General features: G+C 45.1%; 1 protein-coding gene across 1 annotated transcript; it reads left to right on the top strand.

The window, feature by feature from the left end:
* The first annotated feature begins 4,841 nt into the window (after positions 1-4,841).
* LOC309559477 (cytochrome P450 2A4-like) lies at positions 4,842-110,980 on the top strand. Its single transcript, XM_082262751.1, has 9 exons — positions 4,842-5,046; positions 50,579-50,741; positions 59,839-59,988; positions 63,622-63,782; positions 68,663-68,839; positions 81,027-81,168; positions 85,583-85,770; positions 104,340-104,481; positions 110,726-110,980. The coding sequence occupies exons 1-9, from the start codon at positions 4,867-4,869 to the stop codon at positions 110,905-110,907; spliced, it is 1,485 nt and encodes a 494-aa protein (XP_082118877.1). The 5' UTR covers positions 4,842-4,866; the 3' UTR covers positions 110,908-110,980.
* Positions 110,981-115,215: the final 4,235 nt, after the last annotated feature.

The raw sequence follows: 115,215 nt of genomic DNA, 5'->3' as shown, positions 1-115,215 counted from the left end.
GGTAAATGGGTAGGGTTACGATACCCATTCACATGGGGGGGGGGCGGGATCAGGGGGCTCCCTTATTAAAGGGGACTTCCAGATTCTGATAAGCCACCCAACCGCAGACCACCACAGCCACAACCCAGGGTTGTCAGGAAGAGGCCCTTGTCCCCATCAACATGGGGACAAGGTGCTTTGGGGGGCACCCTCCCCATGTTGAGAGCAAGCGGCCTGGTATGGTTCAGGAGGGGGGGTAGGTGCTCACTCATCCCTCCCCTACCCTGGCCTGGAGTTCCCTTTAAAATCTGTACCAAGCCCAAAGGGCCTGGTACAGATTTTTTTTTTTTGGGGGGGGGGGGGGCACGCTGTTTTTTCTTTTTAAAATGTTGGTGCGGAGATCCCCTTAAAATCTTTACCAGACCAAAAGGGCATGGTATAGATTTTGGGGGGGACCCCATGACATTTTTTTTTTTTCATAGGGTTCCCCTTAACCACTTAAAAATAAAGCACTTTAACCCCCTTCCTGCCTAGACCAATTTTAAGCTTTCAGCGCTCATTGGCATCTATGGGAAATACTGGATGGCTTGGCATGGCACTGCTCCCCATCTTTAACATTGGTGTCTATAGGAAAACTTGGTCAGCTTGGCATGGCACTGCTCCTGAACTATAAGTGACCGAGACAAAAAACTTGGGAAGCACCGAGAGGGGACCCAGGACTACAACATATCTATACATTATAAAAGTGGGAAATGCCTGTACACTACACTGACTGCACTAAACTGCCTCAACACACTATCCATTAACTACCTGCCTACTCTCTATTGTCACACGCTATACACGGCTGCCGTGTAGGCAGCAACCTTATGTAGCAGGTTTTCCAGGCATTGGGGCTGATGAGGGTCTGCCATTGTTACCGGAAACAACAGCAGCACTTTTAGCTGAATACCCAAGTATGAGATTGGAGACAATGACCATTCCGGCATCTTTAGTTTGTTTTGTTTATTTGATAATGGGGATGGGAGAAGGGAATGAGTGGGATACTCCTCTGGCTCAACTAGGAACAAATGGGACACTTTGAAGAAAAATGCCTTTCAGCGCTGTCTTGACGCCGGCTGTATGCTGACGAACGCTTGCTGGCGCTTGAAAAAACACTATCTTGAGGTACTGTACTTGAACTTGACTTCTGACACTCAGGTTAGCTCAAAAGTCCTGGACTGCACTGAGACTTGACTCCTGATGCTCTGATTAGCTCGAAAGTCCTGAAAACAGCTCCCTCCAGTCTTTCCTGACTGAGGTAGCCTCTTGTAACTGCTTGTGCTGCTGCAAATCTTAACACTGTACACTGCACGCTGTACACTTTAACACTTCAGGGCCCAACCGCTGGCGTCCCCTCTGTACTTCAGGGTCCTCTCACTAGGCACCCCTTCTACATTTCAGGGTCCTCTCACTAGGCATCCACCCCTCTACACTTCAGGGTCCTCTCACTAGGCACCCCCTCTACACTTCAGGGTCCACACACTGGCACCCTTTTTACACTTCTCTTCAGGGTCAACACTGGCACCCCTTTACTCTTGCTCCTGAACCAGCTAGCTAGCTCCTAGATCCCCACAAACTTCACTGGAGTGGTCCCCTCTCTCTCTAGGCAGACCCCCAGGGGCAGTTTACAGTACTCATGAATTGGGAATGCTTTCCTGAAACTGGACCCCTCTTAGCTCCGCTGGTCCTCGGCACACTGGATCCACTCTGCAGCTCAGCTCAGTCCTCTGTCACCTCAGGCAAGCCGCCTGGGACACCCAATCCTGCTGACAGGAGGAGAGACAGCCATACTACCCTTCCTGCCAAAGATGCTGCGTCATGCGTTCCCCTCAAACTTATACCCACTCTCAGAATGCTGTGTGGCAGAATCTGCCTTTCTGGGGTAGATACAGGCCTGGGTGCACCATTGGCTGAGTTTCCTCCACTGCCCAATGAGACACATGACAGCCCAGCTGAAAATCATGGCCCTGCTGTTAAGCAGCCAGAGTCCACTATACTTTACCTAGCACCTACTTTGTAAGGTGCTACACTTATATAGTGTGGTCCGTGAACTTAGCCCCTGAGCCATGATTGGCTAAAGGCACCCTGCCTTTGGCCAATCATGGCTCTGACAGGACATTGTGCTGTGATTGGCCAAAGCATACAGGTCAGGTGCATGCTTTGGCTAATCACAAGCACTTAATGCACTAAAATGGTGCAGTGCATCATTGGCGGGTGAACTTCCCGCTGAACGCCCCGGTTGTTTGCGTGTTCAGCGAACACACGAACACCGGATGCTTGAGCCCATCTGTAATGCTTACATTGGGGGCTTGCATGGGTGTATAAATGTACAGTAAAACCTTGGATTGCGAGCATAATTTGTTTCGGAAACATGCTTGTAATCTAAAGCACTCTTATATCAAAGCAAATTTCCACATAAGAAATAATGAAAACTCAGATGATTCTTTCCACAACCATTTATTCATAAGTCCTTCAGTTTATAGTCCATATAAAAAGAACATAGCAATGTGAAGGTGTGTAATCATAAAATTTCCATCCACAAATGGCAGCCTCTACAAGGGGATTAGAAGCAAAATCCAGCAGGAACTACAGTGTATAAAAGAGAAGAGTGGCGCCTCTAAATCTATCAATATGGTTACAGTTAATGAAGGTTCAACATTTAGAAACTAACATGGTTGATGATTAAAAGAGGTACTTCTTAGAATGCAGGCATCCAGGGTAAAGCTGTCCACATAGACCGTCCTCCTCATCGCCATCAGTCTGCAGTCGGAACCGGGAAGATTAACCTGCAGTAGAGCAAACTAAATGGGAGGCTTGAAGCGCTCGTGGAATGCAGTGTGGAAGGGATGACGTTGATGGCGGTGCGGAGGATGGTCTATGTGGACAGCTTTACCTAAGATGACGGCATACTTAGATGTGCCTGTTTTTATCATCAATCATGTGAGTTGCTAAATGTTGTGCCTTCATTAACCACTTTACCACCGGAGGATTTTGCTGTCTTCCGTCCAGGCCACTTTTTGCGATTCGGCGCTGTGCGAATTCAACTGACAATTGCGCGGTCGTGCAACGCCGTACCCAAACGAAATTTACGTCCTTTTTTTCCCACAAACAGAGCTTTCTTTTGGTGGTATTTGATCACCTGTGCGATTTTTACTTTTTGCGCTATAAACAAAAAAAGAGCGTTTATTTTGAAAAAATAACAATATTTTTAACATTTTTTTATATGAAATTCCCCCCAAAAAAGATGTAAAAACCAATTTTTTAAAACATTTTTGGCCAATTTGTTTTCTGCTACCTATGTTTGGTAAAAAAAATCGCAATAAGCGTATTTTGATTGGTTTTGCGCAAAAGTTATTGCGTTTACTAACAAAGGGAAAGATTTCTGTCATTTTTGGTGTTTTTTTTTTTAACGCGTAATGGCGGCGATCTGCGATTTTTTTTGCGGGACTGCGACATTGTGGCGGACAGATCGGACCCTTGACTGACATTTTTGACACTTTTGGGGGTACCAGTGACATTACTGCAGTAATCAGTGCTATATATATGCACTGTTACTGTAAAAATGACACTGGCAGGGAAGGGGTTAATTTTATTGGAGAGGGAGGGGTTAATGTATGCCTGGTGCTTACTGACGTGTAGGGGGGGAGGTGACTGAGTGAGTCATGGACAGATCGGATGTCCAGCTATGCTGAACAGTCCGATCTGTCACTCCCTGTCACTCCCTGTCACTCCCTGTCACTATGGAGATCCGCCCGCTGTGTTTACACACAGCGGGCTGATCTCCAGACTTGATCCCGGACGATCGGGTAAGAGCAGCGGCGATCGCCGCTGCTCCTCCCCTGGCCCGACTCCCGCTGTGAATGAAAACAGCGGGAGCAAGCCTCCGGCGGCGCGCAAGCGTCGCCCAGATGGGGGAGTGTCTGACGACGTAGTACTACGTCGTCAGACGATAACGAGCCACTTTGCCGCAGTAATATTACTGTGAGCGGTCGTAAAGTGGTTAAATGTAACCATATTGCTACACTTAGAGGCACCTCTCTTCACTTTTATACTCAGTTGTGACATGGCGTTACTTGTATATCAAGACATCGCTTGGTTATCAAGTCAAAATGTATAAAAAAATGTTGCTTGTCTTGCAAAACGCCCTTGAACCAAGTTACTCTCAGTCCAAGGTTTAACTGTCTGTGCATACATTGATCATAACACCTGTATGTAGCAAACCAAAACCACAACCTGCTGCAGACGAAAAAAAAGTCCCAGACCCTTTCCAAAAAACTCACCACTTGAAAACTCAAAGACATGAGCGTGACCCATAGGAAATCATGTTAAATGGACTGTAGCGCGTTTCTGCAAAACTAAAAATGAACTGCAAAACACATTGCTGTGAACCTAGCTTTATGCAATGTAGGAGCATTCCAAGAATGTCAAAAGATTATGTGGTCTGTGCTGTATACCTATGTGGTAAAAAAAAAAATATGATGCCCCTGTTTTCTGAAAATAGGCTACATACATTTATTTTATTACCTTTCAATAGACTGATTTTTCTAAAAAAAAAAAAGAGTCATGGAGAGATGTGTAGCAGAGATAAAACAAAATGTTCCAAAATCACATAGCTGACCAAGCTTTATTCTAATTTCCATGTTCCAAAACCAGAGCTAGATTTTTACTTCTTGGTCTTAAGGCCAATCGTCTTGTGTTGCCTCTTACCCCAGACATCTGGTAAATCCAAGTATCGTGTTTTCTTTAAATACCGATCTGTAAGAAAACACGCCCAGCACGCTGACAGAGCTAATGTATATACAAGTGTGGCTGCATACAGAATACTTCTTGTGTTCGTGTGGAAGGACAATGGAGCTGGGAGTAACGGGCTCGATTCTACTGGCTGTCTTTATCAGTTTTGTAATGTATTTTTTCTCATGGAAGAAGAAGTTAATGAGCCGAAGTTTGCCTCCTGGACCCCCCACATTGCCCCTGTTGGGCACAATTCTGCATATGAGCACCACAGAATTGTCCAAGTCTTTGATAAAAGTAAGAACTGAGGAATATTTAAAGCTCAATTGCAAGCAGTGGAAGCTGTAGCCCTGAAAGACCTTCTTATTGTATATCTATATTTGTTTATATTTATATGCTCAATAAATAATAGATAATCTGATGATTTTGAAGACAGAATAACTTGATTTGCCATTTTATTGTGATCTACTACAGGGCTCAAAAGTTCAAGTCCTGAGCTACTAGCCAGGCCTTAAGGGTTACTCGCCACTACTTGCCCCACCTAACCCCTACCCTGCCCCGCCCCTAAATGCGCCCTCAAAAAATTATTTTATAAAATTACACTGTTAAATGTTTTGCATGAATGCAGAAGTTGCACAAATAAATATTAATAACAACAGTGTGATTGTATGTGTGTTTTACCTGGATTTTAGGTACACTTCTATTGAATTCTTTTACACAGTGCATTTTCTGAAGCCGCATCAAAGATGCAACATGCAGGAATTTAAAGCGCTTTCATGAAAACGCACTTTGTAATAGAAATTCAATAGAAATGCACCTAAAATCCAGTAAAAAACGCACATACAATTACACTGGCCAAGCCACAGTTCACCAGTTACTAGGGATAAGAGACTGAAATGGGGGGGGGGGGGGTATGGGTTGTAATAATATATATTAATGAAGAGCAGAGTGAAGGGCTGTAGAGAAAGTGCTAAGGCTGTATGTTGGGACAGGACAGGGTCAGCTAAATGGCTGCTTGGAATGCTCAGAGCTGGGACCAGAGGCTGCAGGACATACAGTACAGATTTATGGAGAGGACAGCTGAAAGATAGAAGTAGATGAAGGGTTAATGTGAGCAGAGGAGTACAAGAATCGCTGCTGACTTACCATTGTGCAGGGAAGATAAAGATAAGTGAGAGGAGACATACAAAGTGAAAGTGACCTGGCTGAGGAGAACAAACCAACAGGGGGGGGGGGGAGCTTGGAAGGAGAGAAGTGATTAAAGGCTGCAGGAGAGATAAGTGGCTGGAACGGAGGAGTCCAGAAATCATGCATTGCATAGTTGCCAACATTTGAAAAAAAATTCCAGGGACACTTTGCAGCACAGCTATCAATTACCACACCCACTTCCCTGAAGCTCCGCCCACTCCACATAATTAATCTCCGCCTATTTATCAGATTATAGGGTCTACTTCATAAAGAGAGAATTACAGGAAATTGAAAAGGGAATTGAAAACTTGAGGCCAAAGTAGCCTCAATTCTCCCATTCAGCTGCACTACTTCTGCCTAAAGTTTAAAATTCTCATCACAATTCCCTGCAATCCTAAAGTGTGAAATGTGCTCAGGTGTGACCATACAAAAAATGTAATATGGAAATATAATTAAACTACAAGGTGTAAATAAGTATGATTATACTATCTGGTATAATTAGGTTTTATTGTACTTATTTACACCTTGCACTTTATTTATATTTACATATTACATTTTTTGTATGGCCACACCTGAGCACATTTCACACTTTATTCACCTGTCTTTGAATTCAGCCCTCTGTAGGGTGATAATTTCCATTTACACAAAACAATGTGGCATCCTTTCCTTCCTAACACATTACCCAGTCCATACCAGTAAAGATCCTAACACATTACCCAGTCCATACCAGTATAGATCCGAACACATTACCCAGTCCATACCAGTATAGATCCTAACACATTACCCAGTCCATACCAGTATAGATCCTAACACATTACCCAGTCCATATCATCCTCACACATTACCCAGTCCATACCAGTATAGATTTTAACACATTACCCAGTCCATACCAGTAGAGATCCTAACACATTACCCAGTCCATACCATCCTAACACATTACCAAGTCCATACAAGTATAGATCCTAACACATTACCCAGTTCACACCAGTATAGATCCTAACACATTACCCAGTCCATACCATCCTAACACATACCAAGTCCATACCAGTATAGATATCCAGCATGAGATTTTTCCCATTGAGGATTGAGGTCTGTTTTCATTTTTTTGAGCAATATATATATATATATATATATATATATATATATATATATATATATATATGCACACACATACACATACACGGATATGTACACACATTTATCTAGAGCTAGAAAACTATATATATATATATATGTATCAATTAACAGGTGTATAAATTATATCTATAAAAAAACATTATTGATAGTAGTAATTAATGGAGTGTGAGGCCTCCAGCTTGTCGGAAGGTGCTCTGCCTCCCCCTGCTGGCGGATTTTGGAAAGTGCAGCATGCTGACACCCTGCCTTCGGTGACACGTTAAATTTGCGACAGGCGGGAAGAGTGAGACAGAGAGAGAGAGACAACCTGCTGCCAGAACTACAACTCCTAGCTGGGGTGAGAGCGACACTGTGTGGCACAAAATTAATTTTTTTTTTTTTTAAATGATTTACAATGTCCCTGATTAACAGGGACACTTTAAAATACCCGGGACAGGCTCCTATTTGCCGGGATTGTCCCGGGAAAAACGGGACAGTTGGCAGGTATGGCATTGTGCTGCTGCAATAACAGGAGGGAGAATGACATTCACTCCTGTCAGGCAGGTGAAGGCAGAAGCTCCTAGTGCGCCCCCTCCCCTCATCACAGATATGGACACTGCCCACCCCTGCACGCCCAGTTCTGTCTCTTCCTCTCCTCGCTCGCCTTCAATCATTTTCAACTGGCAAAATGTGAGGAGGCGAGTGGAAAATTTGAGGGCTGATCTACTAGATACGTAGCAGCTCTTAGCATACATAGTATACAGTATATTTGCATTTAAAGTGGCTAAAGGTTTTTTACATTAATGCATTCTCCCGATACCTACCGGTGCCCAAAACCATTGCACAAAGCAGGTAAGTATAACATGTTTGTTATTCAAAAAAAGGGTTTACAATAATTTTAAAGAGCAGAACTTGAAAAATCTGCTCATTATTAGTTTTATTTTTTGACCTAGGCTGTAGCCTGTCTGTTTTTACTCCTGTGCTATATTCAAAGGATAAGTTCTCCTTTTGTAAAAAAATAAATAAAAATAATACATGCACATGATTTTGCATGTAAAAAAATGTGCATATAATATTTTTTAACACTGCAGCCTGTAAAGCATTGCACCTGTGATCAGTGGATCGTGGGTGCAATGTCAGGCTCTTGCAGACTCTCAGCGCGGGCAGACAGTTAATGAATTGCAAGAAGAATCAATGAATTAGGAGAATACCCATCAGCACTCTTGGAGTTCATTCAGAACCACAAGCCATCAGCCGCAGTGGAAGACGGGACTTGTAGTTCATTCACAGAACTCTGTGTGGAGCTCTGAAGACCCCCCACCTGCTGTCATAGCGGAGGATGAGGGGGTGCAGGGGCTGGAGCACAGTAACATGTTACATCCTATATACAGATGTATAATGAAGGTGAACTTATCCTTTAAAGGTGAAAACAACCGTGTGAGGGTGGAACATTTTCTACCTTGGTCAAGTAAGATAGAACAGTGGGTGAAATTCAATGAAATGCAGTCTTACAGATTGCATCACTGTGGCAGATAGCCATAATATACAGTATTTTTTTATAATGCAGTATTTTATGGGTTTCATTGGAGTACAGTTTGGTATATACCAAGAGGAGTTACAGTGAGGGATAAAAGTATTTGATCCCCTGCTGACTTTGTACATTTGCCCACTGACAAAGAAATGAACAGTCTATAATTTTAATGGTAGGTTTATTTTACCAGTGAGAGACAGAATAACAACAAAAAATCCCCCCAAAAAAACGCATTACAAAAAGTTATGATTGATTTGCATTTTATTGAGTGAAATAAGTATTTGATCCCTTCGCAAAACATCACTTAGTACTTGGTGGCAAAACCCTTGTTGGCAATCAAAGAGGTCCAATGTTTCTTGTAGTTGGCCACCAGGGTTGCAAACATCTCAAAATGGATTTTGTCCCACTCCTCTTTGCAGATCCTTTCCAAGTCATTAAAGTGGAGTTCCACCCATTTTTGGAACTTTAGATCTATGTAATCCCCTTTAAAATGGCTTTTACCAATGGAAACTTTTTTTTTTTTTTTTTTTGCTAGTAAATACCTTAATTTCTGCTTTATTCCTCCTCTCCTCACTTCCGGGTCTGATCGGCGATGACGTCATTCGGCGATTCGCAGTGTCTGCTGGGATGTATTCTATTCCAGAAATCTCGCAGTAGCTGAGCTGTACTGAGCCGTGCCTGCCCCGCCTCCGCCCCGCCTCCTCTCATTGAGTTGTATTGTATGAATGTATTAAGGCCGTTCTCTGCCCCGCCTCTGCCCCGCCTCCTCTCATTGAGTTGTATTGTATGCAATGTATTAAGGCCGTTCTCTGCCCCGCCTCCGCCCCGAGGGGGGGCGGAGGCGGGGCAGAGAACGGCCTTAATACATTTATACAATACAACTCAATGAGAGGAGGCGGGGTAGAGGCGGGGCAGAGAACGGCCTTAATACATTCATACAATACAACTCAATGAGAGGAGGCGGGGCGGAGGCGGGGCAGAGAACGGCCTTAATACATTCATACAATACAACTCAATGAGAAGAGGCGGGGCGGAGGCGGGGCAGAGAATGGCCTTAATACATTCATACAATACAACTCAATGAGAGGAGGCGGGGCGGAGGCGGGGCAGGCACGGCTCAGTTACTGCGAGATTTCTGGAATAGAATACATCCCAGCAGACACTGCGAATCGCCGAATGACGTCATCGCCGATCGGACCCGGAAGTGAGGAGAGGAGGAATAAAGCAGAAATTAAGGTATTTACTAGCAAAAAAAAAAAAGTTTCCATTGGTAAAAGCCGTTTTAAAGGGGATTACATAGATCTATGTATTCCAACCTATTAAAAATGGGTGGAACTCCGCTTTAAGATTTCAAGGCTGATGTTTGGTAACTTGAACCTTCAGCTCCCTCCACATATTTTCTATGGGATTAGGGTCTGGAGACTGGCTAGGCCACTCAAGGACCTTAATGTGCTTCTTCTTGAGCCACTCCTTTGTTGCCTTGGCCATGTGTTTTGGATCATTGTCATGCTGGAATACCCATCCACGACCCCTTTTCAATGCCCTGGCTGAGGGAAGGAGGTTCTCACCCAAGATTTGACGGTACATAGCCCCATCCATCTTTCCCTTTAATGCGGTGAAGTTGTCCTGTCCCCTTAGCAGAAAAACACCCCTAAACATAATGTTTCCACCTTCCACCTCCATGTTTGATGGTGGCGATGGTGTTCTTGGGGTCATTGGCAGCATTCCTCCTCCTCCAAACACAATGAGTTGAGTTGATGCCAAAGAGCTTGATTTTGGTCTCATCTGACCACACCACTTTCAACCAGTTCTCTACTGAATCATTCAGATGTTCATTAGCAAACTTCAGACGGGACTGTACATGTGCTTTCTTGAGCACGGGGACCTTGCGGGCGCTGCAAAATTTCAGTCCTTCACGGCTTAGTGTGTTACCAATTGTTTTCTTGGTGAATATGGTCCCAGATGCCTTGAGATCAATGACACAATTCTCTTGTGAAGTTCTGGGCTGATTCCTCACCGTTCCCATGAACAATAAAACTCCACGAGGTGAGATCTCGCATGGTACCTCAGTCCGAGAAAGATTCATAGTTATTTTCTGTTTCTTTCATTTGTGAATAATTGCACCAGCTGTTGTCACCCTCTCACCAAACTTCTTGGCGATGGTGTTGTAGCCCATTCCAGCCTTTGTGTAGGTCTACAGTCTTGTCCCTGATATTCTTGGACAGCTCTTTGGTCCTGGCCACGGTGGAGAAATTGGAATCTAATTAATTGATTGCTTCTGTGGACAGGTGTCTTTTATACAGCTAAGAAGCTGAAAATAAGGAACACTCCCTTTATTTTTTTTAAAAATAATCTTTATTTAACAAATTCAAAATAACATACAAAGACACAGAACAGTAAAAGAGTACACAAGTGCATTTAGAAAGGACATAAAAAAAAAAAGGCACAATCGGCATCATAAGCAGTCCGGACACCGTTAATGCAACAGGAACGTCCATAGGGGTCAATCAGTCAGGCATTGTGAAGGTGTGTGCCAATATCGGCCAAATAGCAAGTACATTCAAGGACCTCCAGGATGCGCCGAGTCTGTCAGTGCCTCCCAAAAAAGGGTCTCCGCAAAGGGAGCCGGAGAGCCCAACAGACATCACGCATATTTCAGACAACAGAACACATTAGTATCCATATTACAGTGTATACAACAGAAGAGTTAGCCACTGGCCTCGGAGAAAAAACAGTGAGAGAGAGAGATAAGGTCTAGAAAAACAGAAAAACAGCATAGGGGAAAAGACAAATAGGAGGGAGGAAACAGGTAGGGAGGAGGAGGTCCGGGTTGGAGGGCGTGGGCCCCAGGCAGGAGAAGATCAGTCAAGAGTCTCAGTGTTTAGCTGCTAGTAGTAGTTGTGCACACATCTGGGATCTCATCAGAGTAAAACATCCACCCCATCCAAGTGTCTTTAAAGCGTTCCCCTCTGCCCTGTGATGTGAGAACTCGCCTTTCCGCTTCCATGACCAGGTTGACCTCCCGTTTCCACTCGGAAAGCGTGGGGCAGGCGGAACTTCGCCAATGCCTCGGTATGAGGCACTTGGCGGCGTTCAGCAGGAAAGGAACTATACTACGTTTGTAGCGTTTGAGTGAGGAGCGGGTATCATGGAACAGGTACTGAAGGGGAGTGCGAGAAGGAGGAGTAAGCGACAACTTGGACACCCAATGATGGACAGTGTCCCAGAAGGACTGCAGTAGGGGGCACTCCCACCAGATGTGGAGGAAAGTACCCACCTGTCCGCAGCCTCTCCAACAATGGGGGTCCGCGCCCGGAAAAATCCGGGCTAATTTGGCAGGGATCCTATACCATCGGGCCACGAATTTGTAGGCCGACTCCTGTATCCTGGTACTAATGGAGGAAACATGGGTCAATCGCAGGATGCGAGACAGCTGTGGGGAATACCACCCCCAGCTCTCTCTCCCATTCCCTCACGAAGTAGGGAGGCAAGGAGGAAACCCCACTCAATAGCAATTTGTACATATGTGACAGTAGATGGCAGGATTCCGGGGGGTCAACAAACCACTTCTCGAAGGCCGAGAGGCTAGTAATCGGTCGTGGGGCATTCTGGAGTGTGGCGAAGAAGTCAGACAGCTGTCTATATCGCCAGTCGGACATCGGAAAGTCGCCGAAGCGGTCCCGTAGAGTCGCTAAGGGTAGCAAAGTGCCCGCAGGAGCGAACTTCCCGCAGTACAGTTTGCCATCAGCACTCCAAGAGCGAAAAAAGCATATATCTTCCCCCGGGGGGAACCAGGGAAATCCACCCAGGGGTGGCCAGGGGACATGCCGGAGGACAGAGCGCCAGACGCATTAAGGCCGTCCCAAATGCGAAGTGTGGCTATAGGCAGGGGTGACGTCCAGGCCGACAGTCCACGATCACCGGGCGGAATAGTATAGGGTGACATCCGGGAGACCAACGCCACCATCGGCCTTCGTCCTCCTGAGGACAGCATAGGCCAAGCGGGGGCTCTTTTCCCTCCAGACGAACTTCAAAAAAGCCCGACGCAAACGCTTAAAAAAGGATACAGGTAAATGCATGGGGACCGTGTTAAACAAATAAATCAGTCGGGGGAGGATGGTCATTTTAAGCACGTTAATGCGACCAAACCTAGTAACCGAGTGGGATGCCCACGATTCCAGGTCAAGATGGATGCATGCCAACAAGTCTCCGAAGTTCCTGTCATACAGGGTTTTTAAGTCAGGGGAGATGTTCACTCCAAGGTATGGGAGGTAGTCCTCCCGCCATCTAAAGCCAAAGGATCGCCTTAAAGTGAAAGCCAAATCAGGGGGTACATGGAGAGGCAGCAATACGGATTTATCATAATTGATCTTGAAATTGGAAAGCCGCCCAAACAGGTCCAGTTTGCGCACCAATACTGGGAGAGAGAGCTGCGGTAAGATAGAACAGCAGGTCATCGGCATAAGCCGACACCTTATGCTCCGTAGAACCCACCGTAACACCAGCGATGTCAGATGTCGCCCTCACTCTCCTCAAGAAGGGTTCCAGGGCGAAAAGGAGGGGTGACAGGGGGCACCCCTGCCGGGTGCCATTATAAATGGGAAAGGGATCTGACAGCAACCCGTTCACCCTGACTCTGGCACTCGGGCCATGATACAGGGCCAAGATCCACCCCAACATACGGGACCCAAGCCTCAGAGATCGAAGAACCTCTGACAGATATGGCCAGGCCACCCTGACGAAGGCCTTCTCCGCGTCCAGGGATAGAGCCAGACAGGGATGTCTGTCTGGTCCATGCTGTGCCCAGTGGAGCACATGGAGAGCCCTAACAGTATTGTCCCGGGCCTCTCGGAGGGGCATGAATCCCGCCTGGTCAGGGTGGATCAAGGACGCGACAAGGTCTTGGAGGCGAAGCTCCATAATCTTGGCCAAAATCTTGGTGTCAGTGTTGAGGAGAGAGATGGGCCTATAACTGGCACAGTGGTGGGGGTCCTTGCCTGGTTTCGGGAGTACCACAATGTGGGCCATCAGCGCTTCAGGTGAGAGGGGCCGTTCAGCCGACACCGCGTTGAAATAAGTGCACATTTGGGTGCCAAGAACAGGGAGCAGGGACTTATAATAGTGGTTCGTGAAGCCGTCTGGAACCGGGCTCTTGCCTGCAGGCAAACCAGAAACCACCCTGCTCACCTCCGTCTCGGTAATGGGAGCCTCCAGCTCCTCCAAGACCCCGTCAGGGAGCCTGGGGAGCCCGGAGTCCGCCACGAAGTCACGAATGTCGGGCAACCGACCCCCCCCCCCCCAGCCCGCGGGAGATGGTACAGGGACTCATAAAATCGTTGGAAGCAAGTGGCTATGCGAGGGGAACTGACCACTTTTCCCTCCGAAGTCTCCAAGGCGTGGACACGACGGGCCTCCGACCGTTTATGCAGCATACGGGCCAGCATACGGGCCACTTGTTCCCATGCTCATAAAAACGGTGTGCCCAAAAGCGCAGCTTGTCCCTGGCCCGTCTTTCTAGACAAGACGACAAGGTATTCCTAAGCTCCTCCAAGGACCGAGCATCCTCCGGAGCCATGTCACGCTTATGTTTGATTTCCAAATCGTGGATCCGGTCCAACAAATCAGAAATCTCCTGTTGTCATTGCCGCTTCAATCGGGCGCCGTGCGAAATGAGGACCCCTCTGATCACAGCCTTATGGCCCTCCCATACAGCTGACGGAGAGACATCAGGCGAAGAGTTAAGCTCAAAATAGGAGCGTACCTCTTCAGTAACCTGACCCAAAATGGAGGGGTCATCTAGAAGGTTTTCATTAAGGCGCCACATCCAGGTCACATGGTGAGCACCGGGAGGTGCGAACGTCAGGGAGACCGGGGAGTGATCAGAGAGTGTGATGGACCCAATCGAAGCGGCATGGACAGAGTCCAGATGGTATTGGCCCACCATGAGCAAATCCAGCCTGGAGTACATGTCATGAACCTTGGAGTAGTAACTGTAGTCCCTGACCCCAGGATTGAGGATCCTCCAGCAGTCTACCAAATGCAGGGCCCTGAACAGCCTCCGAAGGTGCTTCTGAGCTCGGAAAGAGAGAGGAGAGCATCCTGAGGAGGAGTCCAGGGTGGAGTCAAGGACTACATTAAAATCCCCCCCAAGATAACAATGCCCTCCCGAAACCCCGTGAGCTTGGTAAGGGCTGAGGACAAAAAGGAGACTGTTCTAGAGTTAGGTGCATACACATTAGCAAGAGTGTACGTGCGGCCGTGGATCGTACCCTTCAGAAAAAGGAAACGTCCCTCAGGATCCGTAAGGGAGTCCATGAGCACAAAAGGACATTGCTTGTGGATAGCTATGGAAACCCCCCTGGCTTTGGCAATTGGGGATACGCTATGATACCACTGAGAAAACACCTGGGTAGGTAAGCGAGGAGTGGAGGAGGCAGTGAAGTGCGTCTCTTGTAAATAAAGCACATCAGGGCGCAAGTGGCGCAGTTCCTGCCACATCCTCCCCCTCTTATTGGGAGAACAAAGCCCCCTCACATTATACGAGGTCACTCGCAGCATATCAGCCATGGAACATCAGTGGGTAACCGGGGGGAACAGGCAAATAACAGGCAGTCAAAAGCCTCACCCCAAGTGGCAAGAGAAGCAGAGAGAACTCCAAGACGCATTGCTCCACACATCCACCGTGGGCCCCAAGCCCCCCCATCAGACCACCCGGGAAAAGGGAGAGAGGAAAGGGGGGGGGGAAGCAGAGGGGGGAAAACAGACAGAAAGAACGTGAGAGCAGAAACGAGGAGTAGAAGAGAGAGAGAGCAGGAGACAAAAACTGTCCCCATTATGGAGAGCCATCCTGAAAGGATGCACCCCCTTAGCTTCAAAAAAGAGGGGGCCGCTCCAACTAACCATGACAAAAAAATGGAAAGAAAACCCTCGAGGACTTGGGATTACCCAGACCCACGGGGCCACCTACTGCGGGGTAGTGACTGAACCACCAGTGAGAGGAGCAATGCATCTCCGAGCCATAAAGCAACAATAGTTAAGCAAACATGACCTGCAGCCGGGCTGGGGGGGATCCACGGCCATAGAGAGCCCCGGGTAAGCCCCAGCCCGCAGGGGGGAGAACCCCACCCTGAAACCAACAATAAATGAGTCAAACATAGTTAATAACATAGTGCAAATACCACCATAACGACAGGGGGACCCGTCCAGGCCCCCCCAGAGCAGCAAAGGGTAGTAGTGCCCGCCATCCGGCAAGCCTCTAATTAAAGTAGACAGCGTTCAGTCATGCTGGGAGGCCTGGGCTGAGCCTCTGCGACGTTTCCCTCCTTGCGGGGTGACCTGTTGCCACCGTTCGGGGTGTTGCGGCAAGGGGAGAGTACTCTGCAGTCTCCAGTCAGGGAAATCTGTCAAGGGGACATCCAGGGCTGCACAGAAGCATTGCAGGTCATCCTTGGTGCGGAGAACGGCGACTTGCCATTCCTGGAGGCAGTGAGACGGAAGGGAAAGCCCCAGCGATACACCACTTGATGAGAGCGCAAGGTGTCCAGCAGGGGGCGCAGGGAGCGCCGTTGCATGAGTGTCTGCCTAGACAGGTCGGGGAACAGAGAAAGTTGGGCGCCATCAAAATCAATCACAGCCATAGGCCGCGCGGCCTTCATAATATCCTCCTTCACAGTATACTTATGAAGCTTACATATGACATCCCGGGGTGGCTCCCCCTCCTTCGGTGGGGGGAGCAATGCCCTGTGCGCTCTGTCTATGTCAATGACTTCAGGGGCTCTGTTTCCCAAAATCTGGCGAAAAATACCCTGGACAGAGGGGATCAGGTCAGGAGCTCTGGTGGCTTCAGGAAGGCCCCTAATGCGTATGTTCTGGCGCCTGTCTCTGTTCTCATAATCATCAAGCTGATCCATAAGCGCATTAAGGGCAGTGTCATGAGTATAAGCAGACTCTTGAAAGGCTGATAGGGAATGCAGAATATCATCCTGGCCGGATTCTAGGGAGGCCACCCTGTGTCCCAGAGCCGCAGTGTCCGCCCTTAGCCCCTCCAAGGCCTGAGTAACTGATTGTTCCACCATAGTGGTGATCAAGTGTACAATCTCCGTCCTGGTCGGCAAGGCCTTAATGTGGGCCTTCCAGTCCCAGTCCTCCTCTGTGTCCCCGGAGTCTGTGGATCGAGGGGACACCACAGCGTAGGGCAGGAAGGGGTTGGGGCTGCGCCCCTGCAGCTGAGATACCTGCAATCCAGAGGAGGAAGGTGGACCCGGGAGCAGCGTGGAGGCCGGAGAGGATCGGGGCGCCGCCATCTTGGCCGCCTTGCGGCGGCTCCGAGGAGTCACTAAAAAGAGGTCGCGGAGGTCCGTGGAGCGAGCAGAGACCCCTCTGGGAGGCTGGGAGGGCGGTCGCTTCTTTGGTGGCATCGCCAGTAGGAAAGTGGGTGTTCGGTGGTCGCTACAGGTTAAGCGGTAGGCTCAGGGAAGCAGGAGCTTGCACAAGATGCGTCCTCACACCATCGCGGTCAGGCCACGCCCCCAGGGACACTCCCTTTAAGAGAGTGCTCCTAATCTCAGCTCATTACCTGTATAGAAGACAACTGGGAGTCAGAAATCATGCTGACTGATAGGGGATCAAATACTTATTTTACTCATTAAAATGCATTTTTCTGGATTTTATTTGTTGTTATTTTGTCTCTCACTATTAAAATAAACCTACCATTAAAATATTACTGATCATTTCTTTGTCAGTGGGAAAACATACAAAATCAGCAGGGGATCAAATACGTTTTTCCCTTACTGCATATCTCCAGATCCAGTAGCTATAAGCAGTGTTCACAGCACCCTTCATGTGAAGAATAAACAACTTTGTGATTATATCTTATTAAATGGATGTTAACACAATTTGACTGATGTGTAGGCATGACAGTGCTTGACTAATAGAAGCAAAGTAATAATATAGTTGGATATAACATCGATATCAGTTCTCCATCAAAGAGGCTACTATGCAATGAAGATGCAGTGTAGGATCGGGTCCCGGGATACTGCTTCTCTGGTAGCTTCAAGGAGAACACTTAGTAGATGACAAACTCTTGGGTGGGTATTGAGGAGCATCCAGGACAAAAGTTCATGACACTCAGGTGTTAATTTGAAATGTTTATTGAATTTAGGTATAAATGTGGCCAATGTTTTTCCCTAACATAAGTCCCCTAATCGTTTCTCATTGGCTTCATTTATACCTTAATCCAATAAACTATTCCAACTGACATCTGAGTGTCATCAACTTTTGTACTGGATGTTCCTTAATACCCACCCCAGGGTTTCCACAATTTGGATGCAGAAGGATCAGGAACACTCTCTTGTGTTCAACTGAAGCATCTCTGCAGGTTTTTTTCAGGGGGAAAAATGGGTGCTACTGTATATAACGGTAATAAGTAGTTTAATGTATGCTTTTGTCCCCTGGGTTTATTGAGAAGGTACAAACAAAAAGAGAGGTAGTAAGTCATTCAACAGTAAGTGAATTCAAACACGTTTGGAACAAACATAGATCTATATTTATAAAAAAAATAATATATATATAAAGATATACTAATCAACTTCTCTCGAACAGGCATGGACACGTGGATTGAAATTCTAGGAGTCCCTGCTGAACCAGCTGAGTTTCAATCCATCTATGGCCAGTTTAAAATGAAGCTTGCTAGGAAAGAGGCAGACTAGAAGTTCCCTGTCAGGCATGCCTATTGCTCACCTCCCTCCCAGCAGATACAATATTGTTGCATGAGAGTACTTTCTCCCCCCTCCTCTTGTTTATGCATTCAGGCAGGCTGTCCCTGCCTCTAGCTCTTGGTATGCGTACGATCACGTGCACCTATATAACAGAAATACAGTGCTAGTTCCTCAATCCCCAGCTTAGTCCTTATTAGTTGTTTCCCCTTTAACCCTTTCATTGTCAGACCAAGATTTCTCCCATTCATTTTTCACACATGTTAAATTTTGCATTTTTGACTTAAAATTTACTTAACCAGTTCAGGACCAGAAGGATTTTCCCCCTTAACGACCAGGCCATTTTTTGCAATTTGGCACTGTGTGACTTTAACTGACAGTTGCGCGGTCATGCAATCTTTTTTCCCCACAATTAGAGCTTTCTTTTGGTGGTATTTTATCACCTCTGCGGTTTTTATTTTTTGTGATGTAAACAAAAAAATACCAAACAGTTTGAGAAAAAAATGACATTTTCTACTTTTTCTTATAAAAAGCTTCCAATAAACTAAATTTTTGGCATACATTTAGGCCAAAATGTATTTAGCCACATGTCTTTGACAAATCTCAATAAGCGTATATTTATTGGTTTGTGCAAAAGTTTTAGCGTCTACAAACTATGGTGTAAATACTGGAATTTACGCAGCTTTCTTTCTGACTGCCTATCTCATTTCTTGAAGTGCTAAATTGGCAGGGCAGTACAACCCCAGCCCCCCCCCCCCCCAAAAAAAAATGACCCCTTTTTGGAAAGTAGACACCCTAAGGAATTTTCTGAGAGGCATGTTGAGCCCCTTGACTATTTGATTTTTGAAAAATGACAAAAAAAAAATTACACAAAGTTGTCATTGAAATTATATATAGCTCACACATGCCATGGGTATATGTGGAATTACACCTCAAAATACATTCTTCTGCTTCTCCTGAGTATTGGGATATCACATGTGTGAGACTTTTTTGCAGTCTAGCCATGTACAGGACCCCCAAAACCAATCACTGCCTTTAGGCTTTCTAAGGGCGTAATTGTTAATGTCACTCCTCACTACTAGGGTTGAGCGAACACGGACTGTATTATTCGTGTTCGTACCGAATAATTGGATTTTTGTTACCCAAACACGGACCCGAAAACTTTACTGTATGTTCGGGTAAAAATCCGTGTTCGGTCATTTTATTTCCCGGTTTTGTATGCACTGGCGCGCTTTTCATGGCGGGCTTTCAACAGCCAATCAACAAGCGTTTAACTGGTGTGCCTTAAGCCATCCCAGCCATGCCTACAAATGTATTAGTAGCTGTGATTGGCCATCTGAAGCATGTGACCAAGTCTTTATAAGTTCAAGACGGAGCGCCGCTGCGTCATTATGCTGTAGTTCAGGGACAGAGCACACATCATACGTGCTGGCTGCTGATTAGGGACAGACAGGCAAAAATCATTTGTGTCCGAATAGAATTGAGGGACAGGTCGGAGTGTTTTAGGCAGGGCGAGTTGTAGGGCATTTTAGGGCGAGGCTGCTGATTTTTAGGGTCAGTGTTCTACAATCGATTTTGCTGTGTGGGGGGAGTTTGCAGTAACCGATCTTATCAATCCTTTTAGGGAGAGGCTGGAGATAGGCAGGTATCAGTGGTCCACATCGATTTTAGATTTTTAATCTTTAAATTTTTATTGAAAAGATAAACAAGTACAAACATAGCCATATCCATGTATCAAAGGTAACTACAATCCAAACAAGATGTAGCATTAATACAGACATAGAAATTTAGGTACATCAACTCAAAGAATTACAATAATCGCAGGAAGCAGGATATTGAGCCAAACAGTACGTCGAAGGCATGGATAAACTACCTTCTTGAACTATATAGGAAAAGGGGAAGGGAAAGAGAGGGGAAGAGGGGGAGGGGAAGGGAGCCTCATTAGTCTACCCGTTAGGGTTACATTACCACAACAGATTATATTTTGTGTTCCACGTGTTCCAGTTCATCTCAAACATTTTAACAGTACCATTCGTCTTTGCAAACGCATGTTCATGGGAGAAGTGGAGGTGTACTCTGGACACTACCTCTGCTACAGCAGGGGCATTGTCCGTTTTCCAGCTACTAAGAATAGTCAGTCTTGCTGCAATAAAGATGTTCAAAAGTAGGGTACGAAACATGACCGGGACCTTATCTATACCCAGGCCCAGCAGAGCAAGGGCTGGCAAAGGTTGCAGTATACAACCTGTGACTGTTGCAAATAGTTTAAACACCGATCTCCAGAAACTTATTACAGATTTGCATTGCCACATGATATGCAATAAACTCCCTGCGTGCCCACATTGTCTCCAGCATTGATTGGATGTACCGGGGTACATTAACGCCAGTCTGGTCGGAGTTAGGTACCATCTATAAGTAAGCTTAAATACATTTTCCCAATGTAGTACACAGTGTGATGCTTTAAAACTATGGTGGAGAGCTCTGCTCCAATCCCTATCCGAGAATACTTGTCCTAAGTCCTGTTCCCATTTAGTCAATGCCTTAGAGCGCAAAGTTTGTGTAGGGCGATTAACAAGGTCATAAAATTTAGAAATACCTCCTTTCTGAATATGATCCCCTTGATATAAAAGCCACGCATCTCGAGGAACCGATATGTCTTGGGAGGGCAATGTGTTAGTTAGATGGAGTATACATTGCTTATGGAAGATCATCAGAGGCGTAGCCTCCTTGGATAATTCTGAAAGAGAATGAAAACCCTTTTTCACCCAAAGATCTATTGGCAGATCTGGTATCAGATGCGCAAAAAAATACAGAGGCAATTTGTCTATTCGGATAGATATTGTAACCTTCGTCCTCCTGTGCAGAGTTTGCCATGCTCTGATAGTGGCGGAAATGAAAGGATGGTCTGGTATTGTTAGTTTGGTTCTCATGGTTGCTGCCAATAACAGTGATTTAAAGTCCCCCCCCGGTATCCAATCTCGCTCAATATGTACCCAGTATTTATTATGTGAGGGAGTGGTCCAAGCTTGAATTTGATCAAGAAGAGCTGCATCATGGTACGATTTCATGACCGGTAAACCCATACCCCCCTGGGACTTATGTTTACATAAGATAGTGAATGACATTCTAGGTTTAGTACCTTTCCAGATAAACGATCTAATGATAGCATTTAATTGTGTGTAGAAGGTAGCGGGTAGGAGAATCGGAATAGTCCGGAATAGATATAAAATTTTGGGTAGAAGTACCATTTTAAATGTTGCAATGCGCCCCATCCATGAAATATCATGTTTAGAGAGAGAGATGCTGTCCGATTTAATGGACTGCAGTAACGGCTTAAAATTGACATCATACAAGGAATTGATTTGTCGTGTTAATTTAATACCGAGATATTGAATGTTGTTCAGGTCCCAATTTCCAGGGAAAATCAGCTGGAGGGAGTTTTTGAGTCGCGTTGAAACATTTAGTGGAAGAATCTGACATTTAGTTGGATTGATTTTGTAATATGAGACGTTCCCAAATGTTTTAATGACAGAATTCACACAGGCCAGGGAGGCCCCGTCTCCCTTCACCGTCAATAGCACATCATCAGCGAATAGGCCAATTTTGTGCGATCGTGACCCAGAGGAAATACCCGAGACGGATACATTGGACCTGATAGCTTCAGCGAAAGGTTCCATGACCAACGTAAAAATGATAGGAGACAGAGGGCATCCCTGTCTGGTGCCATTCGTTATGGAGAATGTCTCTGAGAGAGCCGCTGATGTGAACACCTGGGCGGAAGGTGATGTGTAGAGGGCCAGAATAGAAGATAAAATAAAACCCCCAAAACCAAATTTTTGGAGTGTCGCTTTGAGGTATCCCCAATGGACCCTATCAAAAGCCTTCTCGGCGTCTATCGCCAAAAGGACCGAGGGCAATTTGTTCGTAGAGGCTGTGTGGATCAAATTTAAAAAATTTTGCGAGTACCGTCGGGAGCTTGTCTGCCCTTAACGAATCCGACTTGATCAGGGGTTATTAAGGAGGGAGTGATGTCAGCTAGTCTATTTGCTATAATTTTGGCATACAGTTTCAAGTCCGAATTTAATAGAGAAATGGGTCTGAAATTCTGAGGGGAAGTGGGGTCCTTTCCTGGTTTGGGAAGTGTAACAATAATAGCTTTAAGCATTTCAGGAGGTATGATACCGTCTTTGCCTATATCGTTAAAGAGATCTACCAGTATAGGGGATAAAGTATCTATAAAAGTTTTGTAGTATTCGGCCGAGAGTCCGTCAATACCTGGGGATTTGTTAGATGCTAGTGATCGAACCGTCGCTTTCACTTCTTTCAGGGTTATAGGTGCATTAATTGCAGTCAAGGTCTGAGAAGGAACCGAGGGGAGTGACACTGAGGACAAGAACGAAGAGATACCTTCCTGTGTGGGTTGGAAAGTGGCAGAGTCATCTTTCAGATTATATAGCGTCTGGTAATAATCTTTAAATGTGTTAGCTATTTGAACCGGGTGGTGGACTTTAATGCCTGTCTTAGGATCTATGATATGAGCTATCCGTGTCTTAGCCTGTTTAAGTTGGATCAATCTCGCTAATTTTTTCCCCGCCTTATTATTGTATATATAGGAACTTGACTTAAGGTAGCTCAGATGTTTATCGTAGTCTGAGAGTAACAGTTGCCTAAGGTTTAGTCTACATTGCTGTAAGAGGTCAGATATTTGAGGAGTGGCATGCAGCTTATTTTGTGTTTCTAGCTCAGCAATTCGCTTCGTGATCTCCAAAATAGAGGCCTGTTTTTGTTTCTTAGCCTTGGAGGCCATTTGTAGGAGGAGTCCTCTAATATACGCCTTATGCGTACACCAGAGGAGAGGGGATGATACGTCCGGGGTAGAGTTAGTCTCAAAAAATTAAACTAGACTACGTTCCAATTTTTCTACATGTAATTTTGAGTCAAATAAACGAGTGTTGTTGCGCCAAAGGCGTACCGGTGTTACATTGTGAGATTCCCGAACCTCAATAGATAAGGGGCGTGGTCAGACCACGTGATTGTACCTATGGTGACTTTGGATATCCGACATAGGGAAGGGAGATCAGTCAGTAGCATATCTATCCTCGAATAAGTTTTATGCGGATTTGAAAAGAAGGTGAAGTCCTTTTCACCAGGATGTAGGCATCACCATACATCGTGTAGGGATTCTGAGTGTAGAAGGGGTTGTAAGGTCGTTTTATGCGTCTGTGGAGAAGAGGTACAGTCCATGGAGGGGTCCACTACTGTATTGAGGTCGCCCATTATCAAACATATGCCTTTACTAATGGATTTGACTTTACAAAAGAGCTTACTCAAAAACCGTAATTGCCCTTGATTGGGAGCATACACTGCAGTGAGGGTATATAACACATCATTCAGAGTGCAAACCAAAATCACATACCTCCCTAGCTTGTCGGTGAGTACCTCGTGAAGGGTAAAAGCAACCGTGTTTTTGATCGCGATAAAGACACCATTGCGTTTAACTTCAGCATTTGCAAAGAACATATGGGGGAACAGCACATTTGAACACTTGGGAGCTTTGGAAGCGTGGAAATGCGTTTCCTGGACACATAACACATCACCTGTAATTTCCGAGCTTCCGACCACATCATTTTGCGTTTAAATGGGCTGTTCAAACCCTTAGCATTTAAGGACACAAATGTAATCGTCATGGAATCTTAAGAGAGATGCTAAAAATCAAGTAGAGGAACACTTGCGTGGCACTATAGTGAAATCTTGACTTCCGGTGGAACCCAACCATTGGTCTCCAGGATGGAGGAACATCCAGAACCGCACGAAGTGGAGGTGCAGTCCTTTTGATGAGTTTGAGGAGACAGTCAATCACATATGAGGCAGAGGAGGGGAAAGAAGGGCAAAAAAAAAGGGGACAACAGAAACAAAAGAAGATAAAATAAAACACCAACAAGTAAATCTAAGAAAGAACCCTGTCCAGTCCCAAAGTTCAGGGAGTAGTGGAATCTACTCATGGTAAGGGGGAAAGGTAGGAGCAGAAAAAAAGAAAACTGAACGAGCTGAAGTCACAGCCGTGACACGGATCCATCAACCGCTGTGGTAATAAAGGATTTACACAGAGGAGCATTTAATCCAAGATATGGAGTAAGAAGCAGTTCCGCTTCAAGTGTGGCGTAATTTCAGGGATCCTCTCTTGTCCGGCGGTTGAACGTCTTCAGGTAGAATACCCCAGTCCTTTAGGTATTTGAGGCCCGAGTCTAGACCAAAGATGTGAAAGTCCTTGCCTTGGTAAGATACGATGAGCTTAGAAGGAGTTCCCCATCGGTAGATAATGCTATGGTTCCGCAGTGCTTTTGTTATAGAAAGCAAATTTTTCCTGTGTTGGATAGTGGCTTGGGAAAGATCATTATACAGAGAGATACCCGCAAATTTGCCCTCTGTAAAAGGGGCTTTGCGCACAGCTTGCATGGCGCTATCCTTGATATGGAAGTAATGGATCCTGGTCACCACATCTCGAGGGACCGAGTCTGGAAGGAATGACGGTTTGGGCAAACGGTGTGCCCTATCAATAATGAGTTCCATAGCTGTTGCTTGTGGCAGTAAGGTCAGCAAGAGTTCCTGCAGGAAATCCTTCAATTCTGTGGCGGGTATAGACTCAGGTACCCCCCGGAATTTAATATTATTCCGGCGGGACCGGTCCTCTAAATCGGCAATTTTGCTTTTCATTTTTTGGATCTCTACTTGCAATTTGCATGTGTCAACCAGAGAATTGTGAGCAGAGAATACATCTTCCATTTTGTTCTCAATATGGGAGACTCTGTGCTGTACTTCAGCGAGCGATGCTTTCACTGGTTCTATCATTTAATCATTTCATCATGCAGGGTGTCTCTCAGTGTAATAAGCATAAGTTTTAAGTCAGCGACAGAGACAGGCTGTGAGGAGGATGGGAATTGCTCCAATGAGGCCTGAGAGGCTGTGCCCGGCATAGTAGGTCCTCCAGAGAAAGCTGCAGCCGCTATGGCAGACTTTTTAGCCTTTTTGCTTTTAGCAGGGCTTCGGGTTGTGGGGCTGTCAGGAGGAGAGGGAACCGTGCGACCTTTTTGTTTAGTTAGAATCGCTGTACGTACCGAAGACGCCGAGCTGTCTGAGTCAGAAGAGGATCCCTCAGCATCTGACATGCTGACTTCCTGAGAGGTGCCATCTTGCTTCTCCATACCTCTCACCGGAGAGAAGAAATCGGTAAGCCGCTGTGGAGCCGATCGGTGTTTGAGTCGCTTCGTCATGTTCCCTGAGGGTAGTAGTGACGGTATCTGCCGGCTGGAGGTTCCGTACCGACTCCTCTGCAATGCTATGTGTCGCTAAGCGGTAGCTGGAACCGGAGCTCTCCTACAGTGTGGCCGTCCTCGTTGCCAGCAGGACACGCCCCCGGTCCACATCGATTTTGCTGTGTGTTGGGTGCAGTGAACACAATCTTTTTGCCCACTGAGGAGGAGGGAGAAAAGTCTTCTTCTATCAGTCACTGTGTGCAGCGCTTTTCCTTCAGTGCTGCTGTGCTGACTGTGATAATACACTGCTGTCTTCACATGTGCTATTATTGAGAGATTTCAAAAGTTATACACTTTTTTCTATTCGACTATTCAATATACACCCTTGGGTTAAAAAAATTAAATTGTGGCATAGTCTGTACTAATCTAGTTAAAAATTACAAACTTAAAAGGGGAATTTTTTTTTCCCTCCATAGCCTGCAGCAGAGCTGACTGATATAAGACACTGCTGTTCACATGTGCTATTGATAAATCACACCAATTTTATATCATATTTTCTATTCCGCTATTCAATGTACACCTTTGGGTATAAACAATTAAATTGCGGGATAGTCTGTGTCGGTACGTGTGAGATACACCTTTCCAATTTTTGGGGTGCATCTCATACTTCCGAGGATTTAAGGGTGCTGCCTGTTCCGAACTCCTCCTACTCCTCATCCTGCCTTTGGGGGTACAAAAAATAGTAATCGGGGCCTAGTCTGGTTCTGTACGTGTGAGATACATACACCATTTTTTTGATAATATTTTCTATTCCGCTATTCAATAAAAACCTTTGGGTATAAACAATTAAATTGCGGGATAGTCTGTGTCGGTACGTGTGAGATACACCTTTCCAATTTTTGGGGTGCATCTCATACTTCCGAGGATTTGAGGGTGCTGCCTGTTCCGAACTCCTCCTACTCCTCATCCTGCCTTTGGGGGGTACAAAAAATAGTAATTGGGGCCTAGTCTAGTTCTGTACGTGTGAGATACATACACCTTTTTTTGATAATATTTTCTATTCCGCTATTCAATCAAAACCTTTGGGTATAAACAATTAAATTGCGGGATAGTCTGTGGCGGTACGTGTGAGATACACCTTTCCAATTTTTGGGGTGCATCTCATACTTCCGAGGATTTAAGGGTGCTGCCTGTTCCGAACTCCTTCTACTCCTCATCCTGCCTTTGGGGGTACAAAAAATAGTAATCGGGGGCCTAGTCTGGTTCTGTACGTGTGAGATACATACACCATTTTTTTGATAATATTTTCTATTCCGCTATTCAATAAAAACCTTTGGGTATAAACAATTAAATTGCGGGATAGTCTGTGTCGGTATGTGTGAGATACACCTTTCCAATTTTTGGGGTGCATCTCATACTTCCGAGGATTTGAGGGTGCTGCCTGTTCCGAACTCCTTTTACTCCTCATCCTGCCTTTGGGGGTACAAAAAATAGTAATCGGGGCCTAGTCTGGTTCTGTACGTGTGAGATACATACACCTTTTTTTTGATAATATTTTCTATTCCGCTATTTAATCTACACCTTTGGGTAAAAACAATTAAATTGCGGGATAGTCTGTGTCGGTACGTGTGAGATACATACACCTTTTGATATCATATTTTCTATTCCGCTATTCAATCAAAACCTTTGGGTAAAAACAATTAAATTGCGGGATAGTCTGTGTCGGTACGTGTGAGATACATACACCTTTTGATATCATATTTTCTATTCCGCTATTCAATCAAAACCTTTGGGTATAAACAATTAAATTGCGGGATAGTCTGTGTCGGTACGTGTGAGATACATACACCTTTTGATATCGTATTTTCTATTTCGCTATTCAATCTACACCTTTGGGTAAAAACAATTAAATTGCGGGATAGTCTGTGTCGGTACGTGTGAGATACACATTTCCAATTTTTGGGGCGCATCTCAAACTGCCAAGGATTTGAGGGTGCTTCAGTCTGCCCCCTGCCTGTTCCGAACTCCTCCTACTCCTCATCCTGCCTTTAGGGTACAAAAAATAGTAATCGGGGCCTAGTTTGTGTTTGTACGTGTGAGATACATCGTTTTGTAAAATTTGTCCTATTCCGCTATTCAATATACACCCTGTTTGAGTGTAAAAAATTTAATTGCGGGATAGTCTGTATCGGTACATGTGAGATACACCTTTTTAAATTTGTTTGGCGCATCTCCTTCTACCGCCGAGGATTGCAGGGCGCTTCAGTTTGCCTCCTGTTCCCAACTCCTTCTACTCCTCTTCCTCATCCTGCCTTTAGGGTACAAAAAATTGTAATCGGGGCCTAGTTTGTGTTTGTACGTGTGAGATACACCGTTTTGTAAAATTTGTCCTATTCCGCTATTCAATATACACCCTGTTTGAGTGTAAAAAATTAAATTGCGGGATAGTCTGTATCGGTACATGTGAGATACACCTTTCTAAATTTGTTTGGCGCATCTCCTTCTACCGCCGAGGATTGCAGGGCGCTTCAGTTTGCCTCCTGTTCCCAACTCCCCATACTCCTCTTCCTCATCCTGCCTTTAGGGTACAAAAAATTGTAATCGGGGCCTAGTCTGTGTTTGTACGTGTGAGATACACCGTATTATAACATTTTTCCTATTCCGCTATTCAATATACACCCTTTTGGAGTGTAAAAAATTAAATTACGGCATAGTCTGTATCGGTACGTGTGAGATACACTTTTTAAATTTGTTTGGCGCATCTCCGTCCACCGCCAAGGATTGCAGGGCGCTTCAGTTTGCCTCCTGTTCCGAACTCCTCCTACTCCTCTTCCTCATCCTCCCTTTAGGGTACAAAAAATTTTAATCGGGGCCTAGTCTGTGTTTGTACGTGTGAGATACACCGTTTTTTATCCTTTTTCCTATTCCGCTATTCAATATACATCCGTTTGGGGTAAAAAACATTAAATTGCGGCATAGTTTGCATATTTGACTGTGAGATACACCCGTGCGATACTGTTGTTGTTTTGTTCCGCTATTCAATAAACACCTTTCTAGGGCAAGATCATAAATTACAGAAACATGAGGAGACTGTCAAATAGGGGCCGTGGCCTGGGTCGTGGTGCTGCTGGTAGAGCTCCTGTTGCAAGAAGAGGACGTGGTCGATCTGTGCCAGCTACACAAGCACAAGTGAAACACCTTCCTCAAGTGTGAGTAGGCGACAGAACCTGCATCAGTATTTGGTAGGGCATCATACGCCTCTAGAAGTGATGAGGCCAGAAGAAGTAGAGGCGATAGTAGATTGGTTTGCTGCTGACAGTGCCTCCAGTTCCTTCACATTGTCTCCCACCCAGTCTACTGCAGAAAGGTCAGAGTTGGCACCTGCAGCCGATGTCCAACCGTCGTTCACCTCACCCCCTTGCAAATCTGGCAAGCAGTCTGAGCCCCAAGTCATACAGCAGTCTCTTCTTCTTTTTGAGGACTCTGTCAGCAGGGTTTCCCAGGGCCATCCACCTAGCCCTGCCCCAGAAGTGGAAGAGATTGAGTGCAGCGATGCCCAACCACTTATTTCTCAAAATGAGTACATCTAAGGACCATCGCAGCACGTCTCCGATGAACGCAGGTGCCAACTGCTGCGGCGTTCAGAATTGTGGAGACCGACAAGGAGGGCAGGGATGAAGACTGGGTGGAAGATGATGTGGAGGACGATGAGGTCCTCGACCCCACATGGAATGAAGGTCATGCAGGTGACCTGAGTAGTTTGGAGGAAGAGGCGGTGGTCGCACAGAGCCACCAGCACAGCAGAAGAGGGAGCAGGGTGCAGAAGCGGAGCGGCCGTGCCCTAGACACTACGCCTACTACTGCCCAACGCAGCAAGGGAACGAGCACGCAAAGCCAGCTCAAAGGAGTTCTCTAGCGTGGAAGTTCTTTAGAAAATGTGCTAATGACAGGACACGAGTGGTTTGCACCCTGTGCAATCAGAGCCTGAAGCGAGGCATAAACCTTCTCAACCTGAGCACAACCTGCATGATCAGGCATCTAAGTGCAAAGCACGAGCTGCAGTGAAGTAGACACCTTCAAAACCAAAAAACCTCTCTGGCTCATCCTGCTTCCTCTTCTGCTGCAGTCTCGGCCGCTCCATCCACATCTGTAATGATACCGGCACCTGCCACCCCGCAAACAGACGATCTGTCAGCAACACCACCACCTGGGTCACCAACAACCATCTCCACAATGTCCCGTGGAAGTGTTCAGCTTTCCATCTCCCAAACACTTGAGAGGAAGAGGAAGTACCCCCCTACCCACCCGCAATCCCTGGCCCTGAATGCCAGCATTTCAAAATTCTTGGCCTTTGAAATGCTGTCATTCCGTCTGGTGGAGACGCACAGTTTTAAAAACCTTATGTTGGTGGCCTTCCCACAGTACGTCGTGCCCAGCCGCCACTACTTTTCCAGGCAAGCCATCCCTTCCCTGCACAACCAAGTGGGGGAAAAAATCAGGTGTGCACTGCGCAACGCCATCTGTGCCAAGGTCCACCTAACTACCGATACGTGGACCAGTAAGCACGGTCAGGGGCGTTATATCTCCCTAACGGCACACTGGGTAAATGCAGTGGCGGATGGGCCTGAGGCAAATAGCAATTTGGCGCATGTCCTTCCACCACCGAGGATTGCAGGGCGCTTCAGTTTGCCTCCTGTTCCTAACTCCTCCTACTCTGCTTCCTCATCCTCTACCGCCTCCTCATCCGGTCAGCGTAACACCTTCACCACCAACTTCAGCACGGCCAGGGGTAAACGACAGCAGGCAGTTTTAAAACTTGCCTGTTTGGGGGAAAAAACACACACCGCTCAGGAGTTGTGGAGGAGCAGGAAACAGCAGACCGATGAGTGGTTGCTGCCAGCGAGCCTCAAGCCCGGCCTGGTGGTGTGCGATAACGGGTGAAATCTCATAGCAGCTCTGGGCCTAGCCGGTTTGACGCACATCCCTTGCCTGGCGCATGTGCTGAATTTGGTGGTGCAGAGGTTCCTTAAAAACTACCCCGATATGTCAGAGCTGCTGCAGAAAGTGTGGGCCGTCTGTGCGCACTTTCGGCGTTCTCACCCTACTGCTGCTCGCCTGTCAGCGCTGCAGCGTAACTTCGGCCTTCCCGCTCACCGCCTTATATGTGACGTGCCCACAAGGTGGAACTCCACCTTGCACATGCTGGAAAGACTGTGCGAGCAGCAGCAGGCCATAGTGGAGTTTCAGCTGCAGCACGCACGCGTGAGTCGCTCTGCGGAACAGCACCACTTTACTACCAATAACTGGGCCTCCATGCGAGACCTGTGTGCCTTATTGCGCTGTTTTGAGTACTCCACCAACATGGCCAGTGCTGATGACGCCGTTGTCAGCTTAACTATCCCACTTCTATGCCTCCTTGAAAAAACAATTCAGGCGATGATGGAAGAGGATGTGGCACAGGATGAGGAGGAGGAGGATGAAGAGGTAACATTTCCAAGGCTTTCAGGGCAGTCATTCGCAAGGGGCTCCGAGGGTGGGTTCCTGCACACACAAATGCCAGGGACACAATTGTCCAGCAGGGGCACAGTTCTGGAGGATGAGGAGGATGAGGAGGAGGAGATGGAGGAGGAGATGGAACCATGTTCACAGCAGGTTGGCACCCAGGCCAGCTCATGGCCATCACTGGTGCGTGGCTGGGGGGATACAGAGGACACAGACGATACACCTCCCACAGAGGACAGCCTTTCGTTGCCTCTGGGCAGCATGGCACACATGAGCAATTACATGCTGCAGTGTCTCCACAACGACCGCCGAGTTGCCCACATTCTAACTTGTGCTGATTACTGGGTGGACACGCTGCTGGATCCCCGTTACAAGGACAATGTACCGTCCTTAATTCACTCACTGGAGCGCGATCGCAAGATGCGCGAGTACAAGCGCACGCTGGTAGACGCGATGCTGCTGGCATTCCCACCTGACAGCGGGGCCACTGTGGAAGCACAAGGCAGAGGAGGAGGAGGAGGAGGAAGAGGTCGCCAACTCAACCAGGGCCCTGCCAGCACCTCAAAAGGCAGGGTTAGCATGGCCGACATGTGGAAAAGCTTTGTCAGCACGCCACAACAAACAGCAGCACCAGCAGCTCATATGGAACGTCTTAGCAGGAGGCAGCATTTCACCAACATGGTGGAGCAGTATGTGTGCACATGCCTAGACGTACTGAATGAGGGGTCTGCCCCCTTCAACTTCTTGGTCTCCAAGTTGGGCACATGGCCTGAGCTTGCCCTTTACGCCTTGGAGGTGCTGGCGTGCCCTGCAGCCAGTGTATTATCTGAACGGGTATTTAGCACGGCTGGGGGCGTTATCACAGACAAGCGCAGCCGCCTGTCCAGAGACAATGTGGACAAGCTCACGTTCATTAAAATGAACCAGGCATGGATCCCACGGGACTTTTCCGTACCTTGTGCAGAATAGCAATGGATACCGACCTTACCCAGCCATTGTTCTATTTTTGCTCTTTCTCACTCTTTTGGGGTGTACCCTCATTTAAAATTTGTGAAAAGAAGCAGTGTTGGCTACCTCGTCCTCCTCAGGGCCAGATTAACATAGGGGCTATTGGAGCTGCAGCTCCAGGCCCCTACCTTAATATAGGCCCCGGGTTGGCCATATTCACTGTTACCGCTCTTCTGTCACTTTTAAACACAGAAGTCTGGCATCTATGCTCGCTTCCCCAGGCAGCTCCCTCAGAACCTCCCCACACAGCACGAAGGCCGGACAAGGAGGGACAGTTGCTGATGCATGGATGTGTTTATGGGCTTCAGAGACAGCATCCCATGTTGAATTAGGCATGCATGGCTGCACCCTTCCTCCTCTGGGTGCATATCAAGGCACGGCCCTTAAGGCCCTTCAAAATCCTCAGCACCAAGCCCATGATGCTCTTAATCCGGCCCTGGTCCTCCTCCACCGCCGCTTCCACCTACACCGCCCATAGGTGTGCGCAGCCTATTGCATTAGGGTGTGCACCCCAAAGTTTAAATACACATGCATGTGTTTGCCTACATGTACATGGCCCCGATACATTACTCTCCCTGCTGGCAAAGTGAAATAGAGCAGAGCAGGTCCGAGGGAGATCTTTGCCATCTCCTCACTGGCAAACAGAGCGATAATGCTAATGTGCCCTAGGTGATTAGGGTGTGCCCAGGTACACCCGGGACACCCTGTGTGCACGCCTATGACACTGCCACATCCACCACCACCTCAACCTCCCTCCTACTCCATATGGGCCTCGTCCTTCAGAGATGAAGAACATTGTTTTATTTTTCTGTTTTTGTTTTTGTTGTTTTAAGTTATTTCCCTATCCACATTTGTTTGCAGAGCACTTTCCATGCTCTTAACTACGTTTTGCTGCCATTTGCAGAACTCTAGCCCTTTCCATTGGTGTTTTAGAGCCATTTTAGTGCCTTAAAGTTCGGGTCCCCATTGACTTCAATGGGGTTCGGTGTCCGGGAAAAGTTAGGCAAAAGTCCGGGACACGGACCCGGACTTTTTTTTCAAGTTCGGCCGATCCCGCCGAACACGGACATCCAGGTGTCCGCTCAACTCTAATCACTACCTATCACAGTTTTCGAGTCCCTGAAATGTCAAGATAGCACAAACAACCCCCCAAATAAACTAATTTCAGAAATTAGACACTGAGAGGTATTGTGAGTATTTTTCAGATCTTGCTTTTTGCCACAAAGTTTTGAAAATTGAAGAAAGAAAAAAAAAAATTCCTTTTCTCTCTTCATTTTCCAAAACAAATGAGAGCTGCAAATACTCGCCATGCCCCTTAGCAAATAGCATGGGGTGTCTACTTTCTGAAAAGGGGTCATTTGGGGAGGGGGGGGTGCTATCTTGGCTTTTCATGGCCTTCGAAACTGTGATAGGTAGTGAGGAGTGAAATCAACAGTTTACACCCTTAGAAAGCATGAAGGCCGTGATTGGTTTTCTCGGTCCTGTAAACAGCTAGACTGTCAAAAAGTCTCACACATGTGGTATCCCCATACTCAGGAGAAGCAGCAGAATGTATTTTGGGGTGTCATTTCACATATAGCCATGGCATGTTTGAGCAATATATCATTTCAGTTAAATAAAAACTTTGTGTAAACAAAAAAAAAATACAATTTTTTTTGGCATTTTCCCGATACTTGTGGCAAAATATAAAATATTCCATGAACTCAACATGACTCTCAGCAAATAGCTTGGAGTGTCTACTTTCCAAAATGGGGTTATTTGGGGGGGGGGGGGTTGTGCTATCTTGACATTTCAGGGCCTCCAAAACTGTGATAGGTATTAAAGTGGAGTTCCACCCTAAAATGATACTTATTTCCATCTTCTCGCTCTGGGTCACCTGAAAAACAAATGGATAATCGCATTTTTTTTTTTTTTACTTACCTCGTAGAGAAGAAAATATACTTACCTTACTTCCTTCTTCCTCCCCTCGGCGGCCACGGCCCGTCGTCACTTCCTGGCTTTGCAATGATTCCTGGGAGCTGAACGTCATCGCTCCCAGGAATCATTGCGCCTGCACTGGCCCCGACGTCAGTTCCGGGGCGTGCGCGTCATTCCCTTCTAAACAGCTTCTGGGCATGCCCAGAAGCTGTGGAGGGATGACGCGCGCGCACCGGAAGTGACGGCGGGGCCGGTGCAGTGCATCGTGGGACCGAAGAAGACGGAAGAGGACGCAGAAGAGGATCGCGCTGGCTTCAAGCTGCCCACACCTGAGATGGCAGCGCTGGACAATACTTTTTCAAGGTAAGTATTTGTCCAAAAAGGTAAGTGCAACCCGGGACAGATCAGAGGCTAGCCATTGTGGAATGTACTAGCCCTGACAGTTCCGGGGGGTATTTTTATTAAAAAAAAGTATTCCAAGGGTGGAACTCCGCTTTAAGAAAGTAATAAAAGCAATTTATGCACTTAGAAAACCTGAAGGTGGTGATTGGTTTCCGGTACACAGTTAGGCTCCCAAAAAGTCTCACACATGTGGTATCCCTGTACTCAGGACAAGCAGCATAAGGTCTTTTGGGGTATCATTCCACATATACCCATGGCATGTGTGAGCAATATATCATTTAGGGACAACTTTAAAAGAAAAAAAAATTAAATTTCACAAAACTTGTGGCAAAATATAAAATATTCCATGGACTCTACATGCCTCTCAGCAAATAGCTTGGGGTGTCTACTTTCCAAAAAGGGGACATTTGGGGGGTATTTGAACTGTCCTGGCATTTTATGCCCACTATTGGAAACTTATGCCACACATCACCCACTCTTCTAACCACTTGAAGACTAAGCCTTTTCTGACAATTTTTGTTTACACGAAAAAATGATTTTTTTACTAGAAAATTACTTTGAACCCCCAAACATTATATATTTTTTTAAAAGCAGAGGCTCTACAGAACAAAATGGTGGGTGTTGCAATTTGTTTTGTCACACAGTATTTGCGCAAAGGTTTTCCAAATGCAATTTTTTTTGCAAAAAAAAAACCCCACTTTTCTAAAATGTAAAAATCTAAATACACTATATATTGCCCAGTTGTTTGGTAAAATATAAATGTAATATATGTGCAGAGTACATACAAACCCGATTCCAAAAAAATTGGGACACTGTACAAATTGTGAATAAAAACAGAATGCAATGATGTGTAAGTTTTAAATTTCAATATTGTATTCAGAATACAACATAGATGACATATTGAATATTTAAACTGAGAAAATGTATTATTTTAAGGGAAAAATACGTTGATTTTAAATTTCATGGCATCAACACATCTCAAAAAAAAAGTTGGGACAAGGGGCGTGGTCTGGACGCGCTGGAAGATGGCAGCTTGAGAACGGAGCTCCCGCCGCCTCGAGTCCTCACAAGCCTCGCTCGGAGTATACACTGCCGCTAGAACGCCGGTAAGGATGGCGACGACTGCCCGATCCTCCTTGGCTACCCGCTCCCGATCCCCGCGGGATCCGGCGAGCAAATTGAGCCCCAGCATCCCGGAGCTCTTCCGCACCCAGGCCGCAACCATGTCCCAGCCCGGGCTCTCCTCCACATCCACCTCGCTCCCTGCATCCCCGCCCGGTCCTATGCGGCGGCCACGTTAGGGGGAGCGGAGACGGCGTCTACTCCTCCACCCGCACCGAAGCAGCTCTGCATGGAGGATCTCCATCTCATCGCCGCAGATATTAAAAACACGTTGGGGGCGGCCATATTGGAGTTGAGGGGAGACATCCGCTCTCTTACAGGCCGGGTGCAGGAGGTTGAACATGCTACTGCACAGCAGGATGTGGCCATAAGTGACCTATACCTTAAATCAGACTCCCACCTCCTGCAGATGAGGGATATGCAGCGCCACATGGAGGACTTGGATAATCGGGGTAGGCGCCATAACCTGCAGATCCGGGGCTTGCCAGAGACGGTGGAGGGGGAACACATAACCCCCACTGTGACTGCACTGTTCAACTCCCTACTGGACAGACCCCCACAATCCCCCATCGATATGGAGTGCATTCATAGGGTCCTGCGGCCCCGGGGACGGGAGGGCGACCCGCCACGCGATGTGGTGTGCTGCTTAGTGGATTATCGCCTCAAGGAGGACATTCTGCGGAAGGCCAGAGGCAGGCCACACTTAGAATGTGAGGGATCACCCGTGCAACTTTATCAAGACCTGTCCGGAATAACCTTGCAACGCAGGCGTGAACTCAGGCCCCTGCTGGATGTCCTGAGAGCGCGAAACATTACATACAAGTGGAAGTTTCCTTTCTGCCTGGCTGCGTCCCTGCAGGGCCGCACGGCTCTCCTTAGGGTGCCCGAAGACTTACCTCATTTTTGCTCCACTCTGGGGATTCCTTTCATGGCACTCCCGAATTGGTACGCCGAATTCAGGAATGCAGCTGACCTTGAACCGCCTCAGGAGGGTGAACCGATGGATGCCCAGGAAGTGCGCTTTCGCAGACCCCGCTCACCCTCTGGGAACAGACCGGCAAAAGGTGGAGCTGGTCCCGCTAACGCCTTCAGCCCTACCAAGCCTCTCCAACGGAACAGGGCTCGAAAAATAACTGACCTGCCATGACGACTATGGGCTGTCACCCTCTGGTGCGGCTCTTGGTTTTACGCTGCTCCCTGTTACACTGTCCCTTCTCTCCCTTCTCCTTCATTGTCGAGTGCTGGATTAATTGTACCTTGTGCTGATACCTCTCCCATCTCGCCCAGGAATGCTGGCAAAGCCTAACGGAGCCTTGGGACGACACCATATCATCTCCGCAACTGACAACGCGACTGGACCTGATCTACCAACATCTACCAGGGTTGCTGCTGGAACTGGTAACGTTTCCCTTCTACCTCTTTTTGCAATGTTTGCAGTACTTTGCACCCCCCTGTGGCACTTTGCGGACTTTGTATTTGTAGCCTCCCGCTCTCTCCCTTGTCATCACCTTGGGCCTGCAACCATTGTTCCGGGACTTTTGCACCGGGCCTGAGGTGCAGATACGGAGAATAGGAGTCTTTGCTAACCTTGGGTCGCCTCCGGCCCTTCACCAGCTTGCAGTGACTCAGTTATGGTACGTTGAAACGAGCGGAAGATCATGATAGGGCCTTCATGGGGTGGGTTAGTTGAACAGGGATACACTGGCGAATTCATTGTGGTTCTATCTTTGTCTGCTTATTTAAGAGTTTTTGTTTCACGGATACCCTGACGTTTGATTATGTTTGGGAAATGTCCGATACCACACGTTTTTCTGGACCGCACGCTCCCGCCCACGGTGCCTACTGGTGTGGTCGCGGTGGCGCGCGGGTCGGATGTTCGTGTCTTCTGCATGGGCTAATTCACCGGGGTGTGTTGTGGACATGTGCCTCCATGGGGGTCACACTCCGCATCGCTCCTGTGTCTCTGCACCCTCCGTTGGCACATGTTAATGCCCTGTGCCCGCGCCCCGGGCGGTACCTCTAGCGGCTTCTGTTTGCCTCCCCATGATTCTGCGGGCTGGGGGCGCTCTCGGGGCGAGGTACACGGGTGGTTGCCCCGGGGGCTGCAGTTGCTTTCAGCACCTGTTAGGTATGGGTTCTAACTCTTGGTTCATGTGAGCCAGCCCTGGGCACTTCGGTTATTGTTATTTTATTGTTTATCTACCCTGTGGACCATATTTACGGTCCTTACTACTTTTCTAATTTTTAGGATTCCATCGGGCTCCCCTCCTTATCTCTCCCATATTAAACCCCCCTTCAGGATCCCTGGGGGGGCTCTCTGGACCTCTTCCTGCCCGCCCCTACCTCATTTATCTGGTAGATTACAGTAGCTGGTTTACCTGGGGTTGGGAGGCGGGAGGGGGGACTTCTAGGGGGGCCGGTAGCCACTCATTCCTCATTCCTCCTCGCTGTTCACCTGCTCGAGCCCACCTCCCTTGCCTTAGTTCACGGTGGCCCGTAAGGTTACCGCGTCCCTCAGGTGGGATGCATCTCCCCGTCACTTTCTCGACATGCTAGGCTGGAACCCCCCTGGGGAGGCGGCTTTGGCCGCAAGGTTATCGATACTGTTATTACTGTTATTGTTGTCATTGCTGTTTTCATTGTTGCCATGACCTCTCTTTCCCTTACTGGTCTCCGCATGTCGAACACTCTCTGAACATGGGCTCCTGTTATTTTGGACTCGAGGACGGGCTCTTTTCGGTGAGTACTTGGTTTTCACCCCGTCTTCCGGTTTGTCCTACTCCAACCCCGCTCAGCGGTTGTTGCCCTATATCAATTTATTTAACAGTAGTGCCGCTATCCCCTACCGCTGAATTTCTTTGTTTCTGATCTCTCACCTGACCATCTCCCCCGGTCTCGGTTAGTCGAGTCTGGTGGTGGTCCCTTCCCGAACCTACACCGTCTCACCCGCCCACCCCTTTCCCCCAGTGTATACTTTCCTCCCCCCTTTCCCTCCCAGTCGTGTCTGTTTGTCCACCCCCTTAGTCTTCCACTGTGCTACTCCCCACCCTTCCTTCTTGCAATCTTGTACGTCTCTGTCATGGATACTTCCCTGAAGGTCTACTCCCTTAACGTGAGGGGACTGAACATCCCTGAAAAGCGTTCAAAGCTTCTCCTTACCCTTCGTCGGACGAAGGCTGATGTGATTCTTTACGCTAAACAGTATCCTACGGTTTATCATGCGACCTCTAAGGATTCTAAATCCAAGGGGGTCTCCATACTCCTGTCCAGGAACTGCCCCTTTGCGGTGTCTGAGTCCTTGGCGGATGAGAATGGACGCTTCCTTTTCCTTACCGGCTCCGTCCATGGCAGGGCCCTGACGCTGGCTAATATATATGCACCTAACAAACACATAGTCCCATTTTTCCCCCCTACTCTTCAACGGTTGACAGACTTTCGCTCCGGCCAGATCATTCTGGGCGGGGACTTTAACGTTGCCTTATCGCCTCTTTTGGACACTTCTCTGGGGTCCTCGTCCATTCCATATGCGGCCTTGCGGTCTATCAAGACGTTACTCACTACTCTACTCCTCCACGATTCATGGCGTACCCTCCACCCGGGTGTCAAGGATTTCACCTTTTTTTCTTCTCCACACAACCGGTATTCGCGTATCGACTGTATCTACGTCTCCCAGGCTTTGTTGCCGGCTCTTTCTTCAGCGACTATTGAACCAATGCTCCTATCCGATCACCACCCCATCAGTGCTACCCTCTCCTTCGCGGCTCTACCACGTCACTATGGAGCGTGGCGCCTGGATGGCTCCCTCCTAAATGACCCCACTTTTGTTAAGGCCCTCTCTGACCGACTAAAGCTGTACTTCTCGGAGAATGCGGCCCCAGAGGTCAGTCCTGTCACTGGGTGGGCGGCACACAAATGTGTGATCCGTGGTGAACTAATTGCCCTAGCCTCTAAACGGAAAAAGGAACGTGTGGCCCACACAGAGACGCTCCTGTCCAAAATAACTTCTCTGGAACGTTCTCATAAGTTGTCTTTAGCGTCTGACACCCTGGAGGAACTCACTAAGACCCGTCAGGAGTTGTTGGAGGACCTTGGTAGATTGGTTCGCAGGAACTTTGCCCTCTCTCACGGCTTCTTCTACGAGCACTCCAACAAATCGGGTAGGCTCCTTGCCAGAGCTCTCAAAAAGAAAAGAGCGGCCAATACCATCCATTCCATTTCCGACTCCTCGGGCAAGGCGCACGCCTCTACCCCCGACATAGCGGCACAATTTGTCCGATATTACTCGGACCTATACAATTTGCCATGGGCAAACACGCCTGAACTTTTACAATCTAGGGCGTGTGAGCTTCGCCAGTTCTTATCCCAACACTCTCCCCCGCCACTATCGGAGGAAGTGTTGGCTCCTCTCAACGCCTCTATATCTGCCACAGAAGTCTTGGCGGCCCTCAAGCAGTCCAAACCTGGGAAATCCCCCGGCCTGGATGGATTGACAGTTGGTTACTATAAGACTTTTGCAGATCAACTGATTCCGCACATGGTGAGGGCTTTCAACGCCTTCTCTGATACGCCTGCCTTGGGGCCGGACTTTTTGGAGGCCCATGTCGCTGTCCTCCCCAAGCCTGGGAAGGACGCGACGTTGGTACCGAATTACCGCCCCATATCTTTACTCAATGTTGACATCAAATTGTTTGCGAAGGTGTTGGCTAACCGCCTTCTTCCCTCCATCCCCGAGAGGCCCGGGACAACACCACCAAGGCAATTCACCTGCACCATTGGTTGTCCACATCGCGTACGCCTGGCTTCTTTTTATCCCTCGATGCGGAGAAGGCGTTCGATAGGGTGGCTTGGGACTACATGTCCGCTACACTTGAAGCCCTTGGACTGAAGGACCGGTTCTTGCGCTTTTTCTCTGTCCGTTACTCCAACCCCTCTGCCAGGGTCAAGGTGAATGGGTCCCTGTCGGACGCCTTCGAACGGTACCAGGCAGGGTTGCCCGCTGTCCCCCCTGATTTATATTCTCACTTTGGAACCCCTCCTGCGCCAGATCCAAGCTAGTTCAGATATCAAGGGGGTGTCTTTGAAAGGCAAAACATACAAATTGGCGGCATACGCTGATGATATATTGCTCTTCCTCACCGATCCTCTGCTCTCAGTCCCCAACCTTTTATCCGTTCTTGCACGTTTCCAAGATCTCTCCAATTTAAAAATCAATTACTCCAAATCTCGGGCCCTCAACATTCCCCTCCCTCCCTCTCTCTTGCAACTCTGCCAATCCAATTTTCCATTTGAATGGGACCCCCACTCCATCACGTATCTCGGCATTCAGTTACCTAGTTCTCTGTCCGACCTTTATTCCAAGAATCACTTGGCGATCTTGAACACAGTGGAAAGAGACTTGCACTCCTGGATGCAGGGTCGTTTTTCTTGGTTTGGCAGGGTCGCCATTGTCAAAATGAATGTCCTACCTCGCTTGCTCTACATCCTTCAAGCTCTGCCCATACGTATACCGCCCACCTTTTTTAAATCTTTCAGGCTTATGTGCTCTAGATTCCTATGGTCCTCTAGGAAACCCAGGCTTAGTTGGGATTTGCTTACACGTCCTAAACAGGAGGGTGGATTAGGATTCCCACATTTACTCAAATACTACCAGGCATGCCATCTATCCAGAGTGGTGGATTGGCATGCCCACTCGATGTCTAAGGATTGGGTGTCTCTTGAGGGGGCCTTGGCATCGTTCCCAGCCCACCACTTGCCTTGGTCGGCTCTTTCCAAGATTCCACGCCCCACCTTAGCCAATCCCCTGACTGGAGCTACTGTTAGGGTATTTCATGCCCTTCGTGAGCAGTTGGATCTCTCGCCGCAGCGCAGCCCTTTAACTCCCTTACATTCCTCCCCCGATTTCTCCCCTGGCCTCCCATTTGTGCCTGCCGAGGGCCCTTCCTCGGATGTACCCTTTCAGGCTCGTCACTTTCTTGACGGCTCTAGACTACTCTCCTACCAGGATCTCTGTCAGCGTTTTCCGAAGGCTTCTATTCCCTTCTATTGCTATCTCCAAATTCGCCATTTCCTGACTCACACGCAACCACTGCCAGAATGGGGCCGTCCCCTGACCTCTCTGGAACGTATTTGTGATGCCCCTGGTCCTCTCCGGCACATGGTTTCGATTTTATATTCCATGCTGTTCCCCCCCTCTTACGCCCCCACGGAAGCTCTTCGAGCACAATGGGTGCGGGAGTTGGGTGTGGAACTCACGGAGGAGGACTGGTCTCGGGTGCTTTTTCACATGCACAAGGGTTCCTTAAACGTGTTGACCCAAGAAACCGGTTATAAGCTTTACTCTAGGTGGTATAGGACTCCAGACCTTATGCACAAATTTTCCACCTCGAATTCCCCACAGTGTTGGAGGTGTCTGCAACATAAGGGGACTCTGCTGCATATATGGTGGGATTGCCCAGTTCTGCAACCATTCTGGAAAGAGGTTCACGCCTTAATCTGTCGTATTACCACGTACACACCTGACTATTCACCGGCGCAATACCTTTTACACCACACCTCCCACTCCTACGCCAGCTACAAAAAGTCCCTGGCCTTGCATCTGATCAATGCAGCCCGGATGTGCGTACCGTGCCATTGGCTGTCCACCACACCCCCGTCGGTTACTGACTGGCTTCGCAGGGTTCGGCGGGTGGCGGAGATGGAAGACATCGTGGCTCAGGCCAAGGACACTCACCACCAGTATCGTACAACTTAAAAACAAAAAGCAGAGCGCCTCTAAGTGTTATCAGTTTAATTAAAAGGGTAATGCAGGTACAGGAAAACTGCTCACATTTAAAACAGTATAAAATAGCTCATCTGTTAGGTGGCCACTGCACTTGAGAAAGGAGCGCGCACACGCCCTGTGAGGCTACTGCGCACGCTCGGAAACGCGTTGTGTGTTTGGCTGCTGGATCTGTCACGCTGGGCTCCCCTATCTGTTGGCGCCGGATGTACTGAGGAGCAGGGCGCCCTTCTGAAGCCGACAGCCATTCTACCTAACGGTCTCTCGGCTCACCGGGTGTCTCCCTGAGGAACAGAACACCTTCCTGAAGCTGCTGACCATCCTACTATCTGGTCTCTTGGCTCTCCAGACATCTCCCTCCTTCAGCATCCCCTGCACCATCTCTTGGAGCTACTAACATCCAGCCGTGGACCCCTGTGTTCCTGCAGACCACCTAACAGATGAGCTATTTTATACTGTTTTAAATGTGAGCAGTTTTCCTGTACCTGCATTACCCTTTTAATTAAACTGATAACACTTAGAGACGCTCTGCTTTTTGTTTTTATTTTCACTTTCAGAGCTGACTTCTCTCTGCAGCTGAGCTGGCCTTGAGTGTAATCTATTTCAGCCATCAACTACACCAGATTAATGACTATACATGAACTGCATACCCCTTGATGCTATATAGGTATGTGTGATGCGCCAACTCTTATCCTGCTAGTATCGTACAACTTGGGCACCCTGGACCCACTTTCAATCCTTGCCAGATTTTCAACGATTGAGCACCTGAAACTCGTAGGCCACTCGGTGGCTCTTTGGATCTTGTACTGAGGATGAACCCCTTGTTCTGGGGTGCTTTCCTGGATGTTCAGTTCGTTCTGCCTTTTCTGACGCTTGTATTGTGCCAGAGTGTACTGCCCCTTTCCACGTGTCATTCTTCCCTTCCTCCTTTTGTGTCTCCCTTATTTACCCTACCCGTCTCCTTCCCCATCCTCCTCCCTTACCCCCCCCCTTCCTCATTCCCTCCCTTTTATGCCTTTCAACAAATTACTCAGGGTTCTCTATTTAGCACTCGGTGGTGGCTCGGCCTCCGCCGACAACAGCTATGGCGCCCACGTTCAGAGATGTGCATACCGGACCCCCCACTTTTATGTGGTGGGTCCCCCACTCCTTGACACAGATAGTTCCCTTTAAGGGGTGTCGGGTTTGGGGGAACCACTATGCTTTATCATAGGTAACTCTCTTGCTTCGGTTCTCACCAGGTGGGTGGACGCTCTACCCAGCGAACCCCTCCAATGGCCCTACTTCCACTTGGTACTCCCACTGGCCCTCTGTTTTTGCACCATGATGCTACGTGACACTTTGTGGGTTTGCCTGTGATCTCTTGTTGCTCCTTCATGCATTGTACTGAGTATATGTGTACCACTTTTGTACTTGATCATTTTTTATGGGCTTTGTAACCTGCCCGTTACTGCTTTGTTCTTTTGTGCTATGTATGCTTTCTTCCTTAATAAAATGTTTTTGAAAAAAAAAAAGTTGGGACAAGGCCATGTTTACAACTGTGTGGCATCCCCTTTTCTTTTTATAACAGTCTGCAAACGTCTGGGGACTGAGGAGACAAGTTGCTCAAGTTTAGGAATAGGAATCAAGTTTAGGAATAGGAATGTTGTCCCATTCTTGTCTAATACAGGCTTCTAGTTGCTCAACTGTCTTAGGTCTTCTTTGTCACATCTTCCTCTTTATGATGTGCCAAATGTTTTCTATGGGTGAAAGATCTGGACTGCAGGCTGGCTATTTCAGTACCCAGATCCTTCTTCTACGCAGCCATGATGTTGTAATTGATGCAGTGTGTGATCTTGCATTGTCATGTTGGAAAACACAAGGTCTTCCCTGAGAGAGACGACATCTGGATGGGAGCATATGTTGTTCTATAACTTGGATATACTTTTCAGCATTGATGGTGCCTTTCCAGATGCGTTAGCTGCCCATGCCACACACACTCATGCAACCCCATACCATCAGAGATGCAGGCTTCTGAATTGAGCGCTGATAACAACTTGGGTTGTCCTTGTCCTCTTTAGTCCGGATGACATGGCGTCCCAGTTTTCCAAAAAGAACTTCAAATTTTGATTTGTCTGACCACAGAACAGTTTTTCACTTTGCCACAGTCCATTTTAAATGAGCCTTGGCCCAGAGAAAACACCTGCGCTTCTGGATCATGTTTAGATATGGCTTCTTTTTTGGCCTATAGAGTTTTAGCCAGTATGGTGGATTGTGTTCACCGACAATGTTTTCTGGAAGTATTCCTGAGCCCATGTTGTGATTTCCATTACAATAGCATTCCTGTATGTGATGCAGTGCTGTCTAAGGGCCTGAAGATCACGGCCCAGGCATCCAGTATTCCAGCCTTGACCCTTATGCACAGAGATTGTTCCAGATTCTCTGAATCTTTGGATGATATTATGCACTGCAGATGATGATAACTTCAAACTATTTGCAATTTTTCTCTGAGAAACTCCTTTCTGATATTGCTCCACTATTTTTCGCCGCAGCATTGGGGGAATTGGTGATCCTCTGCCCATCTTGACTTCTGAGAGACACTGCCACTCTGAGAGGCTCTTTTTATACCCAATCATGTTGCCTATTGACCGTATAAGTAGCAAATTGGTCCTCCAGCTGTACCTTATATGTACATTTAACTTTTCCGGCCTCTTATTGCTACCTGTTTCAACTTTTTTTTGGAAAGTGTAGCTCTCATGAAATCCAAAATGAGCCCCTATTTGGCATGACATTTTAAAATGTCTCACTTTCAACATTTGATATGTTATCTATATTATATTGTGAATAAAATATAAGTTTTTGAGATTTGTAAATTAGTCCATTTCTTTTTTAATCACAATTTGTACAGTGTCCCAACTTTTTTGGAATTGGGCTTGTAGATAACAAACATGACATGCTTTAAAATTGCGCACGCCCGTGCAGCAGCAACAAACTACTTACATTTTTAAAAGCTTTTAAAAGCCTTTACAGTTTACCATTTTAGATTTACAGAGGAAGTCTACTGCAATAATTACTGCCCTCGATCTGATGTTTGTGGCAATACCTCACATGCAGGGTGCAATTGCTATTTACATATGACACCAGACTGATGCTTATGTTTGCCTTTGCGTGCAAACGCGGGGGGACAGGGGTGCTTGAATTTTTCTTTTTTTTTTTTTTTTTTTTTTTTATTATCTATTTTGATTTTTGATTTTATTTTGACACCTTCCCTTGTTTTTTTTTAATCATTTTTATTTTTATCATAGGGAATTTAAATATCCCCTATGATAGCAATAAGTAGTGACAGGTACTCTTTTTTCAAAAAATTGGGGTGTATTAGGCTCTAGATCTCTCCTCTGTCCTTAATGCATCTGCCTACACTAAGATTGGTGTGATAAGATGCTTTCCCAATTTTCCAATGGCGCTGTTTATAACTGGCAAAGCCAAAGTCATGAAATGCTCATAGCTTTCGGTATCTTAGGCCATTGAGATGATTGGAGCCATTCCGGTCTCCAATCAGCTATATGGTCAGCTGACAAAACCACCGGCTGCACTCTCGAGTTACCTGGTAGGACAGAAGAGCCCGAGAAAGCTGTGGAAGGCAGCAGGAGGGGGTGTGAGTCCCCTCCCACTGCTTGTAAAAGCAGTCTAGCGGCTAATTATCTGCTAGGATTGCTTTTACATGAAAGCTGACCGCTGGCTGAAAAAAACTATACCAGAAAGTGTGTGGTATGCCCACCATTAGACCTCCCAGCATCCATGCACTTCTAATGATGGGCATACATGCAATATTGTTTTTTTCGTTCAGCCCATGAGCTGAAGGAAAAAAAAAAAGAACATAGCAGATTCCTCCATTTGCATTGATCGACGTAGATGAAAAAATCTCTGCCAAGAAAAGTGTTTTACCTGCGGTGGTGAAATCACCTCCTACAGCGCTACAATCATTGATTACGTATATGGTGAGAGCAAACGCTGTTGCTGTCAGAATAAACAAACCAGTTCTGCAGCTGATGGGCTTACCTACAAAGCAAACAATGGTTCACAATAAAACACAGTAACAATAAAACATTACAGTATAACAGTATATTATAAAGTATAGTAAAAGTAAAAAGGGTAGTAAAGTAGAATAATTAATAACAGAAAATGAACTCAATAAAATGGCTTTTTTTTTCTTTTTTTTTTTTTTCATTTGTAATTTTTTTTTTACACTTTTTTTTTAACTGTAAACAACTGTTCCAGGCTAGGGTCTCTCAAAATGCGATAGCCAACATCTTTTGAGACCCCGTGTGAAAAATGTGCCCTAGACTGTGCCATGCTATACCCTATAGTAGTACTCTACTAGTGTGTGGTAGAGACTGAAACAGTCCCCGATGCAGAGACCAGGTTGGTAAGGACAGGATGGCCAAAAATAGTGGGCGTCACGCCTAAATCCGTATTTCTTGCAGACACGACATCTTCTTTGGGGTGCTCTTTGGGTAGGGGTACTAGGGAGGACATCCGGAAAATGCCTCCAATGCAGCCGGCTCACTGCATCTGGATTTTGAATTTGGGCCGTAGCACCTTCTAGATACAGAAGGGGTGTGATGATCTCTTCCTGGAATTTTAGTAAGGATCCACTTCGTCCTGACGCTTTGTATAGCACATAAGCTTTCAGCAAAGCCAATTGAAATAAGTATGCAGACACTTTTATGTACCAGTGTCTGGCCTTACGGGCAATTAAATGCGGCACCATCATGTGGTCGTTGAAGTCCACCCCTCCCATGTTAAGGTTGTATTCGTGGACACAGAGGGGCTCTGAACAACACCAGTCGCGGTTGCAATTTGGACTGTGGTATCTGCGTGAATGGAGGACAGAACAAAAACATTCCGTGTGTCCCTCAACTTCACTGCAAGCAGTTTATTAGACTTCAAGCAGGCTCTCTCCCCCTGTTTAAGTCGGGTATGTACAAGCCATTAGGCCAATTGCAAAATGAAAAAGATGTCTAAAAAGTGGCACGCTTGAATAGAAGTTGTCCACATATAAATGGTAACCCTTTTCCGAATAAGGGTGAAACCAAATCCCAAAAAATCTTGCCACTGCTCCCCTTGTGGTCTGGGCAGTCAGGGGGCTCCACATTGCTATCTTTTCTCTTGTAAATCCGCAAACTACATGTAAAGCCTGTTGCCCTGTCACAGAGCTTATACATCTTGACCCCATATCTGGCACTCTTGCTGGGGAGAAACTGTTTGAAAGCAAGGCGGGCAGAAAATGTAATCAGGGACTCATCAATGCAGACAGCTTGTTGGGGGCGTAAGCAAGGCTGAAAACTTCTGGTTGAAGTGGTTTACGAGGGGCCAAATTTTGTGGAGCCAGTCATATCCAGGGTCCCCCTTAGGACGACAGAGTTCATTGTCACTGAAGTGCATGAACTGCAAGATTTGCTTGTATCTAGTCCTGGCCATGGCAGCAGAGAACACGGGCATATGGTGAATTGGGTCAGTCGACCAATATGACCACAACTTACTCTTTTTAGTAATGCCCATGAGGAGGGATAGGCCCAGAAAAGTTTTTAATTCGGAAACTGTGATATGTTTCCATGCAAATTCTCTGGCAAGAGCAAATTTGGATTTGCGGCGAATACTTGATCTTCCATTAAAAACAGCTCAAAAAATGCAAGGGAAGTAAAATTGTCTGTTTCCCCCTGAATTCCAGGTTGGCCAGTGAATGGGGGAAGTACGGGTACAACAGAAGTGGTGGACTCCCAATCAGGATTAGCAAGCACATCAGGAAGGACACTATGGGCTCTACGGGCCTGTCTTCTAATTATTGGTGGCTGCGGGACACTACTTGTGCTAGCCACTGCACCAGCTTGAACTGCACTTATGGGACTCGCCGTGTCACCATGTGATATTGCAGTGCTGGTTTGTCTATGACCAGGATGTACTAGGCCGCTGGTGCTTGCCAGTTCACCAGAAGGTTGAGCGGCACTAGTACCGACACTTTGTTGCATATGGGAACCCTGCAGTTGTTGCCCCTCAGCAACAGAAGAATGGGGTCATGTACGCCTGACCTTAGCAGGGACCACTACTCCTTCATCAGAGCTATCTGTTAGGGTGCTGCTGCTGTCTACAGGTTCGAATACTGAGCCTGATTCTGACAGTGAGGCTTCCCCATCGCTCTTATCTGTCATGTTCAATATCGTGTAGGCCTCTTCACTAGTGTACCTCTGTTTGAACATTTTGGCCAATACATTTATAGGTACCTAGTGTGACTCTCTGGTAAAAAAGCACCTGGTTGTCAAGGACTGTTTGAACCGCCACCAGCAAACTTAACTGCTAGTGCTAGCAGAGATCAGGCCTGACTCTGCTAACGCTGCTGTTTAGTATGCTGTGTATTGGAATTGACAGTAATCTGCTGATTCTGCACTTTATCTGTGGAGGAGCAGAGTTGTCAATATAAAGCGGGGGTACACACTGGCCTAAAATCAGCGTGTTCAACTGTCTGTCCATCTGAAGCTGGTCCAACGACCAGCTTTTGTTGAAGGGACATGCTGAAAAATCAGTGTATTCTGACAGAGGGGTGTCCCCCCTTTAGAATACAAAGACACGGCAGGGGATATCACCACACCAACATCACTTGTTTGATTGTGAAGATATGTCAGTTTTTCTTTTTCATTTAACCCACTGGGTTAAAGGAAAAAAAAAAACATGTTGTATGTACGATACCCGATCAGACGATTTTCATTTAAAATACTGTTTATCATTAAAGTGAATCTCTAGCCAAAACCTTTTTTGTTTGTTTTTAGATATAGTGCAGATGCGTTAAAACCCTTCTTAGAGTTTTTTCCGGTAATGTTGGCGACAATTGTCACAGAAATACAAAGTGATGGGAACCTTTAATCTTACCTTAATATTTCCTCTCAGATTTCCACTCATGTACTGTTACGTCTCCAGGACAGGAGATGAAAGGAAAACTCCCCAATGGGACACAACCAAAGACAAATCTGACAGAGGTTTTGAATCATTCCTTACTCTTTCCAAAACTAAACGAAAACATTATGTCTATAAATCTATAATAAATAATTTTACACTTTGGATCATTTAACCACTTAAGCCCTGGAGGATTTGGCTGCTCAAAGACCAGGCCCTATTTTACGATTCGGCACTGCGTGACTTTAACGGACAATTGCGCGGTCGTGCGATGCTGTACCCAAATTAAATTGACGTCCTTTTTTTCCCACAAACAGAGCTTTCTTTTGGTGGTATTTGATCACCTGTGTGATTTTTACTTTTTGCTCTATAAACAAAAAAAGAGCGACAATTTTGAAAAAATAACAATATTTTTTAAATTTTTTTTATATGAAATTCCCCCCCAAAAAATGTATATGAAATTCCCCCCCAAAAAATGTAAAAATCAAAATTTTTTAACATTTTTGGCCAATTTGTTTTCTGCTACATATGTTTGGTAAAAAAAAATCGCAATAAGCCTATTTTGATTGGTTTGCGCAAAAGTTATTGCGTTTACTAACTAAGGGAAAGATTTTTGTCATTTTTATTATTTTTTTTAATGAGTAATGGCGGGGATCTACAATTTTTTTTGCAGGACTGCGACTTTGCGGTGGACAGATCGGACCCTTGACTGACATTTTTGACACTTTTGGGAGTACCAGTGACATTACTACAGTAATCAGTGCTATACATATGCACTGTTACTGTAAAAATGACACTGGCAGGGAAGGGGTTAACTTTATTAGAGAGCAAGGGGTTAAGTGTGTCCCTAGGGGCATGCTTCTAACTGTAAAGGGGCGTGGTTTTGATGTAACCACAGAGACTTACGATCCTACATAGCAGGATTGTATGATCTCTGTTACATCAGGGAGAATGACAGGCGGCTTTGTTTACATTAGCCGTCTGCCTTTCTCCCTCTCTAGTGGGAGATCGCGAGTGACCGGCAGACATCGGGCCCACCGGTCACTCGCGCAGGGATACCCGTGAACGAGCGGGGGCGGGAGCTCGCCTCCGGCGGGGCACGCTCGCTCGCCCCCTATTGGCTCGCAGGCGAGTGACGTACCCATACGTCACTTTGCCTGCACTGGGCTGACCGCCGCAGTATATGTACTTGCGGCGGTTGGCAAATGGTTAATACATTCTGCTATATTGTTCTCTTCTGTTTTCTTGAATCTCAGTAACTCATGGTGGCCTAAAACACACTGCAGTTTACCTTTGTTTGTCTTTTTTACGTTTTATGACAAAGCAAAACATAAATCATTCAATATATAAAAACATGTTTATTCCTTTCCAGCTGAGTGAGAAGTATGGACCGGTGTTCACCATCTACATGGGCAATGAACCAATGGTGGTCTTGGTTGGCTATGACTGTGTGAAGGAAGCATTGATGGATCATGGTGACGTGTTCATTCCAAGAGGAAACACTTTCTTTGCCAAGGCGATATTAAAAGATTATGGTGAGGTACACAGATTATCGTTCGATACATAAATGAGACCAAGGAATGTGAAGTAAAACTGGAAGTGAGTTTGTTAAAGAACCATTATCCAATCATGGTAATATTTTACACAGAACAAGATAGGATGTGTCAGGTCCTGAATTCTTATAGTATTTTTGGATACTACAACAATGAGATTTCCATGCCATAATTGTTTACTCTGTTCCTGTCACCTGGGAGTTTTGTGTGTGTCCACCCACCAACGTGCGTTCCTGCTCCTTCTATAACATTCTTCACAGTATAAAATGAATAGAAATTCCACACGGAGAGGGAGAGTCCCTCGAAATGGTTACAGCAGTTGTGCAGAGTTAGAAATTGTCAGACAGAATATCAGCTTTTGGTGGACTGGCTCTTTAAATGTTTTCCAGATTTGGTCCAGCACAGCATTGCTCTACTACAGGTCAAGTCCTGGGAAAAAAAGTGTGGGAACTCACCCAGGATTACCACCGCAACCTCAAAAATAAAAAAAGTGTGTGTTTGTGTATATATATATATATATATATATATATATATATATATATATATACCTCTTGAGGAGCGAGGGCCACTTTAGCCACTTGGTAACTGGTAGTGGGCCACGATGAGCAGAGCGGGCAGATCAGATGACAGGTCAGTGTCAGCATATGCAGAGCAGACACGGATACAGCCCGCTCTACTCTATGGGCCCTCCAATCTGATCTGCCCAGACAGAAGGAGACAGATCCCCTTCTGTTTTTTTAAGTGGATCGAATTGGGTTCCTGCAGGTATAGCTAGCTGCTGCTGTCCCCCAGGTGGCTATGGCTGATGGCTGCTATCTGGCTGTCCTTCAGAGCTGGTACTGCTTGTGGGTACTAATGGTGGGTACTGCTGGCAGGTACTGTTGGTGGGTACTGCTGACAGGTACTGTTGGTGGGTACTGCTGGCGAGTACTGCTGGTGGGTACTATGGTGGGTACTGCTGGCGAGTACTATGGTGGGTTACGTATACATTGAGTTGCAAATTTGCAGTACGGGCATTTTTATATCCGTTGGACACAACATCATTAAAACCCTGGATCTGCCACCTATTCCTTTGCAAAATAGACTTGATTTATATTTATATGGATTTTGCTCAGAAGCACTAAGGGTCTTTCACACGGATAGTGCGCCCAAAGGAGTCTGTTTTGCTCAGTGGGGATCGATCCGCCGATCCCAGCTGAGCAGGCAGATGACAGCTCCGTCTCCGCTCTGTGTGCAGAGACTGAGCTGTCAGATCCCCGCTCTCCTCTATAGGAGATTGGATGATAATGGACTGCCTGTCCATTTTCATCCAATCTTATGCGATCCGATCCTCCAGATGGATGGAAAATAGGGTTTCCATCCGTCCGGATTTCACAGACAGGATCAGATCAGATAGCAGCGGGTGTTAGCAGGGATGTCTCCGCGGACATCTGCTGCTCCTTAGGGCTGCGTGGAGCATCTGATCCGGTCCGCCTGCAAAAAAACTGACAGGCGGACGGGATTGGAAAGCCCGTGTGAAAGGGACCAAAGGCATATCTCTTTTGGTCTCCCTGTTTCTTTTTCTCTCTTTCTCCTCGGTCTCTTTTTATTTCGTCCCTCTTTCTCCCTCTCTATTTCTCCACTCTCTATCTCTCTATTCTTTCTTTCTTTCTTTCATTCTTTCTTCTCTCTTTCACTTGTTATTTTTTTTTTCTCCCCCATCCCTCTCTCTCTTTCCTTCTGTCTCTTTATATCACTCTATTTCCATCTCTCTGTTTCTTTCTCATCTCTCTTTCTCTCTTCCTACCTCTCTTTCCTTCCAATCTCTCTTTCTAATTTCTCTCCTTCCCTCATCTCTCTCTCTCTCTCTCTACCTCTCCTTCCCTCCTCTCTCTCTCATGTCTCTCCTTTCCTCCTCTCTCTCTCTCATGTCTCTCCTTCCCTCCTCTCTCTCTCATGTCTCTCCTTCCCTCCTCTCTCTCTCTCTCTCTCTCTCTCTCTCTCTCTCTCATGTCTCTCCTTCTCTCCTCTCTCTCTCTCTTATGTCTCTCCTTCCCTCCTCTCTCTCTCTCTCTCTCTCTCTCATGTCTCTCCTTCCCTCCTCTTTCTCTCTCTCATGTCTCTCCTTCTCTCCTCTCTCTCTCTCTTATGTCTCTCCTTCCCTCCTCTCTCTCTCTCTCTCTCTCTCTCATGTCTCTCCTTCCCTCCTCTTTCTCTCTCTCATGTCTCTCCTTCCCTCCTCTCTCTCTCATATCTCTCCTTCCCTCCTATCTCTCTCATGTCTCTCCTTCCCTCCTCTCTCTCTCATGTCTCTCCATTCCTCCTCTTTCTCTCTCTTACCTCCCTCTCATCTGCAGAGCCGATGTTTCCTGTATAGCTCCTGTGTCCTGTCACAGGCGGAGTACATTTGATATCACTCCGCCTGTGGCAGGAGCCGGCGCTATACAGGAAGCATTGGCTCTGCTTCCTGTAATGTGGATCCTTTCCTCATGCTGTGCTTGGGGGTGGCAGATCGGGAACCCGCAATCTGGGCTTACCGACCCGCCATCCCAGAGCAGGAGGTGTTGCTGGGATCGTATCGGGGCTGGGTGGGAACGGGAACTGCGTTTCTGTTGTAGAATAACTATAGGAATGCCGTTAACATGCATTCCCACAGGACTCAATCCCTGCTCTACTATATCTGTGGACATTGTTACATAGTTACATAGTAGTTAAGGTTGAATAAAGACAACAGTCCATCCAGTTCAACCTGTGTAGGCGTGTGTCTGTGTGTCAGTGAGGATATTTATTTTCCATATCCCTGAATATTGTGTTCTTTGAGATGCACGTCCAAGAGTCTTTTAAAAGTATCGATACTCCCCGCTGATACCACCAATTTTGGAAGAGAATTACACATTCTTGCCACCCTGACAGTGAAAAACCCCCTACATATCTTAAGTTTAAACCGCTTCTCCTCTAATCTCATTGTGTGGCCACTTGTCTTCTTACACTCTCTGAAACTAAATTGTTTATTTCCTATGCTGGGATTGCCATTGAGGTATTTGTAAATTGTTATCATGTCCCCTCTCGGGTGTTTTTTCTCCAGGGAGAATAAATTAAGTGCTTGTAATCGCTCCTCATAATTAAAGTCCTCCAATCCCCTAAATATTTTAGTTGCCCTTCTTCTGACTCTCTCCAGTTCCAGCACATCCCTTCTGAGGATTGGTGACCAGAACTGGACAGAATACTCCAGATGTGGCTGGACCAGAGTTTTATAAAGTGGCAGGGTTATAGTTTTATCTCTGGACTATATCCCCTTCGTTATGCATGGTAATATTCTGCCGGCTTTGGCAGCTGCAGGTAGACATTGCATGCTATTGCTTAGTCTATCTTCCAGTAGGACCCCTAGATCTTTTTCCATCCTTGATTCCCCCAGAGGTTTACCCCCCTAGTAAGTAGTTTGTGTTTATGTTTTTAGCCCCCAAGTGACCTAATTTGCCATGTTGTTGTCCACTCTGTTATTTTGCTCAGGTCATTTTGCAAGATTTCTATATACTGATGTGAAGTTATTACCCTGCCTATCTTTGTGTCATCTGAGAAAACTGAGATTGAGCTAATAATCCCGCCCTCTATATTATTTATGAATAAACTGAACAGAATTTGTCCCAGGACAGAGCCTTGGGGGACCCTACTTACCACTCCAGACCAGTCTGAGTACACGTTATTTATCACCACCCTTTGGACACTCCCCTGTAACCAGTTTTCTATCCAAGAAAAAACCTTGTGGTCAATGCTTGTAGACCTTAGCTTGTAGATTAAGCGTTTATGGGGAACTGTATCGAATGCCTTTGCAAAATCTAGATACGCCACATCAACAGGTCTCCCCCTGTCTAGATCGCAGCTCACCTCCTTGTAGAATGTTAACAGATTGGTCTGGCAAGAACGTCCCTTTGTAAACTCATGCTGTTTACTACTAATGATACTGTTGTCTTCTGCAAATTCTTGGATAAAGTCCCTTATCATCCCCTCCAATAATTTACATACTATTGATATCAGGCTGACTGGCCTGTAGTTTCCCGGAATATGTCTCTGCCCTTTTTTGAATATTCGTATCACATTGGCTTTCCTCCAGGCAACTTGTACAGTTCCTGTCAGTATACTGTCCGCAAAGATTAGGAACAACAGTCTAGATATAACCCAACTGAGTTCCTTGAGTACTCTCGGGTGTAAGCCATCTGGTCCTGGTGATTTATTTTCATTAATCTTATCAAGTCTTTCCTTGATTCCAGCCTCTGTTAGCCAGAGTGGTACGTCCTGTGATGTGCTGCTAACAATACTGTCATGGTCAGTATACCCCTCCTTTTCTTGTGTAAAAACTGAGGGGAAGAAAGCATTTAGTAGAGTTGCCTTCTCTGTGTTGGCTTGTTATCAACATTTCGGAGAGTCAGTATCTATATTGTTACAGCGTTTTTTTTTTTTTTTTTACCATAGTTTTTATTGAAAATGTTCAGGAAAAAAGAAATAGAAAATACAAACAGTTAATAGAAACATTGTTTGTGTTCAGATTGAAGGAAGGTGGAAACAAGGGAATTTATCTCAACATTGTCAATGGTTATAAAACATATCCTGTATAGTCAGGTTTTTTAACGATTTAGTAGAGATGGGTTCACACTGGGTCCGAGAGCCTGATTCTGCACGTGGCCTTACCGGATGGGAACAAACTGTGTCCGGAGGGGGGGATAGGTCTGATTCTCTTTCCCAAGTGTGTCTCCCATTCCTCTATCATAGTTTTATTAGGACTTTTCGAAAAAAGAATTCAGAAACAATCAATAAGGGTATCGTCCATGTTTCACCTTAAAGAGGATTGGGAACATTTGGAGCTAGCATGATTGTGACACATTTTTTAGACTGGAAACAGTACAATCGCTTTGTATTGTCATTGGGTGTTACAGCTTTTTTATGTGTAGCAAAGGAACATATACTGCCTTATTTTATAACAAATTCTAAAAGTGAAAAGTAGTGTTAACAGACTTTTAACACTTTGTGGGTAGTGGTTTCTTGGTGCAAGGTAGGCTTTCCCACTGTATAAGCTTATTGGTGCCCTACTCTTGGCTGATACACAAGATGGCCAACTGTTTGTGGACACTTGACTATGGCACCTACTATATAAGCTTGTTGGACATCCTGTTCCAAAGCCATGGCCTTTAACATAGAGTTGCTTCCCCTTTGTGGCTATAATAACCTCTACTCTTCTGGGATGGCTTGCCATGAAATTTTGGAATATTCCTTGTGGGAATTTGTGCTAATTCAGACAAAAAACATTTGTGAGGTCAGGCACTGATGTTGAATGAGAAGATCTGGCTTGAAATCAGCATTTTGATTCATCACAAAGGTGATCAGTAGAGTTGAGGGTATAGCTTTGTGGAGGCTTCTTGGCTTCCTCAACATCAAACTTGTCAAACTATGTCTTTATGGAGCTGGCTTTGTGCAAAGGAGTACAATCATGCTGGAACAAATAAGGGACTCCACAAAACTGTTGCCAAAAGACAATTGTCTAAAACGTCTTTGTATGCTGTAGCATTAACAGTTTCCTTCACTGGAAATACCTGTACTCAGTCATTTAGAAGAGTGTCTTTGTACTTGGCCAAATATTGGGTATGAAGGTCAGGTGTCCACAAACTATATTCGAGTAGTTTACTGTTGCAGTCAGTACTTGGTAAAGGGACTAGCTCATATTGGTTAAAGCCCAACTCCTAGCACACAACCCTTGCACTGCAAGGTTTAAATGCTCATTGGGTCTAGGGGGTTGCAGAATAGACTTTTTCTTATCTATGGTGCTTTCCTACTCTCCCCTAGTCAGTGGGTGGAACCTTGGAACCTTGACATTATCACGTAGAGTGCAGGGCTACAAACCTTGTATTGTACATTATGGAGGCAGGGAGACAGGTTAAGTAATATAGTTGATTCTGAAACCCTCTAGACTTAAAAAGCACTTCATTTAACCTTTTCATTGTGGGGGCACTGCAAGGGTTTTTTTTTTTTATTATGCCTGGAGTTAGGCTTTAAATAGTTAGAGATTAGTTCAATAGTTTTTAAAGTGAAGAGAGTTAGAACCACTGTTTTTTTTTTTTTGTTGTTGCTGTCTGGATCATGATAAGATAGATTCACCCTCTCTAATTGTTATGAACACCAGTGTCACCAGGTATTAAAGTGAGAGCAAATCTAAAATTTTGAGATGCCACCAGAAAAGGAATAGAGGTCATGTCTTCCAATAAGGACACTTGTCCTCATGACTGCTGTCTAACAGGGGATTTTCCTCACATTGGAATAATCTCCTCTCACTTCCTGTTGAGTCTACTGGACAGGAAATGAAGGAAATTCTCCTTATTGGGACACGGGTTGCAAAACAAAACTGACTGATTTTAACCCTCCTTTGCATTATCGAAAAATGAAAAGAAAAGTTGGAATTAGATATGCTTCAATAGTAGCAGAATAAAGTGCAAATATACAGTAGGAAAAATAATTGTTTGATCCCCTTACAGATTTTGTAAGTTTTCCCCATTACAAAGAAATTAAGGGTCTATAATTTTTATTATAGGTGTATTTTAAATGATAGAGACATAATATCAACCAAAAATCCAGGAAAAAAAAAACATGATACAAATGTTATAAGTTGAGTTGCAGTTCAGTGAGTAAAATAGGTATTTGATCCCCAAGCAAAATATGACTTAGTACTTGGTGGAGAGGTAGGACATTTATTGTAGTCAGTTAACAAGTTTGCACACAAGGGGGGATTTTGGTCCACTCTTCTTAACAGATCGTCTATAAATTCTTAAGACTTCTTGGCTGTCACTTGGCAACTCTAATTTTCAGCTCCCTACATACATTTTCTATAGGATTAAGGTCTGGAGACTGGCTAGGCCACTCCATGACCTTAATGTGCTTCTTCTTGAACCACTCCCTTGTTACCTTGGCTGTATGTTTTGGGTCATTGTCATGCTGGAGGACCAGTCCACGACTCATCTTCTTCAACAGAGAAGTCCCTACAGGCCCTTGACTGTAGGGATGGTGTTCTTAGGGTCGTAGTCCTCATTTTTCTTCCTCCAAACACGGCGACTCAAGTTATTAATAAAGAGCTCAATTTTGCTCCCATCTGACCACAGCACTTTCTCCCTGTCCTTCTTTGAATCATTTAGATGTTCATTGGCAAACTTCAGACATGCCTATACATGTGCCTCCTTGAGGAGGGGGACCTTGTGTGCACTGCAGGATTCCAATCCATGACGGCACATTGAGTTATCAATAGTTTGCTCGGTGACTGTGATCCCAACTGCCTTGTGATCATTCCCAAGCTCCTCCCATGTAGTTTAGACTGATTCTTTACTTTTCTCATAATCATCTATACCTAATGAGGCAAAATCTTACATTGAGCTCAAAACTGAGGGCGATTGATGATTATTTTGTATTTCTTCCGTTTGCGAATAATCGCTCCAACAGTTGTCTCCTTCTCAGCAAGCTTCTTGCTAATGGTCTTGTAGACCATTCCAGCCTTGTGCATGTCTGCAATCTTGTACCAGATTTCCTTTGACAGCTCTTTGGTCTTGCCCATGATGGTGAAGTTTGAATGGAAGAAAGATTCTGTGGACAGGTATCTTCTATACACATAATGAGTTGTCATTAGGAAAACCTTCTTAAATGGACGGGACTAATCTGTGTGCCACATGAGCACATACTGTAGCCATGTGTAAGGAATATACTGGTGTATATGCCCCGCGCCACGTGTTTAATTTTTAAATATGTGAAATAGATAATATATATATTTTTATATATAAAGTAAAATTAGTGAATAAATAAATGAATAAATAGATGTATAAATATGTGTGTAATTTAAGCAGCTGCTATAGAAATTAGAAAGTGATGTGTAGGTAAGTAGTCAAAAGGCTACCTATAGCGCTTGCTTTAAATTAATCTCTATAAAATGAATATACTAAACTTCATAAATCTATTACAAGTAAATTGTGTAGAATAATAAATTAGTAGATCATATCCCATATAACATTAATAAAATTTGTAAAAGTCCAAAAATGTCCAATAAATATGTATTATAAAGTGAATCTTTGTGCAGACTTCCAAAAATAAAATACCAATAAATGTGCAAATATAAAGTGAGTCCGTTGTGCAATCTTCCAAACAAAAAGTGCAAGTGCTCAGCGCGATGATTACTCTTCAGTAGTAATCCTAATACTTGTGATTTCACTGTGACAAAGGTAAGATTCAATCACTCACCAAACGTTGTGGGTCATGTGTGCCTTATAGCACCATGACCATTCAGGCTTGTGTAGCCGTCCAGGCTAAAAGGTCTTTTGGCTTGCTTCAGATGGATAAGGTGATAGGATCTCCCTCCGTCTCCTCTCCCCTCGTGCCAAAACTTTTTAGTTGGCTTAGGTCAGTGACTTAATCAACTAAAACCATCACTGATCTAAGCCAACTAAAAAGTTTTGGCACGAGGGGAGAGGAGACGGAGGGAGATCCTATCACCTTATCCATCTGAAGCAAGCCAAAAGACCTTTTAGCCTGGACGGCTACACAAGCCTGAATGGTCAATGGTTATACAAATTTATAACATTTGTATCATACTTTTTGTCTGGATTTTTGAATGATATTCTGTCTCTATCATTTAAAATGCACATATGATAAAAATTTTAGACCCATCATTTCTTTGTAGGTGGGCAAGCTTATAAAATCTGGAGGGGATTAAATAAATATTTCTCCACTGTAAAGAACTTGGCATAAGAAAAAAAACACAGAGAGATACATCAAAAATAGAGTAAAAAATATTTGTTAACAAAATGCTTACCTTTCCTGGCATTATTACACTACAGGTTCTTCTCAGTGATGAGCACATGTCTAAAAACCTAGGCACTTGGTTATGTGAAGAGGGGGATCAGACTACCTAATCCTTCTCATCAGTCGCAGGATCAAGGTCCTTGGTCTTCACAAAGGTGATCAGCACATTTATCCATGATAGCAGGACTTTGATTACAACTGCATTTTAACATTTAAGCATAGGTACACTTTAACACTGATTGATTAATTTATTCACATATAATTTTCTCTATAGGAGTAGTTTTGAGCAATGGGGAACGCTGGCAACAGCTACGCCGATTCTCATTGACAACCCTGAGGAATTTTGGCATGGGAAAGAGAGGGATCGCAGAGCGGATTCAAGAAGAGGCTCAATTCCTGACAAATGAATTCAAGAAAAATGGAGGTCAGTAAATCGATTTATTGTTTGTAATTATATATGTAAATAGGGAAGCCAGTTTTGCTCCTTACATATATCTGCTGTGCTTCTAGCTTGGTACTGCAGCACACTAACTGTTTTTTATTGGTCCTTTTATTTGTTGACAGTCTAGTCAGTGAGACACACAGGGCTATGTTGCTGCTTCTGAAATGTCATTGACCTCACTCTCATATTTTAGCCATAGTTATCTCAAGTTTTTGGAATTCTAGATGCCAGTCAATAGACTGGCGACTCCTGCAGAAGTGAATTAAATTCTTGAATCACGTCGGGCTATAAAGATCAGTGCATATACATATCACTAATTCAAACTGTCATGGTGAAGCTGATGAATAAGATTGTATCAAGGATCTATTTGATGAAATGCTGTATGGCATATTCAGGGCCGCTGATAGGGGGGGACCACCAGCCCTCTTATAGGGGGCCCGAGCACACAGGGGGGCCCACACAGAGAGGGGGATTAGTGATGGACAACAAATACAGAAATCTTTCTCCAGCACCTGAATCTGATCTGTCCCTCTCCCTGCTATCAGCTTTTATCTGTTTAGAAAGAGACGGTTGTCCCTCACTAATCCCCTCTCTTGTGTGGGCCCCGCTCCCAGCACTTATCTCTGCTCAGGAGTTTATTTGTAAATTGTAATGTTGTTTCTCTCTCTGTCTCTCTGATCACTGAGCTCCAACTGCCCAGCCTGTATATTTTTCTCATCTCATCTTCTTTTTTATTTAACATTGTTTTTTTTTGTTTTTTTTTTAGTTTTAGCAGGAATTATGCGAGTTATGTTATATTTGTGTCTGATAATAGTGATTTTGTTGTAATTTTAGCTAAATATATCTTTAATATTTTCTTGGGGGGGGGCCCTGCCAGGTTGTCTGTACGGGGCCCCGCGATTTCTAACAGCAGCCCTGGGCATATTAGCATATTTTCATATCTAACTATAATAAAGAAAAGTATATTTTACAATAGTTATGCCCCAAAAACACAGTTGCGGATTCTCTGCTGCAAGGTTGATAATTTTTCACGTTGAATGAGGGCCCATTTACACATTACTGTGCAACAGTTGGTGTGGGCTATGAAGGAGTGGTGGGATAAATTGCAATGATGCATCACACATTTTATTTTTATTTTTTTTTGTGACTTTATGGAAATGTCATGAAATTACATTTTATTTATCAATTATGCACTGCACCACATTGCTATGTGTTATTGTGCTTGGCAACACGAGGTGCTGAAAATGTACTGCATATCCAATTTTTTTATGCACATCTCCTTGGTACTGTATATTGATGTGAACTGAACTAGTAAGGAATAAGGCAAATTGCTTTTATATGATTGCATTGGGCAAAGTTGCCTGTCCAGATAATGATGTTTGGCAGCCCAAAACTGTGTGGGAAAACACAAAACAGCCTTCTTGTTTTAAAGCGGTGACAGTTTTATAAAAGGAGGCACCAACTTTAATTCCCACTGGCAGTGAACCCCCATCTCAGAGCATGGCTTTTAACTCAGGAATGCACTTCCGAAGCCTATAGTATGCAACTTTTCCAGGAGGATCATACACCTACTTAGTCTGGAACAGTACACTGCACTCTTTCAAGGGGCCCCCATATCCCAACCCCCCATGTGAATGAGTATAGGGTACATTGTACAATTACTCATTCACCAATAAAGTGTCAAAAGTAGACAAAAATACGACAGTTCTTGACAAATTCATTATTAAAAACAAAAATGAAAAAAAAATGCCCCCCCCCCCCCCCATGTAGATCCATCGTCAATCACAATGTCCACCGCTACCGTCAAATGACAACTTTGCCATCTGACAGTTCCTAAATGACTGAGTGACCTTGTGACATCATCGACCCGAAATGCCACCAGGGATTTGGAGACTGCAACTCCTGCGTGCAGCAGTAAAGCAAATACCCTATTCCAGAATCCTTGGATCCTTGGGCATTCCCATCAAATATGGTACATAGAGCCTGGGAGCCTACATCCCCGGAAGCAAAGTGGGGAAGAGAACAGGTATATTTTTGCTAGACATGCGGGAACTAGATACCATCTTGTGATGACCTTCAGGTTTGCTTCAATCAATCAGGCTATGCAAATAAAGAAGTTTAGCAATATGAAAGCTTTGTTTAGAAACCTGTCAGTCGGGACTTATCACAGCAAAATGTATATCAGAAGAATGTACAGGCGCATCGAATAAAATTAGAATATCATCAAAAAGTTAATTTATTTCAGTAATTTAATTCAAAATGTGAAAATCATATATTTTATATAGATGCGTTACACACAGAGTGATATATTTCAAGCATTTCTTTCTTTTAATATTGATGATTTAGGCTTACAGCTAGTGAAAACCCAAAATTCAGTATCTCAGGAAATTTGAATATTACGTAAGAGCAATTTAAAAAAAAAAGGATTTTTAATACAGAAAGGTTAGCTTACTGAAAAATATGTAAATGTACAGTATAGTATGCACTCAATACGCAGTACAAACTGCACTGCGTTATTTTAACTGACAATTGTGTGGTCGTACAAGAGCGACAATTCTGGGGAAAAAAATCAATATTTTTTATCTTCTGCTATAAAACATGCCCAATAAAAAAAATTAAAAAATCAACTGTTTTCATCAATTTAGGTCAATGTGTTTTCTGCTACACATTTTTGTTATAAAAAAATACCAATAAGTGTATATTGATTGGTTTGCACAAAAGTTATCACGTCTACAAACTAGGGGATAGATTTATGTAATTTTTATTTATTTATTTTTTACTATTAATGGCGTCGATCAGCAATTTTTAGCGGGACTGCGACATTGCCGCGGACAGATCGGACAACTGACACTTTTAACATTTTTGAGAGGACCAGTGACATTACTAGAGTAAAAATATGCGCTGTTGCTGTACTAATGACGCTGGCAGGAAAAGGGTTAACACCAGTGGTGATCAAAGAGTTAAATGTGTGCCATGGGGATGCTTTCTAACTGTGTGAGGGATTTACTCACTGGATTAACACAGAGAGCTGTGTTCCTAAATAGGAGGAACACAGGATCCCTGTGTTCATCACTAACAGAACAGTGGTCTTCCTAGCTTACATCGGCAGACTGCCGTTCTGTCTCCATGGGGAGCGATTGCGGGTGCTTGGCGGACATCGCGTCTGCCGGATCAGCTGATTGGCTCCCCCTCTGGCCAATCAGTGAGTGTGCACACCTCCCGCAGTGAATGCACGCCCTCTTATCTGCTTCACTAAGCGACGTACAGGTATGTCTTTTCATGTAACAGAGCCGACCTGCCACATTAAACCTATGGCGGCTGGTCGGCAAGTGGTTAGGTGACAGCGAATATTTGGTAATTGTCACATTCATTGCTTTATAAATGCATCCTTTAGTTTCTGCCCAATTGCTATCTTTCCCCAAAAGCAAAATCACTCTTTGGAGACCTAAAGGTGTTCATTTTTGGACATCCAGCCAGTACTGGAAGAGTGAAAAGTAGATTGGTTAGTAAAGACAACACCAGCAATTCTTTTAGATCCATTGATAAGTGAGTGCCATTGTCTCATAGGTTCTTCATCTTTTAAGCTTTAATTTGATTACTGATGTCTTTTCCCAGAAAACTTGTTTGATCCAACGGATTGGCTTCGTTTGGCGGCTTCAAACGTCATTTGCTCTATTGTGTTTGGAGAACGCTTTGACTATGAAGATGAAAAGTTCACAAATCTTTTATCCTTGCTGAGAGAAATCTTAGAAACCATCGCCTCTAAATGGGGTATTGTAAGTAACTTACGGAATTTCTGTTATATGTCTAATGGGAACTGTATTTTTTCCCAAAGTGTGGATCCTTCATCATAGCAACATATTCCATTTATTTTATGTTTGACGTGGAGAACTATTGCAATAAGCAAAATACAATCTGCACAATTAAATATGACATTTTGGGAAAGCAAGCGAGCACTGGAAAAAAAAGTGTTTTTACAACACCCTAAAGAAATACAGTACATATAAACCAACAATGCAGCTCTAAAAAACAAAACAATATTTTTGTAAATGGTACCATAAACAACCCACCAATCACCAATCACCAAAGTAAAAATAAATGAATGAAGTGTAAACCTGAAAATAATTAATGTTGTCTCAAAAACTACACATACTAATATTTCATATAAGTGTATCCAAATACTGCATCCATAAATAACTCACAAAAACACATATGTTAAATGCAAGAATAAATTAATAAGGTGCAAATATAAATAAATCATGCATGATCAAAATAGTTCAAAAGTGACAAAGTATAAATCCGAGTGCACAAATGGGTGCTCCTCTCTTCTGATCCCACATTGTATAGTGCAAAGTCTTCACCCAATGACAACATAATCTGCTCACCCTAATAAATGACCTCTAAGGTGCTAGGAGGTTGGTAAAGCTTGTTTTCCCCACAGGATCACCTGCCACTTAAATGTACTGTATATTATGACATAAAAGAGAAACCCAGCATAGTGCTCACTGTATTCTTTATGTAATTTAAATTATTGATCAACCGATATAATTTTTTTTATTACCGATACCGATATTTTGGTCATCAGATATCAGTATCGGCCGATATTGTCGGACATGTAAAAATGTTTTTTATTTTCTAAAGGTACTCTTTGTGGAGGGATCTGGGGGTCTAAAAGACCCCAAACCCCTCCTCGGCACTGAAAAGCATTCAAAACACCAAGTTTGGCTGTTTTGAATGCTGTCAGTTTTTTTAATTTGGCGCAGAGTACCCGGAAGTGATGTCATGACATCATTTCCGGGTTTTTTACATGGAGGCCGGTGCATGCGCACTTGCGGCAGGGATACCGGCGTTCACAGGGACACATCCTTATGCTACACCGGGTCTTCTCTTTGGCCGCGGTGGTGGAGGTAGGATGCCCGGGTCTCCCGTCCCATGGAAGTCGGCGGGAGGGGGGGACGTCCCCTCCCGCTCCTTGCAATGACAGCCGAGCGGCTTCTCAGCTGCATCGGTTGTCATTACAAGTCAGCTAACCGTCGGCTATGGACACCGGTACCGGGGTGATGCCTCTAGCTGCATCACCCCAGGAAATGCACTCTCCCTAAATATCGGCACTATCGGTAACCTCAGGGGCCGATTCCGATATATATCGGGGAAAGTGCATATCGGCCCCCGATATATCGGTGTTGCCGATAATCGGTCGATCTGTAATTTAAATACTTGAGCTTCGGAAGGTTTTACCCCCGTCATGATCAGGCCATTTTTTACTATTCAGCGCTGTGCTACCTTAACTGCCAATTGTGTGGTCATGCAACACTGTATGCAATTGAAGTTTTTATCATTTTTTTTTACACAAATAGAGCTTTCTTTTGGAGGCATTTGATCACTACTGGTTTTTGTTTTTATTTTGTGTGATACAAACTAAAAAATACTGAACATGTTGAAAAAAAAACATTTTCTACTTTACTCCCTACCCTTAAAAAAACATATCCAACCTGTTTTTGGTAAAAGAAAATCCCCAAAAATATATTAACTGGTTTGTGCAAAAATTATAGTGTCTACAAACTGTAGTATATATACTGGAATTTATGCAGCTATAACACTATGCCATTAATGCGTTGATCAGAGTCTTTTAGTAGGACTGTGATAATGTGGCAGCCAATCTGGTGCTAGCTGACGCTGGCTGGGGGGTACACTGGCTGACTTACACTGACATCAATAGTGACACAAATACAGTGATCGGTCCCAATACTATACAATGTCACTGTTATAATGATACTAGCTTGGAAGGGATTAACGTCTAGGGTCAATCAAAGGGCTAACTGTGTGTTTAATGTGTAATGTGTGCTGCTTTTACTTCACTATCTGTCTGTGTTTTCTCCCTGCTTTGCAGAGAGTAGAAACAGCCAGATCATTGTTCACAATTCACAGAGTTCTGTATTTTTGTAAACACAGAACTCTGTGTGTGATTGGCCACAACTGACCATCTAACTTCAGCAAAAATCATTAGCTGAAATCAGCTGCCAAACTTGTGCTGTGTCCAATCACAGCACGGGTCAGCAGGGGGCATGTAATATCACAGTCCCACTATAAGTCACTGATCGCCGCCATTACTAGTAAAAAAAAAAAAAAAAGAAATAAAAATTGCATAAAAATATTCCATAGTTTGTAAATTCTATAACTTTTGTGCAAACCAATCAATGTGTGTTTCACGGACCGGAAACTTGGAAATGGAATTGAATTGAGGTGATGACGCTCTAGTCTCTGCCTTATACGTTTCGTCAGAATGACGTCATCAGGAGTAGCTGTAATGAGAATCCCAGTTGATCAGACCCGGTGAGGCGGAGGAGATACAGGACCATGTAGTAAACCATTTGTTGGTGCCTCTGACCCCTGCAGGGATTTGGTCTTCTGGTGAGTACGGAGCTGAGGGGGAGCAGGATTGGATTTACCTCCTGTTTTTATCACCAAGAGACTGATACTGCACTTTGAACTTTTTTGCACCAAATTCCTTTACCATCCTTACAAGTATTAATTATCAGATTGATTTATGGACTTATTTGATTATTTGCCTATTGCACTGTTTTTGCACATTCTTGCACGGAGAGAAGTTTCTTGTAGCACTGCATTTATTATGATAGAGCGTGTTTAGTATTTTATATTTTTGGATCACTACTTTAGTGAAAAAATTATTTTTTCATGTTTGCACTTTAGAGGTTTGTGCAATAGGATTATATTTGTATATATTTTTTTCCACATATAATTTTTTCTCCTGTTTTGGTATCTTTTCCCCATGAGGATTGCACACACTATATAGGCAGCACCACCTATACCTCTTCTCCAGAATTATCCTCATATCTCTCTTTGTGAGATATGTGAGGTAGGCAGCAGCCAATTTGTTTGTTTCAATCTTCCTAAATAGCCATGCCTATCAGTTGCAATAGGAACAGGTAAACATCCAGCAGATCACATGATCTTCACTATCCCAGAAGTCTCACCGCCCATAATACAGAAGGATAAAGACCACTACTCTGTGTCCATACAAACATATCAGAGCAATAATGACCGTGAACTGTGCAATAAAAACATTTAGTGCCGGGTCACACTTGTGCGATGTGGGAAGGCTGCGAATTCGCAGCCTGTTCCCGCATCGCAAACGCACATCTGGCAGTTCACACTGCCATATGCGATACGCAGGGGGTGTCAATGAAATGTTAACGACACCCCCAGTTTGATCGCATATCGCAGTGCGATCTGATAGTTCGCACAGGATCGGATCACACAAGTGTGAACCACTGTGCGATCCGATCCTGATGCGGCTGAAAAAAGGGTCATGTGCGACTTTTGTGCGACTGCAGTGCGAATTTTGCCATACAAAGTGTATGGCTGAATTTGCACTGCACATCTGATCACATGTAATGAAGGAGCAGTGCGCTCCGATATTACATGCGATCGCCGCACACGCTATAGTGTGAACCGGCACTTAAACGAAGTAAAATATATATAAAATGCATAAAAAGCACCATCATTCTATGTCAATACAGATATATAACACAACAAAAAAAAACAAATAAGCCTAAAGAAAGAGAGGAGATCAAGGGGTACAGGAAATGCTTCAGGGGACAGTCATAAACTGGAGATAATTTACATGAGACTGTGATTACCAATATTGGAGCTATTTTTAGCCATTCTCTACTCTATGTAAAACTAAAAGGATTTTTTGACTTAATATGTACTTTATATGCAGCCAGCACATTTACCTATTTTTTTTATGAAAGCCTGATATCCTGAAAAATGTTTTCTAAGCGTGAACATAACTGACAATAGGAAAAGCTCCCATGAGATCAGAACAGATCTTTTTTCCTTGTTCACTTATTTTGATCTTTATATGCTGATCAACTAGGGCTGAGGTCTCTAATCTTTATAAACAGAGGGCCAGTTTAGTTTCAGATTTTTGGGTGGGGCTGAATTGTGGCCATTGGGAATAGAAAATGTCCCTGCATCAGTGGAAGTAAACAATTTCCCATCTTTGGTGTCAATAAAATACATTTTGCCCATAATTGGTGTCATTGAGAAGAATTGTGGCCCCATTTTTGGTGTCACTGGGAGGAATTATGCCCCAACATTGGTATCATTGGGAGGATTTGTGCCCCATCATTGGGCCCCATTGTTGGTGTCGTTGGGAGGAATTGTGCCCTATCATTGGTGTCATTGGCCAAATTGTTGGTCTCATTGGGAGGAATTGTGCCCCATCGTTGGGGTCATTGGGAGGAATTGTGACCCTTTGTTGGTGTCAGTGGGGGGGAAATCGTGCTCCATTGCTGGGGTCAGCAGATGAAATAGGTCCCCAAGGGCCAGGTAAAGGCAAACAAAGGGCTACATCTGGCCACCGGGCTGCAGTTTGGAGAACACTAAACTAGAGGACCAAAATTTAGCAGGGATATTTTCTATTCCCATGAAATAGTGCCCCAAGGGCCGAATAAAGGCAAACAAAGGGCTACATCTAGCCACCGGGCTGCAGTTTGGAGACCACTAAACCAGAGGACCATAATTTAGCAGTTACAAAATTGCATTTCTACTGGTCTTTCAATTTCATGCTGTAAAGGATTCCGATGGATATTTTTATCTCAACTTTAACATTTTTTTTCTATTTTCACAGTTGTTAAATCTATTTCCCAAAACATCATTGTACATCCCTGGGCCTCACCAGAAAATCTTCACAAACTTTAGGAAAGTACAAGAATTTATTAAGGAGTCTGTAGATCATCATAAGAAGACTATAGATATGAACTGCCCACGGGACTTCATCGACAGCTTTCTCATAAAGATGGAAGAGGTGATGACTGTTGACCATTTAGTGCTTACATCTACTTTTTGGTCATGGTGCGTTTTTACAGTGCATCCGGAAAGTAGTCACAGTGCTTCTCTTTTTTACCACATTTTTTTATGTTACAGCCTTATTCCAAAATGGATTAAATTCATTATTTTCCTCAAAATTCTACAAACAATATCCCATAAAGACAACATGAAAAAGGTTTGTTTGAAATCTTTGCAAATCTATTAAAACAAAAAGATGAAAAAAAATCACATGTACATAAGTATTCACAGCCTTTGCCATGACGCTCAAAATTGAGCTCAGGTGCATCCTGTTTCCACTGATCATCCTTGAGATGTTTCTACAACTTCATTGGAGTCCACCTGTGGTAAATTCAGTTGATAGGACATGATTTGGAAAGGCAAACACCTGTCTATATAAGTTTCCACAGCTGACAGTGCATGTCAGAGCACAGGATTGTATGGAGGCACAGATTTGGGGAAGGGTACAGAGAAATATCTGCAGCATTATAGGTCCCAATGAGCAGAGTGGCCTCCATCATCCATAAATGGAAGAAGTTTGGAATCACCAGGACTCTTCCTAGAGCGAGCCGCCCAGCAAACTGAGTGCTCGGGGCAGAACGGCCTTAGTCAGGGAGGTGACCAAAAATCTGATGGTCACTCTGACAGAGCTCCAGCATTTCTCTGCAGAGAGAGAACCTTCCAGAACAACAACCATCTCTGCAGCACTCCACCAATCAGGCCAGTATGGTAGAGTGGCCAGACGGAATCCACTCCTTAATTAAAGGCACATGTCATCCTGCCTGCAGTTTGCCAAAAGGCACCTGAATGACTCTCAAACCATGAGAAACAAAATTATCTGATCTGATAAAGCAAAGATTGAACTCTTTGGCCTGAATGGCAAGCATCATGTCTGGAGGAAATCAGGTACTGTTCATCACCTGGCTAATACTATCTCTACAGAGTAGCATGGTGGTGGCAGCTGCAGGGATGTTCAGTGGCAGGAACTGGGAGACTAGTCAGGATTGAGGGAAAGATGAATGCAGCAATGTAGAGAGACATCCTTAAAGGAAAACCTGCTCCAGAGCGCTGTGGCACACAGTCAAGATAACAAAGGAGTGGCTACGCGTCAACTTTGTGAATGTCTTTGAGTGGCCCAGCCAGAGCCCTTACTTCAACCCAATTGAACATCTCTGGAGAGATCTGAAAATGGCTGTGCGCCGACGCTCCCCGTCCAACCTGATGGAGCTTGAGAGGTCCTGCAAAGAAGAAAGGGAGAAACTGCCCAAAAATAGGTGTGCCAAGCTTGTAGCATCATACTCAAAAATACTTGAGGCTCTAATTGGTGCCAAAGGTGCTTCAACAAAGTATTGAGCAAGGCTGTGAATACTTATGTACATGAGATTTTTTTTTTTCATTTTTTTTATTTTTAATAAATTTGCAAAGATTTCAAACAAACTTCTTTCACGTTGTCATTATGGGGTATTACTTGTAGAATTTTGAAGAAAATAATGAATTTAATATTTTTTGGAATAACAAAATGTGGAAAAAGTGAAGAACTGTGAATACTTTCCGGGTGCACTGTACATGGAATGCCAGCTAAAACGTTTTTATTCCTTGTTTTATTTTCTTGAATCGTTCGAACTATAGTCCATTTTTATTGCTCTATGTGTCTCTCTTGGGAAGATTTATCTTAACTTTCTGTTCTGCCTTCTTGTGTGGTCTCTGAGTCAAGATGTGAGGTCAGATGTTTCCAACAGAAACACAGAAGGAGCAATTCAAAGTAGGGTTGCATCAATACTGATACCAGTATAGGTGACAATACTAAGCATTTGCACGAGTACTCGTGCAAATTCTCCGATACCTGAAACCAATATCTTTGCGGTGCAATTTGAGCCCATACAAAATGAATGGGCTCAAACCCTACTGCAAAGAATGGCATGTGATTTGAACAGGAATGTAGTGCAATTCCCATCCAACTCACATGCAGTTATCATCACCACTTCTGTGTAAACCCAGGCTTGTCATAGAAATTCTTTACAGTGTGATTTGAGCCCATTGATTTTGTATGGGCTCAACTCGCACCGCAAATGTATTGGTTTCTGGTATTGGAAAGTACTTGACCAAAATTATCGGTATTCGAAGTCGCTGGTAAAAAAACAGTATAAGTGCAACCCTAAGGGCTCATGCACACTGCATCTCAAAGAAGCTGCTCCTACAGGCTTTTGAGCATTTTTTCTGCCTGGAAACTTCCCTCTATGTTACCCAATGTGTCCATGGAGTTTACAGGTGTAAAAAAAAAAACCCCCACCAAGTTTTCGAGTAGAATAGATACCCAAGCGCCTAAAAACACGCAAAAAAGTGCAAAAAATGCACATAAAAAAGGGAAAAATTAGCCGAGGGGAGGGTTTGTGAAAGAAAAAGCTTATGCTCAACAAAATGCAATAAAAACGCTCAAAAGAGCACAAGAAAAAAACACAAGCTTCTTCAAGCTTTTAGGCAGAGAAATAAAAACGGAAAATTGTTATCAAATAATTACCGTAATTTTCCTTTCCTGATGGACTCCATGGCAGCTTACGTGTGGGTTAGTCCCGCCTCCTCCTACCTCATAGGACCCTACTCCCATAAATCTTTACTCCGTGCCAGAGGCCGTGTTCCATAAATAGCCTACTCCAGCAGATGGGAGGGGACTCCAGCTGCCATGGAGTCCATCAGGAAAGGAAAATTACGGTAAGTATTTGATAACAATTTTCCGTTTTCCTGACAGACTCCATGGCAGCTTACGTGTGGGAAATAACTCGCCAAACACACAAGGGTGGGAAACTGCTGGCCAAAAGAAATTTAATTTGCACCATCAACAGACAGTACTTGCAAACCAAAGTTAACAGAAGACAATGAAGCTGGCTCAATACAATGAGTCATGAAAGTGTTAATGGAAGACCATGATGCCGCCTTGCATATTACTTCAGGGGCCACATGACAAGAAGCCGCCCAGGACGTGGACACCCCTCTTGTCGAATGCGCGGTCACCGCTTCTGGAGGAGCCAAGCCCTTAGCCTTATATGCCCATTGGATAGTCTGAACAATCCATGCCGCTATGGATCTTGAAGAGGCCCGCAAGCCCTTGTTCTTTCCGTGAAGGAGAACAAATAGATAATCTGAACGCCTGAAGGAAGCTGTTGCATCCAGGTACAGTCTCAGAATTGCACCCACATCTAATGGATGTGTATCCGGATCATCTGACGATTTGAATGTTGGAAGGACAATCTCCTGGTTCTCGTGGAAAACAGAGACCACCTTGGGGTGTGATCCCAACATGGGGATAAGAACCACACGATCTGGGAAGAAGGTCAGGAATGGTTCTTTGCAACCCAGAGAACTAATCTCGGAGACTCTTTTAGCCGAGGTGACGGCAACCAAGAAGGCCGATATCAGAGACAGATCTTTAATGGAGAGTTGCTCCGTGTGACTTCTTCTGACGTCAGAAAGTTCAAGACGAGTGGAAGATCCCATTTAGGGAACCTTGGCTTCCTCTGTGGCCTGAGTCTGGAAGCTCCCCGAAAGAATTGAACAAGGGGATGAGACGCCCAAGAAGTTCCTGTAAAGGCTGAAATAGCAGAAACTTGCACACGTAGTGAGCTAACGGATAATGGTAGGTCCAGTCCCGACTGCAGGAAACCAAGAATATGCTGGATATTCAGGTCATTGCATGACCCCCCTTTCTTGGTAACGAAATCCATGAACTTGGACCAGATCCTTCTGTAGACCTTGTTAGTGCCCGCTCTTCTGGCACTTAAGAGAGTAGAAATTGCCCCACTCGGGCAACCTAACGCCTCCAGCCTTTCCCTCTCAAAAACCATGCCTTCAGGTGCAGATGAGCCGGGCATGGGTGTAGAGTTGCTCCCTGGGACAGAAGGTCCGGCCTAATGGGTAGAGGAACTGGATCCCGAAAACTGAGGAAAACTGAGGAGCATCAGCAGTGGAAACCATGGCCTGTTCGGCCAGTATGGGGCTATTGTTAGCACTTCCACATCTTCCATCCTGAGCCTCGCCAGGAACCGGAGAATGACAGGAACTGGGGGAAAGCATATGCCCTGTGGAATCTCCAATGGTCTGTCAGAGCATCCGTCCCAAAGGCTTGGGGACAACGGAACCTCACATAATACTTCGGAAGCTTGTGATTGCATGGAGATGCAAATAGATCCACTTCCGGGTGAAATTCCAGAGAAGTGAGCCACTGGAAGACATCGTTGTGAAGGCTCCATTCGTTGTTGTCCAAGCGGACTCTTGAGAGGAAGTCCGCTTGAACATTCTGTACCCCTGGAAGAAACACTGCAGTGAGGTTGACCAGGTGTTTCTGGGCCCAATATAAGATTGGATCTACCTCCTTCAACAGGGAGCGACTGCGAGTGCCTCCTTGTCGCTTCACATAGGAGACCGCGGTCGTATTGTCCATCCTCAGGATCACAGAAGTCCCTTCTATTAGGTGACGGAATGCTTTCAGAGCGCAGAACGCGGCTCGCAATTCTAGAGTATTTGACACTACCCTGTGAGCTTGGAAATCCCAGCTGCCCTGGGCTATCTCTGTCTGACAGAGGGCACCCCATCCGGTGTTGCTGGCATCCGTGGTAACTGTGATCCAAGAGATGGGCATGATGGAATGGCAATTGAGGAGATTTTTGCTCTGCAGCCACCATGGAAGGCTCTCCCGCATTGATGATGTTATGCGAATTAGGTGATTTTGATCTCCTGGACGCCACTGATGGAGAAACCCCACTTGGAAAGGCCGCATTTTCCACTGTGCCCACTTCACCATTGGAGTCGTGGCTACCATGGTCCCAACCACTCTTAGACACTGAGATGCTCGAAGGTGAGTGGCCGTCATAGCTAGGCGTACCCTGTCCCTGACTACCGGGATCTTCTCGAGGGGCAAAGAAATTGTGCCTCGACTTGTGTCGAACTGAGCTCCCAGAAATATTAACGACTGGGTAGGCTCCAGGTGGCTCTTCTCCATGTTCAGTAACCAGCCAAACTCGCGAAGAGTGGCTATTACCTGAGACCTGTGTACCAGAAGTTGTTCTCGGTCTTGTGACAGCAGGAGCAGGTCGTCCAGATAATGGTGTAGACGGACGCCTTTGGTCCTGATCAAAGCCACCACTGCTAGTAAGACCTTTGAAAAAAGGGGGGGAGATTGGCGCAATCGGATTACACGAGCTGCTGCGATAATCTAGATATGGGCAAAAATGCAGATGATTGAGTCCAGTGGAATTGCTAGACACTTTGATGGCTGGAGGCTTTGTAGGGTGAAGCAACCCTGTATGGATCCAAGACAAAAAGAGAGAGAAGACCAAGCGCCAATCTAAGTGTAGCAATGCAGTTGATTTATTAGCAATTTAAAAGAGTATTAGGAGTATGAAGAAGGAGCGCATGCTCCGCAACGCGTCGCCGTTCTACGCACCAGCATCCCCAGGAAGTGATGTCATAGCCCTCCGACCCAAGGACCCACGCTGCTACACCACCGCCGAAGGATCTGCACGTCCCCTGCCTCACAACAGGAGATCGCCGCTCATCCCCCACAGCGCCAGCTCCACAAGGGATCCGGAATGACACCCTGGATGAATAGCGCCCAGATGCCCTGTACTATTTGAGATGCCTGTTTTTAACGCACGTTTGTGAGTAATACTCTTTTAAATTGCTAATAAATCAACTGCATTGCTACACTTAGATTGGCGCTTGGTCTTCTCTCTCTTTTTGTCTAGTAAGACCTTTGAGAATACCCGCGGCGATGTAGTAAGCCCAAACGGGAGACAGACAAATTGTAGATGATTCTGATCTACTGCGAATCGTAGGAACTTCTGGTAATCTGCTGCCACTGGCACAGTTCCTAAATGGTTTGCAGGACAATTTCATGGGTCAGATGGTGAATGCACCGACAAGAAACAATGCGGTACTTGACCTACTGATTACCAACAATACAGACCTGCTCAAGGATATAGAAATACGGGACAACTTAGGGAACAGTGACCATAGGTCAATTGGTTTCAGTATTAATTACAGTAATAGGAAACACAAGGGTAATATAAGGACACTGAATTTCAAAAGAGCCAATTTCCCTAAACTGCGCTCGCTGCTAGAAAATATCAAATGGGATAGAACCCTGGGAACAAAGAACACGGAGGAAAAATGGGAGTGCTTCAAGAGCATACTTAACAAGGGGGTGGGCCAGTGCATTCCACAGGGAAATAAATTTAAAAGAGCAAAACTAAACCCTGGGTGGCTAAACTCCAACATAAAAATGTATATTAGAGCTAAAGAAAAGGCCTTCAAAAAATACAAGACTGAGGGGTCATTGGCAGCATTTAAGCACTACAAAGAGTGTAATAAGAAATGTAAAGATGAAATCAGGGCGGCTAAAATAGAACACGAGAGACATATAGCGGAGGAGAGTAAAAAGAACCCCAAGAAGTTCTTTAAGTATATAAACAGTAAGAAAGCGAGGCCAGAACACATTGGCCCCATAAAAGATGATAAAGGAAAAATGGCCACTGAGGACAGAGAAAAGGCGGAAGTGTTAAATAATTTCTTTTCTTCAGTCTTCACAAAGGAATCGGGGGGCTACACTAACCCAGCTTGTAAGGCCGAACTAAATAATACACCTCAGGAAGTGCCGCCATGGCTAACAGAGGATAGACTTAGAGCTAAACTAGAGAAACTTAACATAAATAAATCCCCGGGACCGGATGGCTTGCACCCAAGGGTTCTTAATGAGCTCAGCCAGGTGATTGCCAGACCATTATTCTTGATCTTTAAGGATAGTTTACAGACAGGTATGGTGCCAGCTGATTGGAAAAAAGCCAACGTGGTACCAATATTTAAAAAGGGGCCGAGATATATCCCGGGTAACTATAGGCCGGTCAGCCTAACATCAGTAGTCTGCAAAATTTTGGAGGGGATGATAAGGGACCACATACAAGACTTTAGTAATGAAAACGGTATTATAAGTAGTAATCAGCATGGATTCATGAAAAATCGTTCATGCCAAACCAATCTATTAACCTTCTACGATGAAGTGAGCTGCCACTTAGATAAAGGTAAGCCTGTGGATGTGGTGTATCTGGACTTTGCAAAGGCCTTTGACACCGTTCCCCACAAACGCTTACTGTACAAACTAAGGAAGGTAGGTATGGATCATAAGGTGAGTACCTGGATAGAGAACTGGCTCCAGGGGAGAGTCCAGAGGGTGGTGATTAATGGGGAGTACTCTGATTGGGCGGGTGTGGAAAGTGGGGTCCCCCAGGGTTCTGTCCTGGGACCAATCCTGTTTAATTTATTCATAAATGATCTAGAGGAGGGGATATCTAGTACAATCTCAGTATTTGCAGATGATACTAAATTAGGCATGCCAATATCTTCTATGCAGGATGTGGAAATCTTGCAAGCAGACCTGAACAAAATAACGGGGTGGGCAACTACATGGCAGATGAGATTTAATGTAGAAAAATGTAAAGTAATGCACTTGGGGGCCAGTAACCAGAAAGCAAGCTACTCACTTGGGGGGGAACCTCTGGGTGAGTCTAGGATGGAAAGGGACCTGGGGGTACTGGTAGACAACAGGCTTGGAAGTGGCATGCAATGCCAAGCCGCTGCAAGCAAAGCCAACAGAATACTGGGTTGTATAAAAAAGGGGATTCACTCCAGAAATAAAGAGATTATTCTTCCACTCTACAAAACTCTGGTCCGGCCACATCTGGAGTATGCTGTCCAGTTCTGGGCACCGGTCCTCAGGAAGGATGTGCTGGAACTGGAGAAAGTCCAGAGAAGGGCAACAAAAATAATTAGGGGAATGGAGGACATCAGCTATGAGGAAAGACTACAAGCACTGAACTTATTCTCTCTGGAGAAGAGACGATTGAGGGGGGATATGATATCAATGTACAAATACTGTACTGGCGACCCTAGCATAAGGAACAAACTATTCAGAGTAAGGGAATACAATAAGACACGTGGCCACTCACTAAAACTTGAGGAAAGGCGGTTTAACCTTAAAGTGCGTAAGGGGTTCTTCACTGTAAGAGCGGTAAGGATGTGGAATTCTCTTCCGCAAGCAGTCATATCAGCGGGGAGCCTTGATAGTTTCAAAAAACTATTGGATGGACACCTTAAAGACCACAACATACAGGGGTATACAATGTACGGTTAAAAGCAAACACACACACACATCATAGGTTGAACTGGATGGACTTGTGTCTTTTTTCGGCCTCACTAACTATGTAACTATGTAACTATGGAAATAGGCGTCCTTGAGGTCGATTGACAAAAGCCAGTCTGCCGGTTGTATTGCTTGACGGATGGTGAATAGCGTCTCCATCTTGAATTTCTCCTTCTTGATAAAAGAGTTCAGGTGCGTGAGGTCTATGACCGGTCTCCAAGCACCGCTCTTTTTCTGAACCAAGAAGAGAGGGGAGTATAGACCCTGGAACTTCTCGTTGGTTGGAACTGGAACCACTGCGCCTCGAGCCACCAACAGATCTACGTAAGACAGAAGGCCTTGTCTTTTCTCTTCTGACTGTGGCAATGAGGTTGGAATGAACCTCAGTCTGGGCGGACTGCAGAATTTCCAGGAATGGCCTGTTGATACTGTCTTGACGACCCAGAAGTCCTTTATCGAGGCTGCCCAGACGTGTTGGAAGCGTAGTAGCCGAGCCCCGACTTGCTCCGCCTGGGCAGGCACAACGTCAAAAAGACTTCGTGGCATCCCGACCACCAGAAGACCCTCCTCTGGGTGCTTTCTGTCCTGAAGGCTGCGGTCTTCTCCAGTTCTTTCGGAATTGACGGCCAGGCTTATATAGGCAGGCATCCCTTGATCGATCAGCCCCTTGCCTGGGCTGAGACCTCTTCTGGTCCAGCAAGCGCCTATCCTGGGGAAGGAACCCCGACTTACCACCTGTGGCACGGGAAATGGCCCTTTCTAACTTGTTGCCGAATAGGGAGGACCCCTCAAATGGAATTCGGCACCAGGCCTGTTTTGACGCAGGATCGGCCAACCAAGGACGTAACCAAAGAGCCCGTTTTGCAGTAACCGATGAAAGCATTACCCGTGCCGCAAGGCGGACCATGTCTAGGGAGGCCTCCCCCAAAAAAGCTGCCGCCAGCCTAAGCTCATGTATTGGCGAATTTCTTGCGACTTCTTCCGACACGCTTCTGAGTGTTGTGTCCACACTGTCTGTCCACACCTCCATTGCTTTAGACAGGGCTGCGAGAGCCAATGCTGGCTTGCATGCCATTCCTGCTGACACATAGATGCGCTTGAGGTCTGAATCAATGCGTCTCTCAAGGCCATCCTTAAAGGTGACTGTGTCTTCAAGCGGAAGTGTGACATGACGCACCAGACGCATCAGTGCTGCATCCACCAGAGGTGCAGATTCCAGGTGTTTAACCTCTTCCGTTTTAAATGGGTACATTTTATTCATTTTGGAGAGTAGAGAGTTTATTCTCTCTGTGCAGCCCCATTCGTCTGTAATGATTTCGCCTACCTCCCCTAACAGGGGAAAGAAAGGGCGTTCCTTTTTGAGGTGCTTAAAATACCTCTTCTGTTTAGAGGGTGACTCTACCGGCTCATCCCACTTCAGGGCTTCCTTCACAGCTTTAACCAAGGAGGGAACCATGGCAAAGTCAAAACCCGCACTAGGGTCGTCTGCTTCAAGCTCACCCTCAGAGTAGTCAGATGAGGAGTGACTGTGCTGGGAAGGCCCAGGGATATGAATATTTTCACCAGCCGGAGTACTCGCCATCCTGGGGGAGGAAGTTCCAGCACGAGCAGGATCCAAGGTTTTTAAGGACTCCTTAACTACTCACCTGACCAGCGACTCCATCTGCTGGTTGCTGTCTTCCCTTTCGTTTGCAGCATGTGCAAAACAGGGCTCACAGAGCGACTTTCCATCAGGCACCTGTGCCCCACATCCCCAGCAGGATCTTTTGTCAGAGTGGCGGTGTCCTGAAGTAGCTCCAGACTCTTCACCATGTCGCCTAGAGGACGATCGATGGCGCCTGGAACTTGATGATGAATGCCGCGTTTGCGACCTGGGAGGATCTTTATCTTCACGGGCTGAGTGACGTCTTTCAGACCTAGAAGGGCTTTAGGAAAGAAAATAAAGACTCAACAGAACAGCAGAAAAAAAACCCCCTAAACATTACAGGTAGAGAAATAAAACCAATCTTACCTGTAATGTAAGGGCTGGCCACCAGGGGGCGGTGAGACATCCATATAACTTTAGGAAACTGCAAGAGATCATGAATGAGTGACATGCAGAAAGCAGGCAGGAAGCCTATTCAGCATAATCACAGCCATCTCTCATCTTTAAAAGATTCCTGCAGAGCACGGGGAAGCCGCTGGAAACACTGCTGAACAAACCCACAGATAGCTGAAACTGACAGCTATTTGAATTTGCTCCTGGAATGTTGTCACCGCCCCCCTCCCCCCACCTGTGCAAACCAAGCCTCGATTCAGATCGAGCCTGGAAGGCACCGCCCCCCCCCCCCCCCACCTGTGTGAACCAAGCCTCGATTCAGATCGAGCCTGGAAGACACCAGGAAGCAGTGGAGCGGAGGGGAAGGACGTGGAATGGAACACCATGCATCCCACAGCCAAACTAGACTCCAGGGAGAGATAAGTAACAAACAACAGGAGAATATACACAAAATTTACATAGAATGTAAAGCAGGGGTACATCACCACTTCCACGACCAGACCTTGGACCATACGGACACCGCGGCTGCACACATGATGGGGCGTATTAATGGGCCTCCCGCTAATAGCTGGGACGATTGGCCAAATGTTGCTTTGCCTGCCATTGGCCAGGTTTGTAAGCTCTTCTGACAACTGACTCCACGCCCGTGTCCTACCCCGCTAATAGCTAGGGCGTGCTGGACATGAAGGGGACACCACTCGATCCGACGTGCAGACCGCCAGGCCTGAATCGGGAATCTTCATGAGGTAAGATTTGACCATAATCCTTTCAGGAGGAGGACAAAAAAGGAACACGGCCTCTGGCACGGAGTAAAAATTTATGGGAGTAGGGTCCTATGAGGTAGGAGGAGGCGGGACTAACCCACACGTAAGCTGCCATGGAGTCTGTCAGGAAAGCAGCTTTTTTTTGAGCTGCAGTGTGCATAAGCCCTAAGGGTTTATGCACACTGCATCTCATAAAGGCTTCTCCTAAAGGCTTTTGGGATTTTTTTGAGCTCTCATTTTCTTCTGCCTGAAAACTCCCCTCCATGTAAGTTAATGTGTCCATGCACACTATGGCTTGGCTTTTTCAGAAGTTTAGAGGCATATGAACTTACAGACAGAAAAAAAACCCCACCAAACTCGTGTTTTTGAGAGGAGCTTTGGAGCAGAAAAGAAGTCTTAGCAACCGAAAACGCACGAAAAAACACAACAAAAAAGTGAGAAAGCTCAAAAAAGGGCAAAAAAGCACAAAAAAAATGGAAAAATTACCCGAGGGGAGGGTTTGTGAAAAAAACACTTATACTCACAAAAACTTGAAAATGCACAATAAAAAAAGCGCAAAAGAGCACAAAAAAGCACAAACTTCTTCAAGCTGTTAGGCAAAGAAATAAAAGTTCAAACGCCTGTAAAAGCATGAGCTGCAGTGTGCATGAGCCCTAATACAAATCTAAGGTTCTAATGCCTCTTACATACAATGAGAATATCAGACTTTTTTTTTTTTTTTTGCATGCTAGGCACATATGGAAAAGGAATAGGTTACTAAAGTTAGGAAAATTCTCATATGACACAATAAAACTTTGGAAGTGGTGTAATGTATTGTATTGTAGTCTTTAGTTTGAGAGCATGCATGGTCCTGGACTGGTCCCTAGATTTTGTTCATACAAATTCTATACTAATTAAACAAAAATTATTTGTTCTCTTATATTGCAAGAAAGATTTTCGTGTTTGTCCCTTCAGATATATTTGCATGAACTGTCGTGATCATCTCTCGAAAGTGGTGTGCTAGCAAACAGATTATCAAATGCGTTTTTTTTTTTTTTTTTCCCCGATATTCTTATTGTCTGTACTCGGCATTACGCTTTACAGCTCTGCCTAACATAAAAAAAAAAGTTTTGGCTGGAGCTTCTCTGTCTGCACTGGTCTGGTAGCAAATTAAAACATGTCATAATATTATCTACAGGATAAGGACAAGACAAACACTGAATTCCACATGGATAACTTATTTGCCACAGTGAAGGACCTTTTTAATGCTGGAATTGAAACAACCGGTTCCACCCTGAAAAGCGCTCTTCTCATCCTTCTCAAGTATCCAGACGTAGCAAGTAAGTGACATTTTATTTTTTTTAGAACATTGGCACAAGGGAAGAAGTGGCATGGATCTGACTGTGAATGGTCAATAAGACCCCTAAAGCGGAGTTCCGGCCACATACACATTTTTGAGATAAAAATACCCCCCCTAATCCTAAACTATCCCCAATTACACTAAATCTATTCCCACATTACAGTAGAGTACAGTAAATGAATATAGATAAAATCTTACCTTTAAAATTGATTGAAGAGCACGGCCAGTGCTTTAAGTGGGCCGGTATGCACTGGTACTCAGTACCGCCACTTCCAAATATGGCTCTTGAGCATACCGCCACCTCTCCGTGCGCCTTAGTGTACCAGTACGCTCATTTTGGACATCTGTGCCCTCAATTGCCCCCCCAAGAATATTTCCCACTCCGGGGCGAGCCAGACCAGTCACCACCAGTAAGTCCCCCTGCTCCGGAGTCCCAGCCCCGGCTAGGGGGGGTGCTCTGTGGGGACCCTGATGTGGGGTGGGGGGGCAAAAAAATGTATAGGCTTTAATAGAGTACTGGCACCTCTTTTGGGCCACTTAAAGCACTGAGCGAGGCCATCTGCGGTGTGGGCGTCTGAAGCCACTGTGTCCCTTCGCTGTGTCCTTCTTCCTGGTTTCTGGCTACCCAGAATGCCGATCGTAATCTCGTGCATGCGCTGTAGATTGCGATCGGCAATCAGTGTAGCGACCGGCCATTCCCATTGCATCCTGGGATGTATGACACACATCTCCCAGGACGCAATGCAAAACCGGAAGTGACATCCGGGGCCGCGGTCGCAGAAGGAGGAAGTCGGACAGAGATGCCCCTAAAATAAGGTAAGTGATCCCCAAAAAAAAAAAAAATGTATGTCCAATTGTTTTTTAACATGCTTTTCCCTACAGGAATCAGAAAAGAAGAAAATTGGTCCAGAACTCCGCTTTAAGCCATTCTATCCTGACCCAATATACACTATATTGTCAAAAGTATTGGGACGCTTGCCTTTACACGCACATGAACTTTAATGGCATCCCAGTCTTACTCGGTAGGGTTCAATTTTGAGTTGGCCCACCCTTTGCAGTTATAACAGCTTTAACTTATCTGGGAAGGGGGTCCACAAGGTTTAAGAGTATTTCTATAGGAATGTTTGACCATTCTTCCAAAAGCGCATTTGTGAAGTCAGGCACTGATGTTGGACAAGAGGGCCTGGTTTGCAGTCTCCAGTTTAATTCATCCCAAGGATGTTCTTACTTTGTGCACTGGTGCACAGTCATGTTGGAACAGGAAGGGGCCATCGCCAAACTGTTCCCACAAAGTTAGGAGCATGAAAATGTCTAAAATGTCTTGGTTTGGTGACGGCTTAAGAATTCCCTTCACTGGAACTAAGGGGCCAAGACCAACCCCTGAAAAACAACTCCACACCATAATCTCCCCTCCACCAAATGATTTGGACCAGTGCACAAAGCAAGGTTCATAAAAACATGGATGAACGAGTTTGGGGTGGAGGAACTTGACTGGCCTGTACAGAGTCCTGATCTCAACCCAATAGAACACCTTTGGGATGAATTAGAGCAAATACTGCTAACATCAGTGCCTGACCTCTTAACCACTTTACCGCTATGTACCGGAGTACTACTGCGGCAAAGTGGCACGATCCCGTCTGACGACGTAGACCTACGTCGCCAGACTCCTCCCCCTGTAGGCGGCGCTACGTGCGCCGCCGGAGGCGCGCTCCCGCTGTTTTCATTCACAGCGGGAGTCGGGCCAGGGGAGGAGCGGCGGCGATCGCCGCTGCTCTGCCCCGATCGTCGGGGAATCCAGTTTAGAGATCCGCCCGCCTGTGTAAACAGAGCGGGCGGATCTCCTCAGTGACAGGGAGTGACAGATCGGAGTGTTCAGCATAGCTGGACATGCGATCTGTCCCTGTCTCACACAGTCACCTCCCCCCCCACACGTCAGTAAGCACCAGGCATACATTAACCCCTCCCTCTCCAATAAAATTAACCCCTTCCCTGCCAGTGTCATTTTTACAGTAACAGTGCATATTTATAGCACTGATTACTGCAGTAATGTCACTGGTCCCCCCAAAAGTGTCAAAAATGTCAGTCAAGGGTCCGATCTGTCCGCCGCAATGTCGCAGTCCCACAAAAGAAATCGCAGATCACCGCCATTACTCGTTAAAAAAAAAAAACACCAAAAATGACATAAATCTTTCCCTTTGATAGTAAACGCAATAACTTTTGCGCAAACCAATCAAAATACGCTTATTGCGATTTTTTTTACCAAACATGGGTAGCAGAAAACAAATTGGCCAAAAATTAAAAAAAAAATTGGTTTTTTACATCTTTTTTGGGGGGAATTTCATATAAAAAAATGTGAAAAATATTGTTATTTTTTCAAAATAAACGCTCTTTTTTTGTTTATAGCGCAAAAAGTAAAAATCGCACAGGTGATCAAATACCACCAAAAGAAAGCTCTGTCTGTGGGAAAAAAAGGACATAAATTTCGTTTGGGTAAGGTGTCGCATGACCGCGCAATTGTCAGTTAAAGTAGCAGAGTGCCGAATCGCAAAAAGTGGCCCAGACGTAAGACAGCAAAATGCTCTAGTGGTAAAGTGGTTAAATGCACTTCTGGAAGAATGGTCAAACATTCCCATAGACACACTCCTAAACCTTGTGGACAGCCTTCCCAGAAGAGTTGAAACTGTTATAGCTGCAAAGGGTGGGCCAACTTAATATTGAACCCTATGGACTGGGATGCTAATAAAGTTCATGTACGTGTAAAGGCAAGCGTCCCAATACTTTTAACAATATAGTGTATGTATCCTCTATGCTAGTAGTTTATGTCCTGCAATCTTCATATCACTGCCTATGAAACAATATAGCACAATAATGGCTTATCTAGGCTGTTCCAGCAGAGACCATGTTCATTTGTAAAAAGTTCTTCTTTCTGTCTGATCTCCTACAAGGATCAGTCCAAGTCTCCCATTGAACTTCTTCTAAAAATGCCATAAAAAGGTTGCCTGTCAAATTAATGCGGAAAATCTCCTTAAAGCGGTATTAAAAAATAAATATATATATATATATATATATATATATATATATATATATAATATTGCAGGTTACCAATCATTAAATGTGATGGTTGCATTAGTTTTCTTTTTTAGGCATGTTCCCCTCTGTCTTCACTCACTGATCTAGCTAGTAGAACTACTCCTGTATTAAAGCACCCCCTTATGGAAGAAGGAGCACAGAGACACGTTTGGACAACAGCATTGTCAGTTTGGGGAGAGGAGTGTTGAATGCACTAGCAGGTTTAAATACACTAACAAATTGAATCCAAACTCCAACTAAGACTTTATAAGAAGTTACAGAAAAAAAAGTTATTTTCCTTTTGGGATAAAAGTTTTATATAAATGAATAAAATCTGCCCATAAAATCCTACCCTAGTTGTATGCCTTACCGGTGTTAATGACCAACCTTTGCGCTTTGTGAATGGGCCAGCGGTGGGGGAAGGAGGATGGGGGATTAAAACAAGGTACCCACTCCCCCCTCCCCCCGAAAGGTGCCAAATGTGGCAGCGAAGTTGGGGTGGAGGCAAACAAGCAAAGCTTCCTCTTTTGGGTGGAGCTCTGCTTTAAACTGGCCCTTTAATCATTTGCATGGCTTGCATGGAATCTTTTCTTTAAAATCACAAAATAAGCTCCAATCTTCCATTACTCTCTTAAACTAATAAGCTGCTTAAAGCGGAGTTCTGGGCACAAAAACAATATTTTTTTTTTGTGCCCCTCCGCTAGTTCGACATTACCTGAAAAGGAATTGGATAGTTATTTTTTTTTTTTTTGTTTACTCACCTTTTAATTGAAGATCGTAAATACTCACCTCAGAGTACTTCCTCCCTCGGTGCCGCGGCTCACCCCGTCACTTCCTGTCTCGCTATGATTCCTGGGAGCTGAACGTCATCGCTTCCAGGAATCAATGCGACGGCACCGGCCCCGCTCGTCACTTACGGGCGACGCCGCATTCCCCTGCTAAACAGCTTCTGGGCATGCCCAGAAGCTGTGGAGGAATGCGGCGCCGCACCGGAAGTGACGAGAGGGGCCGGTGCAGGCGCATTCTGGGACAAGAAGACGCGGAAGAAGACACAGAAGAGGACCGCGCCAGCTTCAGCTGCCCACAAGAGAGATGGAAACGCTGTGGAAGAAATTTTATAAGTATTTCTTCTAAAAGGTAAGTGCGAACCGGGACAGATCAGAGGCTAGCCATTGTGGAATGTGCTAGCCCTGACTGTCCCGGGGGTATGTTTATTAAAAAATGACTTCTGAGCCCGGAACTCCGCTTTAACTCAACTTTAAAAAATGCATTCCTTCTTTTTGCATTGTTTACAAATCTTTTTTTCTTTTTCTCTGTCTGCACAGGAAAAATGCAGGAGGAAATAGATAACGTCATTGGGCAGAGTCGATCTCCTTCAATGGAAGATCGTCTTAGGATGCCGTACACAGATGCTGTGATTCATGAGATTCAGAGGTTTGCTGACATAATTCCCTTGGGACTTCCACACTCAGCCAGCAGAGATACAGTATTCCGAGGGTACAACATACCAAAGGTCAGAAGCTCTGTGCAGTTTACCATCTAAACCAGACTTTCTCAACCTTTTCAACACAGAGGAACCCTTGAAATAAATTTCTGGTCTCAGGGAACCCCTAAAAATCTACAACTCATTACACAATAGTGTGACAGTCAGTGGGAAGAATGCTCCTTTCTCTTGTCATTATTGGAAAGAATTACCCCCTTACATATAGCTAAAAGCAACAATGGTGTCATTGGAAACTTATCTGAGAGGCAGAAATTGCCCGTTGCTCAAGGAACCCCTAGCAACCTCAGGAGGAACCCTGGTTGAGAAACCCTGATCTAAACCAATAAAATACCATTGCTTCTCAGTTACTGCCCTTTTCTCATACCATGTTTAAAACAGACCAGCATCCCATTATGTCAATAAAATATTTTCCCTGTTGAATTTCTGAAAATCTGTATACCTTTCAGGTCCAAATCATTTCATTTTCTATAGGCCCGTACACACGCACCAATTGTCGGCCGTAAATGTTCGCCCAATGTCCGATCGGCCGATTGTCGGCTTGTTAGTATGATGCTTCCGACAACCGACTGCAACTTTTCGGCCGAACAAAATCTGGTGTGCAGGCTATAAAATTTTTGTTGGCCGTCACCAGAACGGCCGATTTTCCTTCAGTCAATACAGATTTCGGCCGACAAAAGCCAGATGAGCAAGACTGGGCATGCTCAGAGAAGAAAAAACACACGGAAAGTAAACCAGCACATGACATCACTTCTGAAGTTGGTTGTTGTTGGCCGAGAAAATTCGTGTGCAGTCTAGAGCACATTTCAACCAACAAAACAACTCTGGGCAAAAGACGGCCGATCGGTCGGCCAACAATCGGTGCGTGTGTACGCGGCTTATGTCTAGAACAGCCTTGTTCTCTTTGAGACAATTCCAAATGTTCTTTATGTACAACTTTCCCTACTCTCAGCCATTGCTCAGTGCTCAGGTCATTGCTGAATTAAGACTTGGCTCACAGGATTTTTCATTTACAAGAGCAGTTAGCAGGTCAACACATGTGAAAAGTAAAATGCCCAAATGCTTAGTGTAAAATCATCCAGCATTCAACCAGAATTCATCTTGTGACTGGAAAGTTAAAAGAGGTCATTGGCTTTTGTGGGCTATACAACGCACAACATCATGTCACATTGCTTGGCTATGTGGAATAATCATTTGATATGTCTTAAGCCAGACATTCCCAATCAGGGTTTCTCCAGAGGTTGATGGGGGTTCCTTAACCACTTGCCGACCGCCGTATTTACTGCGGCGGTCAGCCCCTCACAGGCAAAGCGACGTAGGACTACGTCGCTAGCCTGTGAGGCTCTAGGGGGCGAGCGCGCGCCGCCGGAGCGCGCTCCCACTCCCACTCGGTCACGGACCCCCCTGCGCGTGTGCCCGGCGGACCCGATGTTCGCCAGGCACTCACGATTGTCCGTTACACCGGGAGAAAGGCAGGCGGCTAATGTAAACAAAGCCGCCTGTCATTCTTCCCTGTGTAAGAATGGAGATCATACGGTTCTGCTATGTAGGACCATTGATCTCTTTTCTTACACCAGTAGCCACATCCAATCACAGTTAGAATCACGCCTAGGGACACACTTAACCCCTCCCTCTCAAAAAAAAGTTAACCCCTTCCCTGCCAGTGTCATTTTTACAGTAACAGTGCATATGTATAGCACTGATTACTGTAGAAATGTCACTGGTAACCCCAAAAGTGTCAAAAATGTCAGTCAAGGGTCTGATCTGTCCGCCGCAATGTCGCAGTACCGCAAAAAAAATCGCAGATCGCTGCCATTACTCGTTGAAAAAAAAAACAACAAAAATGACAAAAATCTTTCCCTTAGTTAGTAAACGCAATAACTTTTGCGCAAAACAATCAAAATAAGCTTTTTGCAATTTATTTTAGCAAACATATGTAGCATAAAACAAATTTGCCTAAAATGTTAAAAAATTTAGATTTTTACATTTTTTTTGGGGAATTTCATATAGCAAAATGTGAAAAATATTGTAATGTTTGCAAAATTGACGCTTTTTTTGTTTATAGCGCATGATCAAAAAATCGCACAGGTGATCAAATACCACCAAAAGAAAGCTCTGTCTGTGGGAAAAAAAAGGACGTCAAATTAGTTTAGGTACAGCATTGCACGACCACGCAATTGTCCGTTAAATTCACGCAGTGCCGAATTGCAAAATAGGCCCTGGTCAGGAAGGGGGTCAAATCTTCCGGGGCTTAAGTGGTTAAGATGTGACTGACTGACCTCCTACCTAATGGTACCTGCATGGTTTTGGTCCCACACTACTTGGCAGTCACGGCTTTTCAATAAGGGTGGAATTTGGCCACTCCTGTAATGGGGGCATTCTTCCCTCCTGACCACCACTATCAGAGGCATTCTTCCCACTGACCCTCGATAAATTGATTTTAGCAGGGGTTCCTGAGACCTAAATAATATTTTAAGGTTTTCTTTGGGGTAAAAATGTTGTGAAAGGCTGTCTTAAACCAATGGCTGTTGATGATTAACAGGTTGTGCACTATAAGCTCCCCTACTGCTTTTTTATGTAGCTGGCTTTGTGTTTAAAGGATAAGTTCCCCTTTTGAAAAACAAAAACAAATGCACATCTTTTTGCAGGTAAACAAATGTGCATTTATTATATTTTTTACTAGGAGCCTGGAAAACGTTGCACCTGCAATCCGCAGATCGCGGGTGCCATGGAGCAGTGGTCCTCAACTCCGGTCCTCGGGGCCCACTAACAGGCCAGATTTTATGTATTACCTTGGGGAGATGCAGACTAGAATACTGCAATCACTGAGCAGCAAATGAGATCACCTGTGATGTAATTTAGTTATCTTGCAAACCTGGCCTGTTAGTGGGCCCCGAGGACCAGGGTTGAGGACCACTGCCATGGAGGACTACTGCAAAAAGAAGAGGGGAGAAGCGCTCTAAGTGCAGACAATTTATTGCAGATAACAAGGCAGGTGATATACACTCACTAGACATGAAGACTGAAAAGCTGTATGTGTCAAAGCAATCTTGCAGCCATCCTCTGGAGGGTGTCCTCTGGTCACAGGAAGCCGTATGCAGTACTGTCACTGGCGGTGGGAGGGAAGAAAGCCGGCTGTCTCCCACAACATCAGCGGTGAGCGGTCAAGCGGCTCGGATCTGCGGTTCCGTGTTGCGAGTGATGGATGGAGGCACTCTCACCCACAGGGATGGTGGGATCTGTCCGATGTGTTACGGCATGCACGACGCGTTTCTGAGCATGCGCGGGGTCCTCTGCACCCAGCGCGCTCTTTCATCAGGTGCTAGAGTGCCGTAGTCTCTGTGGGGCTTTATGTAGTGCTGAACAAGAGGATAATTAGGCACAGCTGAAGTAAGGGGATGGCAACCGCCCACAGCACTGAGCAATAACCTAACCAATCAAACATTTTTGTAGCAATGGGAGAGATTAAAAACAACTTAGAAGTGGAGTATGATCGGTCGGCTGCCCTTAAATACACATGTATGTGGGCTAGACAACCGCTTATCACAGTGATAGCAAACAATTAGGCAATACAAAACATATAATAAATGTAAAATAGGGGTAAGCCTGGGTTCATCAAGGCTTATGAAGAACATGTAAAAACGTTCCAGGTTTAAAACGATACAATTATAAAAATAAAAAAGTTAATAAAAAGCATATTTAAAAGGTATATTTTAAGAGCTAATGCATAATACCTATACAGGCTGTGGTATGGAGAAACATATAAGCAAATGAAACAATAAAAGGAGGGAGGGGGAGGGGGGGGGAGTAAAAAAGCCTTATATATTGGATAAGAAAATGGAGGATGGATATAACCCATATATAGGTGTACATTTGTATATCCTAATAATTATATTTTCTGTATAAAGGATTTTTATATGGATTACCAACTACGGTACCACATGTATGATATATAGGGGAATAAGCCTTCTGATTGCTCAGTAGGTAAACCTTATAAAGTTTGTATAAAAGATTTATATACCAGAACCAGGGCCAAAGTGTATATATTAAAAAATCATCTGATATGATGTGATGAAAAAATAATAAATAAAGACCAACAGAAAACCCTGATAATAATTATAAGATAGTGTGCACGTCTAATTCTTCATTTAACCCTCGAGGAGCGAGAACATCTAACGTATAGATCCAGAAAGTCTCTCGCATACATAATTTGGAAAATCGTTCTCCCTCCGGCAAGTCTTTGGGAATCGATTCGATAACCCAAATTTTTAGTCCCTCGGTGGATTTTCCATGGACTTCTGAAAAATGTCGAGGGACACTATGAAGGTCAAATCCACCTTCAATAAGACGGCGATGTTTGCCGAATCGTTGTCTGACTGGTCTGATGGTTCGACCTACATAGAGCAACTGGCAGGGACATATCAGACAATACACCACATAGTCTGTGGAACAGTTGAAAAAATTGTCCAAGACATAGATTTTGTCATTATGTGTAAAGTTCTTTTGGCCATGTTGCACAAAACTACACATTTTGCATAACTTTTTACGGCAGGCATACATGCCTTTCAGGGGGATCATCCATGACGGATGATTAGTGGCCTTGATGTTCTTTAATTTGCTGGGTGCTATTTTGTTTTTCAAGGTGGTAGCCCTCCTATAAGTCACTTTTGGCTTGTCCAAAATGACCGAGTTCAAATGGGGGTCTTGTTTTAGGATATCCCAGTGTTTTGATAGAATTTTTTCCATTTTTCTATACTGACAATGGAACTTAGTGACAAAACGAACAGGATGGTATTCGCTCTTGGCCCTAGAACTAGGATGTTTCCCTGGAAGATAGGCCTCATAGGCTGAGTTTACCAAATCATCAGGGTAGCCCTTCTCTGAGAATTTTTTCTTTAAGTGTTTACTTTGAGTTAGATAATCTCCATCTCTGGTACAGTTCTGTTGAAGTCGACAGAACTGGCCTTTTGGTATATTTTTCGTCCATTGGGGGTGATGGCAACTCTTATAATGGAGATATGAATTACCTCCCGTGGGTTTGATATAATTTTTGGCATGTATCTGATGTAGCTCATGTCCCAATTCCAGATCTAAAAAAGGCATAGAATCTGGATGTGAGACTGACGTGAACGATAGACCCAAAGAGTTGTTATTGCAGTGGCTGACAAAACCGTCAATCTGGGATGCGGAACCATCCCAGATGACGATAATGTCGTCAATATACCGCCCAAAAAAAATGATGTGTTGAGCAAATGGATTATTCTGCCAAATGTATCTAAGTTCCCAATAGCCCATGGTCAGATTCGCATATGAAGGAGCAAAGTTAGCTCCCATGGCTGTGCCATTTATCTGCAGATAAAACATGTCCTCAAACTGAAAATAGTTGTGGGTTAGGCAGAAATGTGTCGCCTCCAAAATAAAGGAAACTTGGTCATGATGTAGGGAAGAATCTAGTAGGAGAAAATGTTGTAATGCTTGTAAGCCTATACTATGGGGGATAGATGTATACAAGGAGCTAACATCTAAAGATAGCCACGAGTAACTATCTTCCCATCTATATGGCGTAATCTGCTCCAATAGGTGGCCCGAGTCTCGTATGTACGATTGCAGACTTTGGGCCAAGGGCTGTAAAAAGACATCAATAAACTGTGAGAGGCCACTAGTGACGCTATTCATTGCTGCAACGATAGGTCTCCCTGGGGGATGAAGGGGGTCTTTATGGACCTTTGGCAGGTGGTAGAAATATGGAGTATTATAATACTCCTTTTTCAAAAAGGCCGCCTCATCCTTATTAATCACTTTTTTGGATAGTGCAGAACCTACCAGTTGTTCGACCTCAATTTTATATATGGGCAATGGGTCTTTTGAGAGCCTCAAGTATGTTTTTTGGTCACTTAATAGTCGAAGGGCTTCGTTCACGTAATCACTTTTATTCTGTAGGACAATGCCCCCACCTTTGTCTGCAGATTTAATAATAAGATCAGGGTTATCAGAGAATCTCTTAAGGGCCTGGGATTCGCCATGATGGAGATTAAGGTGGGAGTATTTGCTCTGTTTTGATGTATCTGAACACATGGCTTGCAGGTCAGCAAAGACTGTCCTATAATAAGTTTCTAGGTACGGGCCTTTTGAGCGTGTGGGGTAAAACACGGATTTAGGCCGTAAGTCCGTATGGGTATAGTGTGGCGACTCCGGGAGATGCTGAGTATATAACAGTATATCAGGGTCCAGATCGTCATCCTCACAGGGATCATAAGTGCTAAAGGGACTGCCAGGAAAAATCTCATCAGTTGGGGTAGGGGCATTGGTGTCTACATTGTCAGTGAGGGAGCTGGTATCAGCCTGTTTGGCCTTTATATTGAAATAACGCTTCAATGTAAGGTTGCGTATAAACTTATTTAAATCACGAAATAGTAAAAAGGAGTTAGGGAAGGAGGTAGGGGCAAAACTTAGGCCTTTATGTAATAAGGACATATCATCCTGATTTAACTGGACGGAGGAAAGATTAAAAATCTTTATAGTCTCCGTTGTTTGGAGTTTATTTTTGGTAATTCGTTTACCTCCTCTACATCCTCGTCTATAATTTTTCTTTTTTTCTTTCTGGTATTGGTCAGTGGGCCCTCCTCTAAAAAAGACAGCGGAGGGGGGACCATTGTAGAGGGAACCGTGTCAAGTTCATTGATCATGACAGGAAAAGATATATTTTGGCTCAAGCCAAGTGACTTTGGTGTTACTGGTATCTGACTGGCTATAGGGGGACTAATGAACTCTTCCCGGTTGGCGGGTAAGTTTGGGAGGGTCTGAACCGACGTGGGGACAGATGACTTACCAGCGGTAACTCGGGCGTTGGTGGTACTGGAAAGTCTATTTTTAGTAATATTATTATAGGTGGCAGAAATGCTCTCAATCTTACTAACTTTACCTATATCTGTCTTGGTTTTGTTTTTATTTATATTTTTATTATTACACTTATTAGAATGGTTAGGTGGAATTCTGGTTGGACAACTAGAGGGAATATTACTCTTATTATGTTGGTCAAAGAGTCTATCTACCTTAGTGGTCTGATTCTTGGCTATGGGTATGAGTCTATGGTTGTACATGGGCTGTGTATCACTGCCACCACTATGTGGCGCGGTCCTAAGGGGTTGGACTGGGTGAATCTCCAGGGACATTAGTGGAGGTATGTGGTGATTTTGTTTCCACAGGAAAACCTTATCGTTGCTGTAATCATCTAGGTCTCTCCTAAATTTATCCAATTTAGTATGTATGAGTTGGTCCTCCTTTCTTTTTGTATTCCTTTTTAGAGTGTCAAACCACTCAAGAGGGATATGCGTATGAAAACTCTCAATGTCCTGAATCAATATTTGGATGTTGTGTACTAATGAATCGTATTTAATGTGTCGCTGAGTGGCGAGAAGCCCTAGCCACTTAGTGGTGCAGAACTCTGCAATACCACGCCACTCTTTCAGGTGGGCGGGATCTAAAAAGGAGCAGGTCTGCGTAATCCTAAGGCCCCTGGGGGAAATTTTGGCAGATAAATATTTATTGAGAAAAAATTCATCCCACCACTGAGTGTTGGCGGAGTGCATTAGTCTCTCTAGTTTTTTGAACATACCACATAAGACATGGCGGTCTGTACGTTTTCTGATAGGCTCATCAGAAAACAAATCATTAGAAAAAATGGAATATAAGGTATCTAAAATGTCATATTTGTGTAATTCCACATCACTGATTAGATCCATGATCACGCAGGTCAGAGTGGAATGTACAAATATGCAGAAAATTGTATAAAATGTAAACAATTATTGTTATAAAATGGTGAATATCAGTGTATATGCGTGTATATACACCCAACCAAGGACCAAATTCCAAGGTACACTGGCTGGTATACTGACAACTAGATGAGTGGTGTCAAGTAACCCAGGGGACAACTCCACATCTATAGTTAATAAGTACAAAACAATTATCAATAACTGGAACGGAAAAAAACAACTACCAATATGAGTGATGATACATATATCTGTGATGTGTATAAACCTTTGTAGGAGATAGGTGCATCTAAACCCATAGATATTAGGCTTGTATCAAAGACAGGGTCATCAAAAATAGAATCATCTACAATCATCTAGGCACACATGCTGGGTCAATCAAGCTGCTCTAGAGGAACCTCTCAAAAAGCACATAAAAAACAAAACACAGAGCGCTACGAAGACCTCCAGCATATGAAGGGTGGATGAACAGAACTAATAAGCAGCTGAATCCAGGGAGGGGGGGGGGGGGGGGAAGGGAAAAAAAAAAAAAAAAAAACACAGGCAATAAAAAAGGTTGTAGCTGCAAATGGACATAGGCATAAAATGGTACCATACAATAGGGGACAATGGGATACCATAAATAGGTTGATGATCCTAAAAGGGATAAAGTCCGTGGGCACTGAGCTGCTCTTCCACAGATGAGGAGGAAAAATCTGTACAGACAAAAAGAAGAGGGGAGAAGCGCTCTAAGTGCAGAAATGTGTAGTTTTGTGCAACATGGCCAAAAGAACTTTACACATAATGACAAAATCTATGTCTTGGACAATTTTTTCAACTGTTCCACAGACTATGTGGTGTATTGTCTGATATGTCCCTGCCAGTTGCTCTATGTAGGTCGAACCATCAGACCAGTCAGACAACGATTCGGCAAACATCGCCGTCTTATTGAAGGTGGATGTGACCTTCATAGTGTCCCTCGACATTTTTCAGAAGTCCATGGAAAATCCACCGAGGGACTAAAAATTTGGGTTATCAAATCGATTCCCAAAGACTTGCCGGAGGGAGAACGATTTTCCAAATTATGTATGCGAGAGACTTTCTGGATCTATACGTTAGATGTTCTCGTTTCTCGAGGGTTAAATGAAGAATTAGACGTGCACACTATCTTATAATTATTATCAGGGTTTTCTGTTGGTCTTTATTTATTATTTTTTCATCACATCATATCAGATGATTTTTTAATATATACACTTTGGCCCTGGTTCTGGTATATAAATCTTTTATACAAACTTTATAAGGTTTACCTACTGAGCAATCAGAAGGCTTATTCCCCTATATATCATACATGTGGTACCGTAGTTGGTAATCCATATAAAAATCCTTTATACAGAAAATATAATTATTAGGATATACATATGTACACCTATATATGGGTTATATCCATCCTCCATTTTCTTATCCAATATATAAGGCTTTTTTACTCCCCCCCCTCCCCCTCCCTCCTTTTATTGTTTCATTTGCTTATATGTTTCTCCATACCACAGCCTGTATAGGTATTATGCATTAGCTCTTAAAATATACCTTTTAAATATGCTTTTTATTAACTTTTTTATTTTTATAATTGTATCGTTTTAAACCTGGAACGTTTTTACATGTTCTTCATAAGCCTTGATGAACCCAGGCTTACCCCTATTTTACATTTATTATATGTTTTGTATTGCCTAATTGTTTGCTATCACTGTGATAAGCGGTTGTCTAGCCCACATACATGTGTATTTAAGGGCAGCCGACCGATCATACTCCACTTCTAAGTTGTTTTTAATCTCTCCCATTGCTACAAAAATGTTTGATTGGTTAGGTTATTGCTCAGTGCTGTGGGCGGTTGCCATCCCCTTACTTCAGCTGTGCCTAATTATCCTCTTGTTCAGCACTACATAAAGCCCCACAGAGACTACGGCACTCTAGCACCTGATGAAAGAGCGCACCGGGTGCAGAGGACCCCGCGCATGCTCAGAAACGCGTCGTGCATGCCGTAACACATCGGACAGATCCCACCATCCCTGTGGGTGAGAGTGCCTCCATCCATCACTCGCAACACGGAACCGCAGATCCTAGTCTTCATGTCTAGTGAGTGTATATCACCTGCCTTGTTATCTGCAATAAATTGTCTGCACTTAGAGCGCTTCTCCCCTCTTCTTTTTGTCTGTACAGATTTTTCCTCCTCATCTGTGGAAGAGCAGCTCAGTGCCCACGGACTTTATCCCTTTTAGGATCATCAACCTATTTATGGTATCCCATTGTCCCCTATTGTATGGTACCATTTTATGCCTATGTCCATTTGCAGCTACAACCTTTTTTATTGCCTGTGTTTTTTTTTTTTTTTTCCCTTCCCTCCCCTCCCCCCCCTCCCTGGATTCAGCTGCTTATTAGTTCTGTTCATCCACCCTTCATATGCTGGAGGTCTTCGTAGCGCTCTGTGTTTTGTTTTTTATGGAGGACTACTGCAGACTGTCAGTGTATCTGTCTGCTCATACCTCGTACGGCAGGCAGATACACACTGAATAGAAGAGACAATTACCTACTAGAGCAGTGTTTCTCAACACCGGTCCTCAGGGCACACTAACAGGCCAGGTTTGCAAGAAAACTGAAATACATCACAGGTGATATAATTTGCTGCTCAGTGATTTCAGTATTCTAGTCTGCATCTCCCCAAGGTAATACCTAAAATCTGGCCTGTTAGTGTGCCTTGAGGACCGGATTTGAGAAACACTTTACTAGAGCACTGGACAGCACCCTGGTAGTTCATTGAGAACTACAAGCCGACAGCCGCAAAGGCTGTCTGTACTTGTAGTTTCCCATTCCCGGACCTCTGTGAATGAATGACGCAGCCAGGCAGGCAGAGCCTCACACAGCCACGTTTTTTTTTTTTAAATAGTGACAGCAAGCAGAGGGGATAAGATCTCCTGCTTGCTGTCACTAGATGCAGCGGATCAGGCACTGGCTGCAGGAGAGGAACATGTTACAAGTTCCACCTTAAAAAGGGGTGGAACATATAACATGTTCCCAAAGGTGAATGGATCCTTTAAAACTAAACTTTTCATAAATGGCAATCTCAGAAAAATCCTTCTGTAAATCCAAATTCTTTAACCACTTAAGCCCCGGAAGATTTTACCCCCTTCCTGACCAGGGGTTATTTTGCGATTCGGCACTGCGTGACTTTAACGGACAATTGCGCGGTCGTGCGACGCTGTACCTAAACGAATTTGACGTCCTTTTTTTCCCACAAACAGAGCTTTCTTTTGGTGGTATTTGATCACCTGTGCGATTTTTTGATCACGCGCTATAAACAAAAAAAGAGCGTCAATTTTGCAAAAATAACAATATTTTTCACATTTTTTTATATGAAATTCCCCCCAAAAAAAAAGTAAAAATCAAAATTTTTTAAAATTTTCGGCCAATTTGTTTTATGCTACATATGTTTGGTAAAAAAAATCGCAAAAAGTGTATTTTGATTGGTTTGCGCAAAAGTTATCGCGTTTACTAACAAAGGGAAAGATTTTTGTCATTTTTGTTGTTTTTTTTTTAACGCGTAATGGCGGCGATCTGCGATTTTTTTTGCGGTACTGCGACATTGGGGCGGACAGATCGGACCCTTGACTGACATTTGTGACACTTTTGGGGTTACCAGTGACATTTCTACAGTAATCAGTGCTATACATATGCACTGTTACTGTAAAAATACACTGGTTGTGAAGGGGTTAACTTTATTTGGAAGGGAGGGGCTGTGTGTATCCCTAGGGGCGTGCTTTCTACTGTGATTGGCTGTGGCTTGAGCTGTAAGGACACTGATCAACGGATCTACATACTAGATCCGTTTTATCAGTGTCTTTACAGCGAGGAGAATGACAGGCAGCTTGTTTACACAAGCTGCCTGACATTCTCCCTCTCCCCCGCCGATCGCCGAGTGACCGGCGGACATCGGGTCCGCTGGTCACGCGCGCGGGGGGGTCCGTGACCACGCGGGAGCGCGCCTCCGGGGGCGCGCGCTCGCTCTCTAGACCCTCACAAGCTAGTGACGTAGCCCTACGTCACTTTGCCTGTGAGGGGCTGACTGCCGACGTAGATCGGCGTTAGGCAGTCGGCAAGTGGTTAAAGGCTAAGTTCACTTTTTCAAGCAGAGTTTCACTTTTCTTAAAAAATAGAAGCCTATATTAATGTATTTTCTGTCTAAACCATCCAAATGTGCTTATCTCTTGCTTACCTCGTCCATGGTAGCCTTGAATATGCATCCTCTTTTTTCAAAGTTTCAAAAGATCTATTCTGAACCCTGACTTCCTGTAGCATCATGTGACCATCCAGGAAGCTTCATATTCCAAAATGCCCTGCCTTACGGCAGCACAGAATAGGAAGTTTTGTACCTCTATGGACCACACTCCCTCATTTCTGGTTTTAGAAAACACTTCAGCACTTGTCTGAACTAAGGTAGTGAAGAGGTTGGCAGGAGTCATCTCCTGGGGAAAGACGACAGGTGTGTAGCACCCTCCTAGGTAGGTGCTAGAAAAACGCATTTGGTGGCTCTTTTCTGTTTATCAGGAGAGCCTGATCTTTTAGTTTAGCCTGTCACATGTTTCTAGGTGTGATTTATTGAGTCCAAGGGAGTCTCCCCACTGTATCCAATAAGGGAGCTTGTTGGACAGTGGAGGAAACCTAACCAGTAGCACACCAGGGTTTATGGCTGTCTCCGTGGGTGGGCATTGCTGCAATGCATCCAGGGATTGGCTATAAATCCGGAAGGAGCATGTGACAGGGAGTCTTTGGCGGGAAGCAGAGTCCAAGGAGGAGGTGGACGGCTGTCTCTCCTCCGGCAGGTGTGAGGAAGGTGGTTCAGGCAGTCAGCCTATTGAACTGGGTATGGAGCTGAGCAGCAGAAGATCCAGAGTGCTGACAATTGGAGCTGCTGGCAGAATCATCTTGGGAAAAACAGTATCGTGAGTACCAGGGGATCTGCATAAGGGTCTGCCTAGGAGAGAGGACCACTCCAGAGAAGTCAGGGGATCAAGGAGCTAGCTCACACAGAGAGTGTAGCAGTGAAAGGGGGTGCCGTGTAGTTTACCCTGAAGATTAGGAACAAAGGGGGTGCCAGGAAGGGCCCTGAAGTTGTTCTTCAGTACAGTACAGTTTACCTCAGAAAGTTCATTCAGTCCTGCGTCACAGCTTGTGACAAACTGAAGCAGCAGCCTAGCCGTGACTAGCCCTACTCAGTGTTACTCAGCATTTTCAAGTCGTCCCAGGCAATTGTGCATAGTGTATAAAGTTGGAGTATCGCACTCATTCCCTTCTTCTATCCAAGTTCCAAATAAAAACACAAAAATAAAGCTACTGGACTGTTTCCTGACGGAGGTAACACACTTGGGAAAATGTCAATCTGTCATGTTGTTGCCAATGGAACCCATAGTTCCCAGGGGAACCCATAATCCAGTGGCGTACCAAGGATGGGGGGCAGGGGGGAGGCCCGCCCCGGGTGCCACGCACTGGGGGGTGTCAGCCGGTGTCCTGCCCGGCGTGTTCCGTATCCCAGTGTGAAGGCAGCTCCTTCAGTCAGCGCTGCGGGGGGGGCGGAGCGGCGGCGGGAATAAGGGGCGGAGCCTCGGCAGGAAAAAGGTGAGTGCCGAAGTGTGTGTGCTGGATAGGAGGGGGATGGGGCAGCTGCATATGAGGAATTCATCTTTCCCTAGCTCCCTGTCCCCTTCAGTGCTCTCCACCACCCTGGTTTTCTCTGCCTGCCCCCCAAGTGCTACCTGTCCCCCCCCCGTGCTCTCCACCCCCTGGTTTTCCTTGCCCACCCCCCAAGTGCTACCTGTCCCCCCCCCCAGTGCTCTCCACTCCCTGGTTTTCCCTGCCCACCCCCCAAGTGCTACCTGTCCCCCCCAGTGCTCTCCACCCCCCTGGTTTTCCCTGCCCACCCCCCAAGTGCTACCTGTCTCCCCCCCCAGTGCTCTCCACCCCCTGGTTTTCCCTGCCCACCCCCAAGTGCTACCTGCCCCCCCCCAGTGCTCTCCACCCCCTGGTTTTCCCTGCCCACCCCCCAAGTGCTACCTGCCCCCCCCAGTGCTCTCCACCCCCTGGTTTTCCCTGCCCACCACCCAAGTGCTACCTGCCCCCCCAGTGCTCTCCACCCCCTGGTTTTCCCTGCCCACCCCCCAAGTGCTACCTGCCCCCCCAGTGCACTCCACCCCCTGGTTTTCCCTGCCCACCCCCCAAGTGCTCCCTGTCCCCCCCCAGTGCTCTCCACCCCCCTGGTTTTCCCTGCCCGCCCCCCAAGTGCTCCCTGTCCCCTTCAGTGCTCTCCACCCCTCCACCCCCCTGGTTTTCCCTGCCCGCCCCCCAAGTGCTACCTGTCCCCCCCAGTGTTCTCCACCCCCCTGGTTTTCCCTGCCCGCCCCCCAAGTGCTACCTGTCCCCCCAGTGCTCTCCACCCCCCTGGTTTTCCCTGCCCACCCCCCAAGTGCTCCCTGTCCCCCCAGTGCTCTCCACCCCCCTGGTTTTCCCTTCCCGCCCCCCACCGTGCCCTTCAGCTCCTCCAGTGCTCTCTGCTTCGCCTGTGCTCTCCGGCCCCCCTAGTGCTCTTCTATCTTCTATCATGTCCTCAGTCTCTGACCATCTCCTGTATCATGTCTGCAGTCTCTGACCATCTCCTGTATCATGTCTGCAGTCTCTGACCATTCACTGTATCATGTCTGCAGTCTCTGAGCATCTTCTGTATCATGTCCTCAGTCTCTGACCACCTCCTGTATCATGTCCTCAGTCTCTGACCATCTCCTGTATCATGTCTGCAGTCTCTCAGCATCTTCTGTATCATGTCTGCAGTCTCTGAGCATCTTCTGTATCATGTCTGCAGTCTCTGACCATCTCCTGTATCATGTCTGCAGTCTCTGACCATCTCCTGTATCATGTCCTCAGTCTCTGACCATCTCCTGTATCATGTCTGCAGTCTCTGACCATCTTCTGTACTATGTCCGCAGTCTCTGACCATCTCCTGTATCATGTCTGCAGTCTCTGACCATCTCCTGTACTATGTCCGCAGTCTTTGACCATCTCCTGTATCATGTCTGCAGTCTCTGACCATCTCCTGTAGTATGACTGCAGTCTCTGACCATCTCCTTTAGCAAGTCTCCAATCTCTTACTCAAACTTAAACACATTGTTAATAATATTAGCTATCTATTTATGCTGAAGGTAGGACTGTGCAGGGGAGTCAGAGAGTGCAAAGGGAGGAACTGTGATTAGAGAGACGGGGGAGGGGGCAGACGGCAAGGGGCACTGTGATGGGGGGCTGTGAAATTTGTGCAATAAATATTCTTGAAAACATTACAAATTTCTGGGGGTGCCAGATATAGGATCTGCCCCGGGTGCCAAATGCTCTAGGTACGCCACTGCCATAATCAGCAGCTCCCAAGGGAGTAGTGCTACATGTGCATGGCATGTTTTATTGAAGTCAGTTGCTGAAAAACGTCCTCACTCTACTAATGGCATACTACAGAATGGATACCAAGAAGACATGGAGGTGTTTCTTATAGAAGAAAGCAGAGACTGAGGTAAAGCCTGCTCCAGAAATTAAGGACAGCTTTTTCTTTTTGTCAACAGGGGTGCATTATTGGTATATTGGTAGATAGGGAAGCTGTACAGTCGTGGCCAAAAGTATTAAGAATGACACAAATATAAATTTTCACAAAGCCAGCTATCTCAGTTTTTATGATGGCAATTTGCATACATTCCAGAAAGTTATGAAGAGTGATCAGATGAATTAAAACAATTGCAAAGTCCCTCTTTGCCATGAAAATTAACTTAATCCCATAAAAAACATTTCCACTGCCTTTGTGAAGAAGGCTTCTGGGCACCCAAGAAAGTTCAGCAAGCGCCAGGACCGTCTCCTACATTTGATTCAGCTGCAGGACCGGGGCACCACCAGTGAAGAACTTGCTCAGAAATGGCAGCAGGCAGGTGTGAGTGCGTCTGCATGCACAGTGAGGCAAAGAGTTTTGGAGGATTGCCTGGTGTTAAGAAGGGCAGCAAAGAAGCCACTTCTCTCCAGGAAAAAGTCAGGGAAAGACTGATGTTCTGCAAAAGGTACAGGGATTGGACTGCTAAGGACTGAGGTAAAGTTGTTTTCTCCGATGATTTATACCTTTCTGATTGTTTGGGGCATCCGTAAAAACCCTTGTCTGGAGAAGAAAAGGTGAGCGCTACCATCAGCCCTGTGTCAAGCCAACAGTAAAGCCTAATGAGACCATTCATGTGTGGGGTTGCTTCACAGCCAAGGAAGTGGGCTCACTCACAATTTTGCCTAAGAACACAGCCATGAATAAAGAATGGTACAAAAACATCCTCCGAGAGCAACTCCTCCCAACCATCCAAGAACAGTTTGGTGATGGACAATCCCTTTTCCGGCATGATGGAACACCTTGCCATAAGGTAAAAGTGATAACTAAGTGCCTTGGGGAACAAAACATCAAAATTGTGGGTCCATGGCTAGGTAACTCCCCAGACCTTAATCCCATTGAGAACTTGTGGTCAATACTTAAGAGGCAGAGGAACAAAAAAAACCTCCACATTTTCCTACAAACTCCAAGCATTGATTGTGTAAGAATGGGCTGCCATCAAGTCAGGATGTGGATTGACAGCATGCCAGGGCAAATTGGCATGCTGTCAATCCACATCCTGAAGGGTCAACACTGCAAATATTGACTCTTTGCATAGACTTAATGTAATTGTCAATAAAAGCTTTTGTAATGTAGCACCCTACAGGTAGGTGCTAGGTAAATGTATAATGGGCTTGTTTGCCTAACAGCAGGGCCATGATTTCTTTTAGTAGGGTGTCATGGTTTCCAGGTGTGTCTGCTGAAGGGGGAGTGTCCCCACTGGCTCTGTGAGAGGCTTCTTATAGGGCAGTGGAGGAAACCCAATCAGGGATACATTCAGGCTTGTAACTACCCCAGAAGGCAGATTGTGCCGCAAGGGATTCTGGGAGTGGGTATAAGTTTGAGGGAGAGCATGACTCATGGTCTTTGGTGGGAAGCAGAGTCCCAGGAGGGAGAGTACGGCTGTCTCTTCTCCTGTCTGAGGAAGCGGATATCTCGGGTGTCACCTGAGAATCCAGAGAGTGCTGAGTTGAGCTGAGGGGATCCGGTGTGCCGAGAACCAGCGGAGAGCGAGAAGGGTCCAGTCCTAGGAAAGCCTACACAGGTCGTGACTTGTGAGTACTGAGGATTGCCCCTGGGGGTCTGCCTGAAGTGTTAGAGGAGACCACACCGGAAGAGGTTCTGGGATCCAGTGTCAGCTAGCTGTAAAGGGGGTACCTAGGTTGAGGACCCTGAAGTGACAGAGGGGGTACATAGTCAGTGGACCCTGAAGAGCTAAAAGTGTAAAGGGGGTGCCTGCAGTTTGGGCCCTGAATGGTACAGAGTACCAGTTGAGATTTGCAGCCATACAGGAATTCACAACAAGCTACCTCAAGTCAGTGCAAGACTGGAGGGAATAGTCAGTGACTTTGTAGTGCAGCAGTGTCAGTATTTCAATACTTCACAGTCCTGAGTCTTCTGGACTTGAAGTCGAGGATTCAGCACTTCTTTCAAGTTACAGTGTGTTCTAAGCATCAGTGAATGTTGGTTAGCACCGGCTGGCATCAAGGCAGCGTTAACAGACATTTTTCTGGATAAAGTCCCAAGTCGTACTTAGTTGAGCCTAAAGGAATATCCCACTAATTCTCTTCTCCCATCCCATAAAACTACAATAAAACAACCAAACAAAGATGCCGGAGTTGTCAGTGTCTCAGTTGTCACACCCAGGGCTCACATGGGCTGGAGAGGTAACCGGTATCAATGGCAGACCCACATCAGGCCACAGGCCTTTAAACCTTGCTACAGACACTTATGAAATGCTTGTTATTATACTTCAGTATATCATAGTAACATCTGACAAAAATATCTAAAAACACTAAAGCAAGAGACTTTGTGAAAATTATTTTTTGTGTCATTCTCAAAACTTTTGGCCACGGCTGTACTTAAAAAAAAAAAAGCTGAACTTAGCCTTTGGAGAAAGGCGGTAAACAGTGATGTGTCACAGAGACCCCCCCACAGTTACTAAGCACAAATAGGCATACATTTAACCCTTTGATCACCCCCAGTATTAACCCCTTCCCTGCCAGTGTCATTTATACAGTAACAGTGCATATTTTTAGCACTGATTATTTTATTAATGTCACGGGTCCCCAAAAAGTGTCAAAAATGTCAGTTAGGGGTCCAATCTGTATGCCGCAGTATCACAGTCCCGCCATCACTAATAAAAACCAAAAAATAATAACAATAAAAAGTCCAAAAATCTATCCCGTAGTTTTTAAACATTATAACTTTTGCACAAACCAATTAAAATACGCTTTTTTTTTTTTTTATTGGGAATGTTTTATAGCAGAAAGTAAAAAATATTGAATTTTTTTCAAAATTGTCGCTATCTTTTTGTTTATAGCGCAAAATCTAAAAACCGCAGAGGTGATCAAATACCACCAAAATAAAGCTCTATTTGTGGGAAAAAAATAATAAAAATGTTTGTTTGGTTACAGTGTTGCATGACTGAGTAATTGTCATTTAAAATGTGAGAGCACTGAAAGCTGAAAATTGGTCTGGGCAGGAAGGGGGTATAAGTGCCCTGTATTGAGGTGGTTAAAAAAAAAAAGAGTATATGAAAAACGTATAATAGGTTACATTAACTGATGTATGCGCTGGGTTATTACAGTATTTGTTATTGCCAGTAATGTTTACAACTTCTTACATTTTAGGATACAACAATCTCCCTTCTGCTTTCTTCAGTTCTAAAGGACCCTAAGTATTTTCGGCACCCAGAAAAGTTTGACCCTGGGCACTTCCTGGATGAACATGGACAGCTTAAGAAAAATGAAGCCTTTGTACCATTCTCTTTTGGTAAAAAAACAAAATGTGATCAATATTGCATTTAAAAAAACGTCTTTTAAAAAATAGCAGTTTGTGCCATACATTTTGCAGTTTATATAAGCCACTGCTGATCCAGTGATATGTCAGAAAAATGCCCCATAAATAAAACAGTGACAGTATGTCTGTAATTGGTCATATTCAACTGGACTTGTTTTGAAATGTTGAAGACATTTCTACCTTCTCCAACTTAAGCCACTTCTTCTTTTCCAGTGAGTGTTAGGAAAATACCCCAGCATTCATACCTAGACCTTAGGGCACCTTAATACAACCACAATGCGATCTGTACATTTTGATTTTCAAATATAAGACAAGATGGGTGAAAGTTGTCCTGTCCTGTGACTAAGGTGTCTTAAAGTGGAGTTCCACCCATTTTTGGAACTTTAGATCTATGTAATCCCCTTTAAAATGGCTTTTACCAATGGAAACTTTTTTTTTTTTTTTTGCTAGTAAATACCTTAATTTTGGCTTTATTCCTCCTCACCTCACTTCCTGGTCCGATCGGCGATGACGTCATTCGGCGATTCGCAGTGTCTGCTGGGATGTATTCTATTCCAGAAATCTCGCAGTAGCTGTATCTGTACTGAGCCGTGCCTGCCCCGCCTCCGCCCAGCCTCCTCTCATTGAGTTGCATTGTATGAATGTATTAAGGCTGTTCTCTGCCCCGCCTCTGCCCCGCCTCCTCTCATTGAGTTGTATTGCAATACAACTCAATGAGAGGAGGCGGGGCGGAGGCGGGGCAGGCACGGCAGGCACGGCTCAGTACAGATACAGCTACTGCGAGATTTCTGGAATTGAATACATCCCAGCAGACACTGCGGATCGCCGAATGACGTCATCGCCGATCGGACCAGGAAGTGAGGAGAGGAGGAATAAAGCCGAAATTAAGGTATTTACTAGCAAAAAAAAAAAAAAAAAGTTTCCATTGGTAAAAGCCATTTTAAAGGGGATTACATACAGCTATGTATTCCAACCTATTAAAAATGGGTGGAACTCCGCTTTAAGTTAATTGATATAAATGCTGGGGTATGTTCCTCACTCCCTGCAACTGAAGAAGGGACTTGCATAAGCTATGAAACGTCTTTAACATTACAAAACAAGTCCAGCCTCATGTGATGAACTACTACAAAATGTATCATGATGACTTGAAAAAATGAGACTCTTCACTGACATACTGACACTTATATTTATTATAGACAGGTCTTTTGTTCAGCTGAACTTGGTGGAACTCAGTTCCACCACCTCTGGCTCAGGCCCTCTGCTCCCTGCTCACTACTATCACCTATGAACAACAGAAGTCTGGCTTCTGTGTTTGTCAGTGACAGTTTGTCTCCCAACGGCTCCCACAGACTGGATCTTCTGAGTGGCACCCACTGAGTGCATGATGGGGACAATGGAGAAGCAGGTGCCCGGGGGGGGGGGGAAGTGCAGATGCCAACACCCCCACTGGATGATCTCCCCACAAGTGAGAGAGGTGGAGCCACCTACAGTGTGTGGGGAGGTACTTGAGTCAACTGGATGCTTCAGCCTAATACAGCAACACAAGTAAGACATGTGGAATATGGTGGAGCTTTTAAGGAGGTGTGGATAAGATGGGGGCAGTGGAGGGAGGGATGGGTTGCATGCAGAGGTCAAAGCTGAAGAGATTTAAAAGTGAGATGTGGATGGGAAATGTAGCAGTAAGCAGCTGTGGAAAAAGGCTAAACTCTGCACTCTGTGTGCAACACACCCCCGAGCTCTGCACTATGCAAGTAATGCACCCTCGAATTCTGCACTCTTTCTGTAAGCCCCTCCTTCCCGAACTCTACACTCCTTGCATTTAATGCGACTTTAGGACTCTCCCACTGTTTGTGAAATTTGACCACACCCACTATTGGATGCTTTTTGGAGTTGATAAAGTTTGGGGGGTCGTGGTTGAGTTCCTGTACCTACTGTATTTTCTGAGAAAAAAAGCCCCGATTATACATAGCACTGATATAGCTATTTATGCCCAGTCTCTACCCTAAAGCAGCTCATCAGAATCTGGAAGGCCCCTTTAACAAAGGGGGCCCTCAGATTCCACCCCTCCCCCTATGAGAATGGGTATCTGGTATATAGTACCCCTACGCATATACCGAAAAAGTGTACAAAAAAATAAACACATGAGACAGTTTTTGACAAGACAAAAATGGTGTCCCCCAATGTAAATCCATCGTCAATCACACCGGCCGCCGACCCAGAAAAAAAAGAAAGCTCCGCTCTCGTTGAACGCTTCCTACTGTTTGACAGTGACATCGCCAGGTGGCCCTGCCCCCTCGTGATGTCACAGACTGTCAAACCGCGGAGCAGGCAGAACACAGGAAGCATTTAACTAGAGCGGAGCTTTTTTATTCTGTTTTCGGGTCAGCGGGCGGCGTGATTAGCAATGGATTTACATTGGGGACACTATATTTTTTTTTTTTTTGAATAAAGGACTTGTTAAAAACTGTGTGCATGTGTTTATTTTTTGTACACGTTTTTGGTGAATGGGTAGGGATACTATAGTATGTACCCAATACCCATTCACATGGGGGGGCGGGATCTGGGGGCTCCCTTGTTAAAGGGGGCTTTCAGATTCCGATAAGCACCCCACCCACAGACCCAGACAACCACAGCCCAGGGTTGTCAGGAAGAGGCCCTTGTCCCTTACCAACAACAAGGTGCTTTGGGGTTGGGGCATTTGACCTCGCATGGTTCAGGGGCGGTGCTCGCTTGCCCCCCCTCCTTTCCTGACCTGCCAGACTGCGTGTCCGGATAAGGGTCTGGTATGGTATGGATTTTGGGGGGACCCTACACCGTTTTTTTTCTTTAACAGCTTGCAGGCCAGCTGCCGTAGTTTTAATGCGGCAGGTCGGCTCTGTCCCCCAAAAAACGTACCTGTACATTGCTTCACGGGACTGCTAGCGGGGACTTGCGCTAGCGCCTATTGGCAACAGGGGGAGCCAATCAGCGGGTCCAGCGGCCGCGATTGTTCCCCATGGAGACAGAATGACATTGATATTGAATTGATATTTAGGAACACAGGTCTCTGTGTTCATGGAGCAAGCCCCGCCCCACAGTTAGAAAGCACCCCCTAGGGACACATTTAACCCTTTGATCACCCCTGGTGTTAACCCCTTCCCTGCCAATGTCATTAGTACAGTAAAAGCCCATATTTTTAGCACTGATTACTGTAGTAATGTCACTGGTCCCCCCCAAAAGTGTCAAAAATATCAGTCAGGGGTCCGATCTGTCCACCGCAATGTCGCAGTCCCGCAAAAAATCGCAGATTGCCGCTATTACTAGTAAAAAAAAAAACAATAAAAATGACATAAATCTTTCCCGTAGTTAGTAGACGCGATACCTTTTGTGCAAACCAATCAAAATACGCTTATTGCGATTTTTTTACCAAAATTATGTAGCAGAAAACAAATTGGCCTAAGATGCAAAAAAATAATTGATTTTTAAATTTTGTTTTTTGAGAATTTCATATAGCAGAATGTGAAAAATATTGTTTTTTTTTTTTTCAAAATTGTCGCTCTTTTTTTGTTTATAGCGCAAAAAAAAAAAAAATTGCATGGGTGATCAAATACCACCAAAAGAAAGCTCTATTTGTGGGAAAAAAGGACATCAATTTTATTTGGGTACAGTGTTGCACGACCGCACAATTGTCCGTTAAAGTAACGCAGTGCTGAATCGCAAAATAGGGCCTGGTCATTAAAGGGGGCAAATCCTTCCGGTCTTAAAGTGGTAAAATGGGATTTGTATGTTTTTTTTTTTTTTTTAGAAATTTAATTTTTGCTGCAGCATGTTTTATTCAAGTTAAAGATGCTCCATCTTACATGCAGACTAAGGGGACCAAACCCAGGCAATATATTTAACCACTCCTTGACCGCCCGCCATGTATTTACATCGCTACTTTGACATTAAATACCGGTGTTATGGTAGCAGATAGCTTCTTTCTCTAAGCGGCCAGTGGTCCTCTTTCACATAAAAGTGGTCCCAGTGGCCAATTCCAGCCTTTTTTTTTTTTTTTGCTTTTAGGTGTGGATGTGAGATCCGCAATTATACGTTGCTACTTTGACATTAAATACCGGGGTTATGGCAGCAGATAGCTGCCATAACATTGGTATTTTTTTACTGGACAGGCAGTCCTCTTTCTTTTAAAAGTGGTCCCAGCAGCGGATTCAATGCTCCCCCCCCCCCCCACCGCTTCCTGGTCGTTTGAGCTGCAGGCATCACCCCAATACCGTTGTTTAGAGCCGACGGTCAGCTCTCTTGTAACAACAACCGGAGCAGCTAAGCAGCCACTCGTTTGTTATTACAAGCAGCAAATAGGAGGAGGAGTTTGGGACTTTAGATGAGGCACGTGACACAAAACTTGATAAGTGGTCAACACATAATAACATATTTATTTTTCATGAACAAATAACATAGCACTTTGAAGTTTGTACATACATAGGTATCGATTGTTTTTTATATATATATATATATATATATATATATATATATATATATATATATATATATTTATACACATACACACGCACCAATATCATATTGCAATTAATATATATATATATATATACATAGATGACATCATAGCACATTGCAGTATATAATATCATGAGCCAATAATACTCCCTGTCATAGGATCAATTAAATTGCAGAAATTACATGGTATGGTCTAAATGAGAGTTAAACCATATAATAGAGACAAACTGCTTCCTAAAAAGTTTAAAAATGTTTTGTGGATGCACTCCACTTCTTCAGGAGCAGATGCATAACATATCTGCAAAAGACATATAAATACCAATATGGTCTAATGTTTAAACCACACATAGGGGAGGGGATAAGAGTGGGAGGAAAAGGATATCCAACCCTAGAATACTTACATATCGGGTAAGGTTCAAACATGCGGTACTGCGAACTGAGGGCTGCCAGGAGTGTCTGTCCAGGGAGCTGTGGTGATAAAGACCCATGGACAGACTGGGCACACATTATTACAAGCAGCGGGAGGGGAGGGGTGTCCCTCTGCCGCTTACCAAGGCTTTCCCACCTTCCAGGATTGGCTTTGATCGAGTCTCAGATGTGGTAACCCAGAAGCAATGTCATGACATCACTTCTGGTTTACTGGAGTCTTAAAGGCGCCAGTTTTAAAAAATTGAAAGTATTAAAAAAATGCCAATCTTGGTGTTTTGAATGTTTTTAACTGCAAAGGAGGGATTTGGGGTCTTACAGACCCCAGATCCCTCCATAAAGAGTACCTGTCACCTGCCTATTACTGTTACAGGGATGCTTACATTCCTTGTGACAGCAATAAAAGTGATAAAAAAAAAAGTTTTAAAGTGCCCCCATCCCCCCGTGCTAGCTTGCAAAGGCAAATGCATGCGTCGGTCCCGAACACATGCAAACTGCGATAGTCCCACGCAGGAAGTATCACCGCGAACGTCAAATCGTAGGCAGTAATTCTTGCACTAGACCTCCTCTGTACATCTAAATTGGTAACCTGTAAAAGCTTTTAAAGCGTCGCCCATGGATAGTAAAATTTACGTTTCTTGTCTCCATTGTGCACAACTTTAAAGTGTGACATGTTTGGTATCTATTTACTGGGCGTGACATCATATTTTATAATTTACAAAAGAAATTGGGTTATTGTATTCACATTTTTTGCCTCAAAATTTAAATGTTTTATTTTTTTTCCCCCAAAAACTGCTGTGCAAATGCCATGTGACATAAAAGTTAGAAAAATATATAATGTTTGGGGGTTCTAATTAATTTCTAGCAAAAAAACAAACAAAAAAAAAACAGATTTTCACATGTAAACAAAAAGTGCCAGAAAAGGCCTGGTCTTCAACTGCTGTGGAAGATGTAAACTACCAGTGACAGAGAGGGGCTGTTTTCCCCCTCCCCATTTAACTATTAAGCAGGTGAAAAGTCCTTTTCACTGGTAATCAATTGATAGTGAGGCAGATGTCAGTAGTGTCCAAGTCTGTGTGACAGTAGGAGGAGGTCACAGCATTCATCAGACCCACATCTAAAAGACATGGAACCCAAAGGGCCCTTGATATAGCTGTACAGTGTACAAAACTGGTATATCCTCACCTGTATCTTACAAGGTGGGGTTGGTGAAGACCAGAGGCATTTCCACTCATAAAAGATTTCCTTTAAGTCCATATATGATGGATATTTTTATAATAGACTTTTCTGTTACCAACAGGGAAGAGAAATTGCCTTGGAGAAGGTCTGGCCAAAATGGAGATCTTCATTTTCCTTACCACCATACTGCAGAAGTTAAATTTGAAGACAAACAGAGATTCAGAAGATATTGAAATAACCCCAGAACCCAACAAAAATGGTGTTGTAGTCAGATCCTACCAAATGTATGTGGAACCACGATGATGACTCCATGGAAGGGATAAAAAAATGGGAGACTTTTTGAATGATAGAATTATGTGTTACATACAGCAAAGTTTTCTTTGTGTCCAATTTTTTTAGAATATGTAATATGGGAATCCATAAAATATACACATAGTACATAAATATATAAGGTCTCCAACAAATACGTATAAGAAAGGTTTTATATGGTGTGTGATAACTAGCTAATATACCAAATAAAGATAAGTGATGTGTTCCTGTGGAAATGTGTTCCCAATGTTGTCAGCAATTTGATGTGTGGAAGGATATGTGCTAATGTAGGCCACAGTCTAGGCTGGCCATATGGAATCTCTGACCTGCTCAGTTATTGGTCTAGAACAGTGGTCTCTGGATGCGGACCTTTGCTTACTTTTATCCAGCCCTTGGGGCAATATTTCATCCACTGACACAAACATTGAGGCATAATTCCCCCCACTGACACCAACAAAGGGGCACAATTCCTCCCCATGACACCAACAATGGAGCACACTTCCTCCCAGTGACACCAGTGATGGGGCACAGTTCCTCCCAGTGACACCAGTGATGGGGCACAGTTTCTCCCAGTGACACCAGGGATGGGGCACACTTCCTCCCAGTGACACCAGTGATGGGGCACACTTCCTCCCAGTGACACCAGTGATGGGGCACACTTCCTCCCAGTAACACCAGTGATGGGGCACACTTCCTCCCAGTAACACCAATAATGGGGCATAATTCTTCCCACCAAATGACACTAAGGATGGGACATAATTCTTCTCACTGACACCAAAGATGGAATTGTTTACCCCCACTGATGTCAGGGCATTTTCTACTTCCAATGGCCACCAATATCCCCCCCCCCCCCCCCCCAAAGTCTAAAGGACAGTAAACTGGCCTTTTGGTTAGAAAGTTTGGAGACCCCTGGTCTAGAACTGTGATTGATTGCAGTAAAATACTAGTAATATCTAAATTCAACTTTCTAAATCTGTTTAGGGGCCTATGCACACTATTGTAAAATTTAAGAATTCTTTTTTTAGTTGTGGATGAGCTGGCGGAGAACTTTTAATACGATATTTTGTCAAAAGTATTGGGACGCCTGCCTTTACATGCACATACATTTTAATGGCATCCCAGTCTTAGTCTGTAGGGTTCAATATTGAGTTGGCGAAACCCTTTGCAGCTATAACAGCTTCAACTCTTCTGGGAAGGCTGTCCACAAGGTTTAGGAGTGTATAGGAATGTTTGACCATTCTTCCAGAAGCACATTTGTGAGGTCAGGCACTGATGTTGGAGAGAAGGCCTGGCTCGCAATCTCTGCTCTAATTTATTCCAAAGGTGTTCTATCAGCTTAGGGTCAGGACTCTGTGCAGGCCAGTCAAGTTCCTCTACCCCATACTCACTCACCTATGTCTTTATGGACTTTGCTTTGTGCACTGATCAAAATCATTTGGTGGAGGGGAGATTATGGTGTGGGATTGTTTTTCAGAGGTTGAGCTTGGCCCCTTAGTTCCAGTGAAGGGAACTCTTAAGGCGTTAGCATACCAAGATATTTTGGACAATTTCATGCTCCCAACTTTGTGGGAACAGTTTGGGGATGGTCCCTTCCTGTTCCAACATGACTGCGCACCAGTGCACAAAGCAAGATACATATAGACATGGATGAGCAAGTTTGGGGTGGAGGAAGTTGACTGGCCAGCAGAGAGTCCTAACCTCAACCCGATAGAACACCTTTGAGATTAATTAGAGTGGAGACTGCGAGCCAGGCCTTCTTGTCCATCATCAGTGCCTAACCTTACAAATGTGCTTCTGGAAGAATGGTCAAACATTCCATAGACACACTCCTAAACCGTGTGAACAGTCTTCCCAGAAGTGTTGAAGCTGTTGTAGCTGCAAAGGGTGGGCCCTATGGACTAAAACTGGGAAGTCATTAATGTGCATGTGCGTGTAAAGGCAGGTGTTCCAATACTTTTGACAATATAGTGTAAATGAGTAAATTCTATGTAGCACCCTCCTAGGTAGGTGCTAGAAAAGAGCATATTGTGGCCCTGTCTGCTTATCAGGGGGGCCTGATCATTCAGCTAGGCTGTCATGTGTTTCACGGTGTGTCTGTTGAGCTTGGGGAGTCTCCCCACTGTATCCAATGAGGGCTCTTGTTGGACAGTGGAGGAAACCTGACCAATAGCACACCAGGGCTTATATTAGTCTCAGTGGGCGGAACCTGCCGCAATGCACCCTGGGATGGGATATAAGTCTGAGGGGAGCACATGACAGAGCGTCTTTGGCGGGAAGCAGAGTCCCAGAAGGAGGGTGACGGCTGTCTCATCTCCTATCAGAGGAAGGAAAGTGTCCTGGGCAGTCGGCCTCGAGGAAGAAGGTTGAGCTTAGCTGCAGAGAGGGATCCATTGTGCTGTGGACCGAGTGGAGCTGCTGGGCAGAAGTTTCCAGAAAAAACAGTATTGTTAATTTCAAGAAACTCCTGTATTTCCCTAGTCAGTCTAGTGCGGCACTCATCATTCTGCAACATGCGTGAGTCACAACGCCATACATACGTCTGGCAGGATCTAGCAGATTCCTCTATGGTTAGCTCCACCACTGCGTGGTCAGACCAGGTGATGTCTGCAACCATAGAGGAAGTCGCCTTGTTCAGAAGGTACATATCCACAATAAACATGTCTATCCGGGAATATGACTGATGCCTCGGAGAGAAGAACGAATAATCCCTCTCCGAGGCATGTTGACACCGCCATACATCAAATAATTTTTCACAGTGAAGAAAGGCCCCCAGTGACTGCTGTCGGTCCCGGGGGGACGCTGATGAGTCCAACCCGGGGTCGACAACAGCGTTGAAGTCCCCACAAAGTAACACATGACCATGCTTAATGTTGTATACTTGCTTAAGAGTTCTCTTCAAGAAGCGGAGTTGGTGTGTATTCGGTGCATACAGTACACAGAGGGTCATCGGCAGTCCGTTGATATCGCATGTTACGACTATGAACCTGCCCTCCGGGTCTAGAACAGTTTTGTGGAGGGTGACCGCCAAAGAGTCCTTGAATGCCAACATGACACCCCTCTTCTTCTCCGTGCAAGAGGCAAGTAGGATTTGGGGAAAGTTCCTGTGGGTGCATTGAGGCCTGTTTCCTTCCTGAAAATGCGTCTCCTGCACCGCCAATATGTCCGCCTTACGGGATATCGCTTCTTTCCACAGGGAACGCCTCTTCGCGGGGTGGTTCAGCCCATTAGCGTTAATGGAGATCAACTTAATGGTCATGAGAGTCCACAAAAGTCCGTTCGCTGAGAATCCCGAGCAGTGATCATAACTTTTATGATTGGTGTGCCATCCTTATTGTCCAAACATGTCGTGGGGGAGGGAAGAGGGGAGAAGGGTGAAGGGGACAAAAAGCCTAAAAAAAGGACTGTCTCGGCAGTCCAAGAGCGGAACTGTCCGCAAAAAAAGCAGTGGGGGGCCAGATAGATTGACTATCGGTGGCCTAGGACAAGATTGTGTGATTTCAGTCGCGAATAGGGCTAGAATGAGCAGAATTCGACCTGGAGAGTCTCTTGCGGGACGCCACCTGCCATTCACTGTCCATAGGGCGTAGAGGCATAGACAGAGGAGATGGAATCTGATCCACTGGCAGTATGTGCCATCTACGAAGTACAGAGTGGCCTTCCTCCAGTGATCTGATAGGTACAGTGGATCCTTCATGTGTGACCAGAAGGGTCGCCGGGTAGCGCCATTTGTGTTGGATCTGGTGGTTTCGCAAGGCTTTGGTAACCGTGGCCAGATTGCGCCTGGCTTGTAGTGTGTGCTTGGACAAGTCCGGTAGCAATTGCACCCCTCCATAAGGTTCCGGTAGCTGGTTAATTTGTCTAGCTGCTAGCATTATGCGGTCCTTTGCGTGGAAAAAGTGAACCCTCATCAGTATGTCCCTAGGCACTTCCCCTGCCAAAAAAGAGGGTTTGGGTAATCGATGAATTCTGTCGATCAGGAGCTCTGATTCTGGCAGAGAAGGGACCAATAGTTTAAACAAGGTGGTAACATGTTGCAGCAATTGTGTGGGAGAGACCGATTCCGGAACACCCCGCACCTTAATGTTGTTGCGACGGGATCGGTCCTCTAGGTCAGCAACTTTGTTTTTTAGCCAAGCGATTTCATCGGTCTGGGTGTTTGTTCGATCGATAATCATGTTGATGGAGTCAGCGTGTGTGGAGATAGAGTGTTCCACTTGATCTATCCTGGAACCCAGGGAGGAGATCTCAGATGTTATTTGTTTGGTCTGTAGCTGCATATCAGCTTGCATAGAAGCTCTAAGG

The sequence above is a fragment of the Pelophylax lessonae genome (assembly GCF_965119305.1).
Source record: "Pelophylax lessonae genome assembly, chromosome: 7".
NCBI lineage: Eukaryota > Metazoa > Chordata > Amphibia > Anura > Ranidae > Pelophylax > Pelophylax lessonae.
The sequence above is the reverse complement of the archived record's forward strand: the minus strand, read 5'-3'. Positions and strand labels throughout refer to the sequence as shown.

Coding starts and splice junctions, on each gene's coding strand:
- LOC309559477 (XM_082262751.1), top strand. CDS start 4,867: ATGGAGCTGGGAGTAACGGGCTCGATTCTACTGGCTGTCTTTATCAGT. Junction 50,742..59,838: donor GGCGATATTAAAAGATTATG/GTGAGGTACACA, acceptor TTTTCTCTATAG/GAGTAGTTTTGAGCAATGGG. Junction 85,771..104,339: donor GAGGGTACAACATACCAAAG/GTCAGAAGCTCT, acceptor CTTACATTTTAG/GATACAACAATCTCCCTTCT.